We start from the raw sequence: 144,179 nt of genomic DNA, 5'->3' as shown, positions 1-144,179 counted from the left end.
GTGCTGTAAATGGGCCTGTAGCAATTACAGCGTGTTTATGGCATGTTTGACAAGCGTTTTATCAAATATCTGTGAAGTGGAAGGTGTAATATCAGTGGGGTGAAAATAAAAATCACTTCTAGGGGGTCTGGGGTGCGTTTTAAATGCAAAAATGCATGTCAATGCTATAGGCACGTTGGTTCGCGTTATTATCGGCGTTAGTATTAATTTTTAGCAAATGTCAGCTTAGCCTAATGGTTACCTTAATACCTTTGCCATATCATTCACATCAGTGGAGAAAGTTCAGTCATTTTCTAAATGGTATAATGTACAGTGTGAATAGAAAAAAAAATGTTTTATAACTCCTGTGGTATAGGGGAGGGTGTTGAAGCAAACTAGAAAGCTTTTTGTGAGAAGTAAATGCATTTAATGGCACACTCAATGTAGAATAGATTGGATATAAATCTTTTACTTTGGTGAAATCACTCACGTGTTTTAATAGTCTGTGGATGTAGACTTCAGAGGTACTGGTCAGAGTATTTAGGAACTGTATTACACATTACTGGACATGAATTCAAAGATAATGTACACAAAACATGTATGCAATGAAAGAAGTGACAGAAATAAGAAATACGATACATCCTGTTTTCATTTAAACACACAATGTAGGGGCTACCCTTATTTTGTAATGTGGGTGTTTCATTTCAATCCAGTATTGCTTTCCATATAATACATATATTCAGGAAAATGTATTTCACATACTCTACACTCAAGACACATATCATAATTATATATAAAAAAACAATCAATACTGCCATAAGCTGGGATGTCCATGTCCCTAGGCTACTTAGGGGTAAGAGGTGCTAAACGTGCTATACTATTTAAAGGAAATCTGTTTTTAAGCTAAATACCTTTTTGATGAAGACTGCCACCGTCCAATTCAATACTGTATGCTAATTGAATGGAAAGGAAGCACCTGTTCAGCTTAACACAAATTGGAGCATACAACTTATAGGTGTGACGATGGCAGCTTCAAGCAGACAGACATTGAGTTTTCAGGGATGGCCTTAAGACAGAGTAGAAGATAGCTGGACAGATTAGAGTAGGGAGTTCCAAAGAATGGGAGAGGCTCTAGAGAAGACCTGGGGGCGAGCGGGGGAGGAGTTTGTTTCAACACATGAAAACCAGTGCTGTCACATGTGTGCCCTTGTTATTTAGGGTGACTGCCAGACGTGCATTAACGCTCTCCTGCCAAAAGGCCTACATAAACTGGACCATTACATGGAGGGATGGCTGAGTGGTCTTCAGCTAGTTCCTGAGCTGCTAATTCTACCTTCCAGTGTACAACCAGGCTTGCCTTCTGACCTGTCTGTGAACTGTTGCTACCTGTTGTGACCACAGCCTACATATTTGACCCTGCTTTCTGCCTTCTGTCTTGTACCTCTGCTGCCCAGCTATCACCTTGGTTTTTATCCTTGATGCTGTTTCTGATTCCCAATTTGGTACCTCATTGCCTGTCTGTTACTGACCTTGGCTCATGTCTTGACTATTTCCTGCCATCTGCTCTGGTGCATTGGTGTTCCTACATCTGGTTCCTGCCCAGGGGGCTCCAGTCATCTGGCCCATGCACCCAAGAGCTGCACAGATCCAGTACTGCCTGCAACACAACACTGACGCTTTACTATTCCTATCACCACTTCCAGTGGTGTTTCACATAAGGTGCAGGAGGAATCCCCTCACCAACACGATCTCCACCAGGAACTTGACAGAATGAGAAAGTAATCTGGAGTGTTAAAGGAACAGGCTAGTTTAGTCGACGGATAAAAACTGGGAAGAAGATTTTGTTGTGAGATCCAATAAATGGATCACAACTAAAGCTAAGTCATACATGGATCAAAATTCAGCCAGTTCAGCAGGTACCAGCCGAGATTCGATCCATGTATGGGCAGGCTGTCCATCAATCAACCTGGGTACAACCAGCCTGTCAAATTTTTCTATATACAATTACTGCCAGCGGCTATAGCAATAATCATTGTTTTCTGCCGCCCGGGAAGGCTCCCCGCAACCCGTCCCCCTACCTCTGCCGGCAGAACACAATAGCACTGCTGGAGGCATTCCTCCATCAACACTGAATGTGTTAATGGGGAAATAAAATTAAACTGAATCCTCTATGGGCTACCTAAAATTGATAACTGTTAATTGTTATGTTTACTTTCTGTGGGTTAATGTGTTCACTAAAGTTGTTTACTAAAGGGCTATAAAACAGGTTGAATGCACACCTGAATATTCTCAGTGCTAAAGAATTTTACCAGAGCAGGTTTCACCCAAACCCTCATCATTCATTTTTGGCATAACTATTGGGTGTGAATTAATTCTGGTACACTCCGCTGCCCCACAGTTTTCCCACTTCGAGCACACCTGCAAATCTGATCCTAATGGAAGAGGGTTTCTCTCAGATTTATATAAGCGACCGTTGGAACCAATACTAACCCCCCAATCCTACATTGTTAAATGGGAGGGGGTTCTCGATCTCACTCTAGAACCCGTTGACTGGACCCACATATGGGAAGCCACTAAGTTGGCCTCACAAAATATTGTCGCTCTAGAAACCAACCATAAAGTCCTCCACACGGTGGTATTTGCCCCCGCCAGTATATCTAAATTTCTTCCACAATACCCTTCCCAGTGATTCTAGGACTGTGACTAGCCAGGCACACACTTACATATATGGTGGGAATGCCCAGTGGTACAAATTTTCTGGTCTGACATCTTTCGCATCCTTTCTAAATTGTGCGATATACACAGTTTCAGACCCCACAGTGGCGCTCCTAATTCTGAAACCACTAACCATTACCCACAGACAGTTCAAATTATGCTTCCAGGTTACAACAGCAGCCAAGCAAACAATAGTGAGAGCCTAGAAAATCCCCTCCCTCTGTGTTTTATCGGCCCAAAACAGAATTAAGCAAGCTATGATTCATGCTAAAATAGAACCCGTACTGTTGGATAGGATACCTAAATATGAAAAACTCTGGAGTCCTTGAGTTGAACATTACTTGCCCTCCAACTTTGACAATGCACTTTTACTTCTATAGGAGGCCCCCACGTACGAGTGAGGAGCAATGTACGCAACACCCCCTAGATGACCCAGTCTCCCCCCGGGGACTGCTACTATCTTCTACCCTCTCACGATCCTCCACCTCTACTCATCTCCTCTGTACTTAAAGCGGAGTTCCGCCTGGGAAAAAAAAAATTGATGTCTGCAGCTATACTGTAGCTGATGACTTTTAATATAAGGACAGTTACCTGTCCAGGGAGCCCGCAATGTTGGCACCAGAAGCCGACCTGTCCCTCGGCTCCGGGTGCAGGCACCGGCATCCTTACTAAGGGAAACAGGAAGTGAAGCCTTGCCTTACTGTGCATGTGTGAGTCACGCTGCGCTTTCTGAATGATCTCTGCTGTCTTCTGGGACCTGTGTGTCTCCCAGAAGGCAGTGGGGGGAAGGAGGAGGGGCCAAATATTGCATATTTCGCCACAGCGATCTTTCCCCAGAAGTGGGAGCAGATACTTGGATTTGACAGGTATCCGCTCCTCCCTGAAAGTGCCAAATGTGGCACTGGAATGGGGGAGGAATATGATCCGTGGAAATTCCATTTCTGGGTGGAATTCCACTTTAATATACTCTCACATATCTCTCTCTATTCTTGTGGTTTATCATAACAATAACATACCTCATACCCAATCATCCCTTGGTACACCATATATTATACAGCACAAGACCACCCTGACACTTGGGGCAGGAGCCAGCCAACACATGCCCTTCCTCTACCTGATTCCCTGGCCTACATATATTACTATTCAAATGAATTATGTTAAGCAGTTCTACTAGGTACACCCCTGTGGCTGGGGTGTAATTGGCCCAACAAACCTTAACCATTCTTACTCTAAAGAAATTGATCTCCACGTTGCACTATCATCAAGATTGGTTTCTCTTCAGTTTAAAAAAGGATGATTGTACCAATTTTAATGCCACAAACATGTTAATTGTATTTTGACTCTACCGATCCTCTTATATCACAAAATTTTACAGTGACATGTTCTTTGTATTCTTTTTTTATCTCCAATAAAAAACTTAAACAAGGAATTAATTCTGGTACAGAAATGTTGGTTTTATCATGGGTTTTATACTTGCTGTACATATTTTGGCACCAAAAACCCATATGGATAAAAAAAATGTGTTATTCCTCATCTGTCACTGCTCTCTTGTCTTCGGTAAGAAAGCGGTAGTAAACCACTGTACAAGGTAAAGTCATAATGTGCTAGTATGCATTGTATACTAGCACATTATGTGAAACTTATGTAAGATTGGGGTTATCAGACTCAAACGGTAGGTGCGTTTTCAGTGAGTACTCCAGTACAAAACAGTATTTTTAGGGCCTGGCAGCCCACTTTTATTTAAGAGCAGGGAAGAGTTCACAAAGACATCAGTACCCACGCAGGGGGGTTCCACCATTACTGTATCTTGCACACTCAATACTTTAGCCTCCTGGCTTACATTCTTGCCATCCGGCTGATTCAGGCCTTTAGCCTAGGCCTTAGGTTTGCTCCTCAGACCCACAAGAGTTTCCTAGAGTTAAACTCTCTCCTAGCTTACTCCTGATCAGCTCCTTGCTGCTCTGTCACCAAGTACATCTGCCTCCTGCAGACATGCATGCTCTGGCTGCCCCCTGCAGCCTCTGACTCCTCTCAAAGGAATGGAAGTCCGCCTGACTCCCATGCACAGACTTCCTGTCTGTTGGGTGGAACCCTGAGCCATAGCCAGGTCACAACTAAATAGCCCAGCACATAGCTGTGCAATCAGCGTGCCTCTCCCTCCAAAATCTGGCTTAAACCAGCAATCTTCCAGGTAGCACAGGGTCCTACTGCCACACTTACCTTAGAAGAAAGCCCTTCCAGCAGCGAGCTGACAAGGCTTCCATTTTCACCCGTCTTCCTTCCGGGTTCGTCCGGGACTCTGGCTGTGTGAGTGGCTGGAGCCGCAATAACGTCACTCCTGTGCATGCATGTGAGATCCGCCGTTTGCGCAAAGAACTCTGAAGAAACGGCAATTCCTTCAAAACAAATGCACCAGTGACATAACTGGCAACATGTACAGTCAATATCTCCTAAACGGCGCACGTTTAGGAGATATTTATTGTACCTATCGGTAAGCCTTATTATAGGCTTAGCTATAGGTACAAATTATGCATGGGAGTTTACTCCCACTTTAAGCAGGATACTTTTTCATACAAGTACATGGTACAGCAGGCACATATTGGGAACATGAGATGCTAGGGAAACAAACACTTTAATCTATCCAACTGCTATATACTGTATGTGCTCCAATTTGGGAAACGCTCAAAATGATAGGATTAGAACCACAGTAAAGTGGGATGCCTTGACATGGCCCTTTGTTTTTAACATGAACAGTTAAAGGGATTGTAAAGTCTCATGGTTTTTCACCTCTAATTAAGGTGAAAAACCTTTTTTGCTGCAGCTCCCCACCCCCCCAGAGCCCCCCCCCCCTTTTTTTTACCCGAGCCCATCTTTTCCAGCGATGTGCACGAGCCCAGCGGCTCCAGCAGAAGAAAATGTCCTGGCATCAGTGGGAGTAAACAATGCCCCATCATTGGTATTAGGAGGAGTTTTAGTGCCCCATCTTTGTATTAGGGGGAGTAATACTGCCCCATCTTTGGTATCAATGGGTGGAATAGTGCTCCATCTTTGGTATCAATTGGAGCAATAGTGCCCCATCATTGGTGTCAGTGGGAGGAAAAGGAATAGGGCCCCATTGATGGTGTCAGTGGGAGGAATAGTGCCCCATCATTGGTGTCAGTCGGAGGAATAGTGCCCCGTCAGTGTCAGTAATAGTGCCCCATCGTTTGTATCAGTGGGTGGAACAGTATTCTATCAGTGAGCGGTCTAGTGTCCCATTGTCAATGTCAGTAGCAGGAACTATGCTCCACTGTTGCTGATAGTGGGAGGAAAAATGCCCCAAAGACTGGATAAAAGCAAACAAAGGGCCACATCCGGCCCCTGGGCCGCAGTTTGGAGACCATTGGTCTAAGGGGCTGGGTACAAGCAAGGTGGGAACCCAAGTCATCCTGGAACTATGAGAGTATAGTACCATTTTATATTAACCACAAGTGGAGGGGCCTTAATGGTTCAATTGGATCAGATGCCTTGCCAAACGTTACTTGGAGTACCATCTGCAAGTGAATCTGCCTCTTTCATTCTGATCTAGTCAAAAAGCACAGATGTTTTTATGTAATTTGGGGACAAGAGAGTGTTGGTAGGGTTATTTACTTTTTTCTGCCATATTCTTGCCATAAATATATAAACAGATTTCAAAAGGTAGATGCTTTATTCCATCTGGGCTTTACAGCCTAGATTCAAAAAACAAGGCTAAACCAGCATTAGCAAATATTTCATTCCAGTTATAAAATGTGTTATAAGGAAGACTGCAGAAGACATTTTTTTGCTAAGTTATTTTAATTATTTTTACCTGACTTAAAATCCAATAATGATGTATAGAAAATGCTTTAAAATGTCTCACTCTATTGTCTTTTTTTCATTTTTCTGAGGCTCGTTACCACAAGCATTTTAACTTGTGATACCCCTCAATATTCCTGGGCACACTTCAGTATTTGGATTTGCAATATTAGACACTTAAATGTAGCCATGGTTTGGGGAGGTCGTATTACTATTTTAGCTACTTGTTAGAACACTAAAGTCTGCCAAAATACACACAGTCACTATGGAAACAAAGTATGAATCTCGCTGCAAGTCAGAGTTCTTTAGTGTGGCATGGTACTTCATAATGAAATATAACAGGTATTCTAATGAAAAATAGGCTGCAGTAGAAACATATTCAGTAAATGAGTAATTTAGTCCAGCTCAACATTGTCATGGAAACCTTGTAGTGATCTGCAATATATCACGCACTTGTCTCTAGCATATTCAACTTACCCAAACTCTCAGTGTATTCAACTCTGGTATGGATACCATGCTTGTCAAGTTTTAAACCTTGAAGCTGGCTTTTTAGCACTTTCTAAAATAACACTTTTTTCATGGAAAACAAATATGCTATACATTTTTGCTTTTTCAAGTTGAACAATAATATAATAATATTTTTTAAATACAATATTTACTAAGAGTCATATTATTTATTTCTGTTTTTTCTTAACACCAAGGGCCCATTCACACCAAAATCCCATGTATTTTAATGGTGACTGTTCACATATGAGCATTCAGATTTATGTAGTTTGAAACACCAAACCTACATGGGCTTATGCTACTTTTGTGGCAGATTTGGATGTTTTTACCCCCATAGACTTCAATAGGAACTCCTGAAAATTCTTGATTTGAGTGTTTTTGAGCTTTTTTCAGGTTCTAGTCTGGCTTTTTTAGGCATATTGTTAGGCATTTTTGATCCTGTAGGAACTGGTTTCCTTCCCCTAGTGTTTACTATTTGCTAAAAGGTCTGAAGTTTGAATACACATGTAAAATGCTTGAAATACACTTCTAAAACCATCATATATGCATGCAAAAAATGCTTGAAAACCCTCAAATAAAAAAAATGGAATGTCTGAAAGTCACTGGGTGTGAATGTAGCCTTATGGGAAAATCACAAGACGTTGATTACCATAGAATAGCTGCAGATAACCAAAAATAGCAAATAAACTCATTAATAAAGTAAAAAAATACCAGTGGGTATATTTAAAGAGTCAGTCCACTGGTAATGAGGTAAACTAACTGTTTTTTTTTCTATCTCTCAGGTATTATAAGTATTAGTAGGATATCTTCACTTGAGTTTGTGGGACTGCGCTCTTGCTATGGCTGTTGTAAAGTACTCCCCCTATCCTTGTTGGATCTTTCTTAAATTTATATTACGAGCACCAGTGTGTCCATTCATTTAATGGGAAAATGCAGAATTTTTTAAAACAAATTCCAAGTGGTATGAAGGTACAGCATAGTGCACTGATTTTAGTGGTCTTGGTAATCTAATAAATAGCACAGTGTACATAGTGAGGTATTTTGGTACAGGGATTGTTATTGCATTGGTAGCAGTAGAAAAGTGTGCAGGTAAAGTGGAAACCAGTGGAGAAATTGTTAGTAAAGAAGTGTATAATACATTGACGGTAGGTAGAGAACTGTGAAGTTGCATTGGATATCAGTGGAAAAGTAGGCTTATGCAGTGGAGATTGGAGAATAGTCAGGGGAGAAGTGCATTAGCGCAGCGGTGGTCAATGCAGTATGATGAAGTGGAGATCAGTGAAGTTTGTGGGTGCAGGGGTGGTCAGTATGCTGTGTGCACTGTTACTTTAGCAGTCAATGCAAAAGTAAACATTAGTACAATGATAGTCATTCAATTACATGAATGCAATGGCATTTGGTGGAGGCGTGCAACGATGCAATGGTGGTCAATGTAAAAAATGCCCACAGGTGCTGTAGCATTCAGTGTGCTTGTTAAATTCCTCTGAATATTGTTCACTTGCACTTCATGCTTGTGAGACAGGTTCTGTGGTCTAATCAGGTATTCTAACCAGGTAAACTCAGATAACGCAAAATAGTAAATATGGAAAGGGAGGTGTTAAAAAAAGGCTGAACACTGCAGAAAAAATAGAAGAAAGCAACCAAAATATAGATGACAAATTGGATGCTATATATAGAGGAGGAAGCAACTGACGAAAAATCAGATATGAAAACCGATTTACAAGGGTTTAACACCTGAGATATTTTCATTCTCATGTATAATTTTTTTAAGTGTTTTGATTTTTTTTGTAACTTAATCTTAACTTAAACTTAATCACAAGGATATAGTTATTACTTTTTTGTAGTATTTTCTGTGTAAAGTGAATTTACAAAGATTATTGCATACATTTTTGCTCCTAAAATGGCATCCAGTTAACAGAGTTTCTATGAGCTATCTATTAAAGAGAGGATAAGGAGTAAATTCAAGGTTGATACGATAATGATTCATGAGATAAAATAATGCTTGATGAGAAATTAGGCTTTCTATAGCTGCATCTTCATTTCATGCCAGTATGGAATGATTTATGTGGCTTTGTAAATTAAGAGTATGGCACGAAGAAGCAGTAGCCAAAATGGTGGTTAAAGGTAAAATATTTACACATAGTAGATACATTTTTTTTTTTTATAAACATGTAGTGCTAGACTTACTTTTATGATTATGAAGCTTAGCGCAAACACTAATTATTTATGCTGCATCACCTCTCTATAGCCTGCAATGGGCCCCACTTTAAAATTTGTACTATGTGAAAAAAAACTTATATGTAGGCCCATTATTGCCTATTTCTGTCTGTTATCCCATTCATTTGTTTCATTCCTCCTGATTACTGCCTGTCACCTTTGCATTTAAAGCTTGACAGTGCTTCTGGATTGACACTGATCTTTGTCTCTGTGCAGGTTCCCCTGATGTTCAGCTATAGACCTTCAGTTATTTTATCAAGTTATTGCAGCAAGAAAACCTGGCAATTGATCAGTTATATACTAAATAATTAGACTTCCTATTTCTCCCTTCTTTATGTATTTTTACAATTCTTCATTTTTTATTGCTAAGGAGAACATAGTGTCAAAGTGGAAAAAAGCTGTTGAAGGCAAAGTGACTATTTGAGGTAGACTGGGACCAATTATAGTCTACGCAGTAATTATCCATTTCTAAGGACTTAACGTATCACTAATGTCTGCAATAAAAAAAATTCACAAACATAATGCTAAAAAACACAAAGAATTAGCTAGTTGCCCTGTAATGTTTAAATGTTATATAAAAATCATAAGTACAGGAAGTTGGTTGTCAATTTTACAATCAAGCATTTGTATCATGAAATCTCAAGGGCATGATTTGAGCCCCACTAAAAGCTCTGCTGCTAACAAAGCTACAAAACTAGACACATTGTTAAGAGTCAGGACTATGCTTGGCACTTCTTAATCTATTTTATACAAAAAGTATTGGCAGAAAAAGAAGTAATCCTACAACTTCACACATCGTTTCTATGCAGCAACGCAGGCCTGAAATACATACAAACTGTAAAAAGAAAATACACAGTGGATTTATCAGCCATAGAAAGGTAATATTCTCCTGTGCCTTACAGTCACTAAATCACACAATTCCCTTATAGAAACTCAAATACAAAAGAATGGACCTGATGCATCCAATACTGTTAAGGTGAGCAATATTCTAGCTGTAATAATTGCCCAACATTACATGTCATTAGCACTTCAGTTATTGAACAATGGTAACACAATAATGGTAAGTATTAATTACAAGCAGTACTAATTCTGCATCTAATAAATGCAAGTACCTGGGTTGAAGTGAACAATACAAACCAGTATTTGTTGAGCTGTCCAGTGCTAATTCTATATTCATACGTGATCATGGCTGGATATACAGTATCTCACAAAACTGAGTACACCCCTCACACTTTTGTAAATATTTTATTATATCTTTTCATGTGACAACACTGACTGCATGACACTTTGCTACAATGTAAGATAGTGAGTGTACATCTTGTATAACAGTGTAAATTTGCTGTCCCCTCAAAATAACTCAACACACAGCCATTAATGTCTAAACTGCTGACAAAAAAGTGAGTACACCCCTAAGTGAAAATGTCCAAATTGGGCCCAAAGTGTCAATATTTTGTGTGGCCACCATTATTTTCCACTTTTGACCCTGGCTTTCTGCCACCCTTCTCAAACACCTATGAAGCCCTTTTTAACATAATGTATGTGCAATTTACCTGTAACTTACCAACCTCTTGTCACATTAAATAGTTTTTTCAGACCAAGTTTATCTTGGTCTCATCAGACCACAGGACATGGTTCCAGTAATCTATGTCCTTAGTCTGCTTGTCTGCAGCAAACTGTTTGTGGGCTTTCTTGTGCATTATCTTTAGAAGAGGCTTCCTTCTGGGACGACAGCCATGAAGAGCAATTTGATATAGTGTGCTGTGTATGGTCTGAGCACTTATAGGCTGATCCCCCACCCCTTCAACCTCTGCAGCAATGCTGGCAGCACTCATACGTCTATTTCCCAAAGACAATTTCTGGATATGATGCTGAGCACGTGCACTTAACTTCTTTAGCCGAGCATGGTGAGGCCTGTTCTGAGTGGAACCTGTCCTGTTAAACCACTGTATGGTCTTGACCACCATGCTGAAGCTAAGTTTCAGGATCTTGGAAATCTTCTTATAGCCTAGGCCATCTTTATGTAGAGCAACAATCCTTTTTTCCAGATCCTCAGACAGTTCTTTGCGATGAGGTGCCATGTTGAACTTCGAGTGATTAGTATGAGAGAGTGAGAGCGATAACACTAAATTTAACACACCTGCTCACCATTCACACCTGAGACCTTGTAACGCTAATGAGTCACATGTCACCGAGGAGGGAAAATGGCTAATTGGGCCCACTTTTGTTTCCAGTTGTTTAGACATTAATGGCTGTGTGTTGAGTTATTTTGAGGGGACAGCAAATTTACACTGTTATACAAGCTGTACACTCATTACTTTACATTGTAGCAAAGTGTCCTTTCTTCAGTGTTGCCACATGAAAAGATATAATAAAATATTTACAAATATGTGGGGGGTGTACTCACTTTTGTGAGATACTGTATAGTTAGACTTTTTTTTTTTATATCAAAATATAATGGTGTTGACCCTGACTTTCTGCCACCCTTCTCAAACACCTATGAAGCATTTTTAAAACAAGATGTATGTGCAATTTACCTTACCTGTAACTTACTAACCTCTTGTCACATTAAATCATTTTTTCAGCCCCTTTATCTTGAAATTGTAGAATCACAGCTGATGTGTATACCACTGATATAAGAATAGCAGACTGGCCTATGATGTGGTAGGATGATACCTCTGGGGCACTGGGCATAACAGATCAAGTGATGTCATTGTTTTTACAAGCTCCTTTCGCTGTGCTTCTCCTATGGATCATAGGAGTGCAATTTTTTTTGCACTCCTGTAACCCATTTTCAGCAGAGAGCGGAAGGAGGTCTGCTCTCTGCTGATGTCGCGGATATCAGTGTAGGCACCGCGTGATCACGACAATAAATTCTGGATTTGCCAGGTGTGAGCCGCTGAGAGCCTGAGACAGCCCACTCCGCCCCTCCACAGCTCAGCGATCCCATGAGTGAGAAGAGCAGAGAGCTATGACTGACAGTCTACAGCTCTCTGCTCATGGAGCTGTGAAAACCGAGTGATCTGCGATGTTCGATCGCGAGGTTTTCAGTACAGAGGCACTGGGACGAACAGATGCAGCATCAGACCGATGCTGCATCCACTTAGGTAAGTATGAATAGGGAAAAAAGCCCAAACCCATACTTCTCTTTTAAAGCCCAATTGAACATTTAATTTAAATAACCAAAATACATTCCAGTTGCGTTAATTCAAAAGATGTACAATGCAATACAACTATTTTTTTTTAGGAAGTGGCCACAGCCTGAGTAGAAAAGCCCAACATTGGCCAGCATGGTGCAGAAAAGGACCCATGCTCCTTGTGGGGAAGCAGTGGTTTTCTGCAGAAGTCTGGCACACCCTACTGCAACAGACCCATAGCTCTGCAAAGATATGCTTCCTGCAAGTTGGAGACGTCTAGTTCTCAGTATGTTTACCTACTGATTCTAAAAAAAACATTACCACGGTATTCTAGCAGTCATTATGCATTGTGAATTGTTAGCAGTGGATTGATTACTTGTGACATGCATAGATGTTCAATATTTTCAACAAGATTTGTGCACATATTTCCCTCTTCATGTTTATTACACCTTTCCCCTTGTTTTCTCCTGATATAACAGATTTATTATTTTACAGTTTTCACCTGAGACTGCTCCTAGCCCCTAATGAGCTCCCAGCAGTGTTAAACAATTTAGCTTTACTTAAACAATACATCTCTCTCTGTGAGCATTTTGATATCTTGATGGTACTAGAATGTGCTACAATAATGCTAATATATTTGAATGTAAATACTGTATAATAGGAACTGATTTAAATTACTGGGAATAATTTAGATTACTGGGAACACTGGGAATACCACTGATCTCTATATAAAATTGCTGCCTGTCTCGAGTTTAAAAAAGGCCACCTGGATATTTTATGGGGGTTCCAAAGAATAAAAGGGCATCCAAGAGGTGCTCGGACTTTGATTTGAGTTTAAACAAGCTAGTGAGAGGGCAAAAAACGTTTGAAGAGCCCACTGGCTCAGGTTAGGCTGCTTGCAACAGGCAAGACTACCCTACTGTGGGTACTTCCGCAGGTTACCAGAAAAAGACGTGCATATATGGAAGAAGCGCCAGACCAGAACATAAGAGTCCAAATTCACTTATTGATGTTGTTTTAAAAGACAGCCAATGCATTTCAGGAGTCAAAGGAACTCCCCCATTATTAGGGCTTCAGTTAAAAATGAGAACCTTGAGTGAATTCAGAGTAAGTCTTTCCTGTTTTAATCTGTGCAGGGAAGCTGATTGCTGGATTAGGATTCCTCAGCAGTATCTGCATCAGCATTTAAAATAAGAAACAAATGAGCTCTCAGCAATAGCTTTGGTTAAACAATACATCTCTCTGTAAATGGTTTGATATCTCAATGGTACTAGAATGTGCTACAATAATGCCAATATAATTTGAATTTAAATACTGTATAACATGAACTGATTTAAGTTGTTGGGAATGATTTAGATTACTGGGAATACTGGGAATGCTGCCCGTCTCAAGTTTAAAAAAGGCCACCTAGATATTTTTTACATTACTGAATTAATGTTCTGTGGGCAGGTAAGGTAAAGTTGAACTTTTAAAGTTGTACACAATACATTAACGTAAGAGGCTTTGACCAATACAGTATTATCCAAGCTGCATCGGGAAATGCTGCAGAAGAATGTCAAGGTATTTTCCATTGATCTAAGATACACAGCAAGCTGAGTCAAGCAGCCTGACAGCAATTTAAACTAAATTACCAGAGCACATAGATTGAATATTTTCAATAATAGTTGGCAATAAACTCTTACTAAATCTCCCTTTGTTGTTGCAAACGGTTGTTCCCTTTTTTACTAATGACCTTGAAAGTTTTGAGTTACTCTCCTCCGCTGTAGCCCACAGCTTGTACCTAGCCCATTTGAACTGCCCCAGTGTTCAGAGCTGGAATGCTATTGTAATTAACTACCTTCTCAGACCCTGACCAGCCCCTCTGCCGGCACCCTGCAATCACAGCCTGGTCAGAGAATATGAGCAGTGGGCACAGCAAAAAAAAAAAGGGGGGGGGGGGGGCGCTGCGGAGAGGCTTTGTTTATACTGCAATACTATCCCCCTCCAGTCTAGGGATCCTGTTTGGCACCCAGGACACCACTGCATGCTGTGACTAGTAACAGACTTTTTCAGGGTGCTCAGGTCATGGATGCAGGCAGGGTTCTCAGGGTACTCAGATGTGGGCACAGGCAGCACCAAGGAATGGGTGTGCAGTGATAGGGGGCACTGTTGGTATGTGTTATTCAGTGTTATTAATAATAACATCTTTCTATGTATAAATAATAAAGTGCATAGTGCTGGTTAATAATTATATTAAACAAGTCATCAATAATACTAATCCTCCAATGATGATGATAGTATTAACAGTGAATCAAATATTTCATCAAAACAAAGTCCATGTGTCTTTTGAGGTAAGACTCCAATCCTTACACCGTCACCAGTGACAAACTTCATATAAATCACTTGAGTAAATTGCCTACTCACTGGACACACATGATCTCTTTAGCTAAAAAAAAAAGGGTCAAATCAGGCTTTTTAAGTGGGTCAATAATCCTGCTGGTAAACCAATGGAGATGTAACTGGAAAGCTTTTCGTTTCTCCACCACGATAGCCAATTAAAAAATAGATAGAAACGGGACCATAGCGTAACACAGTTTATTTAAAAATGTTAACATTTTTGGGTGCCTTTTTCTGGCACTGAGGATTGCAGCGTGAAACACCAGACAGAATGGTCTGCAGCTGCCCAGCCTCCGCTTGGTGATTGACGTGCGTTCCACCGCCGTGGTGACGTGACCGGGATGTGCCTTGATGTACGTTTCGTCTTACAACTAAATTTCTGTAGCGCAAAGTTTTTTCACTTTAGCACCAAGGAATGGATCAGCTGATCAGCATGTGCTGTAACAAATCACAGCACAGCTGGGATGGGGTACGTGCCTTACCCAGAAGTGCTGATCATGTACCAGATATGTGATCCAGCACACAGCGGCCTCTCTGCCTCAGTAGATGTACATGGGGTGGATATATAAAACCTTTTAAAGAACTTCTGCTAAAGCAAGCACACCTAACTACGCTATATTGTTGAACTTGCAAGGGATCCACCAAACTAAGGATAACACTAAACATATGACTAATATATACACTTTTATAACCTGTCAAACTTAATTTTAAAATTTCAATCTTTATGAGAAATATGTTGAAAAGATGCTGCATGGCTGATACCAGTGGTAGGGTAATGGGGATGGTAACTGTCTTGGCCAAACTAATACAACATGTAAGAACTTTATGCTTAGTTGATCACCTTCTGTCGCATTCTAATCTACAACTTGTGAAATACTTTACCGGTGTTAACACATTGTGCCTCTATGTCAATTTTGTTCCGATAGATAAACTCGTACATTATATTCATAACAACTGTCAAAGCCTAAGTCCACTCTCAAAATTACATGGTTACACTGCCACTCTGAATGCAAGTCCATGAAATTTGTGAGACCTCAGATGAATACATACATTGTTCAGGCCATCACCTAATTACAGGGCCAGGGTTACAGATAGGCGAACAAGGCAGCCTCCTAGGGTGCACTGCCGCCTAGGGCACAGCTACGGCTGCTGGTATACTGATCACATTATACAGGATCTCACCAGTGATGTCTGGAGGAAGTGGACCTTGTCTGGTCTTGGTGACTCCATCGCAGCACAGAGACACTGACTTCTTTCCCAGCCAATCCCTGCTTAATGAAGAACATGGGGTCACGCACTGGAGTCTGGGAGATTTAGTTCTCTATGGCCCGCATCCTCCTCTGTGTAGGGGCGGCCTGGCACAGCTCTGAACTACATTTCCCAGAATGCAAGGATTTGTATGAGGAAGACTTTATTCAAACCCCATGTGACGGGAGTCACTGTTGGGCGCAGGGTGACCAAGAAAAGAATGAATCCTAAGAATATGACTGGATTACTTAAAATGGGACAGTAATATTTATCCACAATATCTCCCAGGATATATGTAAAGACTATTCTTGGTTTGTTTGATTCTGAACTCAACATGTTAGTTGAGAGAGCTGATCACATTGGCCTCTAGAACTGGGTAGGAGCCGGACAGTCTCCTCATACTATAGTTTGTTGCCTACTAGGCTGAGGAGGGGGGGGAGATCACTGTTTGTATTGTTAATTGTAATTAGCTCCTGCTATTGTGAGAAGGTGTCCTGTGTTTATACTAATGTGTGAAGCTTGGTGACCACACGTCTGTCCTAAAGGTCATGTCTCTGAGTCACCTAGTCTGGGTAAATGATTTAGTAAACTAGCTCATGTTAATTAGGTTTCTGGTTACAGTTGTATTGTTAGAGTAATATGAGCAGGAGGGGGGAACCTCCTCTTTAACTGTATATAAAGACTTGTATTTTTGGTTCTAATAAAGAGTCTGATTCCTGTTTGACCCTCCGTAGAGAGCCTTGTCTCATATTTGGGGGGAAGAATTATTCGTATGGGTTTCTTGTTCGGCTGATTGGAGTGTTCGGCAGCTGCCTTTTTGTTCGGAAATGAAATGGCCTAAACAGCTTTAACCCCTTTCATACTCAGGGTGTCATTACACCCCAGAAAACTTTTCAAAGGTTAGTAAGCTGCTCAGCAGAAGGGTGGAGTGGGACAGGTTGGTCACATGTCAGGGCAAAGCTACTACATCCCAGATGCCATAGAGGATGAGGTACAGAACAGTATATGTGGATGGGGCATGGAGAGACCCTGGCAAAATGAGGAGAACGGAGAACTGTTGAATGCATGGAGTGTGCTGCGAGTATAGGAGGTGTATGCAGGTGAGGCCAGCGTGGACAAACAGTGCTGTGACCATTGCTATCACACTGAAATATGTCAGTCTCTGAGGTCTATAGGCCTGTGTTGACCAGTCTTTACTTCAAACTGGCTTTGCATTGGCATACCAAGGCTATGGGAAATCAAATCCCACTTGAATAAAGTCAAATGCTGGTTAGAAAGTGATCAACTGTCAGATGTGCATGTTGAATCATTCTGAATGATCACATAAGCTTCTTAAACTAATGTCAAACTGGGGACATTCACACAAGCCCAAAGCCTATCAACATAGCCCAGCCCCTAAGATAGTGAACCTATGCTCAGGGGTAAGAGGTGGTGCTGTAGTGCACTATACTGGAAAGCATAGTTACTTTTAAATGTAGAAAATCTCACATTTTCAAGATCTATGTAGAATGGTTAACATAGGCCACAGGATGGAAGAGGAGGCTACATCTTAGGAGCAGTACCATGGTATGCCTTGGGATGGGATCTTTAACACCAACAATCTAACCTCTGGATAATATGGGCATACCATAACAAGACAAGTATTGTTATAATGTTTCTAGCAACCTTTGGTGGTCTCATTATTGCTATAACTTTTGAACAAATAAGCTGTTTAAACACTCCTGAGCCTGGGCTCAACTAAAAGCAGACAACAGATTATAAATAATCTCTAAATGTTTAATGTATAGTTTGCTGCTATGGAACGCTGTCACCCTAAATACATAGTACACTGGGCCTGTGAAATAATGCATTGCCAGCTATTTCTTCATAAAAGTAGTTTTGTTATGCAGTGTATTCAATCCACAAAAAAACGCATATGTGAAGTTTGTTCAGCTGGAGAATGCCAGTTACAATTCCTATCTTAATGAAAAATGTAAGCTGAATTGTGCATATATTTCTGACTATTTGAAATTATATAAGCATTTATATTCCCTTTATGCAATATATTCCCTGGTTCAGAGAGCTATTTATTACACTTATAAAGAGAAATTGAACCAAATAACGGTCAAGTTACCTCATGTATACATAATGGGTTTATAGTCCGTTAGTAATATATTTGGCTCTACCTTGTTCCATCTGGTGTAAGTGTACACCGGTTAAAGCTTTCTCTGTGTAACACTTTGAGCAGTTTTACAACTGCTAGCTAACTCTGAAAAGGCACACACTGCTGTGTGAAATCCTAGCTCATTAATTAATGGTCAAAAACAATTAAATCAAACTTAAAATATACGGCATTTAATTAAAATGAGCCCTTTTGAGGAATTAGGTTATTTAATAAAAAAAACAAGGCTTTGTCTAGGGAGGAGTTGCCAGTACCTTTAAAGGAGTCAAGGATCATCTTTTTTTTAGATGTGTCACATGCACACAAACAAATACCATCATATTGTTCATTGCTTCTATTCAACAATTTGGATATTTAGGTAATACACACTAGTGCTTGTATACTGCATTTGCCAGGATAGAGGCACATAGAGCATCTATAGAAATTAATGACCTTAGCAGGGTCAATACTTAGAAAAACTATTGGGTGTCCTCATTTTATGGGAAAGCAAAGCTAACTGTGGCAAAGTCTAGAGCAGGGGTAGGCAACCTTGGCCCTCCAGCTGTTTTGAAACTACAAGTCCCTTGAGACATTGCAAGACCCTAACAATCACAGGCATTACTCCTAGAGGCAGAGGCATGATGGGATATGTAGTTTCACCACAGCTGGAGGGCCGAGGTTGCCTACCCCTGGTCTAGAGTTTGCTTGCATTAAGCTGGTTACACACTATACAATTGTCTTTAGATTTTTTCCTTTTGATTTACCAAAACCATATAACATGAGGTCAAACCTAAACACTTTCAATTCATATGCAATCAGGCAGTCCCTTGCACTATATAGTTGAAGGTAAATCTAAAGGAAATCGAACAACAAAAGTTGTAGAGTATGTATTCGGCTTCAGACTGAATGGTCATTGAAAACTGCTTTGTATCCAGTATGAGGGCGTCCTTGATGTACATCAGCAAAGTATACAAAATAGCCCATTATGGTATTTGTGTTTTACATAAAAAATGTGATTCTTAGTCAGCTTTTCCCTTGATACAATGAAGCACTGAACTAGTGTTGTGACTATGGATTTTTTTGTCTTAGTTGCAATGCTTCAAAAATTGCCATGTCCTTAGAAACATTACTGGCCACACACAGGCCAGTAATGTTTATATAGGATGCCACGTTAACAAAATTAGATGCAAATAAGGGATTATATAAATTATAAAGCACATAAACTCAAAGACAATAGCATATCACACTAATTGAAAAGAATGCAAGTAAGTAAATGTATATAGTGGAACATTTGACATATACGTAAAAAGCTCATAATCCATTAATAAAAAAGTTCATACATAAAACTGAAGAAAGTCCCACACCAAATATTGTGAATCTGGGGTACAACAACACAGGGTCTTCATGAATCCCAACTTGGATATCTAAAGAGAAAACACTGCATGTCCTTTCACACAGTATACATATAGGTTTATCAGAGCATATGTGACTCCCTATGTAGAGAAGTCAGAAACTGCTTGTGTGAGTGAAACCTCACTATCATATCCGCAGACACCGTTTAGGATCCCTAAGATTGAAGAAAAACAGAGCACTAGGCTTGCATAGTGTAAAATTCTTAACGGCAAAAGATCTGTCCCATGAAGTCGCACATCAATACAGACCAGCTGGTATAGGAGTAAATGGCAGCCACGCCCCCAACATGTTTCATCCCACCTCTCAGGGCTTAATCATGGGGATGATACCCATGATTGGGCTCCGGGGGTGGAATGAAATGCGTTGGGGGCATGACCTGGTAAAAGCCCAGGCTGAGACTGCTATTCACTTCTATCCCAGCGGGTCTGCAGTAATGTGCGGCTTCACAGGACATATATTTTGCGTCATAGTTGCTTGGAGCTGACACAGGCTCCTTCCCTGGCTGGCACTCACAGCGGTTGGCACAGGATTCTTTTCCCTTGAAACCTGAGCAGCACACATTTTTCATTACCACTTCACAGTAAAATCCTTAATGGTATACATTATTGTAGTTAAAAACTAAAAGTATGCTCAGCAATCGGCATCTACAAGAACTGTGATTCCCATGATTTTTCTACTATTTGTTTTTAATGCATGTAATAATACCCAGAACATTGGTAGCTGGTAAGAAGAACTAACTGTAAGGGCCCATTCATACCAGGGTGGTCTGTTGCAGTTCACTGGGGTGCCATTCACAATGAATGGTACTGCAATGTACCACTGCGTGCAACACGCCTTATCGCAGTACACTGGTGTGAATAGGTTATTTTCACTTGTCAGCCATGCATATATATTATATACTGTATCTTTTAACAGGCATAAACTGTATTTCTTACCATTTAGAAATAATATTAGCTGCTTAATAAGTAGTGTCACTCTGTGGCACATCCTTTGGCCCTTGATAACCTTGTTTTTACTGATTACAAATACTGTAACACATTTTCTGTATTATATTTTGTTGAGACACATGTTCAGATAATTTCACATAAATAATATATGGTTAGTTCTACTGCAATTTACTTCCTACTTAAAACGTGTAACTGCAGATATGTGGTTGAAACAAGTTTTATGTTGCTCATTGCATTCATATATCTTCAAACTGTTCACACCATGAATTGCATCCAGGTGACCAATGCCCTTGGAATATTGGAGACATTCAGGTGGGTTTTATTGAACTGGTGTCTTCTGGCTCCAAGTCTGAAATAGAATCCGCATACAGAAAATAAATAATACAGATTTGTGGCTGGATATATATTAAATATATGTCCTCCAGTCAACAAAACTCAACTTAAGCCTCACCCACATTCATCAGTGACAGGCTTAGAACACTTGGCTCACAAGGGTTTATTTGATAACAGGGAAAAGTATAAAAAGAGAGAAATGGCTGTCTGTGTTTTACATAGCTGAAGGTATGCACTGTTATGCTTCAGATTGGGTCATAAACAACCTACCCACTGGTTGCTAATAATGATTACACATGATTGTTCTTTAGACCTTGTTTTTTTTGTTAAAACTGAACTCAAAAATATTTTGTGGTAAAAATGTGTAGTAGTATGCCCACCATACCATACCAAGTCCATATCCATTCAGATAGAAGTTCTGTTGTTAAGTATAAACATCCCTGAAAATCAGAGCTGGAAATTGCTTTAAAAGGGAACTTTCATTAAAGGAAACCAGTCACCTAGCAGGCTAGTTATGCATTGTGTTATCAGTCACCTTACCACCCTACTTGTAGTCTTGTGAGGGAAGTGCTAATCTAATCTTTTTGGCACTGCCCTTATGTAGGAGTTAAAACAGGCCACCCTTCCCCATCCCTTCCCGTCCCATTCCACTGATTGGTGGAGGATGTGTAATTTTCCAGTTAGTGCACATAGGGGATGTAGGGCACCTGGCATATCTTTACCCAGATGGGTGCTTCAGGAGAACAAATTAAGGAGCGGTTGATGACATTGCAGCAGTTCAAAGTAATTGCATGGCTTAAATGACCATTAATCCGGAAATTTGGACAGCAAGCACAGCAGAAAGGTAATGATCTGCACAGCTTCAGCTTTTTTTTATTTAGAATGTTCAGAACTATAAGAGTCCTTTTTAAAAAATATTCATTTTTTAGATATTTAACTATGGAATATTGCATATGAAGAATATATATTTATCTATTAATCCACTCAATGCAAACTTTAAATGGTTAATGGTGCTAGCAGGACTCACTTATATTGGACATAAATATCAAAACCAATCTCATGAAAAAAGGGTTGCACTGTCACATATAAAAACTATATTAAATCACATCAAACACATAAATTAACCACTTCAGCCCCGGAAGATTTTACCCTTAATGACCAGAGCATTTTTTGCGTTTCCTCACTGCGTAGCTTTAACTGAAAATTGTGTGGTCATGCGACATTGTACCCAAACAAAATTGACGTCCTTTTTTTCCCATAAATAGACTTTTCTTTTGGTGGTATTTGATCACCTCTGCAATTTTTATTTTTTGCGCTATAAACAAAAAATAGCGACAGTTTTGAAAAAAAAAGCAATATTTTTTACTTTTTGCTATAATAAATATCCCCAAAAAATATATAAAAAACTAATTTCTTTCTCAGTTTAGGCCAAGGTGTATTCTTCTACATATTTTTGGTCAAAAAAAAAAAATCACAATAAGTGTATATTGATTGGTTTGCGCAAAAGTTATAGCGTCTACAAAATAGGGGATAGATTTATAGCATTTTTATTATTTTTTTTAATTAATAATGGCAGTGATCTGCGATTTTTATTGGGACTGTGACATTGCGGCAGACAGATCGGACACTTTTGACACTATTTTGAGACCATTGACATTTATACAGCAATCAGAGCTAAAAATAGCCACTGATTACTGTATAAATGTCACTGGCAGGGAAGGGGTTAAACACTAGGGGGCGATCAAGGTGAACTGTGTTCCCTCAGCATGTTCTAACTGTAGGGGGGATGCGCTACCTAGGATATGACAGAGATTATCTATATTATCCTGATGTTTCAAAGCTGCATATCTAGAACCTAGCATGAGATGGATGGTGTTCTTCAAAAGCAAAACATCTCATTGACTGCAATTCCGTTTCTTAAAAAGGGAAATCAGGTATATAGTGAAAGTTTCAAGAGAACAAAGCCAATAGTAATTTAGCTTCACTGTATTAAGAAAAGAGCTGGTTGAGTGTACTTAAAGCAGAGTTCCAACCACATCTTTGATTTTTTTTTATTTATTACTACTAACCCTGCATAATGCATATCAAGCTATTCTTATTCTTGTCATTAGCACTGCCTTTATTATATATTTATCTTAAAAAATGTGATTCGATTTTTCCTTTTTGTGGATTCCCATCTTGCTTGTGGGCAGGAGAAGCCCACAAGCATATTCTTCCGGGACACGGCGCTGCTGTAATCCCAGCATGCACCGCCCGTTCTCGCGCATGCGCAGTAATAGCACGTAGCGGTGCTGTAAACTATACAGGTTGCCATCACAACTAGAAGGCGTGATCGGAAGTGCCCGCCCCGTTGTTATGGCAACCTAGCCCTCAGCGCTGCCCACTGATTCCTGGGAAATGATGACACACATCTCCCAGGAGCAGAGGGAAGTGACGTCAGGAGCCACGGTGAAGATTAGAAGGGACCACATAGCAACAGGGATTAAAAGATAAGTAAAAAAAAAAATAATTTCTCCAAATGTCATTTGTTATGTTATTTGCTGTAAAATTATTTTTATGGGTGGAACTCCACTTTAAAGAGGAACTTTGGTCTTAAAAAAAAAAAATAATGTAGATACTGAATTTTAATAGGGAGCAGATGATACATGCATATTCAGCTAAAAGTGGTAGTAAACCACAACCTTTAAAAAAAAAAAAAAATCTGCAAGACAATAGCATAATATGCTAGTATGCATCGCATACTAGCATAGTAAAAATTACTTACCTTAGAATGAAGCCCTTCAGCAGCGTGCTGTCACCACTGACAGGGCTTCCATCTTCACTCGGTCTTCCTTCCGAGTTCGCTCGTGATCTCCACAGAGAAACAAAGAAGTAGAAACATTTAACTTAGTTTGGAAAGAGAAGGTTGATAGATGTTAAGCTAATTTCACAAATGAGAGCTTAGAAGAGAAAGCTAATAGAGTGAAAATGTAGTTTATTTTTGTTAGTTTACCAAGGAAGGAAAAAGCTGATTGATGGTACACGGACTAGGAAAGGAAACGCATTGCTAGTTTGCTAAGTAATAAACATCATATATTGTTGTTACTATGGGCCCCCTTCCTGCCATTCACATAAAGTGCACCAAAGATGGTGCATGCATAAGATTTTTTAAATGCAACCTGAAAAATAAAATTGGATCTGTTCATTTAGCTATGATATGCACATATGTTAAAGATGTCAAGGTAGTCCTTAAAACCTGCCCCTAGTTAAAACTCTGAATCAGATAGGAAACAAATGGACTAACACGCCCCAGCTGGCACCCTTGATAAATAGCTACTTGTAGAACAGTGAGATGGAGGGTAGATACATTTGAGAATCTTGAATAGAACTATTTGTGTTATGTATGTAGACGTTTTTTTTGCTGACCAGAGATAAAAAAAATGGCAACATTGTCAGAATTTGCACTCCAGATGTCACTAAGTAGGGATGAGCTTCGAGTTTGACGCAAACATCGCCTGTTCGACCGTTCGTCAAATTGCGAACGTTATGGGCCGTTCATGCCAAATTCGAGTGGCGCGTCACGACCCATAATTCACTGCGGCATGACAGGCAGGCAGGTGTTTTTACAGTATTTACAGTTAGTGTACTGTGTCCTTTCTTTGCACAGTGTGCACCTAAAGCTATCTGAAGAAAATTGCTGGTGTTCTTCTGATCCTATTAGTACCACAGGCAGGCAGCTACAGTATTTACAGTTAGTGTACTGTGTCCTCTGCACATTGTGCACCTAAAGCTACCTGAAGACAATTGCTGTTGTTATGATCCTATTAATACCACAGGCATCTGCAGTATTTACAGTTAGTGTACTGTGTCCTCTGCACAGTGTGCACCTAAAGCTACCTGAAGACAATTGCTGTTGTTCTGAACCTATTAATACCACAGGCAGGCAGCTGCAGTATTTACAGTTAGTGTACTGCGTTCTCTGCACAGTGTGCACCTAAAGCTACCTGAAGACAATTGCTGGTATTCTCATACTAATAAAACTAAAGGCAGGCAGTTGATTCTGCTAGCTGCAGTATCAGTATATATATACATCCCAGCTTTGTGCATCTCACTGCAGGCCATTAGTATGTCTGGAAGGCCAACAAGGAGAGGCAGACAGTCACAAGCCAATAAAAGAGGGGAAGCAGGCTCTGTGTCTAGAGGCAACAGTGCTGGTCGTGGAGACAGTGCATCCTCATCAGCACGTGGCCATGGAACACGCTTGTCCTTTTTTTAGGCAGCTGGCAGTGTTGAGCCGCAACATGCGGAAGACTTGGTAGAGTGGATGATCAAGCTGTCCTCATCCTCTTCATCCTCTCTCACCTGGGTTCAGGGTACTTTGTCTGACAAAGCAGCTTCCAGCGCGGCCTCTTCCCTCGGCTCAATGGCATCAGTCACTCCTTCCCTAGCCCCACCATGTCCTCCTGAGGAGTCCCCCGAACTGTTTGACCACAGTGTTGGGTACATGCTCCAGGAGGATGCCCAGCGTTTTGAAGGCTCCGATGATGGTACCCAGCTAGAGGAAGGCAGTAACGTTAGATCACCAGCTACCAAGCACCTGATGCTGATGTAACCGATTGATTTTTTTTTTAATGTGAGATCCCTTCAAGACTGCCTATGCTGATGCTGAGTGACTATCCTGTTATGCTGAGTGACAATCCTCTTCCTCCTCAATTTTCATGCTGATAACTTGTAAGAACATTTTTGGTTCTGGGCACCGCCACCAGTGGCCAAGGCGTGATTTTTCTGCCCGTGTTTAACAGGGGCATGTAATTGCAATTTTTGATGCAATACTTTGCAGCAGGGCTCATTCCTGCGCTCAAACTAGAGTATCTGTGAGGGGTTGCAGTTTTGTGGCACCAGCACCAGTGGCCAAGGCCCAAATTTTCAGCCCCTGTTTAACAGCGGCGTATAATTACAATTTTTGCTGCAATACTTTGCAGCAGGGCTCATTCCTGCGCTCCAGCTATAGCATCTGTGAGGGGTTGCAGTGTTGTGGTACCAGTGCCTAAGGCCCAATTTTTCTGCCCCTGTTCAACAGGGACATGTAATTACAATTCTTGATCTAATATTTCACAGCAGGGCCCATTCCTGCGCCCACCAAGAGTAACTGTGAGGGCTTACAGTGTTGTGGCAACACCACCACCACCAAAGGCCCAATTTTTCTGCCACTGTTCAACAATGGCATGTAATTACAATTCTTGATCTAATATTTCACACAGGGCCCGTTCCTGCGCCCACCAAGAGTAACTGTGAGGGCTTACAGTGTTGTGGCAACACCAACACCTACGGCCCCAATTTCTTCAGAGTATATAGGGCAGGCCCCTACTTTCAAACATCCAACTTACAATCGACTCCTACTTGCAAACGGAAGGAGACAACAGGAAGTGAGATGAAATCTACCCCTAGGAAGGGAAATTCTCTCCTGTAAGAGTTAATATGGGAAAAACGTGTCTCCTCTAGGGATGAGCTTCGAGTTCGAGTTGAACCCATAGACGATATGGGCCGTTCGCGCCAAATTTGTGTGGCGCGTCACGGCCCGTAATTCACTGCGGCATCGCAGTGCATTGCTGGCTGATGATTGGCCAAGCATGCACTATGATCCGCATGCTTGGCCAATCACAGTGCCATGTGTACAGAGAGCCGTAATTGGCCAAAGCCAGGGTGGCTTTGTCCAATTATGGCTCAGGGGGTTTAATACACGCCCCACATTATATAAGGCCACCTGCATGGCGGCCTTGTGTAGTGTGTTGCGGCAGTGGAGAGAGATAGATAGACAGATAGACAGTGTCATTTGATTTAAGTTAGAGTAGGCAGGTCGAGTCAGTTAGCTGCACTTACAGTGTATTGTGTATATATATGCATCCCAGGTGTTTTATATATATATATATATATATATATATATATATATATATATATATACACTGTATTCAGTTTAGCTAGATCCGTTCCTGTTATTCTCTTCCTAATATACTGACAGGCAGGCAGGAGTTTTTACAGTATTTACAGTTAGTGTACTGTGTACCCTGCACAGTTGCACCTACAGTATAGCTACTGTACCTGAAGACAAGTGCTTGTGTTCTTCTTCTGATCCTATTAATAGCACAGGCAGGCTCTTGAAGTATTTACAGTTAGTGTACTGTATACCCTGCATAGTTGCACCTATAGCTACCTGAAGACAAGTGCTTGTGTGCGTCTTCTGATCCTATTAATAGCACAGGCAGACTCTTGAAGTATTTACAGTTAGTTTACTGTGTACCCTGCACAGTTGCACCTATAGCTACCTGAAGAAAAGTTCTTGTGTGCTTCTTCTGATCCTATTAATAGCACAGGCAGGCTCTTGAAGTATTTACAGTTAGTGTACTGTGTACCCTGCACAGTTGCACCTACAGTATAGCTGCCTGAAGACAAGTGCTTGTGTGCTTCTTCTGATCCTATTAATACCACAGGCAGGCATTCTGCTAGCTGCTGTATAGTCAGTATATATATATATATATATATATATATATATATATATATATATATATATATACATCCCAGTTTTGTGCAGCTACATCTCACTGCAGTGCAGGCCATTAGTATGTCTGGAAGGCCAACAAGGAGAGGCAGACAGTCACAAGCCAATAAAAGAGGGTATGCAGGCTCTGCGTCTAGAGGCAACAATGCTGGTCATGGACACGGTGCATCCTCATCAGCACGTGGCTGTGGGACACGCTTGTCCTTTTTTTCGGCAGCTGGCCGTGTTGAGCCGCAACATGCGGAAGACTTGGTAGAGTGGATGACCAAGCCGTCCTCATCCTCTCTCACCCAGCCTCAGGGTACGTTGTCTGACAAAGCAGCTGCCAACGCAGCCTCTTCCCTCGGCTCAATGGCATCAGTCACTCCTTCCCTAGCCCCACCATGTCCTCCTGAGGAGTCCCCCGAACTGTTTGACCAGTGTTGGGTACATGCTGCAAGAGGATGCCCAGTCTTTTGAAGGCTCAGATGATGGTACTCAGCTAGAGGAAGGCAGTAACATGAGCCCAGAGAGAGGGGGTGTTCAAGAAGGACAGCAATCTGGCAGTCATGTTCCCCCAGCTGCAGCATACTGCCAGCTTTGCTCCAGTGATGAGGAGGGAGGGGATGATTAGGTCACTGACTCCACATGGGTGCCTGATAGGAGAGAGGAGGAGGAGGAGGAGGAGGTGGCACATCACCGAGGCAGGATGCCCTCCAGGGGCTGGAATAAGGGCAGCATACCGACTGCATCATACCGCATAGCTCCGCATGTGCAGGGCACTGCTGTCTCTGCACGTTATTCCAAAAGTTCTTTTGTGTGGGCCTTTTTTGAGACAAGTGCATTAGATCCCACCGCTGCTATTTGCAACATATGTCTCAAGCGTATCTCGCGTGGCCAAAACATCACCAGCTTGGGCACCACATGCTTGAACAGACATATGTCGACCTGCCATGCAGTTCGTTGGCAAGCGTACCAAAAAGACCCACACCAAAGAACAAAGAGGACCTCTCCTAGCTCCTCATCAGCTGGGATCTCCAACCCCACTATACGTTCAGTCCTCTCTGAGACCTGCACTGAGAGGAATGAAGGTGTAGAATTAGGTGTGTCACAGCCAAGTACTTGCGGGCAATCTGCTATTGGTACACTGATGTCAGATTGTACCAGGCAAATTTCCCTGCCCCAGCTGCTGCACCGCCGAAAGAAGTTCGTTCCCAGCCATCCACATGCCCAGCGGTTGAATGCTAGCTTGGCTAAATTGCTAGCACTTCAACTCCTGCCTTTTAAGTTGGTAGACTCTGCCCCCTTCTGTGAGTTGGTGGAATGTGTAGTTCCTCAGTGGCAGGTTCCCAAACGCCACTTTTTCTCACGGAAGGCGATTCCGGCTCTCTGCCGGCATGTGGAAGGCAATGTCTTGGCCTCGCTGGACAGGGCGGTCAGCGATAAGGTGCATATTACCGCTGACTCATGGTCCAGCAGGCATGGACAGGGACATTACATATCTTTCACGGTGCATTGGGTGACTCTTTTGGCAACTGGGAAGGATGCAGGACAAGGTGCAGTAGTTTTGGAGGTTGTTCCGCCACCACGCCTCCAAAATGCTACTACTGGTGATTCTGACACACCTCTCTCCTCCACCCCCTTCTCTTCTTCTTCCTCCATGGCCTCTTCCTTTGCTTTGTCCTCGGAACCAGTGGTGCTCCATAGGCGTTCAAGGGGCTATGCAAGTATGCAGGCCAAAAGATGCCATGCGGTGCTTGAGCTGGTGTGCTTGGGGGACAGGAGCCACACTGGGGCAAAGATTCTGTCAGCTCTGCAGGGGCAGACTCAGAGGTGGTTGACGCCATGCCAGCTTCAGCCAGGAATGGTGGTTTGCGACAATGGCACCAACCTCCTCTCCGCCCTCCGACAGGGACAACTGACCCATGTGCCCTGTTTGGCTCAAGCCCTTAACTTGGTGGTGCAGCGGTTCTTGGTCAGGTACCCGGGCTTACAGGATGTCCTGAGGCAGGACAGGAAAGTCTGTGTGCATTTCCGCCGGTCATATAATGCCTGTGCTCGGCTGGCTGATCTCCAAAAGGAATTTAACCTGCCCAAGAACCGCCTAATCTGTGACATGCCCACCAGGTGGAACTCAATGTTGGCCATGCTGCAGTGGCTGCACACGCAGCAGAGGGCCATCAATGAGTACCTGTGCTACTATGGCACCAGGACAGGGTCAGGGGAGCTTGTTTTTATTTTCCCCACGCCAGTGGGCCATGATCAGGGATGCATGCACTGTCCTGTCATTATTTGAGGAGTTCACGAGGATGGTGAGCAGTGACAGTGCATGCATCAGTGACACTGTCCCCCTTGTCCACCTGTTGGAGTACACGCTGCGTGGAATAATGGACAGGGCACTTGAGGCAGAACAGAGGCAGGAAGAGGAGGACTTCCTTAGCTCTCAAGGCCCCGTTTATCCAGACAGTGTTCGTGCGTGCCCGCCGATCACACAGCAAGAGGAGGAGGAGGATTGTGTCAGCATGGAGGTGGAGCCTGGCACTCCGCATCAGCAGCAGTCTTCAAGTGATCATTTACAGTCCCAAGAAACCCATGGACTTGTATGTGGCTGGGAGGAGGTGGCTACGGATCATCCTTAGTCGTCCTTAGTGACTCAGAGGACTCCGGACCGAATGCCTCAGCAAACCTACACTGCATGGCCTCCCTAATCCTGCAAAGCCTGCGGAAGCATCCTCGTATTCATTGTATCAAGGAGAGGGATCAATACTGGCTGGCAACCCTCCTTGATCCACGTTACAAGGGTAAGGACCTTATCTTGCTGTCGCAGAGGGAGCAGAGGATGAAACATCTTTGGGAGGCCTTGCAGAAAGGTCTGTGCAACACGTTCCCAGAAACTGGGAAGTTACAAACTCCTGTTCCTGAGGCTTCGGTCAGTCAAAGAAGAAGCAGTGGAGAAGGTGGCCGTCTGACTGATGCGTTCAGACAATTTTTTAGTCCGCAGCCCCAAGTTATGATCGTTCCAGCAACCATCGCCAGCGTCTGTTTTACATGGTGTAGGAATACCTAGGGGCAAGATCTGACTTGGACACCTTTCCCACTGAAAATCCTCTGGGTTACTGGGTCTTGAGGATGGATCACTGACCAGAGCTTACACAGTATGCAATTGAGCTACTGGCCTGTCCTGCATCCAGCGTTCTTTCGGAATGCACATTCAGTGCTGCTGGAGGCTTTGTAACCGATCACAGGGTGCGCCTGTCCACAGACTCGGTCGATCGACTGACCTTCATAAAAATGAATCAGTCTTGGATGACCACCAGCTACCAAGCACCTGATGCTGATGTAACTGAATAATTTTTTTTTGAAATGTCAGATCCCTTCAAGACTGCCTATGCTGATGCTGATTGACTATCCTGTTATGCTGAGGGACTATCCGCTTCCTCAATGATCATGCTGATAGCTTGTAAGAAAATTTTTGGTTCTGGGCGCTGCCACCAGTGGCTGAGGCCCAATTTTTCACCCCTTGTTTAACAGGGGAGTGTAATTACAATTTTGGATGCAATATTTTGCAAGGAGGGTTCGTTGCTGCGCTCAGCTAGAGTATTTGTGAGGGGTTGCAGTGTTGTGGCACCAGCACCAGTGCCTAAGGCCCAATTTTTCAGCCCCTCTATAACAGGGGCGTGTAATTACAATTTTTGATGCAATACTTTGCAGCAGGGCTCGTTCCTGCACTCCAACTATTATTATTATTATTATACAGGATTTATATAGCACCAACAGTTTACACAGCGCTTTACAATATAAAAGGGAATCAATACAGTTATAATACAATAAGATACAGGAGGATTAAGAGGGCCCTGCTCAGAAGAGCTTACAATCTAATAGAGTGGGGCAGGTGGTACAAAAGGTTGTAACTGTGGGGAATGAGCTGATGGAAGTGGTAAAAGATTCGTTAGAGACGTTATAGGCTTTCCTGAATAGAGGAGTTTTTTCAGGGATCGCCTGAAGGTAGCAAGAGTAGGGGATAGCTGGACAGGTGGAGGTAGCAAGTTCCAGAGGATGGGAGAGGCTCTGGAGAAATCCTGGAGACGAGCATGAGAGGAGGAGATGAGAGAGCTTGAGAGTAGGAGGCCTTGAGAAGAGCTGAGAGGACGATTTGGGTGATATTGGAGACAGATTGGTGATGTAGCTCGGGGCAGAGTTGTGAATGGCTTTGTATGTTGTGGTTAGTATTTTGAATTTAATTCACTGGGTGATTGGGAGCCAGTGTAGAGATTGGAGGAGAGGGTTGGCAGACACTGAGCGGTTGGTAAGGTGGATAAGTCTGGCAGCAACATTCATGATAGACTGAAGAGGGGATAGCCTATGAAGAGGCAGGCCAATGAGAAGGGGGTTGCAATAGTCAAGGCGAGAGATAACAAGGGAATGAATGAGGAGCTTGGCGGGTTCATTTGTTAAAAAGGGGCGAATTTTAGAGATGTTACGGAGGTGAATTCTACAAACTTTTGACAACGATTGGATTTAAGGCTGAAATGACAAGTCAGAGTCTAGGATTACACCTAGTACCTTGGCGTGAGGGGAGGGACTGATGGTTGCATTGTTGATTTTGATGGAAAAGTTGTGGAGGGGGGCACGGGCGGGGGGAATATTAATAGCTCAGTTTTAGAGAGATTCAGTTTAAGGAAGTGGTGCGACATCCATGCTGATATGTAAGTTAGTAATGCGAGAGGAGACTGAAGGAGTGAGGTGAGGAGTAGACAGATAGATTTGGGTGTCATCAGTGTATAAACGGTATTGGAAGCCGTGGGCGGTTATCAAGTGACCAAGGGTGGAGGTGTAGATAGAGAAGAGAAGGGGTCCAAGAACAGAGCCTTGGGGGACCCACACACAAAGGGGCAATGGAGAGGAGGAGACAGAGTTGTAGGTGACACTGAAGGAGCGCTGTGATAAAAGGGCAGAGAACCAGGATAGAGCAGAAACTCGGAGGCCAAGGGAATGTAGTTTATTGAGAAGGAGTGGTTGGTCAACAGTATCAAAGGCCAGAGAGAGGTCAAGTAGTAGGAGTATGGAGTACTGGCTGTTGGTTTTAGCAGTTAGTAAATCATTAGTGAGTCTTAATAAGGCAGTTTCTGTGGAGTGCTGTGAGCGAAAGCCAGACTGTAAAGGGTCAAGAAGTTTATTTTCACTGAGGTAGGAGCTAAGATGGTTGTAGACTAAGTATTCTAGAAGTTTAGAGGTGAATGGGAGCAATGAGATGGGTCTTAAGTTGTTCAGGTTGGTAGGGTCCAGTGAGGGCTTTTTAAGTATGGGAATGATCTGCGCATGTTTTAGAGGGGAGGGGAAGGTGCCACTAGAGAGGGAGAGATTGAAGATGTGAGTGAGGGAGCATAGGATAGAAGAAGAGGGTGACCATAGTAGTTGTGAGGGAACAGGATCCAGGGGACAATTGGTTAAGTGGGCATCTGAGAAAAGTTTTGTAACCTCTTCAGTAGTAGCCAATTCAAAAGAGGAGAGTGTTGAATGTGCTGTTAGGCAAGGTATGTTGGGTGGGGAAGATGTACGCACAGTGGAGGTATCCTCACAAATTAGATCAATCTTGTCTTTGAAGTGATTGGCAACCTCTTGGACAGTGAGTGAGTTAGTGGGTAGAGGGGGTGGGGGACGAAGCAGAGAGTTAAAGGTTGAGAAGAGCTGACGGGGACTGGATGACAAGGAATTAAAAAGAGAGACAAAGTAGGCTTGTTTGGCAGCATGGAGGCGTGAATTGTATTTTAGAAGGGCAGATTTATATAGGGTGAAGTCTTGCAGGCATTTGGTTTTACGCCACAGTTGTTCAAGAGCACGGCAGTGTCTCTTGAGATTTCTAGTGTTGTCAGTTTGCCAGGGTTGTAACGGTCGGGGCCTGATTCTGCGTGTGGTTAGAGGAGCAAGTGCATCTAGTGATGATGAGAGTGAACTGTTGTAGACAGGGGAGAGATTATGTCATATAGGTGGTCAGTAGCAGAATAGCGAACAGAAGGGTTAAAGTGGCGAAGGTTTCTACAAGTAATTGTTTGCTGCTTGGAGGGATGGGTGGTTGGAGGCAAGGATACAGTGAAAGTAATGAGGTTGTGATCAGAGAGAGGAAAGGGGGTGTTGGTGAGGTTGCCAGGGTTGCAGAGATGGGAGAATACAAGGTCAAGGGTATTACCATTTGATTGAGTGGAAGTAAGTGTCCATTGGGTTAGGTCAAAAGATGAGGTTAAGGCGAGAAGTTTAGTTGTAGTTGGGCTGTTAACATTGACAGGAAGGTTGAAGTCACCAAGAATGATAGTGGGTATTTCAGAGGAGAGAAAGTAGGGTAGCCAGGCAGCAAAGTCAACAAGAAAGCGCGATATTGGCCCAGGAGGCCGATACATTTCTGCAATCCTCAGCGAAATGGGAGAAAACAGACGAATACAGTGCATCTCGAAAGAAGAGAGGGATAGAGAGGGAGAGACAGGAAGGACTTGGAAGGTGCTTTGTGGGGATAGAAGGAAGCCAACTCCACCTCCTTTCTGTCTGCTGGGTCTGGGGGAGTGAGTCCAATGGAGATCACCATGGGAGAGGGCAGCAGGAGAAGCTGAGTCAAAATTTTGAAGCCAGGTTTCTGTTATGGCTAATATGGTAAAGCCATGAGAGATGAAGAGGTCATGTACAGATCTTAGCTTGTTACAGATGGAGCGGGCGTTCCAAAGGGATTGGTGGCCTGCTTTGAGGAAGCAATGGTTAGAAATTAAACTGAGTGGATTGCGGTGGTTTCCAGAGGTGGAGGGGTATTGGATATGTGGCTTGCAGTTGGAAAATGGCGGACCAGGATTAGGAGAAATGTCGCCTGAGACTAGGAGAAGGAGGAGAGCAAGAAAGGCAAGATGGGAGTGGGATGTGCATGAGCGCACGTGTCCAGTGGCCCTGGTGTTTATGTCAGCATGTGGATGCAGAAAATGCAGGAGATGATGGGTGCCATAGTAGGGAGAGGGTAGGAGTGAGGGTGATATGTGCATGCTGCAGGGAAGAGAGGAGGGGTAGAGTAAAGATAATTTGAGGATAGAAGACACCAATGTGAGAAGGAAGAGAATAAGGAGCACATTAGTGGATAGAGAGTGGGAAACTGACTTTATATAAAATAAATGTCAAAAGCTGGTTTGCGTGTTGTCTTGCAGAGTGGAGCAGAGTTCTTGTTGTATCTTCATCCAGCTTTAGTTATTCTGCTTTCGTTAATGTGCGTCGGTGAAACTGCGCATCACTCGTGACAGAGCCACTCAGGACAGAGCCATGATGTCTGCGCCTTGCCCCTGTCTGCGCCACCCCATAGGATGCTTTAAATTTATAGGGAGACTAAGCAGGCATGCTTTTCTCAGTTGGTCATTATTGGGTCTGATTTGAGACACCTGAATATATGAGAGGAGATGGCCAATACCAGACTAGCTACAGACACAGGCTAGGGTCGTAAAGCTAATTACCTCTCCTGATTACTCAAGCCAAATGGGGTTGAGAATCAATCACCAGTAATATTGCTATTGCAGTGGGGCTGGTTTAGAGCTAGCATTAAATATAGAAATTTAAAGATATGGCAGCAGAAGACATTTACCAAAAATGTTAAAGCAATGTCAGTTCAGTAGAGCTGTACAGATGGATAGAAGATGTTTACCAAAAAACTAGAGTATCTGTGAGGGGATGCAGTGTTGTGGCACTAACACCAGTGTCTAAGGCCCAATTTTTCAGCCCCTGTTTAACAGGGGCGTGTAATTACAATTTTTGATGCAATATTTTGCAGGAGGGCTCATTCCTGCGCTCCAACTAGAGTATCTGTGGAGGTTGCAGTGTTGTGGCATCAGTGCCTAAGGCCCAATTTTTCTGCCCCTGTTCAACAGGGACATGTAATTACAATTCTTGATCTAATATTGCACAGCAGGGCCCGTTTCTGCACCCACCAAGAGTAACTGTGAGGACTTACAGTGTTGTGGCACCAGCACCACCACCACCAAAGGCCCAATTTTTCTGACCCTGTTCAACAGGGGCATGCAATTACAATTCTTGATCTAATATTTCACAGCAGGGCCCGTTCCTGCACCCACCAAGAGTAACTGTGAGGGCTTACAGTGTTGTGACAACACCAAAGACCACAATTTCTGCAGAGTATATAGGGCAGGCCCCTCATTTCAAACATCCAACTTACAAACAACTCCTACTTGCAAATGGAAGGAGACAACAAGAAGTGAGATGAAATCTACCCCTAGGAAGGGAAATTCTCTCCTGTAATGCCCTGTACACACGGTCGGATTTTCCGACGGAAAAAGTGTGATAGGACCTTGTTGTCGGAAATTCCGACCGTGTGTGGGCTCCATCACACATTTTCCATCGGAATTTCCGAAACACAAAGTTTGAGAGCTTGCAATAAAATTTTCCGACAACAAAATCCGTTGTCAGAAATTCCGATCGTGTGTACGCAAATCCGACGCACAAAGTGCCACGCATGCTCAGAATGAATTAAGAGACAAAAGCTATTGGCTACTGCCCCGTTTATAGTCCCGACGTACGTGTTTTACGTCACCGCGCTCAGAACGATTGGATTTTCCGACAACTTTGTGTGACCATGTGTATGCAAGACAAGTTTGAGCCAACATCCGTCGGAAAAAATCCATGGATTTTGTTGTCGGAATGTCCGATCAATGTCCGACCGTGTGTACAGGGCATAAGAGTTAATATGGGAAAAACGTGTCTCCTCTCCACTGATGCTTTATCAACAATCCTTGTTTCACTAAAAACCCCAAATTGTCAAAAAACTCTTGTCATTGGGACAGAAAGTGAGGTGAAATCTTCTGAAGAGGTGAACAGAAAGCAAAACAAATGTTACAGGGGTGATAACCCTTCCCTATGTTTTCCAAAAAGCTTAAAATAGATTTTTTGGCTGGAGCTACACTTTAAAAATGTACCAGTTCAAAATTACAAACAGATTGTACTTAACAATAAACCTACAGTCCCTGTCTTGTTTGCACCGCCTGTATACTGCTGTTCAGAGTATATAGAGCCTGGGGGCCCCACGCCTTTCCTTTTTTTAATTTGGGTGCGGGGTTCCCCTTAATATCCATACAAGACCCAAAGGGCCTGGTAATGGACTGGGGGGGGGGGGGTACCCATGCTGTTTGTCTCACTGATTTTCATCCATATTGCCGGGACCCGACATTACAGTAAAATCGCAAGCAGTTTTAAATGACTTTTATTCCTTTAAAAATGTCATTTTGTGCAGGGACTGTTCTAAGCACGGGAAACACGCGCCACTTTACAGGAATACTATAGACACCCCCAGGTACGATATTTAAAGGCATATTTCACTCTTTTTTTTTCACTGTAAGCATCATTAAAATCACTGCTCCCGAAAAAACGGCTGTTTTTGAAACTTTTTTTTGCATTGATACATGTCCCCTGGGGCAGGACCCGGGTCCCCAAACCCTTTTTAGGACATTACCATGCAAATTAGCCTTTAAAATAGCACTTTTGATTCCGAACGTTCATAGACTTCAATGGGGTTCTAAAGTTCGGGAGAACTTTCGGTCCGTTCGAAGGTTCTGGTGAGAACCGAACCGGGGGGTGTTTGGCTCATCCCTATCAATAAGTGGCTTGTTACTACAGGGTGTGGGCATCTAAATTTTATTAAAAGTTTCAGTCCAGTGCTCTGCCAATCTCCAAGTCCCCCCAGCTGAAAAACTATGAAGTGAGTATTCTTGAAAATACTAATGTACATTTAATTTTTTAGATCTTTGCATTGCAGTGTCTGTAGAACAATCACTCATTGTTGGCTTTACCACTCTCTGTTTTACTTTATGAATGAAGGTGTTCTTTTCATCAAATGTCTTTTGAAGATGTCTCCTAGTACCTTTAGCAGCATATTAAATGTTCTAGGATTCCCTTGTTTACTTTGCGTTTTCCAACTGTTTATTCACCACTAAACCAAAGCGTGCTATTTTTAGTCATTTGTTAGCATAATAGTTATAGGCTTAAAATATCAGTGCATGATGTAGGAACTAGAGCCTGGATATTACTTCCACAGTGATAAAGACATGCTACAGAGATGAACCCAAACGTAGCTGTAGATGTAACCGTTCCAAGTGCCATTTCTCCATAGTTCTAAAATTTTATGATTCACTGCACCAAAACCATTGTTGAAAAAAAAAAAACATAACAATTTTTACGGTATTTGCCATTTTGAGTACCCTACATTACTGTCATGACCTTGCAGTAATACATTCATGACCTGTCTGTCTCTTACCTGGTCTGTGTATCAGCCTTGAGGCTTGTACTCTCACACCTGCATGCTTAAGTAATCTTCCCTCTGTGTGGCTCCACCCTAGCCTCAACAGGAACCACTATTTAACACCGTATTCTCCAAGCCTGCCTTGCCGTGCAATATTGTGTGTTTGGCTTCCTGTTTGCTGTGTGCTCTAAGTTTGTCTCTGTCTTTGTTACCGATTTTGGCGTGTTCCCGACTATTCCTGTCTGCTTGTGACCCTGACCTTTGGCGCGTTCTCGACTATCCCTGTTTGCCTGTGACCCTGACTTTTGGCGTGTTCTCTGTTATCCTTGTCTGCTAGTCGCCCCGACATTTGGCTACCTCCTTACTATTCCTTGCTGTCCTGGGCTGCTGTTTCCTCTCCATCCTCCTGTAGCCTGCCGTGAGCGTGAGCTGGGAGACCCTGGGGGCCGCGACCTGGAGCCAGTTGCAGCCCAGTCCATCCTCACCACTAGAGGCTCTGGTGAACACCAACTGGCTCTTAGACTCCGCGCCCTGGGGAATCTATGCTCTAACTCACTGTGGGATCCGTGTTGGTGCTCCAGGGGACCTGCCTTCCTGAACCACCCCGAGTTCCATCTGCAGCAGTCAGCCTTAGGGTCCACTATCATAGCGGTGCACTCCTGACCCCAACGGGGTGCATCTGTCACCTGGATACAGGTGACCTGACAGTTTGCACGGCCATGGACCCGTCTGATGTGCCGCTACCTGCCGACGATAAGCTGCAGGGCATAGTCCACAGACTCGAGACCCAGGAATCTAATCAGACCCAGGTGATGCGATTCCTTCAGGATCTGGCTTCCCGCTTTGAACAACTTCAAGCCTCCTTAGGCTCCCCGGTTCCACAACCGCAATCGGCTGCCATATCAGCTCCGCTTACAGTCGCAGCCGCTAACCCTTTGCACTTACCAGCTCCGTCCCGTTACTTTGGGGATTCCAAGGCCTGCAGAGGGTTCCTTAGCCAGTGTACTATTCATTTCGATCTCCAACCCCAAAACTTCAAGTCTGATCAGGCAAAGGTAGCCTATATTATTTCTCTCCTGTCCGGCGAGGCTTTAGCTTGGGCTGCCCCTATGTGGGAGAGGAAAGACCCAGTGGTTTCCAGCCTCTCTAATTTTCTGAAACTCTTCTGGAATATCTTTGAGGAACCAGGTCATGTCTCTTCAGCGGCCAGCGCCCTCTTACGTCTCCGCCAAGAGTCTGCTTCTATGGGACAGTATGCTCTTCGTTTCCACATACTGACGGCTGAGCTGAGCTGGAACAATGAGGCCTAAGTCGCAACCTTTCTGCATGGCCTTTCTGGCCTTTCTGAGTGAAGGACGAATTAGCAGGAAGAACCATCCCCACTGATCTGGACGAAGTTATCTCCCTGTGTAACCAGATAGATATTCGTTTTCAGGAAAGGACCTTAGAAAGGCGACACCAGCACTCCTCGGTCCTTAGTAAGCCCAAGCTCCCCTCTTTTTGTCCTGTGGAGCATCTCCTGCCAACTAAGGAACCCATGCAGCTGAACCAGACCAGGCCATCCCCCGAGGAACGTGCTAGGCGCAGAACTCTGGGCCTGTGTCTCTGCTGTGGGGGCAAAGGTCATTATCGTGACACATGCTCATTTCGTCCAGGAAAAGCTCGGGTAATACATCTGGAAGGTGGAGTATTGGACCCAGAAAAGTCATCTTCTCGTCTCCTTCTTTCGGTGTTTCTTCATGTTGGCGTTTCCTCCCACTCGGCCTTGGCTTATTTGGATTCGGGAGCCGCTGGCAACTTTATGGACTGGAGAACTGCATCTTCCATGAACCTTACCCTTTTACCCCTCACCACTCCATTGGTGGTCTCGGCGATTGATGGCACTGTTCTTCCAGGGGGGCCTATCCGCTTCCAGACCCCTCCTGTTAAGATGTCGGTAGGGATACTCCACCAGGAGTGGATATCCTTTCTTATCCTTCCTAAGGTCTCAACCCCTATCGTATTGGGGCTTCCTTGGTTGCAGCTCCACTCTCCACACATTGACTGGACTTCTGGGCAGATCCTGGCTTGGGGTCCCTCCTGTTTCTCTTCCTGCCTACTCAAGGTTGCCCCTAAGGGGAGACTTACCGTGGCTACCACCTCAGTATCCTCTGCCCTTCCCACTGCATATAGCGATTTCCGGGATGTGTTCTGTAAAAAGTCAGCTGAGGTGCTTCCTCCTCACAGGTCCTTTCACTGTGCCATTGACCTTGTTCCCGGAGCAGCTCTACCCAGGGGTCGTACCTACCCTCTGTCCATTCCAGAGACATAGGCCATGTCTGAGTATGTTGCAGAAAATCTAGAAAAAGGATTCATCCGGAAATCCTCATCGCCTGCAGGAGCAGGGTTCTTTTTTGTTGCCAAAAAGGATGGTACCCTAAGACCCTGCATTGACTACCGAGGCAGTAACGATAAAAAATCGATACCCTCTACCCCTAATATCGGAACTATTTGACAGGTTGAAAGGTGCCTCCATTTTTACCAAGTTGGATCTCAGGGGTGCATACAATTTGATCCGAATACGGGAAGGGGATGAATGAAAAACTGCGTTTAACACTAGAGATGGGCATTACGAGTACTTGGTCATGCCCTTTGGTTTGTGTAACGCCCCAGCGGTGTTCCAAAACTTTATTAACAAAATCTTCAGGGATCTGCTTTACCAATTTGTTGTCATCTACCTGGATGACATTCTCATCTTTTTGGATAGTCTGTCGGTTCACAGAGACCATGTCCGGATTGTACTTCAGCGCCTTCAAGAAAATAATCTGTACGCCAAGCTGGAGAAATGTTCTTTTGAATGTTCTGAAGTCCTGTTTCTGGGATGCTTCGTCTCTAACTTCGGTCTTCGTATGGATCCTGGGAAGGTCTCGGCCATTACCAACTGGCCTCTTCCTGACGGCCTCAAGGCCACGCAGCACTTTCTTGGGTTCACTAATTATTACAGGCAGTTCATTAGGAATTACTCCTCTATTGCTGCGCCAATTATCGCCTTGACCAAGAAGGGTGCTAATGCCAAGGAGTGGTCCCCCGAAGCTGTCTCTGCCTTTCATGATTTGAAACAGGCCTTCATTTCTGGACCTTTGTTGAGGCGACTTGACCCGAGGGATCCATTTTTTATTGAAGTGGACCCCTTTCTGGGGTGGGAGCGGTGCTTCTTCAATCCTTTGGGAAAAAACGTCTACCATGTGCGTTTTTCTCCAGAAAATTTTCTCAGGCGGAGAAGAATTACGCTATTAGTGATCGGGAACTTCTTGCGATTAAATTGGCGTTGGAGGAGTGGCATCATCTCTTGGAGGGTTCCCCACATTCCATAACAATTTTCACTGACCATAAAAATCTGCAGTACTTACAGAATGCCAAACGATTGAATCCCAGACAAGCCAGGTGGAGTCTCTTCTTTTCCCGTTTTAACTTCACCATTACATTCAAACCTGGTTCCTGCAACTTTTGGGCTGATGCACTCTCTAGATCTTTTGACATTCAGGATGAGGAGCCTACCATTGAACCTGAGCCGATTATCCCTACTTCATGCATCCTTGCCCATTCAACCACCCTGAAGTCAAAAATTCCTCCTGGCAGGACCTTCGTCCCCACTGAGCTAAGAGCTAAGATCCTTCCTTGGGGACATGGCTCCAAGGTGGCAGGTCATGCTGGGTTTCTTCGATCCTTCCTCCTCATCAGTCGCCACTACTGGTGGCCTACTCTCCGTTCGGATGTCAAAGACTATGTTAAGGCTTGTCATGTCTGTGCCCAGTCTAAGTCCTCCACGCAGGCTCCTGCTGGTCTTCTCATGCCCTTGCCCATTCCCAAGGAGCCCTGGTCTCACATAGCCATGGACTTCATCACCGATCTTCCACCTTCTGAGAAGAATACGGTCATTTGGGTGGTAATTGATCGATTCTCCAAGATGGCCCATTTTGTTCCTCTTCCTGGTCTCCCTTCTGCTCCTGCCTTGGTTCCCATTTTCGTACGAGAGATTTTCTGTCTTCATGGTGTCCCTTCCCATGTAATTTCAGACAGGGGTGTTCAGTTTACTTCTCGCTTTTGGAGAGCCTTTTGCAAATCCCTCAACATTACCCTGGATTTTACCTCTTCTTACCATCCCCAATCCAATGGCCAGACTGAAAGGGTTAATCAGGAGTTGGAGGTCTTTCTCAGTACCTTGGTCTCGGCTCATCACGATGATTGGGTCTCATTACTCCCGTGGGCAGAGTTCTCCCACAACAATCATGTCAATGTCAGTTCTCAGAAGACACCCTTTGTCACTGTTTATGGAAGACATCCTCAGCTCCCTCTTCCTATGACCTGTTCTTCTGACATCCCAGCTTTGGCTACTGTTCAGGAATCATTCAATTCCTTGTGGGCTGACGTTCATGATTCCCTCCAGAAAGCTGCCAACAAGTTCAAAAATTTTTGCTGACCGTCGCAGGCGTAAGCCGCCTTCTCTACAGCCAGGAGACAAAGTCTGGCTTTCTACCAGGAACATCAGACTCCGGGTTCCTTCTCTCAAGTTTGCCCCAGGATTCATTGATCCTTACAATATAATTTCTAAGTTGAATCCTGTTTGTTTTAAACTCCAGATCCCTAAAAGCCTCAGGATCTCAAACTCCTTTCATGTATCCCTTCTGAAACCTTTAGTTTTCAATAAGTTCTCTCGACCTCTCCCTACCTTGGCTCCAGTCTCTGAAGAAGATCAGGAGTACAAGGTTAGTCAAATTTTGGATTCTCACTTCTATAAAGGTGTCCTTCAATATCTCGTAAATTGGAAAGGTTTCGGTCCTGAGGAGAGATCTTGGATTTCTGCATCTGAAGTCTTCGCACCTCGTCTTCTGAGGAAGTTCCATTTGAAGTTCCCCTGCAAGCCTGGTCCAAAGCGGGGGAGGCCTCGTAAGAGGGGGGGTACTGTCATGACCTTGCAGTAATACATTCATGACCTGTCTGTCTCTTACCTGGTCTGTGTATCAGCCTTGAGGCTTGTACTCTCACACCTGCATGCTTAAGTAATCTTCCCTCTGTGTGGCTCCACCCTAGCCTCAACAGGAACCACTATTTAACAACGTATTCTCCAAGCCTGCCTTGCCGTACAATATTGTGTGTTTGGCTTCCTGTTTGCCGTGTGCTCTAAGTTTGTCTCTGTCTCTGTTACCGATCTTGGCATGTTCCCGACTATCCCTGTTTGCCTGTGACCCTGACTTTTGGCGTGTTCTCTGTTATCCTTGTCTGCTAGTCGCCCCGACATTTGGCTACCTCCTTGATATTCCTTGCTGTCCTGGGCTGCTGTTTCCTCTCCATCCTCCTGTAGCCTACCGTAAGCGTGAGCTGGGAAACCCTGGGGGCCGCGACCTGGAGCCAGTTGCAGCCCAGTCCATCCTCACCACTAGAGGCTCTGGTGAACACCAACTAGCTCTTAGACTCCGCGCCCTGGGGAATCTATGCTCTAACTCACTGTGGGATCCGTGTTGGTGAACCACCCCGAGTTCCATCTGCAGCAGTCAGCCTTAGGGTCCACTATCATAGCGGTGCACTCCTGACCCCAACGGGGTGCATCTGTCACCTGGATACAGGTGACCTGGCAATTACACAATACAGTCAGCATCTTTTAACTGGCTTTATGCTTTCCTTGTATGGTGTCTGCTTGTTTCCTAAACCAACCTTTTTAAATTATTTATGACATTTTTGTCTTTACAGTTAAGATTGATGTTCCTTTACCTTCTGTAGGTACTATAATTTCAGGGCTCTAACCTATGGCCATATAGTTCTTTCTGGATGTGTTTTTGTTTACAATGTACACATTTTAGTTTATTATTTTACTTTTAGTTTATTTACTTTATTTATTTATTTTCTTCTTCTTTCTTTTTCTATTTTCAAGAGCCGCTCTGTCTATCTATCTATCCATCTATCCATCTATCCATCCATCTATCTAGGTTTTCAAATATAAGTGAAAAATGTAGTATATTGCAGCTAACCAGTCCTCCGATGTGGTAGTTTTATTTGTTTTGCCTTTTTTTTCAGGCTTTTCAGTAGCAGATATGAAAGATGTGTGATGTACCGCCTTCTTTACAATAAAAACATTTCTGCAGATAAATTTAATCTCCTTAGGCTTTTTGTTTCCTTTTAGCTAAAGGCTGAAAAAAATGTTTCATAGATGAACAAAAACAAAACAAAGCAAAGATCATTTTCAATATGAATTGTCACGGCTCTACAGGTTCTTAATTACCTCTAATGTTCCTAATTAACTACAGTGAATTTAATAATCATTCAAAACAAACAGTATTGTTTTGAGAATGAATATGTCTGTGTGGATACATACAGTAACATCATCTTGATGTAATTGATCTTTTTGCTTCCTGATCTCTTTTAACCTCTGTCCTCGCCTGGAGGACTTGTAATATTTGCAGTGTAGCTTCTTTTTAATGTATCCCTCCCTATTCCCATTGTGGTGCTGGAAAGGTCATGCATGGCTATTCATTTTTTTTCTAATACAGCTAAGGCTGCAAACTGTGCTCTCAGCTGCAAAAATACATTGGACACGGAGCTGTGTATAGTGCACTGGCATCAAGTATCAGCCCCCCAGCAAGTGCCGACACCTGACTCCTACCTTTGTGCTCTACCTCCCACCATTTCATCTGGAATGATTTTCTGGAGGGGAATGGGAAACAGCAGGAGCTTAGGATGTCAGATGTTAGCAAGATGGCCCTAGCCTTTTACCACCAGTCAGAGAAATCTTTTAATATAAATATACCTGTAAGGCATGAGAGATTCTCATGGAAATGATGTTCTAATAATCATCTTGTGCAATCCAGATGGGGAAGTCTAGAAAAGGTCAGGCATGCCCAGATGCAGATGATTCAGAGCAGGTGCTAGATAGAGGATTTTCATGTGATACTTTGAAAAGCAGAAAGGGCAATATTGCAGATTTTTTTAACAGAATTTTGATAGTACTTACAACTACAGGTGCCTATAGAAAAATTATATTACAATCCTTTTTAAGAACTAGGTTCAGGTGGCAGTGCCAAAAACAATAACATTTGGCTGAATGTCAGTGGAAAGGAAAAGAGAGAGACAGAGCACTGATAATGAAGGAAGCAGTACAGGTTGGGGTAGGTTTGTTCACCAAAGAGAATTAGCCAGTAGTTGTATAAAAGGATCTAAGTTCGTAAGATCATTGACCAATCCTGCTGAAAATAACAAGATCAGAATAAAGTCATCTCATATCTATTGATAGCTTTAGACACCTTCAGACACCATTATTAAACCTGGACTCCAGCAGGCCCAGACTGGCCATAGGGGATGGTGGGCCCCGGTGGGCCGGGGCCACATATCCTTCTGGATCTCAACTCCCTAGGCAGCTGGGTTGCTGCTTGGGCCGGCATGGCTTACCTGGCCTCTCCACTGCTGTCTTCGCGGCAGTCCAGCCTCCTATTCAGTTCAGGCCATCAGAGCCAGCCAGGGGGTGGAAATTTGGTGTTAGCTGACCGTGAAGGGGGGGAGGAGCTGGAGGAGACCCCTTCAGCCTGATGTCGGGAAAGGCGTCTGGAGCAGCACACACCAGGGCCTGAATGCCAGACTGCCTATTTGAGATCTCTCTCTCTCTCTCTCTCATATATATATGTCTCTTTGTTGGATTGGGCCGTCTATTTGCTATATGGGTCTGTCTGTTTGCTGGATTGGGCTGTCTCTTTCCTGGATGGGGATGTCTCTTTGCTATATGGGGATATCTCTTGGGCTGAATATCCCGTCACCAACCACCCCCGCAAACGCCCGCCCTCCATCCCCGCCTCCCCCCAGGGACTGGGTTGCTCAATCTAAAATGCCTTGTTTTTGTCCCAGTCTGAGCCTGGAGTCCAGCTAATATTTTTTTAATTTCTTTCATTGTTTTGGATAGTGTTAAAATTACTGTCTGGTTTTTATTTCATAGATATATGTAAAACAATCCTATAAATAAAGTGCTAAGTGCTAATAAATAAATATTCTAGTGCAACATTATATGATTATATGATTGACTAATTATTCACAGCTGCTGTAACACTCTCAGTTATTCATAACACCAAACAGTAAACAATTATTCTAATAGTGTAGCGCTGCCTCAAAAAACATATATCACTTGTGCAATTGCCTATATTATTAACCAGTCTTATGTGAACTAATAAATATGTGCTCTAACGAATTTCCAATGTATATACTTCATATATGTATATTTAAATCTTGATTGTTGTGAACTTCAGTCCTTATATACAAAGACAACGCTATGCTCCTCTGCTCTCCAACAGAACACCCTTAATTGTGCACACCGTCACCAGGTGCAATGCCTGCTCACCTCAAAATTGAGTTGAATGAACTCAGAAATGGTCTTTCTTTCACTCCGCCACGGTTTCTCTCCTCCACACCAGAACCATTGCTTTCTCGATTCAACAACCTCATGGGCGATTTCAGATGGATATAGATAATGATCTCTTTTATGAAGATTCCTTCTATACTCTCCTTCCTCTACTTCAGGGACTCCGCTCCGCTATTCATCTGATACACGGCTCCGTAGGAACATGAAATCATAAACAAGACTACATAGTGCTCTCTGTATGCATATTTATTAAAATAGCCCCAACACGGGAAAACTTACAAGATATCCTTTAAAAATTTGCATACACACAGGATTAATTCTCACGTCTGCTTGCTCTACTGAAGAAGCCCAATCAGATTGCGATATGCGTATAGCGGGGAGGAGCCGAGCCCGTGATGTCAGCCAGCCACCGTGAGAGTGTGTCAGTGGTGAGCAAGCAGACGTGAGAATTAATCCTGTGTATATGCTAATTTTTAAAGGATATCTTGTAAGTTTTCTCGTATTGGGGCCATTTTAATAAATATGCATACGCGATCGCGGGTTATCCTGCCGGATGTCATATATTATCCAGTCAGGATAACTGAACCACCACCTGGCCATCATTCTGCTATAGGCCGGGTGGGAAGTGGTTAAGGAATAATGTGAAGATTTTTATCATCCAATCATGTACAAGTAAAAACACAAACTTTTATGTTTTTCTTGCTCATAATTATTGCAACATGAATTTTCACTGCATTCACTAAGCTAAGGGAAAATTTCCTTCCAAAGTGAAAATTCACTTGCAAAGTGAACAGCCTATCTGCCTTTAGTAATTCAGCCCCAATTCGTTATCAAAGGTACAGAATATGGAATGGAACAGATTGTCTTGAGGTTTATGTATGTCTGTGAGACTTGGTTGTGGCAAAATAATAAAAACAATGTGTGCCACAGCTTTACTCTGTTTATTGTGCCTAGTGGTGCCTGAGATCTTTTAGACAATCAGCAATGTCTGTGCGGGGGAAGAAATGGAGGACAACTACAAGCAGGTTTTCCAATATAGTAAACATTACCCTCAGAATGGGAAGTTTTGTGTATTTTACACGTCACATATCTGTCCTTCACTGTAGAACAGGGGTCTCGAAACTGCGGCCCGGGGGGCCAGATGCTGCTCTTTGCTTGCCTTTATTCTGCCCTTGGGTCACTGTTCCTCTCACTGATACGAGACTATATTTCTCCCCCTGACACTAACTATGGGGCACCATTCTTCTGACACCAATGATGGCGTATTATTCTTCCTACTGACACCAATAATGAGGCACTATTCTTCCTACTGACACCAATGACGGGATACTATTCCTACCACTACCAATGATAGGGTACTATTCCTCCCACTGATACCAATAATGGGATACTATTCCATCCACTACCAATGATAGGGTACTATTCCTCCCACTGACACCAATGATGAGATACTATTCCTTCCACTACCAATGATAGGGTACTATTCCTCCCACTGACACCAATAATGGGATACTATTCCTTCCACTACCAATGATGGGGTACTATTCCTCCCACTGACACCAATAATGGGATACTATTCCTTCCACTACCAATGATGGGGTACTATTCCTCCCACTGACACCAATAATGGGATACTATTCCTTCCACTACCAATGATGGGGTACTATTCCTCCCACTGACACCAATGGTGGGGTACTATTCCTCCCTCTGACACAAATATCCTGCCCCCCTATAGTCTGAAGGACCGTAAACTGGCCCTTTGTTTAAAAAGTTTGGAGACCCCTGCTGTAGACTAATAATTTACAGTTTAGTTATCTTCTTATCAAATACTTCAGCACAAAAAAAAGAGTCACATTCTTAAAGTATCACTTCAAAATAAACAGGCCTCTGAGGCAAATATATTAAGTGACATTTATTTTTAGTCTATGGCAAGATAAAGAATTTCAATCCTCAGCCTGTGAATACTGGCACATGCTGCTAAATGGATCTGATCTCATTGCTCTGGCAGGATCATTACATCCACTTCTAACATAATCCATGTGTAGGCAGCCAAAATAAATATAAGCAACTTTTCGTACGCTGCAGAACTTTCTGACACATTCTAATGTGAACAGCATAGCTGTTGGTGTAATACAGTTAATCTGTGCTTGCCTTGACTAGTACAAGCCAGCCTTGCCCATCCTGCATGCTTCAGCAATATGGAGGTCATACACATGTTTTTTCATTTTGAAGGACATCCTGGTAATAACGAGTTAAAGCTATTGTAGCAAAATGTGTAAGAAGGCTCAATGAGCAAAACTGATCATTTAAACCAGTGTACTTGAGTCTTTCTCCTTACCCAGTATCCAATTAAAACTATCAAGGGTGCTAAATAACACCCAAGCTATGGATGATACAACATGAATTTGTTTTGTTTAATGACACAATTAATCTATATTAGCCTTTGATATAATTGTTAATTAACGAGAGCCTAAGGTGAGGTAAGGTGTGTTCCCACTGGAAATATCGGTTACATCATATTATAATTAGTGTCTGATTCATTACAATTCAGTTGAAAGTAAGAAAGATTCTTGTAGCATCCTAATTACAAGTGATATTTCAACTGTATAAAAGTTTACAATTCGTTTTAATCACCAGGTTTAAAGTATTACTTAAAGGCAAAACTTTTTTTTTAAGTTTTGGGTAGAATGGAGAAGGAATAGAACACCTGTCAGATTCTGTATTAGGGGTACCTCGTGTAACTTGAAGAATTTTTTTTTTGTTTTAAATAAAATGTAAAGTGCAACTATAAAACCAAAGTGAAAGCAAGAAAAGCTGCTCCTCAATTGTATAGGAAAAACCTATACTGTAAATTATATATGCATGAGGGGGCTCTAAGAGACAACCTCTAATCATGTGCTGTAAACCAGATACTAATGAAGTGCAAAATTCATATGCTGTAAAGCAAAATAAAATACAAATTTCATAGGCCTTGGAACATAATAAAGTGCAGAATTCAAATGCAAAGCAATTTTTTAAAAAAGCGCAACGTGCTAGATTCCAATCATTAAAAATAGTGACAGTAAATTAAATTCTTTTTAAATGTAGTTCATAAAAACTTCAAGATCTATGTAATTATTCTTCAATATGGTATGACCTGCTGAAGAAGCTCAACAGAGAGCGTAACGCGTACAAGTATGAGGTGCCATTATTCAGGACGTTTTTTTTGTTTGTACGAGGGGAGGCCAATAAGTTCTTACCCTTACCGTGATCTAGATGTGCTAGAAATCTGAAATGTTGTAGTTTTATAGGTGGGTATCTTGGTAATATGCATGCCAATTTTTATAGGCGTGGTGAATTATAGTTAGAGCCAAGAGAAATGGAGTAGGTGTCATGCCGGACATGGTTGAATACAGAGCCGTGATTAATGGATGAATGTTGCACCTTAGCCTTTTTGGGGGTGGGTGATGAAGCCTGTTTTACTAATTTCTTTAGTCTAGGGATCATATAGATATACTCAGCTTTCACGCATGGTCACTAATCTGTTTAGCCACTTAAGGATCGAGCCTCGATTTGATGTTTACAAGTTAAAATATTTTTTTTTGCTAGAAAATTATATATATATATATATATATATATATATATATATATGTCTTATTTTTCGATTCAAAAACATGTATTTTTCCAAAAAACTTGCGCTTGTGAGACCGCTGCGCAAATACAATGTGAGATAAAGTATTGCAAGGACCGCCATTTTATTCTCTAGGGTTCTCAAAAAAAAAATTATATATATATATATATATATATATATATATATATATATATATATATATATATATATATATATATATATATATATATATATATATATATATATATATATATATTTTTTTTTTTTGAGACACCCTAGAGAATAAAATGGCGGTCCTTGCAATACTTTATCTCACATTGTATTTGCGCAGCGGTCTCACAAGCGCAAGTTTTTTGGAAAAAATACACTTTTTTGAATCGAAAAATAAGACAACAGTAAAGTTAGCCCAATTTCTTCATATTGTGAAAGATAATGTTATGCCAAGTAAATTGATACCCAACATGTCATGCTTCAAAATTGCACCCGCTCGTGGAATGATGACAAACTTTGACCCTTAAAAATCTCCATAGGCGATGTTTAAAAATGTCTACAGGTTACCAGTTTTGAGTTACAGAGGAGGTCTAGTGCTAAAATTATTGCTCTCTCTCTAACGATTGTGGCGATACCTCACATGTGTGGTTTGAACACCGTTTTCACATGCGGACACGACTTCGCTTCTGCGCGCGAACTTGGTAGGACGGGGCGCTTTAAATTTTTAAACATTTTTTAAATTATATATTTGACTTTTTATTTTTTATTTTTACACTGTCTTTTTTTTTTTTTTAAATTTGGGTCACTTTTATTGCTATTACAAGAAATGTAAACATCCCTTGTAATAGAAAAAAAGCATGACAGGACCACTTTAATGTGAGATTTGGGGTCAAAAAGACCTCAGATCTCATATTTACACTAAAATGCAATAAATAAATAAAAAAATTAAATGCCTTTTTTATTTTACAAAAAATAAAAATTTCCCCTTTAAGACCATTGGGTGGAAGTGACCTTTGATGTCGGTTCCGCCATCCAATGGTGTGGAGCCAAGCAGGGGCCATCTTTTCCTCCCTTGGCATTCAACCTGTGAGGGAAGAGGACCCGATCATCTCCGCCACTGCCGAAGGCTCCGTTAAGAGGCAGGGACAAACGGAGCGCGGCGGGAGGGGGGTCCTCTCCCGCCCCCGATAAAAGTGATCTCGTGACCACTTTTATCTGAAAGCCAACCGCCCACTGAAGAAGAGGATACCAGGGTTATGGCAGCTAGCTGCTGCCATAACAACGGTATTCCTCTTCAAACAGCCGCTGTATAAGGACGGCCAGCGGTCGCATATGGTTAAAAATTCCTCCTCATCTTTGTGGTACAGGTCCAAAATGCTTTGTTCACATTTCACTCGTTGCTGTTTTTGGAATCACGGCTCAGTATTCAACTTTGTCTGGCATGACACCTACTTCATTTCTCTTGGCTCTTAACTATAATTCACCACAACCTACTAAAACAAAAAATGGCATGCATATTACTAAGATATCCACCTATAAACCTGCAAAATTTCAGATCCCAAGCACATCTAGATCATGGTGAGGGCAGGGGCGGATCCAGGGGGGGGCAACGGGGAAATTGCTCCCTCCGAGAATGTGGGTGAGTGGGTGGCTCCGCGGGTGAGAGCACAGGCGGTTCCGTGGATGAGAGCTCGGGCGGCACTGTGGGTGAGAGAATGGGCGGGCTGGGCAGCTCGGTCGGTCGGCGAGCGGGTGGGTGATAGAGTGGCCGAGCAGCTGGCGGGCTGCTGGTCAATCAGGGGGCCGGCAGGCAGGGGAGCAGAGAGATGACATCATCTCTCACCGCCCGCCCTGCATCCATGTAGTTCTGCCCTCACTGTGCAGGCAGCTGCGGGCAGCAGAGAGATGACATCATCCCTCTGCTGCCTAACTGGTAATCTGCTGCCTGACTCTGGGACACAGCAAAAGACCACCTTAGCAGGAAAGTGACACAGCAAGTGACAATTGTAGCAGGCAAGTGACAATCCGCAACGTGTGTCTATTGACGTTGCAAGTGACAATCCGCAACATGTGGCAGGTGACGTGGCAAGTGACAATCCGCATCTCTTGACAGGTGACGTGGCAAGTGACAATTCACAACGTGTGGCAGGTGACGTGGTTAGTGACAATTCACAACATGTGGCAGGTGACGTGGCAAGTGACAATCTGCATCTGGTGGCAGACGACATGGCAAGAGACAATTCGCAACGTGAGGCAGGTGACAAACTGCAACGTGTGGCAGGTGATGTGGCAAGTGACAATCCGCATCTGGTGACAGGTGACAGGGCAAGTGACAATCCGCAACATGTGGCAGGTGACAAACTGCAACGTGTGGCAGGTGATGTGGCAAGTGACAATCCGCATCTGGTGATAGGCGACGTGGCAAGTGACAATTCGCAATGTGTGGCAGGTGACGTGGCAAGTGACAATCCGCATCTGGTGACAGGTGACGTGGCAAGTGACAATCCGCAACATGTGGCAGGTGATGTGGCAAGTGACAATCCGCATCTGGGGGCAGGTGTCGTGGCAAGTGACAATCCGCAACGTGTGGCAGGTGACAATTCGCAACGTGTGGCAGGTGACGTGGCAAGTGACAATCTGCATCTGGTGACAGGCGACAAGGCAAGTGACAATCCGCAATGTGTGGCAGGTGACAATCCACAACGTGTGGCAGGTGAGGTGGCAAGTGACAATCCGCATATGGTGACAGCTGATGTGGCAAGTGACAATCCGCATCCGGTGACAGGCGACATGGCAAGTGACAATTTGCAACGTGTGGCAGGTGACGTGGCAAGTGACAATCCGCATCTGGTGACAGGTGATGTGGCAAGTGACAATCCGCATCTGGTGGCAGGCGACGTAGCAAGTGACACGCTCAGAGCTCCCACTGATTCTGCATTATGGTGAGTTGAACTATTTCATTTTATATAACAATGTAATAATAGAAATGAATGTGCTTCAATCATCCTGACACCATAACAACCTTGGTGTCATGATGATTGAAGCTCCAATACCAGCCATTTCCCCAATAGATAGTCCCCAAAAAACTTATTTTCTGGCAGTGTCCCTCCCAAAACTAAACTCTGGATCCGCCCCTGGGTGGGGGTAGGAACTTATTGGCCTCCCCTCGTATGTCACCGTGGAGAGTTGATGATATGCATGCTTTTCACATATCTATGTAAGTATTTTTAATCCCTATGTGTAGTTTTTAATAAATATTCATAGTAGAGAGCCCTATGGTTTCCCCTTATTATTTTATGGCCACACACGATTGATCGAGATCCGAAGAGGAGGAGAAGTACCACCATGGCATCCTGGGAGACATTCTAACAGGCGATTGGGACTCTGTAGTGGGGACCTAGAGTCGCACAACGGTGGACTTTTCACACAAAATTGGGACTTTTTTGTATTATATATTGATTGTGTTTTATATTAGTTGCATTACACTGGTTATGTTATACTCATTTACACACAGATCCATGCTCAGCCACTGGTTGTGATTGCTAGTAGCGAGAGCCAATGGCTCCCACTGCTGTGTCTGAGCCAATGAGGAGGGAAATAGCCGTAAGAGCAGCTGCTCTCATGCACAACGCTGGATTGAGATTGGACTCTGGTAGGTATTTGGGGGGGGGGGGGGAGCTGCACACAGAAGGATTTTTTTAACCTTCATGTATAGAATACATAATAAATGCAATAAATAAAGTACATCCAAAGCCAACTCATTTTTTAAAATTTAAGATTGATTGGTAAGAAGTTAGAGCCACTGCCAGGTTTTTGATGCTGTATGTGTCCCCTCTGGGGAGATTTAGCCCTCTTTTTTCCCTGGTGACCAATGTCACTGGGACTGAAATTGGAAGAAAATCCAAAATTTTGAATTACCACCAGAATATAAAGTAAAGGAATTATTTTAATGGGGGCACTTGCTTTTGAGATTTCCCTTACAAAAATTGAGAGGAAATCTCTCAAACGTATCTAAAGAACAAATGACAATTAAAAGAAAATGACATAGGTTTTATTTTTTACCTACTGCATATAGATCTAAAAAAAGAGATTTCTGTACTTACGTAGAATAGTAGTATAGTCTATAATCAGTGGGACGTTCAAAAGCAGTTTTGGCTCTAGGACAAGAAGTGAAGGGAAATCTCCCCAGTGGGAAACGGATGGCAAAAATAAATCTGACAGCGGTTATAACCTTTCCCTACACTATTCAAAATAAAACACAGTTTTGCCTTTAGTTCTGTTTTGAAACAAACAGTCCAAACTAGTTATTTTAGGAACCCCTCCTCTCTCGTGTATTCCTTATGCCCCGTACACACGGTCGGACATTGATCGGACATTCCGACAACAAAATCCTAGGATTTTTTCCGACGGATGTTGGCTCAAAGTTGTCTTGCATACACACAGTCACACAAAGTTGTCGGAAAATCCGATCATTCTGAACGCGGTGATGTAAAACACGTACGTCGGGACTATAAACGGGGCAGTAGCCAATGGCTTTCATCTCTTTATTTATTCTGAGCATGTGTGGCACTTTGTGCGTGGATTTGTGTACACACGATCGGAAATTCCGACAACGGATTTTGTTGTCGGAAAATTTTATAGCCTGCTCTCAAACTTTGTGTGTCGGAAAATCCGATGGAAAAAGTCCGATGGAGCCCACACACGGTCGGAATTTCCGACAACACGCTCCGATCGTACATTTTCCGTCAGAAAATCCGACCGTGTGTACGGGGCATAAGAGTAATGCCCTGTATACATGGTCGGACTTTCCGACGTAAAACGTGCGATCGGAGCGTGTTGTCGGAAATTCCGACCATGTGTGGGCTCCATCGGACAGTTCCCATCGGAATTTCCGTTGCACAAAATTTGAGATCTGGTTCTCAAATTTTCCAACAAGAAAATCTGTTCACGCAAATTCCGATCGTGTGTACACAATTCCGACGTACAAAGTGCCACGCATGCTCGGAATCAAGCAGAAGAGCCGCACTGGCTATTGAACTTCATTTTTTTTGGCTCGTTGTACGTCACCGCGTTCTTGACATTTGGAAATTTCAACAACTTTGTGTGACAGTGTGTATGCAAGACAAGTTTGAGCCAACATAAATCCAGGATTTTGTTGTCGGAATGTCTGATCAATGTCCGATCATGTGTACGGGGCATAACACGTGAGTCTGATTTACTAAATGAGTTAAAAGTATACTGTACACATAATTTTTAGAATATTGACTTGAACTATCATCTATCATGTGAAAAGCAAATTATCGTTTGCTTATTTTGTCTGCACATGACTGGATAAATGAACCAATATTTACACAACTTATTGTGTTAAGTTTCTCATGCCTTAGGTAAATGAACTTAATGGTGTGTGTGCTCAAGAATAGAAGCAGATCCTCCAACAAAAGGTGGTCACTGAGATGCAGGCTTAAGCATAATCTAGAACATTTAGAAAGACTGCAAGAGGTACACAGCTGCCAGCTAGTCAGGCGTGACCTTTTCTTACCAGTAACGAACAGTATTGTGCTTGTAATTAAGGATGCCCCTCCCATGCTGATAGTAGTCTAGCATACAATATTTACTACATTCCTCCCCTTTACTGTCCAGTCCCACCCATGTCTCCTGCCTGGCCCCGTTCCATCCATGATTTCATATGTTTTCTTATAAATGTGGATGCACAAGTTTTCCCATTCAAAGAGAGCTAGACAGAAAGTAATGCAGCTACAGGGGAGCAGGCACATCACTTCCTGCAAGTCACTTGGCTGAAAGACACACCCACCCTTCCAGTATGAACAAGGCATTGCTATCACCTGACAGCAGTGCTTTATAAAGAAACAACAGTACAAACTTACCTTGCTTAACTGATTGTGGGGTGTATCCAGAGTTACAAAGCTTTCCACCTCCTTTCCCACTCCTGTTTCTCAAATGGATTCAGACCCTGATATACCTGTCCTAGAGGCTACTGAATCAAAAGGGAATGAAGAGGATGTTGAGGCAGTGTTGGAGGAAGCTGTAGAAGATTTCTCTCCCCTAGACTGGCACTTGCTTCACGCAACATGCTTGAAAAGCTCATTACCTCATTCCATAAAAGCCTTCAATTTGTGCCTTCAATTTGTACTCCGACATCTTGTAGATGACCTCTGGCCTCTTCCCAACAGGCCAAATCTGCTATCTCAAGGCCCTCTGTTCCACCCTGCTTGACAATTTCTGCCTTTATAGCATGGATGTTGAAATCCAGGTGCTGAAAAAGCAAGAGAAGCTACTTCCAGGAAGAATTATTATCGTACCTGGAAATCTTACTTTGCTTGGTGTGAGCACAGTCATTTTAATTCCTGAGAGCCCTAGCCATCTTTTTCCAAAGGCCTTTGGGTTTTCATTCCCATATAAAAGCTTTAAGTCAAGATGTTTGTTGTATAGGGCCCCCTTTGCAGCACCCTGTGCATCCCTGGGACTTTGACTTGGTTCACTCTACCTTGGAGAAACCACAGTTTGAACCTATCAGGGTTATTCCCTTAGAGATTCTCTCCAGCAAAGTTATTCCATCACCTGCCCTGGTCGACGCTTGTCAGGGGGCTTCGGGCTAGATGTCCGCCGCAGCTCCCGGTTGGGAGCACTTGTTCTGACGACCCTTAGTGCCCGGCCTCACACAGCCAACACATGAACCTCAGTAAGTCATTTGACCCTTAGTTTAGGGGTTTTCACCCCATCATTGCAAACCTTGCATATATGCTACCAACTAGCCAATCTTTCTTACCCATAGATACATCTTGTGCTTGCTCCTGACGAGTGGACCTCTAGCCACGAAACGCGTAGAGCTGCCATACGCCATGTTTTCAATATACATTACCCAGATACCAAGGTTACCCTTAATACCCCCTTTTTTTTGGACCAACGAGGTCATAGACTCTGCAAGTATTATTATGCTTTATTGGTTTATTTAAAGGGGTTGTAAAGGTAACATTTTTTTTTTTTTTAAATAACAAACATGTTATACTTACCTTCACTGTGCAGCTCGTTCTGCACAGAGTGGCCCCGAACCTGGTCTTCTGGGGTCCCTCGGCGGCTGTTTCAGCTCCTCCCCGCAAGCATTAACCACCTTAATGCGAGCTCCCTCGCATGGTGGTTAGTGCTTGGGGGCGCGCTCCTGTGATACAGCCGGCGGCTATAGCCGCTCACTGTATCACTCGGCCCCGCCCCCCAGCGAGCCGCGTCATTGGATGTGATTGACAGCAGCGCGAGCCAATGGCTGCGCTGCTTCCAATCCATCCACTGTAGCCAATCAGCGGCCAGGGTAAGCGGAGGAATAGATGTTGGGAACGAGAAGCTGACTTTTGAGGCGTCAGGTAAGTAAAACGGGGGGGCTGGGGGCGGCGGTATTGTCAGAAGTTTTTTCACCTTAATGCATAGAATGCATTAAGGTGAAAAAATTTTTACCTTTACAACCCCTTTAACTCTGTTTTGGTGCGCTATGGAAGAATTTTGCTTGCTCTATTATGTGATATTGATTGTATGATATTATATATACTGTATTACCATTGTACCATTGTTACATGTTGTATCTGTTATACTTAATTGTATCCATTGGCAGTCAATAAAAATAAAAACAAAAATAACAATAAAATTCTAATAATGTCCACCAATTTACTTCTTGGCTACCACGTGCCTCATACAAAGTCCCACCCCCTTGTTCCCCCCCCCCCCTTTTTTTAAAGTAGCCTTTATGGTGGTCATTCCATCTGTCAGACATGTCTCTGAACTAGTGGCCCTTTCTGTTAATAGCCCTTTCTTATACTGCACAACGACAAGGTGGTATTCCGCTCTAGACCATCATTTCTTCCAAAGGCAGTATCAACATTCCATTTCATTCCAAAAGGAAATTCCTCCACATTGCCTGGACATAAAGTCATTAAAAATTATACCTAAATGCTATGTTTCCGTCAGACAGTTTGTCCTTTCCTCAGGTACTCACAAAGGACAACAAACTTCAAAATCTACCACTGCAAAATGGATAAGGAATTTGAATGCTAGAGCCTATGCTCTAAAACTAAGATCTGTTGGAGTACCCTTGGCTTTTAGTCACCAGGCTTCTGTCACCCAACTCTGTAAGGCCGCCACCTTGTTTTACATAGTTACATAGTAGGTGAGGTCGAAAAAAGACACAAGTCCATCAATTCCAACCTATGTGTGTGATTATATGTCAGTATTACATTGTATATCCCTGCATGTTGCGGTCGTTCAGGTGCTTATCTAATAATTTCTTGAAACTATTGATGCCCTTCGCTGAGACCACCGCCTGTGGAAGGGAATTCCACATCCTTGCCACTCTTACAGTAAAGAACCCTCTACATAGTTTAAGGTTAAACCTCTTTTCTTCTAATCTTAAGGAGTGGCCACGAATCTTGTTTTCTATTCATACTTTCTTAAAGTTTTACCAGGTACATATTCAATGTTCTGCTGACGCAGATTCTGGCTGCAATTTTCTTGCAGCAGCACTCTGAACCTGGGTCTTTTATCCTTGTTGTTTTTGGGTCTGTTGGCACAGTTCCATTTGCCTAGTTGTTGCCCACCCTTCTATTCATTGCTTGGGGACCTCCCATGGTACTGTACTATTATACCATTAAGATCAGAGGAATTTTGACTTACTGGTAAATTCCAAATCTTAGGGTATAGTACCAGACACAGGCCTTCTTCCCTAAGCAATCCTTGTTACTTTGCATTGCTCACTACAAAACCAAGGACTAACAGAGTAGGGGGGAGGTGCCCCAGGGGGAGTTTCCACAAAGGCTTGTGAGTATCCAATCACCTGAAGGTATGATCCTATAACCCAGGGTGTATGAATAAGATGCCTGTGCCTCGTACCCAAGTTTATAAATTTCCAGATACAGTATCTCACAAAAGTGAGTACACCCCTCACATTTTTGTAAATATTTTATTATATCTTTTCATGTGACAACACTGAAGAAATTACAGTGTAAAGTATTGAGTGTACAGCTTGTATAACAGTGTAAATTTGCTGTCCCCTCAAAATAACTCAACACACAGCCATTAATAACACAATTAAAATCAGAAATACAAAGTTGTCCTGAACCCAGCGCTCAATTCGAAAAAAATTAACTGCACTTTCAGTTGCTATTATAAAATACAAATCAATAAAACAAAATATATGCCCAATTCAAAAACCAAGCATTAACAGCGCTTAATATGAATAAAAAATATCCACCAATATAATGTCTCATATAGTGCAATAGTCAAATACCCTCATTTCTTGCTTATTAAAAACAAAAGAGAAAGGTTACAACTTCTGCAGAAACTGTCCATCAAAAAACTCATAGTAATATACATAGAATAATGTGATGAATCCTCTCCTCCTGTTGGCAGTTCAATGTAATAAAGTGCATGAAAACAAGGAAGAAGAAGTAGACTTCTAATCCACCAATGATTAAAGTGCATAAACCTTCAACTGCTTCACCTTCACCGATCCACCTCGTGCACACCCCTGTATGATCCTTTACAGCATCCACCTGTAGCTCTCTTACGGGACACTTCAGCACTCCATGTTAGGCACGGTTCATTAGGGTGGATATTTTCATGCAAGAATACAAGAGGGATGCTTTCCATAGTGTTATACCATTTATTGAAAATAACAATACCCCTAATACAAATTAAGCTTACTAGAATGTTGTGAATAATCAGCATGTCACAGACTAGCATCAAGCCCACTGCCCTCTGAAGATGTGATCACGAAGCGCGTCAGGGCGTGACCGCGCGACTTACCAGCCCTACACAGCCAGCGTCATCCTGGGACTTATCGCGTCGGACAGTTCGTTTGGAACGCCGATCGGCGGTGAGCTTGAAGCTAGTCTGTGACATGCTGAGTACATGTGAAAGGGGTCTAAACACCTAGCAACAAAAACGAGTACACCCCTAAGTGAAAATGTCCAAATTGGGACCAATTAGCCATTTTCCCTTCCCGGTGTCATGTGCAGGTGTGTTAAATTTGGTGTTACCGCTCTCTCTCTCTCATACTGGAAGTTCAACATGGCACCTCATGGCAAAGAACTCTCTGAGGATCTGAAAAAAATAATTTTTGCTCTACATAAAGATGGCCTAGGCTATAAGAAGATTGCCAAGACCCTGAAACTGAGTTTCAGCACGGTAGCCAAGACCATACAGTGGGTTAACAGGACAGGTGCCGCTCAGAACAGGCCTCGCCATGGTCGACCAAAGAAGGTTAGTGTATGTGCTCAGCGTCATATTCAGAGGTTGTCTTTGGGAAATAGACTTATGAGTGCTGCCAGCTTTGCTGCAGAGGTTGAAGGGGTGGGGGATCAGCCTGTCAGTTCTCAGTTCCATACCCCACACACTGCATCCAATTGGTCTGCATGGCTGTCATCCCAGAAGGAAGCCTCTTCTAAAGATGATGCACAAGAAAGCCCGTAAACAGTTTGCTGGAGACAAGCAGACTAGAGACAAGACAAGCAGACTGGAACCATGTCCCGTGGTCTGATGAGACCAAGATAATCTTATTTGGTTCAGCTGGTGTCAAGCGTATGTGGCGGTAACCAGATGAGGAGTACAAAGACAAGTGTGTCTTGCCTACAATCAAGCATGGCGGTGGGAGTGTCAAGGTCTAGGTCTGCATGAGTGCTACTGGCATTGGGGAGCTACAGTTCATTGAAGGAACTATGAATGCCAACATGTACTGTGACATACTGAAGCAGAGCATGATCCCCTCCCTTTGGAGACTGAACCGCAGGGCAGTATTCCAACATAACGACCCCAAACACACCTCCAAGACGACCAGTGCCTTGCTAAAGAAGCTGAGGGTAAAGGTAATGAACTGGCCAAGACCTAAACCCTATTAAGCATCTGTGGGGCATCCTCAAATAGAAGGTGGAGGAGCGGAAGGTCTCTAACATACACCAGCTCCGTGATGTCGTCATGGAGTAGTGGAAGATGACTCCAGTGGCAGCCTATGAAGCTCTGGTGAACTCCATGCCCAAGATGGTTAAGGCAGTGACGGAAAATAATGGTGGCCACACAAAATATTGACACTTTGGGCCCAATTTGGACATTTTCACTTAGTGGTTTATTCACTTTTGTTGCCAGCTGTTTAGACATCAATGGCTATGTGTTGAATTATTTTGAGGGGGCAGCAAATTTATACTGTTATACATGCTGTACACTCGCTACTTTTTTTTTTTTTTGCTAATTTCTTTATTAATGTTTTGCATAGTACAAAAAGAAAAAGTAAACAACTTCGCCATGCAGGGCAGGAATTATGTAAAATATCTAACCCCCCCAATTCAGGTTCACTACCCTGTGGACAAATCCACTCACTTGGATGCAAATCCCCTAAAACAGTGGTTCTCAACTCCGGTCCTCAGGACCCACTAACAGGCCAGAATTTAAGTATTGCCTTGGGGAGATGCAGACTAGAATACTGCAATCACTGAGCAGCAAATGATATCACCTGTGATGTGTTTCAGTTATCTTGCAAACCTGGCCTGTTAGTGGGTCCCAAGGACAGGAGTTGAGAACCACTGCCCTAAAACAAAAGGGGTAAGTATTCCAACATCATAACAGACATTGATATAACGACTTCACAGTTCTTATAATAGTAAGGCCAGCAATCATCTCCATATACATCTACACTCACATGAAAAGATATATAAAATATTTACAAAAATGTGAGGGGTGTACTCAATTTTGTGAGATACTTACTGTAAGTCAAAATTTCGCTGTTTCATAAAAGTCATAAAATGATGATTCATTCTGAATATGGACTGTAGACAACTTCCCAGATAACCAAGTTATAAACAATCACTTTCCTCCTTCCTTGACCTCCACTACCCCTATATACATATTTTGTAATACCTTTTAAACCCAAATACATGGGGGGATGGGCGTGACCGGAGGTTGAGGAGAGGGGGAGGGCGTTGTGAACCTGGACCCAGCTGCTACTCCCGATGCTCCTCCCGACGCCCGCTGCCTGCAGCCCACGCTGGGAGCCGAGGATGCCATAACGGCGTGTCCGTGCCTCTGACGATCGGAGGGCGGGGGAGGCAGGGAACGAGCAGCCGGCTCATAGCCCGGGCTGACGCCGTCTCCTTGGTGATCCCGGAGGTGGGAGCTTACACTAAACCAGGACCCCTTAGAAGAACGCTTATGCCGGCCAGCAGTGAGACGAGTCGGCAGGCAGGTGGAAGCGGCTGACCAGAGCTGTGGATCGGAGGACGGGGGGAAGGAGGGAGAGAGGAGGAAGGGATCACCCAGGTACACTGTGCATTGTGTGCCTTAAGGTAATCTATTTGTGCCATTTCTTGCATAGTGAAAATCTGGGGAACCCCCCGAAGAGCCATCTCTCGGTGAGTCCATGCTGTCATGTGCAAGAGGGGGCATATTTAAACTTGAAGAGGACACTGTGATACTTCCCCCAGTACTTACAATCTAGGGGTCCTGAGCCCTTTTGGAGACGGCTTCTCTTTTTTCTGATTCAGCAGATTTACACACTACTACTTGGGAGGGAAGAATCGGGTAGAGACTGGAAAAATTGGTACAACCCTTCTTACTTTTGGAAATCCCAAGGGGTGAGGGAAGTCAAGATGACCAGGAAGAAGGGGTCAGAGGAGGCCGCAGCACAGGAAGGAGCTGGGGCGCATAATTTGCGAGGTCCCAAGGATAAAGTTGCCCAGGGTGCTGCTGCAAAGCTGGAGCGCTTTGCCCATACGCCAAATTGCACGCCAAAAAAAGGGAACCAGGCGGGGGGTGTACAAGCTCAAGGGGCGCAGGGTAGTAACCCTGGGGGGAGAAAAAGTCAAGGACCAACTGACATTCGTGTGCCCACAGTAACAGATTCAGCATCACAGACGCATCTGGAAAGGGAGAGTGATTTGAGTGGCCCGGGTAATGGGGTACTAAAAGATAAGGAGGCCAAGAGCAGGGACCATCCTTGCAGGACATTCTCTTAGCAGTAAATGTTTGTAAGACCACGTTGTCGGATCTATCAGATCAACTCAAGGGTATTAGAGCTGACTTGGTCACGATGAAGAGGGATATGCAGGAGGTGTGTGCCCGAACCACCGTTCTAGAAGAGAGACTTGGCCAGTTGGAAGATTATGTGAACCCACTGAGACAGGAGGTTAAGAGGATGAAGGAACAACTAAATGCATGCCTTCAAAAGATGGATGACTTTGAGAACAGGGCACGTAGGAAGAATGTGAGGGTCCTAGGCCTCCCTGAGAAGAGTGAAGGGAATAAACCTGTAGAGTTCATGGAGGGGTGGTTCACAGACATGTTCGGTAAAGACGCATTCTCCAGCATGTTCGCTATTGAACGGGCACACAGAATTGCCCCGAGGGTCCCACACTCAGGGGGTCAGCCTAGGCCCCTTAAAGTCAAATTGCTGTTTTTCAGGGATAAGGTTACTATTCTCCAGAGGGCAAGAGAAATGAAGAATATTGTATACAATGGCGCAAGAATATCCCTGTATCCAGATTTTTCCCCTGAATTGCAGAGACAGAGAGCAAAATTTATAGAGTGCAAATGAAGTTTACAACAGCGTGGACTTAGTTATGCGTTGCTGTATCCAGCCCGTTTGCGGGTAACAGCAAACAGGGAGGTGAAATTTTTCAATACTCCTGCGGAGGTGTTGTCTTGGTTGGAAAAGAATGAAGGAGGGTTGCGGCCAGGCACACAGTCTCGGAGGGAGGGGGGGAGGGAGTAGGAGGTTAGAGTAGATGAATTTCTCGCCCTTTTTTGTTTTGTTTTGTTTTTGTCTTTTCTCTGGCCTCTCTTCTCCTTCTCCCTCTCCCCCTGTGTTTTGTTTTCTCCGCTCCTTTTCTAAGGGCACATTTTTCAAAGGTGTGGGTGTAGGGAGATAGTAATTATAAAAATTGTACACATATTAAGTATGATGGGGGTAATCCCCCTCGGATAACAGGGTTCAGGTTGCAACGCAAAAGGAGGAAGGAGGTATACTCAGGTTGAAGGTGTTAAACACGGTCACTTTAGAGGCTCGGTGGGATAGGCCCAGGTTGAGGCAGTTGGGGGAGGGGGGGAGGGGTTGGGAGGGGGGAAGGAGGGGGTGGAGGGTTGGGAGGATTTGGGGGTGAGGATGTGTGGAGGGGGCTATGGGGAGGGGGAGGGGGGTAGAAAGTTAGAGTGGTGTGAAAGAGATAATATGAAAGTTACACAAAAAGTAAAAGCACCAGAATGTCAAAAATTAATCACAACAGTTTTGAGAATTAAGTGTTATTTTGAGTTAAGGTATAGGTATAAGAGATGTTAGGCACAAAAACAGATAAATTTAAGTGTATGAAGATATGTTCATGGAATGTAAGGGGAGTGAAAGATGTCTGTAAGAAACAAGCAATCTTCTCTATGGCCAGAACAAGGGGTGTTAGGATACTCTGCCTTCAGGAGACCCATCTAGAGAAGGGTTCAGTGAATACCCTAAGGAATAGGAGTTACCAAGAGCAGTATCACTCAACTCATACATCGTATTCGAGGGGAGTGAGTGTATTGATAAACACTGGTTTGGTTTTCTCCTGTAGACAGAGTAGATTGGATGAGTATGGTCGGTATGTCTTTCTCTATTGCAATATTGAGGGACGGGACTGTATTCTTGCTAGTGTATATACCTCCTCCATTCAAAACTGAGGTACTCAACAAACTAATAAGTTTTATAGCAGATAAACCTGGGGTGCCAGTTATAGTGACGGGGGATTTTAATATGGCCATGAACAACTGCTTGGATAGATTCCCAACAGGGTCTTCTCCTGGAGGGGCATCTAGGAGCCCGCTCCTCCAATTTTGTGAGGAAGTAGGATGGGTAGATATCTGGAGGAGGTGGCATCCAGGGGAGAGGCAATATTCATGCCACTCAAGAACGCATGCCACTCTATCCAGGATAGATTTGGTGTTTTGTAATGAGGAGGCTTTGAAAGTCATGGTTGGGATTGAGTATGATCCAAGGGGGCTCTCGGACCACTCACCTGTGATTTTTTCAATCAAAACGGGGGGGTGCATTGGTCGGAGGTAGTGGAAATTGAATCCCTTTTGGCTTGAGGTAGTTGAGGATGATGAGGGGATTGTGAGCAATCTGAAAGAGTTCATAACCCTGAATCAAGGATCTGCCCCGTTAGGCATAACCTGGGATGCCCTGAAGGCTTACCTTAGAGGAGTTCTTATACAGAAAATCTCTTATGTTAAAAGGAAAGCACAAACTAAGGTAAGGGAGGTAGAAGATAGATATTTAGAGGAGCCAACTACAGCTAGGTACGAGGCTTGGGTCAAGGGCCAGGAGGAATACAGAAAAATAGCCCTGGAAAAAGAGGAAAAGGGGAAAATGTTTCAGAAACAAAATTTCTTTTGTGAAGGGGAATTAGTGGGTAGGACCTTGGCATTAATAGCTAGGGCTAATGGCTCTCCATCTACTATACCTGCAGTGTGGGATAGGGACGGGAACACTATAAGACTCACTTCCGGTATGGTGAAGGTGTTCAAAGAATACTATGAAGATTTGTACAAAGCCCCACAGGTGGATGTAAAAGGGGAGATGTGGGAGTTCTTTGAAAAATTAAGAATAACTTCGCTATCTAGTGAGGAGAGGGATGCCCTGGAAGCTCCGCTGACATTGATGGAGCTACAAGGAGTGGTTAAGGAAATGGTGAATCAAAAAGCGCCAGGACCTGACGGATTACCGGCAGAACTGTATAAAAAATATGGAGAGGTCCTGCTCCCAAAATTATTAGAAACTCTGAACGGAGCCGTGGTGGAAGGCAGCTTACCCATATCTGACAGAAGCTACAAACATAATCCTTTTGAAAGAGGGGAAGAACCCGTTAGACCCTGCATCATATAGACCAATCTAACTATTATGTACAGACGTTAAGATCTTGGCCAAAGCCCTAGCAAATAGGTTAAAAAAAATAATTTCTAGAGTAGTACACACGGATCAAACTGATTTTATACCGGAGAGATCAGTGAGTATGAACATTAGGAGAGTGTATGGTAACATACAAGTCCCTATGGAGAAGGGAGGTAACAGGGCGATTTTGTCATTAGATTCGGCCAAGGCATTTGATAGCCTTGAGTGGCACTATCTGTGGAAGGTATTGGCAGAATTTAAATTGGGCCCAAACTTTGTGAATTGGCTGAGGCTTCTATATGACAAACCAAAAGCTAGAGTCAAGGTCAATGGGGAGTGCTCCGAGTGGTTCCAGTTGGGGAGGGGGACAAGACAGGGGTGCCCGTTGTCGCCCCTGCTTTTCGCCCTCGCACTGGAGCCCTTGGCAACTGCTCTGAGAAAATCACAAGAAATAAAGGGTTTCAAAAATAGGGCTGTAGAAGAGAAAATCGCAATGTATGCAGATGATATCCTGTTATTTTTGGAAGATACACAAACCTCCCTACTAGCAGCCGTGAAATTGATCAAAGAATTCGGATATTTTTCGGGTTTAAAGATCAATTGGGAAAAATCAGCCCTATTGCCGGTAGATCCCCTAGTGAATTCTCTCCCAAGTCAGGTGAAATCTATAAAAATTGTAGATCAAATGAGATACTTGGGGGTAAACATAACCAGAGATCCAGGGCAGTACATAACAGGGAATGTAGTACCATTAATGGTTAAACTGAAACAGAAGAGCCGGGTGTGGGGTGGCCTTCCTCTCTCGGTCGCCGGTAGATGCAATCTTATCAAAATGATATGGATGCCACAAATCCTTTTTATTCTCCACAATTCCCCTGTCTGGATTCCAGGGCATTGGTTTAGGAAGCTGGACAGCTTATTCAGGGAGTTAATTTGGAAAAATGGAGTGGCTAGGATGGGATTGAGGGCACTGCGGCGGCCGAGGGAGGCAGGAGGCCTGGCACTACCGGACCCCTGGTGCTATTTTTTAGCAGCCCAAATGCAGTTTATGAAAGGCAGCAATGCGTCTGAAGAAAGGGTAGGAAGAAATAGTCTATGGGTCAGCAACAATAGTCAGAATACAGAGGTGGAGGCAGTGGAGGCAGAACACTTTGGATACAGTTGCCCCACAACCCAGTTAAAGATCAGATGTTGGAAGACGGTAAAAAAGATATTGGGATATGTGGGGTTCTCTGAGTTCTCCCCGCTATGGAACAACAAAAACCTAAAGAGCTTAGTGAGCTTAGTGTGGTGGGGAAAATAGAAGAATGGGAGAGGAAGGGTATTCACTGCTTGATGCAAGAGTTTGAGAAGAGTTTGGACTACCCAATAGATCGCTGTTTGGTTATTTGCAGGTGAAGCACGCCCTGGAGGCACAATTTAAGGGCAAGGAGATTGAGTGGTGTGAAATGCCCGTGTTAAGGAAACTGGTAAATAGTACGGAATCCAGAGGGTGGATCTCAGAAATGTATAAGAGCATATCTGAGGCGGGACAGGTAGGGGAGGTGGAGCCCAGGAGGAGAATTAAATGGGAGGAAGAGGTTGGTTTAATAACGGTGGAACAGTGGAAATTTAACCTAGCATTGGGATCAAGAGTATCTCTTTCACCATCACAAGGGGTCTCCCATCTATATTTGATTTATAGACTATATTATACACCAGTAAGATTATTCAGGTTCGGAAAGAGGCAGGATGCGAAATGTCAGCGTTGTGGGGACGCGAGAGGGGATTTGCTACATATGTTTTGGCGTTGCCCCAAGCTATATAGATACTGGGAAAATCTAGTGGAGGAAATTAACACAGTATTCGGATCCTCATTGGTAATGGAGGCTCGAACCTGCCTTCTGAGCCTATTTGAGACAAATGGCATGTTGAAGGACACCCAGACAGCAATTATAAGGTGCCTGTTTCAGGGCAGGAAAATTATAGCACGGAAATGGCAGAAAAAAGTTTCCCCAACGATAGGAGAATGGAGAAGAGAGGTCCAGGATACGATCATTAAGGAGGAATTCTGGTATAGAAGGAGAGGTAGCTTAAAAAAGTATAAGAGTGTATGGAAATTATGGCTGGAGTATGAAAGGGATAGATAGAATGTAAGAGTATTAGGTGTTTAGGGGGGGTGTTTTTGGGAGAGGGAGGGGGTGGGGGTGGATGGAGCGCTGGGGGGGAGGGGGGCGGGAGGGGAGAATTGGAGGCTTATAGATGCCACTGTAAAATGCATGCTCACTGTCTATATTATCTGCTCGGTCGAAGATCTGCTGTTTTCAGTCCTTTTTTAAGTCAGAAGTTATTTTTTGAGTAAATGAAAATAAAGCAATGTTAAAGAGCGGCCACAATGATGTGAATTAAAGAGATGGGATAGATTTTGATTTTGGAAGTTGAAACAACGTCTCTTAAAATAGGATTCGCTGACGTGGCTAAATAAAAAAAAAAAAAAAAACCCAAATACATTCCTCCAAGATGCATGTCCTATGAATCGGACAAAAAATGCAGTAAACTCTTAGCAAATGCTATATGCAAGCAAAGCATCTTTATCTCTGAGATATCTAAATCATTTCAAAGTTATTATGAAGCATTATTTAAATATACCTGTCACATGTACCACAAAGCAGGTGGTCAGACACTATAGCTGGCTACTGTGTGCTTCACCTATAGCAGCCCCCTTTCCCATAAGGCAAGCAGGCCTACCGGTACTTGGTTGTCCTCAGGTCTTATACACAATGCTATAGTGCCTAGCTACCATGCCAGGGCAGGCACGAACTGAGCAAAGCAGATGCTTGTGGTTGGCAGACAGGTAGAGTGGTTCTATGGCAGTCTAGGTAAAAGGCAGGCTGAGTTCTGGGAATAGTCCAAATACCGGTCCAAGGTCATACACAGGGAAATCCAATCTAGCAGAGCAGGGCAGACAGACAGGGGGCTTGATCATGAATAAAATACGTATCACTCTCTATCAGAAGCATGCGAGTGAGGGTTTGGCTGTCTTATAACAGGCCTGGTTTCCACCCAGAGACTGATCACATTAATCACCTTGCAGGGGGACAGACAGACAAGGAGAGTGCCATAACCAAAACCCCAGATGCTGGAATGAGGAGCAGGAGCACTAGATGCTCCTGATATTACCCCCCCCCCTCTGAGGAGGGGACCCCGGACCCTTAAAAAAAGAGGTGGACATCCAGCACAGGACCAGACTGGGCAGAGGTCAGTGGATCCACAAGGTCAGGTTGGTTAGCAGGTGACGTGTCACAGGAGTCAAGTCGGATAACTGAAACACAAACAAGAGGCTTGAAAAAAAGGTTGAAAGCCCCACCTGGCTGAATGAGGCAGCCTATTCAAAGGGTTGATTGAACTTTTTAGACAGGTTTGAATGGATCTAGTAGTAGTAGGGTGCGGCCAGGTTACAGAAAGTCCCCAATAAGAAGAAGCAGGGGCATGGGCTAGACTGGCATAACTAGTGCAGAGGCCGACTGGGCCGCATTGCCAGGTGTAGCAACTGACTGGATCTCATTGCCAGGTGTAGCGACTGACTGGAACACTTTGACAGGTATTGCGACTGGAAGCTGATGACCTTACCCTCATGACAAGTCCTGATAGGAATTCTACTCCTGTGAAATGTCCTGAGAAGAACTTTACTCCTGTGGGAAGTCCTGAAGGGGACCCCATTTTTGCAAGTCCTGGACAGGATGCCAATCTACTAAGCAGTCCTGAAAGGAATCCTACTCCAAAGCTGAAGGTCAATTCTCCTGTTAGATTAAGGAGAAATATCCTGCCTTCTAGAAGACTTACCTATGACACATTGGGGGAGAACTCTGACCGGTTAATTTTTACCATCCAAAGGCCAGACTCTACGCCCGACTCTATTACCATCAATTGGGTGGAAGGTGGCCTTAATGTGACCTCTGACACCACTGGGTGGGATACAGCTATAGCCCTGGCTTGTCAGAAAACTGATTATGAGTTAACAGAAAATGTATATAAGTGGTTTAGAATCCTGATGTTTGTCAACATTTGTTGAATGGGCTATAAGAAGCAAGGCTGGGGCCTGGCGCGTTCTCTTGGGACCGGCGTGGATCTGTGTGCAGGGAATCTGCTACCGAGGTGCTGCAGCTGTTGCGGCCTACTTTCACAGATTTACCCAGCAGATATCTGGAAGGACACCTGTGGACAGTCCCTCTTCACTGTTCGGCGGCAGCTTGGAGGTCGTTTCTATCCAATCCACCCTGCAGAGTTATCAGATGTGAGCTGTGGTGCAGTGTATGGCTCAAGGTTGTCCCTTGAGCCATACACTTGAGAGATCATCATCTTCCTCATCATTGTCATCATAAGTCAGTGATTACTGTGGATTCAACTGTAATTCTGGTTGCACGGGAATATTGTTTGCTTGTTACGCATAATCTATTGGAACAGCTACCTTATTTTAGCAAGAAGTATTCTTTGCATGCAGTTAAGTACTTCAAAGCTAGATGAAGATTAACCGTATTTTCACACAACAACTCTGGACTACCCATACTTCTCTCCCCACTTTAGGGAATTGTTTGTTGAAATAATCAAAGTTGCATTTCACCAGGTACTCTCTTTAAAGAGCAGGTTGAATTGTGCTATAGTTACTGTTTGCTGGAGTTATATTTGTTTATCTGTTACTTTGCTGGATCTTATGTGGGGAAGCAGTAGAGAAAGGTCTGACACTTAAAGGAGTCACTCCTTTGCTCTCCTGTAGTCATTTACATAGACATTATCAGGACTGTCTGTAATATTGACTGGACCCTCCTCCATGCAATTTCGCTCTCCACCTGCTCTGAGACATACAATAAATAGCAGCTAGACTCAAAATCAGTTTACTGAATCAGATCAGGCAGTGATTGCGATTGGTTGCCAGAGGTTACAGTGTATCATTACTGCTCACTGACTTGTTGCTAGAGGTTACAGCACATGATTTCTGCTTGTTGATTGGTTGCTAGAGATTACTGTACATCAATACTGCTCACTGGTTGGTTGCTAGAGGTTACTGTACATCATTACTACTTAATGATTGGTTACTAGAGGTTACAGCACATCATCTCCTCACTGCCTGCAAACCATGGACTGGGGGAGGTGAGGGGACCCATCAATAGACAGAAAACTCCTAGGATCCTAGGACTCCTGGGATCAGTGGCAGTGCTGGGGGGAGGGGAGGGTGTGATCAATGGCAATGCTAATTTTTTTTTACCAACTACCAATATAAAGAGGAGTTTCAACACTGGCTACCAATGTAATATGGGTTTATACTGACCACTAATGTAATAGGGCTTTACACTGACCACTAATGTAATAGAAGCATTCACAGTAAACACCACCAATGTAAGGGGGACATTCACACTTGCCTCTAGTGTGAATGAAAGGATTCTACACCAAGCACCGATGTAATGAGAAGATTTACACTGACCACCCATGTAACTGAGACTTTTAGCCTGCGTTCAGATTTGTGTGTTTTGGGAATGCATGCAAAATCACTTTCCTGACACCACAGAAACATGCTGACCTTTAGCAGATGCACAGCAGTGCCATTAATTGTTAATGACACCCTCACACATCTGCTGACATGTGCCTTGGCACCATGTGATTTTGAAAATGGGTCTGGGACTTTCTTCCTCATTTGTAGCACATAGAGCAGCCCATTGAAATGAATGGGCTGTCCTACACATGACCTACATATTTATCCACCTGTCAGTACACCTTTCAATCCTAAAACCCATGCTAACCTCTGCACCCCAAACCTCCCCCATCCTCTCCACTCCAAACCCCCTTCCCTTTAACTTTACCTGCCTCCTCTGCTCATCTTTGCACCCACCTTCTTTAAAGAGGAGTTCCACCCAGGGGGGCCGTCAAAAAAAAAAAAAAATAAAAGTCAGCAGCTACAAATACTGCAGCTGCTGAGTTTTAATTGGGCACTCACCTGTCCCTGGGTCCAGCGATGCGGGGAATCGAAGCCCCGCTCGTCCCCCCCCTCCACTTGTCGGCGCCGGCATTTCAACTGTGGGCGCCGGGCTGTGGCTTCACAGCCTGGCACCCACTGCGCATGCGCGAGCAGCGCCGCGCACTGTGATTGGCCGCTCAATCACCTGGGACCTGTAATGGGTCCCAGATGATTGACAGGAGGGAGGGAGCAGAGCGGAGCCCTTCCTGTGCCTGGGGGGGGAAGTGATGTCACCAGCCCAGGCAAAGGAACAGGCAGACTACGAGGGACCACCTAGCAACAGGCATTTAGAGGTAAGTGAAAAAAAAAATATCCAAATGTTTTTTTGTTTTTTTTTTTAGAATTTTTCCAGGTATTTTTGTTTTTTGGGTGGAACCCAACTTTAACTCCATACATCCCCTCCTTGCTCACCTGTTCACCCCAAACTGTAATTCGTTCTCTGCCTACCTCTGCTCACCCCACACTACCCTCCCCCCACCCACTAATTTGCTTACCTTTGCAGAACAGGCTGATGGTAAGCTTAATTATCACAGTTGCAGGCAGGACTTTCAAGTATGCCTCTTTATCTCCCCAGTGGGCAGCATTCAGTATAGGTGATGGTCGATATGACCTTATGGTGGCATGATATACATACGAATACCACCTCTATTCACATTTGAATGCTGCCGGTCCGCCTCCATTTACATGTGAATGCCACCACTATTTACATATCAATGCCGGTATTTACATGCAAACACAGGGTCTGCAGGTGAGTCATCTGTACACAATAATAGGGCAGCTCTTGACTGCGGAGTGATTGACAAAACGGAAGCCTTTTTCTTCACCAAAAACTTCTATCAGATCCCATACTTCTATCACTTACCAAAGATCCACAAAATTCTTACCTCTCCCCCTGGCAGGCCCATTGTGGCGGCCATGGAGAGTGTTACCACCGGTTTCAGTCAATACATCGACCTTTATCTCCAGCCCATCGTCAAACTATTACCGTCCTACATTAGAGATGGTTCACACTTGTTGGAACTACTCGCACCATATAAATGGAATTCTCCTATCTTTGGTTATCCCTAGATGTCACGTCACTTTACAGTTCAATTCCACACTCATTTGGCCTACTTGCGTTGGAATTTTTTCTCGCACAGGACCCCTTGATCAATCCTAGACAAGCCGCATTCATCTTGGAGGCAACTAAGTTTTGCCTTACTCATAACTATTTTGATTTTAATGGCGATTTTTACTTACAAACTAAGGGAACTGCGATGGGAGCCAATTTCGCTCCATCGTACGCTAATTTGGCCATGGGATATTGGGAGAAGAATTTCATCATACACAACAACCCCTACTGTGCCAATATCGTATTTTTTGGTCGTTATATTGATGACATAATCATTATTTGGGATGGCCCCATTGACCTGGCCCCCTTTTTGTTGAACACTGCAACTCTAATCCATACAGCTTGTCCTTCACCCACCTCTCAGATTATATCAATCTGGTCTTTCTAGATCTAGATCTTGGTCATTCAGGTGATATGAATATCGCTAAAAATCACACCAAACCCACTGCCGGCAACTCCTATTTGCATTTTAGAAGTTGCCACTATCCAAAATGGACACAAAATATACCGAAAGGTCAGTTCTGCCGCTTACGACAGAATTGTACCCTAGACAGTGACTACGACACCATGAGTATACAACTCAAAAAGAAGTTTGCTGACAAGGATTATCCCAAAGATCTAGTGGACGAAGCATATAATTATTACGCCAAAGCAATCCAGCCAAAAAAGAAAAAGAGATAACAGACCACTCCACCAGGTTCATAACCACCTTCAATTTTCAGTATAAAAAAATGGAAAATATATTAAAAAAACATTGGACCATTCTGCTACAGGATCCACTCCTTAAAAACTCCCTCCCACCCATACCAAGAATTATTTATCGAAAGGCCCCTAGCCTTAAAAATAAGATTGCCCCGAGCAAACTGCATGTCCATCTCCAATTCCACCACCCTGATACCACTGATCGGTATGTATCAGTGTAAAAAAGTTCGCTGTAAGACCTGTATGTTTGTCGAACACGGCAAAAAATCTTTTCAATCCAAAGGCAGAACTTTCACATTAGAACAATTCTACAATTGCTCATCTAATTTTGTTATATATGGCCTTACTTGCCCCTGTGGGCTAATCTATGTTGGGCGAACTATCTGCCCACTGAGGCAGCGTTTCGGCCAGCATCGACAGCTCATCGAGGGTGGAAAGGACAAACATAGTGTCCCTCGGCATTTTGCCGAACACCATAACAAATCTACCACGGGCCTATCAGTATGGGTCATAGAGCAAATCCCCAAACACATGTCAGAAGCTGAACGCTTCAAAAAGCTATGTGCCAGAGAGACTTTCTGGATATACTCCCTTGACGTGCTCTCACCTGGCGGCCTAAACGAAGGGGATAGAGATATCCACTGTCTATATCACTATTGTTTACCGCAGGTTCTATGTCTCTATTCTAATCTTGGGGGTGGTGGGCTCGTTTGCTCATGTAGTAAGTATTGGTAATTGTTTCCCCCCCTTCTTTTCCCCCTCCCCCCAATCCCCCCCCTTTTTTTCTATGCCCCCCGTTTCTTTTCCCCTTTTCCCCTACCTTCTCTTCCCCCCCCCCTTCTCCCTCCCCTCTAATTACTTTCGTTCCCTCGTTTCTTTCACTTCTAATCTATCTCCCTCCCCCTCCCCCCCCCTCATTTTTTGCCTATTCGATTTGTCTGTGTGTGTATGTATACACACACATACAATTTCTGCACATTTGTGCACCCTATATGTGGCTGCGCACGCATGCGTACTTGCACATGCATGCGTTTGCACCCATGTGTGTGTGTGTGTGTAGATACATATATATATACATTAATTATTATAACATATGACTCCGCCTCGTAATGTCCAATACATTGATTAATCCCCTTTTGTTATGTCTAAGCCCCCTTATTATTTATTTGCATATTCCTTATACTTACACAGTCTAAGATTAATTCATTATCCTAATATACCACATTGTATACTATATACTGCTTACAAGTAATATGGATCCTTCATTTAATGGACTATGTATTTCCTTTTGTAGCTGTTTTTTAATTTAATTTAATTTAATTATCGCATGATACTTTATTATATAATTCCTTTTCATGCCTAATAATGTTTGTTTTTATCTTTATTTTTATTTTTAATTCATTAATTTACCCTGTTCTATAATGATTACCCTTTTACCTCTATTGGTGCCCTGTTGTAAAAATGGTTTCTTTATCATGCTGCTGTAAGGTCCTTTTCTTTTTTTATCCCCCCTGCTGCTAAATGCTGCCCAGTATGAATATTCTGCATGTATCACGGACTTCCTGGCCCCGCCCCCCCTCAGACTATTTAAACCTAGTAAGTTTTTCATCCCCTATGCTTGACAAAGCAATGCGGCCATTCTTCCACCAATGGCAAGCCGATTCTGAAACGCGTCGCATACGTGTGACGTCATCACCGGGCACCACGCTCTGTTTGCTCCCCAAGCCTCGTTGTGATCCTCCACACGACCGGCCGTGTTCTAGCTTAGAGGCTTTCAGTATACAGTGGTGAGCGGCAGCGCGGCCGAACGGTTACTCTGGCGTCCCCCCCTCCCCTGTTTTTTTACTTGGAACCCTTATCCTTACACCACCAGGATAATACAGCAGGATATGTGTTGGACTGATAACTGCAAGAGATTGCATCCGGCTGCACCAGCTCATCCTCCCTCTCTGGACTTCACATGCCCTGCAGGAACCGCTGTGACCTGTAGTTCTACTGCATCTCTTCAAACTCAGCCAACTGACCTGAATGCAACTTCTCCTACCTTTATGTGAGTGGATATTGCTGTTTTTAATAAAATGTGTTTATGATATATATTCAGAGGCGCCCCTCTCCTTGTTATTATTCCTCTTTACAGAACTGTTTCAGTTCAGCAATATTCTTGGGATGTCTGGTGTGAATCGATTTCTTGAGGTCATGCCACAGCATCTCAATAGGGTTGAGATCAGGAATCTGACTGGGCCACTCCAGAAGGCGTATTTTCTTCTGTTTAAGCCATTCTATTGTGGAGTTGCAACACCCATCTTCTGAGCTTCCGTTGGTGGACAGATGGCCTTAAGTTCTCCTGCAAAATGTCTTGATAAACTTGGGAATTCATTTTTCCTTCGATGATAGCAATCCGCCCAGGCCCTGATGCAGCAAAGCAGTCCCAAACCACGATGTCCCCACCACCATACTTCACAGTTGGGATGAGGTTTTGATGTTGGTGTGCTGTGCCTCTTTTTCTCCACACATAGTGTTGTGTGTTTCTTCCAAACAACTCAACTTTGGTTTTATCTGTCCACAGAAAATTTTGCCAGTACTGCTGTGGAACATCCAGGTGCTCTTGTGCAAACTGTAAACGTGCAGCAATGTTTTTTGTTGGACAGCAGTGGCTTCCCCTGTCGTATCCTCCTATGAAATCCATTCTTGTTTAGTGTTTTACGTATCGTAGATTCGCTAACAGGGATGTTAGCATATGTCAGAGACTTTTGTAAGTCTTTAGCTGACACTCTAGGATTCTTCTTCACCTCATTGAGCAGTCTGCGCTGTGCTCTTGCAGTTATCTTTACAGGACACCCACTCCTAGGGAGAGTAGCAGCAGTGCTGAACATTCTCCATTTATAGACAATTTGTCTTACCGTGGACTGATGAACAGCAAGGCTTTTGGAGATACATTTATAACCCTTTCCAGCTTTATGCAAGTCAACAATTCTTAATCGTAGGTCTTCTGAGAGCTCTTTTGTGCAAGGCATCATTCACATCAGGCAATGCTTCTTGTGAAAAGCAAACCCAGAACTGGTGTGTGTTTTTTATAGGGTAGGGCAGCTGTAACCAACACCTCCAATCTCATCTCATTGATTGGACTCCAGTTGGCTGACACCTCACTCCAATTAGCTCTTGGAGATCTCATTGGTCTAGGGGTTCACATACTTTTTGCACCTGCACTGTAAATGTTTACATGGTGTGTTCAATAAAAACATGGTAAAATTTAATTCTTTGTGTGTTATTAGTTTAAGCAGACTATGATTGTCTATTGTTGTGACTTAGATGAAGACCAGATCACATTTTATGACCAATTTGTGCAGAAATCTATATAATTTCAAAAGGGTACTTTTTATTTTTATTGCAACTATATATATATATATATATATATATATATATATATAGATCTATAGATCCATATATCTATATAGATATATTTATCTATAGATCTATATATATATATATATATATATATATATATATATATATATATATATATATATCTAATCTATCTATCTATCTATCTATCTATCTATCTATCTATCTATCTATCTATCTATCTATCTATCTATCTATCTATCTATCTATCTATCTATATCTATATCTATATCTATCTATCTATCTATCTATGGAGAGAATATAATTTTTAACCAAATACTTTTTTATATATGTATATGTGAGCCAGGTTTTCTATACATGGCTTATTGGCGTATTCACTAGAGACTCCTACAGTAGTTCTCTTCTAAATGCTTTGAACAGGTTTATATCTGTGAGCCAAAAAATAACAATTCATTTTCATCAAATTATTATTTTTGTATAACTATTAAAACTACCTCCACTCTTTTAAATGTTATTATTAACATCTGAGTCTATGCGTAGATAATAATGTGAAAGTATTTGATCCCTTTAAACTGATTAGACAGAATTATTTTATTATTCCATGACCACCCTTCTTGAATATTAGGCCTTAATTAATTTCCCACATCTATCCCAAAATCTCTACTGACATCAAAATACTTGATGGTTGGTTGCAAGTCTGTGAAATAATAATGTATATATTATTTTGGCATTCCTTCTGGATTGATTAATGGGCTTTAACGTTTTTTGGATCTGAAACAAAAACCATTTGAACTTGAAAGAGTGCACTCTTGGTAGAGTCAGGCGATATTTTGCCAAACTTTCCATGAAACTAATTGTGGAAGAAATTACAGAAAAGGTAAACAAACCCACAATCAGTGCCTGCTGTGTATCACAATAGTTGTAATCAATCAGTAAGCTTCCTCGTTGCTGTGAGGAAGTCTAGCTCATAAAATGTGTTCTGTACAGAGAACATTGTCAGCTGTAGAAAGGTATTCTCTTTTTTAAGGAAACTTGTTTGAATAAAACATGTAAGCTGCCACTGTTGACTTGCCTCAAGCCTGTGATCCATATCCTGACTTTGCTATTTAGCAAGTTAAGTGAGCTCTAGCCAGTAAAACCAGAAAAGTCTAAACAGCTATATTGCATCAGTGTACTGGTTAAAGTAGGAGTACCTACCTGAATTTTACCTATAGGTAAGTCTATAATAAGGCTTACCTATACTATAGGTGGAGTAAATATCTCCTACATGTGCACCATTTATGAGATGTTTACTTGTGAAGCTGCCAGTGACGTTACCGGTGCATGCGCTCTGAAGGAACGGCATACCCATTCGGCAATGCCCAGATGATGCAGGCGCAGGAGTGATGTCATCTCAGCCCAGCCAATGACAGCTGTCAGAAATCTATACCTGCCAGCCAAAGATGTATATGTATGAAATGTACTGTGGAACCTTGGATTACGAGCATAATCCGTTCCAGGAGAATGCTTGTAATCCAAAGCACTCACATATCAAAGACAGTTTCCCCATAGAAGTCAATGGAAACGAAGATAATTTGTTCCGCATTGACTTCTATTGCATGCAATACCACATGTGGCCAGAAGTGGGGGTGGGGGGGGGCGTCGGGAGCCTCGGGAACACTCAAGGACAGCTCGGCTGAACTCTGAAACCCTTGAAAAGGCTTGGAAACACTCGGAAACTGAGTATTTACGAGTGACTCCGAGTATTTCTGAAGGGCTCCGAACGGATCCGAATGGCCCTGAGTGTCACCGGCGCCCCGCACCTCTGGCCAAATGCGGTACTGCACACCACATTAGCTTGAATTCTGCTCGTTTTGCGAGACAACACTTGCAAACCGAGTCAGGATTTTAAAAAAAAAGTTGCTTGTCTTTCAAAACGCTCGTTAACCACGTTACTCGTTAAGCAAGGTTCCACTGTATATAAATTGCAGTTTATAAGTCTTTCGTTGTGGTGGCTGCAGTCATTTTTTCTTATACAATTTCAAGAAGTAAAGAAATACACATTGACCTTGTCAAAAATGTATTATCCTTGTTGTCGCTTTCTTTGAGATGAACTGGAAGCAAAAACAAGCATCTTTCTTCTGTAAACTACTAATCTTCCCATCCTGTGTAATGAGGATGAACAAAGGCAAGCCTGTTAGACAACCATGGCTGCCTCTATATATATACACAATAGAGTGAGTGAGCATATTTCTATTTGCAGAATTATCAAAAAGAAATTAAAAAAAAAAGAGAAAAAAAAAAGCTTGTCCAGACCTGTCCAGCCTCTCCTGAGATTTACACAGTCCTGCCAGACAGTGAAGCAAGGCTGGTGACTAAACTTTTCTTTGCTACATCACTACTGTCGCTTACAGTGACATAGGAGCAAGTGGAAGGAACCACAACACGTGATGAGGGTTCACAAGCACCGGGACAGATATGTATAAAATGTCTTAGCTCCCATGTGAATGAAGCCTAAGGCCCATATACTGTGAACGGGTCATAGTTCTGGCATCTGTAGCCTCCAGATGCTGCTTGCCAGCAGCCCACTGAGGAATGCAGCTGCTGAATGGACACAGTCGTTTGTCCTCATGTGATAGAAGTGCGGGTGAGTATCCCCGAACGCAAGCAGTATGTTACATCAGACAAGATAATAATAGAGCACCTGGAAAAAAAGATGGCCCATCACCGGTGGCGGCTGGGGCGCAAACAAACTGAAAAATACTGAAACTCCCCCCCATCAATTGCAGCCACTGTTCCCATCATATGCAGCCACGTGTGCCCATCATATGCAGCCACTGTGCCCATCATATGCAGCCACGTGTGCCCATCATATGCAGCCACTGTGCCCATCATATGCAGCCACTGTGCCCATCATTTGCAACCACTTGTGCCCATCAAATACAGCCACTTGTGCCCATCAAATGCAGCCACTGTGTCTATCATATGCAGCCACCTGTGCCCATCAAATGCAGCCACTTGTGCCCAGTATATGCAGCCACTTGTGGCCATCATATGCAGCCACTTGTGGCCATCATATGCAGCCACTTGTGCCCATCAAATGCAGCCACTTGTACCCAGTATATGCAGCCACTGTGCCCATCATATGCAGCCACCTGTGCCCATCATATGCAGCCACTTGTACCCAGTATATGCAGCCACTGAGCCCATCATATGCAGCCACTGAGCCCACCCCCCACCCCCACTTGCAGGGTTTGCGGCTCTGGCAGCACCAACCCCCCCCCGCGTGCGGATCACGGCTTTGGCAGCAAAACCTCCCCCCGCGTGAGTGGGGACTTACTGTAGCATTGCAGTAGCTCCTCTCAGAGTGGCGGCGATCTCCGCTCCAGCGTGTGTCTCCTCCGCTCCTCTTCCTAAGCACCAGGCACCCAATAGGGTTGCCCGGCGCTTTGGCCAATCAGGAAGCAGGTCTGATGCCCTGCCTCCTGATTGGCGGGCAGGAAGGTTAGTGTGGAAATAGCGAATCGCTATCGTCACACATATGGGTAGGATCATGGTGCACTCTCTGCGTCCCGAGCCCACCCTATTTTGAAGCCTATTAGAGCCTCTGGCTCTAATCAGGTGCTTCAAAAAGTACCACCCCCTCCCACCCACCATCCTGAAAGGGGCCGAGCGCATGGATGGGGGGGGGCGGTGCCTGTGCGCCCACAGTGCACGGGCCGCCACTGCCCATCACAGTATACAGTTCTCAGCACCCAAGTGAACAAGGCCTTATTTTCAAGTGCTTTTTGTGCTTACTTTTATTTTAGCTACAGATTTACTTTAAAGCGTTTGTTACCCCAACACTTCATATTCCTGATATGTGCCTGCTGTACCATTTACTTGTATGAAAAAGTATCCTGTTCTCTATGTATTGCTTCCTTTGTGTGAAATTCCCGGTGTTCCTGCTAGGCCCCTTGCTTTCCTATTAAAAACTGAACACACTAAGCAGGGGAGCACATCCTGGTCAGTTCTTTAGCTATGCGGGGATCTCAATGTACTCTCCTCCAATGATTAGACCTGTCCTGACAGGCCTCCGCTGCACAGCCATTCATTAGGAAGCTCAGAGTGCTGCTGCTTCTCCTCCCCCCAACTCTTATGCAGCTGAGAACAGTGGGAATGCGATAGTTTATAAAAAAAGGGAAAAAAGACGTTTAGAATTATTTTTTTTATATATCTATACAAAAATGTTTTACCTTTCATTTCTATTTTAAACTAAATGGGTTGTTTTTCAAGGTGATCGTTTACAATCACTTTTAGCAATGCAGCCTGGTCTCCTCACTGCCCTGAGCCTGCAGACTTGACATCGAAGGAGCACTGTTCACTCTGCTTTCTCCTCCTTTCTGCATGCTCTCCTTTTCATCACATGTTTAATGCAGCACATCTTATTGAGTTCTAATGCTTCCCCTCTTTCTCCCAGTCCAAAAGCTAGGAGGCAAGGAACCAAATCAAATGCAGGTGCTTAAACTAACAGCATTCCAAATATATTTAGATTTTTACATTTTTTTTGTAGGATATACATAACTGTACTACTATATATTTTCATTACATGTGCCTGAAATTTATCAATAATTCTTTCATGACACTGAAAATCAAATGTCCAAATTAAGAAACATAGAAACACAGAAGAGTGATAGTAGAAAAAGACCAAGCTGTCAACTGTTTTTGTCTGACCTTACATTTAAGTTTGTCTGAAGCTTGTTTGAATCCACTTACTGTTAATTGGCTTATTACCAGTGCTGAAAGTCTATTCCAAACATCAACTACTCTTTTGGCAAAATAATACTTTCTAAGATTGATTTTGAACTTTCTTTCTGCTGGTTTAAGGTCATGTTCCCGTCTTCTTGATCTTAGCTTCAAATTTAGCAGCGCTAGTATGCATCTGTTAACTTGACAACAACTCTGTGACTATTTTGACTACCTAAATAGGTTTTACATTGTTGTTGTAATGGAAATAAATAATAATAATAATAATATTAATAAAATAAAATATACATTGTTGCACTATTTTACATTTAATAGCTTTATATATAATTATTTTTAGATTTTTCATTGTTTTTTACACACTATATTGTACTATGACAGCTACAGCCTGCCAGCTTTAGCAGTCATTATGCTTTTATATTGGAAACAGCAACAGCTAAAACTGCCAGATCTTTTAGTAAGTATAGTTCATATGATAACCATCATTGGGAACCACGTTGATTGGCTGGTGTGAACTAGCACCTCCGTGACAGTTTTAGAAGTAGAATACAAATGCAATGCCTGAGAACAGTAATCTACAAACTGCAGATATCAAGATGCTAAAACTTTACATTACATTAATATTTTCGTATGTTTAAATATACCAGGCTTAACCTCTTTAACACAGAGGAACCCTTGAAATAAGTTACTGCTCTCAGGAAACCCCTGTTAAAAATGACAATAACTAAAAATCATGATACATCAGACTGATGGTCAGTGGGAAGAATGTTCCTAGTGCCCCGTACACACGGTCGGATTTTCCGACGGAAAATGTGTGATAGGACCTTGTTGTCAGAAATTCCGACCGTGTGTAGGCTCCATCACACATTTTCCATTGGATTTTCCGACACACAAAGTTTGAGAGCAGGCTATAAAATTTTCCGACAACAAAATCCGTTGTCGGAATTTCCGATCGTGTGTACACAAATCCGACGCACAAAGTGCCACGCATGCTCAGAATAAATAAAGAGATGAAAGCTATTGGCTACTGCCCCGTTTATAGTCCCGACGTACGTGTTTTATGTCACTGCGTTCAGAATGATTGGATTTTTCGACAACTTTGTGTGACCGTGTGTATGCAAGACAAGTTTGAGCCAACATCCGTCGGAAAAAATCCTAGGATTTTGTTGTGGGAATGTCCGATCAATGTCCGACCGTGTGAACGGGGCATAGCGCTTATGGTCTTTTGCAAGAATCGCCCCCTTATAGATAGCTAAAAAGATAATTGGTGTCAGTAGTAACTTATCTGAGAGGCAGAAATTGCTCCTTGCTTGAGGAACCCCACTGGAGGAACCCTAAGGTTCCAGAGAAACCCTGAACTATACCTTTCCCTTATGCAAATAAAACAGACATTTATGAACAATAAAAGTGCATTCATGTGATCCACAAAACTTAGTGATAATTGAAGTGAAAAAGAAGATCCAAAACACCAAAAAGTCCTCATTATGAAAAAAAATAGTTTTGTCCTTCCAAATCAACTGTAGGTGTTAAACCTCATGCTCCCCAGGAGATAATTAAAGTAAAGCTATCCTCTTACCAGATATCATGACCTTTCAAGGCCGATATATGCATCAGTGAGTTGTTACCCCTCACTACAGGTATATCCAGCTCAGCTTTTCCACCTGTTATAGGGAACGTCAATATCATGTCTATCGATCTCCCACAAGCCTCAGATCCAATTAAGTCATATGTCAGGAAGAAGAGGAAAAACACCTCATTGGACAACATCCAGCTAAAAGCACAAGAGTTTTATTAAAATTCTACTTACAACAAGGTAAGTACTCTTACTGCCTGTTGATAATGTTCTGTTAAACTAAACGTACGTCGCGAAGCAAGGAATAGCGGTGTGGGTCTGATGTATATTCCGATATGTCTGTATACTAATCCTTGTTGTAAGTAGAATTTTAATACAACTCTTGTGCTTTTAACTGGATGTTGTCCAATGAGGTGTTTTTCCTCTTCTTCCTGACATATGGCTTAATTGGATCTGAGGTTTGTGGGAGATCGATAGACATGATATTGGCGTTCCCTATAACAGGTGGAAAAGCTGAGCTGGATATAGCTGTAGTGAGGGGTAACAACTCACTGATCCATATATCGGCCTTGAAAGGTCATGATATCTGGTAAGAGGATACCTTTACTTTAATTAACTACTGAGGAGCATGAGGTTTAACACCTACAGTTGATTTGGAAGGACATCACTATTTTCTTTCACAATGAGGACTCTTTGGTGTTTTGGATCTTCTTTTTCACTTCAATTATCACTAAGTTTTGTGGATCACATGGACTTTTATTGTTCATAAATATCTGTTTTATTTGCATATTGATTTTTATCATCACAATAATGACAGCGAAACATTTTGCTTATTTTCTCAGTTTTATGGTGTGTACATACATATGAGTGCAGCTCTTGGGTCATATATTTATATTTATTGAATCACTGAGCGCAGAATTTTATTCTTTATATATCTTTCCCTTGTTTTCTGGATAGTGACTACATCCCCTAGCTTTTTCAATCTCTGCCACATAGATGCGTTCTTGCTAGAAAAAAACATTTCAAGAAACAGACAGCATGGATTCATGAAAGAAGTAATGGCTGTGATCTGCGATTTTTACTGGGACTGCGACATTATGGTGGACAGAACAGACACTTTTGACACATTTTTGGGACCATTGACAATTATACAGTGATCAGTGCTATAAAAATGCACTGATTACTGTGTAAATGTCACTGGCAGGGAAGGGGTTAACACTAGGGGGCGGTCAAGGGGTTAACTGTGTTCCCTAGTGTGTGTTCTAACTATAGGGGGATGGGACTGACTAGAGGAGATGACAGATCGTTGTTCCTAGCTAATACTAGCTAGTAGGAGCTCAAGATCTGCCTCTCCTCTCCTCACAGAACAGGGATTTGTGTGTTTACACACACGTCCCTGTTCTGGCTCTCGTGCCCGCGATCGCGCATGGCCGGCGGTCAACTTGACCACCAGCCACGCTCATCAGCACCCCCGCAGTGCAGTATCGTGCGTGGGCCTGCTATCCCGTCTTAAAGGAGCCGATGTACAGCTAAGACCAGCCACAGGCGGTTAATGATAGCAAAAAAAAGAAAGTCAAACTTCAGTTTCCAAAGTGAGCAATATCCTTTCTTGTATTAAGAGAGGTATGGACTGCAGAGAGAGAGAGAGGTATCATTTTGCCCCTGTACAAATAATTAGTAAGACCTCATCTGGAACATGCAGTTCAGTTTTGGGCACCAGTTCATAAAAAGGATATCGGGGAACTGGAGAAAATGCAGAGAAGGGCAACCAAACTGATAAGAGGCATGGGGGAGAGCAGCTATGAGGAATGATTAGCTGAACTGAATTTATTCTCTTTTGAGAAGAGGAGATTAAAGGATGATATGATCAACATGTATAAATACATAAGTGGTCCATATAGTGAACTTGGTGTTGATTTATGCACTTTAAGGTCATCATAGAGAACAAGAAGGCACTCTTTACGTCTGGAGGAAAAGAGGTTTCATCTCCAAATACAGAAAGGCTTCTTTACAGTAAGAGCTGTGAAAATGTGGAGTAGACCCACTCAAGAGGTGATTCTGGCCAGCTCAGTAGATTGCTTCAAGAAAGGCCTGGATTGTTTCCTAAATGTACATAATATAACTGGATACTAATATTTGTAGGTAAATTTGATCCAGGGAACATCCGATTGCCTCTTGGGGGATCATGAAGGAATTTTTTACCCCCTCTTGGAGCAAATTGGATCATGCTTTTATTGTTTTTTTTTTTTGCCTTCCACTGGATCAACTGTGGGTATAGTATTGGATATATAGGATTGTATTTTTTTCTCTTCTATTGGTTGAACTGGATGGACCTGTGTCTTTTTTCAATCAGACTAACTATGTAACTATGTAAACAGTTATAAAGCACTGATAGTCCTTTTACCTACAAGAAATGCAGAAAAACTCTTAAAGCCTAAGGCTGGATTAAACTGCCTGGAATCTACTCCCGTACCTTCTTGGCAAGTTAAACTGTATGTAGATTTGGTCAGTTTATCAAGACATCATGTCATCTATACAGACTGGGGTTTCAGGAGTTATGTTTCTTGCATAAAACATGTGATCTTAAACTGACACAGGTGGTTGTCTTTGTTCTCTAGAGGGTACAAATGTAAATATTTGTGCTACTTTTTTGTATACTGTATTGATCACCATGTTTTTGCATTTCCCAATAGAATACAAGAAGCCCAATTCAAATTCTAATATTGAAAATGTATTTAAAAATATTGTGGAAGTGCCTTTTGTCTGATAATATATTTATTATTTTAGCTTCATTGTTTAACCCTTTTCTGTTGAAACTGAATTCACACCAACAATAACCAACACGGTGATATGATAATTAAGCATTGTAATTTTTTTTTAAAGTATTGTATTAATTGTAATAAGTAAATGAAATAATGCACTGACTTTATTAAGTTAATAAAACTCACCATTGGACATAACACAAACACAACTTGACCAAGGTTGGCTGAAATTATATCAGTTCAGAAAGATCACACAAAAAATATCTGCCAGTACAAACAAATAGAGGTTACGGGCGCTACACTCACTAATATATGTGGTAAAAAGATCACCTATATAACTGCAAAAAAACATGCTTCATGGGATGTTTTAAAGGGGGTTGGAAAGGTTTAGGAGTTTTAAAAAACAACAAAACAAACATGTCATACTTACCTCCGCTGTGCAGTTAGTTTTGCACAGAGTGGCCCCAATCCTCCTCTTCTGGGGTCCCTTCTGGGGGTCCCTCAGCGGCGCTCCTGGCTCCTCCTCTTCTCCAGTGCCCGTCGGAGAAGCGATCTCCTTCGTGGACACCCGTGCGGGCACTCTCCCGTGTCCTGCTTCTGCGTCTATTCACACAGAAAGCAGGACTCGGCCCCGCCCCCCAGTGCCCGCGTCATTGGATTTGATTGACAGCAGCGGGAGCCAATGGCTGCGCTGCTATCAATCCATCAAATCAGGACCCGAGACACTGGCTTTTGTTGGTGTGCTCATCCCCGGCGCAAGATAGAGGAGGTACAGGTAAGTAAAATGGGGGCTCAGGGGGGCTGCAGCATTACAGGAGGTTTTTCACCTTAATGCATAGAATGCATTGTGCATGCAGACCTGATTGGATGGTCTGGTCCAAGTCTGTGTAAGCGCCTAGGAACGCCATTTGTAGTCACATATGCTTGTGAAGCTGCTATTGCTTTATTTTCATGTTAGTGTGCAGTTTTACACTTTTAATAAACATATAGTATACCATTTTACACTATGAGAGTGTTCTTTATACCTTTGTTGATACAATCTTTAATGGCTATGGGGAGGAAACTGATGATTCAGGGTGAGACCTTAACTCCTTAAGCGCTGTATGACCATCTGTAATACAGAGGTCAACATATTCTGGTAAGGAGTTGTATTGCACGTTTGATTAACCAATTGCCGACCAGCCGCCGCAGTTGTACTGCGGCAACATAGACGGCCACTAGGGGGCGCATGTCCCCAGCTTGCCCATGGAGCTGATGCGAGTGCTCGGCGGTCCGCGATCGTTTGGGGCACACGGAGAACCGAGATCTGTGTGTGTAAACACGCAGTTCCCGGTTCTCTGAGGGGAGAACAGACAGATCGTCTGTTCATACAGAGTATGAACAGCGATCTGTCATCTCCCCTGTACAGTCCCCTCCCCCCTTCAGTTAGAACACACACTAGGACACACTTAACCTCTTCACTGCCCCTTAGTGGTTAACCCCTTCACTGCCAGTGACATTTTTACAGTAATCAATGCAATTTTATAGCATTGATTGCAATGGTCCCAAAAATGTGTCAAAATTGTCCGACATGTCCGCCATTATGTCGCAGTCCAGATAAAAATCACAGATCGCCGCCATTACTAGTAAAAAAAAAAAATTATAATAAAAAAGCCATAAAACTATCCCCTATTTTGTAGACGCTATAACTTTTGCGCAAACCAAATCAATATATATGCTTATTGCGATTTTTTTTTAACCAAAAATATGTAGAAGAATACATATCGGCCTAAACTGTGGGAAAAAAATGTTTTTTTATATAATTTTTGGGGGATATTTATTTTAGCAAAACGTAAAAAAATAGTGCATTTTTTTCATAATTGTCGCTCTTTTTTTGCTTATAGCGCAAAAAATAAAAACCGCAGAGGTGATCAAATACCATCAAAAGAAATCTCTATTTGTGGGGAAAAAAGGACGTCAATTTTGTTTGGGTGCAATGTCGCACGACCGCGCAATTGTCAGTTAAACCAACGCAGTGCCGAATCGCAAAAAGTGCTCTGGTCAGGAAGGGGGTAAAATATTCCGGGGCTGAAGCGGTTAAAGGGCACTGTATACCTTCTGTTAGATAGCCGCCACAGACTTTTCACAAGGTGCTTTTTCACTACGGAGTGTGAAGATACTTTCTTTACTTTTCATCCTTTATCTGCAGAAATTATTTGTGGATTTCTGATAACACTTTGGACTGAGGATTTATTTTTACATTTGTAATTTGAAATCATTTGATGTCAAATTCTATGCACATTGTTTTTATTTATATTGTTATAGATAATTGTCATGGTATAGCGCTGCACTTTTATTTTTACATTTCTACCTTAGTTCAAGTATCCGAATCTCTAGTGCTGGAAGCTCTCCTTAGCTCCCCTTAGTATATTTGAGGGTGTCACCAGACTCAGGTAGGAGATGTGCCCACGTAATTATCAAAGCCAACACTTATTGGTGCATTACATTGGGGGGACTCGTCCAGAATTATCTATGCTCACTTTCCCCATAAGAAGCAAAATGGATACAAAAGCCATCACAGAAAGGTGCCAGACAGTGGGTGATGATCCTGCTATCTTTACTGCTTTGTTGCTGCCAGTTTCTGAGTCCTCCATTGAACAGATATACTGTACTGTCTAATGGTCCTGCAGAGGTGATGGCTTATCATGCAACAGAAACAAAACTGCACACCTCCAGGTTCTACTGCAATGGGCTGTCCCATGATCTGTTTAGATGTGACAGAGCTGGGAAATTAAAGCGATAGAGCTAAAATTGTGCAACACAAATAAACTCCAGTTTCGCTAGAAGGGGCAGGGGGTGACTGTGTTTCTCTCCTCTCCCTGGGATGCAATGTCTCCTCTCCCTGTCTCCTGTAAATATATGCTTCCTGTACACAGCCCCCTGCTGCTGGGAACCAAAAGGTACTCTTTCAGAGCTAAGAATCTTCTCCTTGGGATGGGGAAATGGTGGAGATGAAGGTGGGGGTGAGCTGGAGGGTATGGATAGCAGCTGCTGAAAATGGGGCGGCACTGAGGAGGAGGGGAGATAGCAGTTGTGTTTCCACCTTCAGCCATGAGGTAAGAGGCTAATGTATCTGTTTTCCCCTGTCCTTCCACTGTGCACTGCCCTGCCTTACTTCAACATACTGACCTGACACTGCATACTGTATATTACCTTGGCTTACCACTACATATTTTCCACTGCTCTGACCCACCACTGCATACTGCCCAATACTTACCTGTCATTGAATACTGCTCTCTGCCCTAACCTGCATCTGCATACCACCCAACCTGCCACTACATACTGCTCTGTTCTGCCAGTACATACTGCCTGAGCTGCCACTACATTCTGCCCACTCCCCTGACTTGCCCCTGCATATTGCCCACTGCCCTGACCTGCCACTACACACTGTCTATTACCCTGACATTCCACTACATATTGCCTATTGCTCTTACCTGCCACTACATACTGCCCAGTACACTGAACTGTCACTGAATACTGCTCACTGCCCTGACCTGCATCTGCATACTGCCCTAACCTGCCACTACATACTGCTCACTGCCCTGTCCTGTAACTAAATACTACCTGAACTGCCGCTATACAGTATACTGCCCACTGCCCTGACCTGCCACTACATACTGCACACTGCTCTGACCTGCCACTACATACAGTCTATTACCCTGACTTTCCACTACATATTGCCCACTGCTCTGACCTGCCACTGCATACTGCCTAGTACTCTGACCTGTCACTGAATACCACTCATTGCCCTGACCTGCATACCAAAATAACCTGCAACAATATACTGCCAGCTATTCTGACCTGCCCCTGCATATTGCCCACTGCTTTGACCTGCCACTGCATACTGCCCACTGCCCTGACCTGCTACTACATACTGCCCACTGCCCTGACCTGGCCCTGCATACTGCCCTGACCTGCCCCTGTATACTGCCCAGTGCCCTGACATGTCTCTGGATACTGCCCACTGCCTTGACCTCCCAAGACATATTGCACAATTCTCTGACTTGCCACTACACACTGACAACCACCCTTGCCTGCTACTACATACTGCCCTGACTGCCACTGTATACTGCTCACTGCCCTGCCACTACACATTGACCTGACCTTTAACTACACACTGCCCTTCCCTGTCACTAGATACTGCCCATTGCCCTGCCCTTACACACCACCCATTGCCCTGAAACTTACATACTGCTCACTGTCACCACACATGGCTCACTGTTCAGCATTGACATTTTATACAGCTTCCTTTACTGACACTATATAAAATTCACTGCACTGTCACTATATATTGCTTACTGCCCCTTACTCTTTTTATATACTGCTGACTGCCCTTCTCTGCACCTACATACAGCTTACTGCATTGCAATTATATACTGCTCACTGAACAGCACTTCCATTACATACTGCTCGCTGCCCTGTCACAGCATACTGTTCGCTTACTGTCCTGTCACTGCCAGTGCATACAGCTCACAGCCTGCTCTGCACTGCCACTAGATACTCTGCATAGACCTGCACTTCTTTACCACTACATACTGCTCATTGCCCTGCACTTTTTTTATTTCTACATACCAATACCTACATCATTTCCTACAGCTCACTGCCCTTAACTATCAGCAGCAGTTGAGTGCTACAATTGTGATGAAAAACTACACTATTGAACAAACAATCTAGGTCTTAGAACAGAACAAGCTCACCAGACATTACAGGGCCTATTATCTGCCAAGCAAATAAAAGAACCTCAGAAAGCTTTCATTAAGGAACTAAATGACTGTAGTGGGATGCCCTTTTGTCCAGATTCTGGTGCAGGTCCCTTTAACTCAACTCCCCACAATCCTCTGAGCTCCTGGACACACCCGGGGGATATAAAAGTCAGCTCCACCCAGCTTCCTTTGCTCAGAGAGATCCTGCCTGATGGTACAGCAGTGACTGGGCAAGTGAGCTGTTCCCAGGTGCTGGGTCCTCCCCTGTTAAGTCTGGTGTGCGGGCCACCAGCAGTGAGCACAAGAGCACGCAGTATCTTTCCAAGCCCCAGTCACTGGAGAGGACTCTGTTACAGTCCATTGGTGGAAGCTGTCCATGAAGTGAGTTGGCCCTATCTCCAGCCACCAGAACCCCCTGACCAAAGCAAGTAGAAAGCAGTGCCAGCGTGAAGTTTGTGTCAGCAGGAGATCCACTCAGCTCACAGTCTGTGGAATGAACGATTACTATTTTGGAACACGTGAGATTCTTAAGTTTTCATTTCTATCTGCTGATTGGACTCAGAACACGCTGCTGCCACCTTGTGGACATCAGTTGAAAGGCAGTGAAATTGTTATATCCTCTTCCTTTATGGTTCATATTAATGTTCTGTACTGTATACCCAGTTTCGCACGATTTCCGGTACAATTTATGTTGAAGTTCACTGTTAAGTAAAGTAGAGATTGCATACCCCCACTGGTCTGATTATTTGGCTGTGACCGTTACACTACACTTGGCGTCACGAACAGGATACAGCCATGTCAGACAGTGATGAGGAGAACAGCACAAAGGCAGAGCCAGTCCGCAGCGGCACTGAGGGAGTTAAACAGTCTGCCATAGCTTCTCTACTGCTGGCAGGATTGCTACCACAACAGCCGCCTAAGTATACGGGACCGGATCAGGACTTAGATGATTGGATTAGGAGGGCTTGATCCGGTCATATGGGGTCCCACCTGCACAGCAGGCAGATTAATGCCCTTGAAGGGGAAGCAAAGAAAATGATCCTACACATTCCAGCAGAGGACCAGGACTCCCTAGACAAGATAATCAGCCACTTGGAAGCAGTGTACACCCAGACGGTTGCATTAGAGGATCTTAGAGCTCGCTTTATCAGTAGAAGGCAGAGAGTGGGAGAATCCATTCCGCAGTATGCCCTGGAACTGCAGGATATAGCAGCCGAGATCCGCCGCAAGGAGAGGAGGCGAGCAGGACGTGCTGGCTGGAGTGATACAGATGGGAGGCTGAAGGATCAGTTTGTGGATGGGCTTCTGTCTGACAAAGTCAGGGAAAAGTTACAAGAGAAGGACAGAAGTAACCCAAACTTAAAATTCCACGAAATTCTGGAAGCAGCTATTCTATATTCAGAACCCAGACGTGCCAGTACGGTCGTCGTCATGGCCAGCACAGGTGATAAACCATGTAAACCGCCACAAATTGGACACACAGCTCTGTGGGAGGTGGCCATCCACAAGCTGACAGAAGGAATGGCCCAGCTCCAGACAGAACTTGCCACACTGAGACGTGAGCGAGACAATCCAAGGGGGCCAAGGGAACACACCCCTTCATGGAGAAACCGATCACCGCCCCACAGACGACCAAGACGGGAGAGGTCACCCTCTCCATGTTAGGGCTGTCGACAAAAGGGACATCGCTTGAGGGACTGTCCTGATCGAATACCGAGGGAGCCATTAAACTCAGAGTGCCCCGCCGCTAGGAGTCAAGCAGTGGGGCGGCCCAGCAAAATGACTCCCCTGTCACACACAGAGGGCATGGTGGTCAATTGCCCTGTGGTACACGGGTACTTTGATGGCCAAGAGGTCGAATGTCTTTTCGACACTGGGTCCCAAGTCACCATTCTACCAGAACCCTTGTTCCAGCGATACTTCCCAAAGAAGAAAATGAGTCAGGATACCCCCTGGATCTCACTGACAGCTGCCAACGAACTTCCTATAGAAGTGGTCAGGATTACCTGGATGAAAGTAGAACTGTGGGGACAAGACCTTCGCCAAAAAGGTGTTGTGGTTACACGAGCATCCGGAAAAGGTTGACCGCAGGTGATATTGGGCATGCATATCATCCAGGGGTTGAGGCCTGAGCTGTTAAAACGGTGTCCTACACACCTGGGACCACCTAAAGAAGTTAGAAAGCTGCTCCTTACCTTGGTAGCACTAAAGGGCTCTGACGCAAGTATCACAAACGTTAATGAAAAGGCTGGTGTCGTGAGGGTTCCTTTTGGGACAGAGATTGTAATACCTCCCTGCAAAGAACTTGTACTTCCCATGAATGTTGGATCATGCCATCGACTGCAGGGCGTCCCAGTGCTAGTGGAACCCTTACCCTCAGATATGGCCCTGTTTGTTGCTAGAACTCTCACAGTAGTTCATCAAGGCACCGTGCTAGTTAGGATGCAGAACAGCAAGACGATCCCACTTGACTTGCCCCCAGGGACACCAGTGGCGGAACTGGCCCTGATTTCAGGTGTGATTTCTCCAAAAGTGGACCACATAGAGCTCCAGAAATTTCACGGACGACGTTATGTAGCTAAAGTGAATGTTGCCAAATGTCCAGCAGGAGCAGACCCAGCATGGGTAGGAGAACAGATACTTCCACTTCTACAGCTGTCCACTGAGGAACTCACACCCACCCAGATAGAAGCAGTAAGGCAACTGGTGAATAAGTGGTCAGAGGCGTTTTCCCAGGGGGATTTTGACCTGGGCTGTAGCAATGGAATTGAACATGAGATCTCAACAGGAGGAAATCCACCCATCCGGGATCGCTACAGAAGCATACCCCTCACCTTTATCAGGAAGTCAAGCAGATGTTGGAACAGATGATGCAACAAGGTGTAATTGAAGACAGCAAGAGCCTATGGGCAGCTCCCGTTGTATTAGTGCGGAAAAAGGAAGGCACCCTCCGCTTCTGTGTAGATTATAGACGGCTGAATGCTGTCACTACAAGAGACGCCTATCCCCTGCCGCGGATTGAAGAGTCCCTAACAGCTCTAGGGAAAGCAAAGTTCTTTTCCACGCTTGATCTCGCCAGTGGGTATTGGCAGATCCCTGTGGCCAAAGCCGGTCGACCAAAAACTGCTTTCATCACCCCTATGGGACTATGGCAGTTCAAGAGAATGCCTTTCGGACTGAACAATGCACCTGCTACCTTCCAGAGGACAATGGAGCATTGTCTTGGGGATATGAACCTGGATAGCATCTTGATTTATCTTGATGATATCGTGGTGTTCTCTGCCACCTTCGAGGAACACCACGCCCACCTCGATGCTGTTCTAGCCAGGCTACATCAGTATGGGCTGAAGCTTAAGCCAAAAAAATGCCACCTGTTCAAAAGTGAGATTGAATATTTGGGACATGTTATTTCAAAACAGGGTGTGCTCCCCAACCCAGAGAAAATCAAGGTAATACAAGGATGGAAGGCACCATCAACCGTGACTGATGTTAGAGCCTTCCTAGGGTTAGCGGGGCACTATCGACGCTTCATCAAGCACTACGCCCATCATGCTGCTCCAATCCAGAAGTTAATACATGGAGTAGACCAGAAAGGAGGTCACAAGAGGGTAGAATGGGGACTGGAACAGCAAGAGGCATTTGACTTCTTAAAGCAACGGTTGGTGTCAGCCCCTGTATTGGCCTTTGCTGATTTCTCCCTTCCCTTTCGGTTACAAACTGATGCCAGTAACCAGGGCCTGGGGGCCGTGCTCTCACAAATGCAAGATGGTAAGGAACGGGTTATTGCTTATGCCAGCCGCAGCCTTCATCCAACAGAGAGAAACCCTGCAAACTACAGCTCCTTCAAGTTGGAACTGTTAGCGCTGGTGTGGGCTGTCACAGAACGTTTCACCGAGTATCTCACAGGGTCTAAGTTCGAAGTCTGGATGGACAATAACCCCTTAGTACATCTCCAGACATCCAAACTTGGCGCTCTGGAGCAAAGATGGGCAGCACGTCTGGCAAAGTTTGACTTTTCCCTGCATTACCACCCAGGAAAGGGGAACCACGCAGCTGATGCCCTATCACGGTACCCTTCAGCCCAACCACAGCGAGATGCGGATGAAGAGGCCGAAGAAGAAGAAATCCCACCCTTAGACCTAAGAGTAGACCACGGGTGGACCTCATCCAGGTATTGGAAGATTGTAACTGGGCAGAAACGCAGAAGGATGACCCTGTGATTGCCCCAGTCATAAAGGCAATGCAGTTACGGCGCTGGCCCAGTAGAATTAAAAGATCACAACTGCTACCAGAAACACAAAAACTGCTGAACGAATGGTCACGCCTCCTCTTGAGAAATGGCGTATTGTATCGCAGAATAATGTTCCCCCATGACTCTTCGGTAACCTGGAAGGTCGTACAGTCCCGGGCCAGAGCTCGACCAGTGTCAGAAAGGATCCATGTGGAAGGAGGACATTGGGGTGTCCACAAGACATTCGCCTGGTTCAAAAGGCAAGCCATGTGTGTGGGGCTTTTCCAGTTGATTGATCAGATATGTCGGCAATGTGCGGTATGCTCCGTGACCAAGGGGGCTGAGGTCCAGGTGCCTCCCATGACTTGGAACACGTCTGCCCCATTGGAAGTATTGACAGTTGACTTCCTCACCCCCGACATGTCGGAAGATGGACATCGCCATGTCCTTGTCATGGTGGACCACTTTACCAAGTTTGCAGTAGCTGTACTAACTCGTGACCAGACTGCAAAGACTGCAGCTCAAGCAGTGTGGAAGCACTTCTGTCTCCCTTATGGTTGCCCTCAGAAGATACATTCAGATCAAGGGCCCTGCTTTGAAAGTGAGTTCTTCCAGGAGTGGTGTCGCTCCTTAGGTGTCAAGAAGACGCATACGACCCCATATCACCCACAGGGTAACGGAGCCTGCGAGAGGTTTAACCGTGCCCTGATACAGCTGTTGAGAGGGCTGGCCCGTGAGAAACGAACCAGATGGACCCATTACTTGGCCGAAGTGGTTTGGAAGTATAATCATACTGTGCACTCAGCGACAGCTCGGTCTCCTTACCACGTGAAGTTTGGCCGTACTCTTTGGGGGACCCACAGATCTATGGGGTGCTGTCCCCACTGAAGATCTGGAGTATACTCCAGCAACTTGGATTCGAGAGTGGAGGCGACGCCTGTCAGAAGTCCAACAGTTTGTAAAGGAGCGAACTTGGGTGGAACAAGAAGAGTCAGGAACGGAGGTCTATGACCTGAAGCCGGGAGACAGGGTCTTGATCAGGCGCAAAGGTGCACATCAGCAGGGCAAGCTACAAACTCCATGGGAGGAAGTGCCCAGAGTGGTGCTACAGCAACCAATTCCAGGAGTGCCAGTCTATGACGTCCAAAAGGAAAATACACAAGATAGGCCAAGGAGGCTACACCGCCGGCTCCTCAAACCTATTAGAAATTGCATTGAGGTGCCTGAAAGCTTATCTAGAGAGCCGGAGGAACAGGTTTCCCAGCCACCCGTAGCAGCCCCAGCAGAGAATCAGTGGTGGTTATTCCCTGTCCCTTCACTGTTGCCTCCAAATCTCCAAGGAGAGATTACAGATACAGACAATGCCAGGCAGCCCAATGATTGCCCAGCTCGGATTCCTACTCCTGCTGTGGAGCCCTCTGACCCACTGTCCACTGAGATGCCTGAAAGTGAAGATGTACCTTTGCCTGCTCCTGAAGAGGAGCCTGAACCTCAACCCTTGAGATGCTCTCAGAGACACAACTTTGGGAAACCACCTGAACGTTTTGCACAGGAGGACTTTGTCTGGTCGGTAAACTTGCCTGGAATCGCAAGTTCAAGCGGGGTGGAGTGTAGTGGGATGCCCTTTTGTCCAGATTCTGGTGCAGGTCCCTTTAACTCAACTCCCCACAATCCTCTGAGCTCCTGGACACGCCCGGGGGATATAAAAGTCAGCTCCGCCCAGCTTCCTGTGCTCAGAGAGATCCTGCCTGATGGGACAGCAGTGACTGGGCAAGTGAGCTGTTCCTAGGTGCTGGGTCCTCCCCTGTTAAGTCTGGTGTGCGGGCCACCAGCAGTGAGCACAAGAGCACGCAGTATCTTTCCAAGCCCCAGTCACTGGAGAGGACTCTGTTACAGTCCATTGGTGGAAGCTGTCCATGAAGTGAGTTGGCCCTATCTCCAGCCACCAGAACCCCCTGACCAAAGCAAGTAGAAAGCAGTGCCAGCGTGAAGTTTGTGTCAGCAGGAGGTCCACTCAGCTCACAGTCTGTGGAATGAACGATTACTATTTTGGAACACATGAGATTCTTAAGTTTTCATTTCTATCTGTTGATTGGACTCAGAACACACTGCTGCCACCTTGTGGACATCAGTTGAAAGGCAGTGAAATTGTTATATCCTCTTCCTTTATGGTTCATATTAATGTTCTGTACTGTATACCCAGTTTCGCACGATTTCCGGTACAATTTATGTTGAAGTTCACTGTCAAGTAAAGTAGAGATTGCATACCACCACTGGTCTGATTATTTGGCTGTGACCGTTACACTACATGACTAGTTGCAAAGAGCTCCAAGAAATATAGCTTTGAAAGAACCACCCCTACCGCTTCTTCATTCAACGAGTTTTCTTAAAGATTTTTTTAATTTAAAGTCCTCGTTAAGGAAGTACAAACTATCAACGTACCGATCAGAACAGGGTAAAATTTAGTATTTCAATCCCTTTACATAAAAAACAATTCAGCATGTACTATAGTGTTAGCCTCAGAAATCAGATGAAGATGTGGTCTAATGTAATTTCATGAGGTCAATAATTTTAGCAAGGTCCTTTGGTATGTAGGTGCCTAAGCATTTAATGAAGCGAGGGGCACATTTAAAAGGCAAACAGTTTCTAATCATGTGTATAAATGTAAATCTCTGCGCTGGTCTGAAACAGTGGCGTCTCCAGCTTTCATATTTAGGGGGGGCACATGGGGAGACAGGGACAAAAGTAGGGGAGCAACTATAAAATGTAATTATATATATATATATATATATATCCTGGGGCCCTTTACTATGATCCCACAATGGCCCTTTCACATGTTCTGCAGTGAGCTCCCTTCCTACTGTATTGGGGCCCCCCCAGGGTGGCAGAAAACAAGAGATATGTCACCAGCATACCAAAAAAATATAAGGATCCAAAGAAGTGGGAGAACTATCAGGGTTGCAACCGGGCCCTGGTGTTCTGCCATTGTGGGGTTCCCCAGCCTCCTCTTGCTGTCCTGCCCCTGCTATTGACAGTGCTGGTCTGGCATCTCTTGGAATTTACAGGCTGGTTCTCCTTTCCTAAGGATGGGAGAAATCAGTCTGTTTTTTCAGTAACTGAGAGTCCTGGTAGAGTCCTTCCTGCAACTTGCTCTTCTCCCTGCCAATGAGGATGCAGGGGAAGGAGCAGATCAGGCGGCCGTGGTTGTGTGAGCGCTCGCATTATGCAGTGTCAGCGAGCAGAGGAAGGGGGGAGGAATCACCCACAGGAGCTGACTGGGGACGCTCTCCCTCTTAGACATTGCCTTTTTGTAAAAAAAAAAAAAAAATTGTTTTTTTTTTGGGGGGGGGGGGGGGGGGGCACATGGTGGGGCACAGCAAAAAGTTGGGGGGGGTCAGGGCCCCCTCTGCCCCCCTTTAGAGACGCCATTGGTCTGAAATGGTGGAACAGCTGCTACTCAAGACCAGAAAGGAATTAAATAAATACTAATAATATAAATGGTGCGCTATTCCCTGTGTTAAAGTATATAACACAATGTATTGGATGAACAAAGAGTGACTGATGTGTATACAATAGTTTGTGCAGTAATTCTCCTAATAAATTGAGACTGATACTAAATAGATTGGTGCATAAGTGACACTCTGAGGTGCTCAAAACAGTACACATAAATAAACAATCTTTGTATGAAAAAAATGTTCCTAATGTGATAAACAATTATATCGCATAAAGTTCATATTCATGAGCAAAGATGCAGCATGTGGAATCTTTTCAGACAGATTTCTGCATTAATCTCCTATGCTGAAATGTGCTGAAATTTAGCAAGATGTCTGCTGGATTCCACTTATAAGTAGTCTCCAATGACTTCAAATATGATGTTTCATAAAGTAAAGTTGGCCTCTTACCTGATATGGTGGATCCCTATTACAGAGATCAGACTCGCTGTGGAATATGACCGCCTGTGTGGATATCACTCTCCTAGGTTTTTTCACAACCAAACACCTCCAAAGATTGAACTCAGGTGATTCAAAGAACAAAGAACTGACTCACTTCCATAGGCGTTCAGCTCACCCACATCACAGCAATTAGCCAGTTTAAACTTCTCAGGTGCAATGATATGTAAACTTTTGCATCCGTTTAAATAAAGATGGAACTTCAAGATGCAGGAAATCTTATATAAGGAAAGAAAAAGCCTCATAGTGTAAAACCGCATACATTTATTAAAATGCTTGTAAAGGTTACACTTACAGCAATGAAGAAAACTCAGGCATTAATAAATTGTCTGGTGACGATGTCATTCGTCCAACCAGTTGAGTGGCGCTACAAGTTCATGAATATGAACTTCGTGTGATATAATTGTTTATCACATTAGGAACAATTTCTTCATACATAGATTATTTACGTATATGTACTGTTTTGAGCACCTCAGAGTGTCACTTATGCACAAATCTATTTAGTATCAGTCACTCTTTGTTCATCAAATACACTGCGTTACATACTTTAACACAGGGAATAGCACACCATTTTTATTTGTTTCTAGTCATGGCTAACTCTCTCTGAGATTAGTACATTAAGGGCCCCTGACTTTTGAAAACTGATTTTGAAGTTGGATAGTAAGCTGTATGAAAGTCGTTGGCCTTTTAACATCAGGATTTGCTCTTTTCTTATAGGTGTTCTAGGATCAGAATGAAGATTACTGGGGACAGGGGGCAACTTTGTTGCATACCGTTTCTATATGAAAACAGATTAGAGATTATTTTGTTAGTCTGCATTCTAGCTAAAGGATTCAAATATAAAAAGAGGCTCTGTGCTAATATACTGTAACTTCCCCATACCATTACATTTCAGGGTTTATGTAATGAAGTCCCAGCTGACTCAGTCAAAGGCTTTCTCCACATTTGTGGATTGGAGCATCAGATGTTGAGCCCTTGACTGAGCCAGGTGGATATGGTTTCTGTAGTGTTAACTCTTGCCTCTCTGGCTTCTACAAGCCCCACCTGATCCATATGAAGTAATCTTTAAAGAAATGAGTTTATGCAAGCCTGAATCTTTGAGTAAAGTTTATTCTCAGTGTTTAATATTGAAATGGGTCTAGAGCTGGTGCAGAAACTAAGAACTTGAATCATGATGTGGGCATGTGAGAGATCAGGTTTTTTTGGATGAGGTAGAATTATATGCCTCCAAAAAATTAGGATTTAAGAGCTCTTGTAAGGTTTTAAAGTATGCTAAGGGGAAGCCGTTTTGCCCCAGTGCTTTACCCACTTTAGTATTTGCTACTGACTATTCAAATTACTTGGAGGGTAATTGCAAAATGCATTCTTTGTGAGTTAGTTTGGGTAACTTGCTGGAAGCTATATAATCTTGTATGAGTGTTGCTCTATCCAGTATGGCAACTTGAGTATATTTGGTGTTGGTATTGTCAGGAGCATCTAGTGCTCCTCCTCCTCATTCCAGCATCCAGGGTTTTGGCTATAGCACTCTCCTTGTCTGTCTGTCCACCTGCAAGGTGATTAATGTGATCAGTCTCTGGGTGGAAACCAGCCCTGTTATAAGCCAGCCACACCCTCACTCGCATGCTTGTGATAGAGAGTGATACATGTGTTATTCCTGATCAAGCCCCCTGTCTGTCTGCCCTGCTCTGTTAGATTGGACTTCCCCGTGCATGACCTTGGACCGGATTTTAGACTATTCCCTGAACTCAGCCTGCCTTTTTACTTGGACTGTCATAGAACCACACTACCTGTCTGCCAACTACAAGTATCTGTTTGCTTTGGCAGGGCAGGCTCTGTTCGTGCCTGCCCTGGCTTGGTAGCCAGGCACTATAGCATTGTGTACAAGACCTGGGGGCAACCGAGTATTGGTAGGCCTGCTTGCCTTATGGGAAAGGGGACTGCAATAGGTGAAGCACACAGTAGCCAGTTATAGTGTCTGACCATCTGCGTTGGGGTAGACATGACATTATCACAAGCCTTTACCAAAAATAAATTAAAAATTCTGTGACGATGGACTCTACACAGGATTGTTTAGTTGCTGAGGAAATTTGCAAACTGACACGCCAAGTCCAGGAACTGTCTGTGCATGTAAATGTCCCTCCAGCAGTAACGCAGGACCCAGAGCCCAAAGTTAACCCGCCCAATCATTTTTCTGGTGACCCTTATAGGTTTTCCCACTTTAAAAATAGTATGCTATACTTTAAGCTTAAGCCACACTCTTCTGGTTCTGAAGCACAGAGGATCAGCCTGATTATTACATGGTTGCAGGGGAATCCCCAGTCTTGGGCTTTTAGTCTCCCCGTAGATGACCCAGCCAGAGGGTCAGTTGAAGTTTTTTTAAGGCCTTAGGTTTACTCTGTGATGATCCTGACCGTGCCCACTCAGCTGAAACTAACCTTAGGTCATTACGTCAGGATAAACGCACCGCTGAACAATACTGTTCTGATTTCCGCCGCTGGGCACCTGATTCAGGGTGGAATGACTCAGCTCTAAGAAGCCAGCTCATGTTAGCCTTATTAGATTCCATCAAAGACTCCTTAACCACTTAAGCCCCGGACTATTTGGCTGCCTAAAGACCAGAGGACTTTTTACAATTTGGCACTGCGCTGCTTTAACTGGTAATTGCGCGGTCATGCAATGTTGTACCCAAACGAAATTTGCGTCCTTTTTTTCCCCACAAATAGAGCTTTCTTTTGATGGTATTTGATTGCCTCTGCAATTTTTTTTTTTTTTGCGATATAAACTGTTTGGTTTGCGCAAAAGTTATAGCGTCTACAAACTAGGGTACATTTTCTGGAATTTACACAGCTTTTAGTTTATGACTCCCTATCTCATTTTATGATGGTGCTAAAATGGCAGGGCAGTACAACCCCCCCACAAAATGACCCCATTTTGGAAAGTAGACACCCCAAGGAAATTGATGAGAGGCATGTTGAGCCCATTGAATATTTATTTTTTTTGTCCCAAGTGATTGAATAATGACAAAAAAAACCCAATTTTTTTTACAAAACGTTGTCACTAAATCATATATTGCTCACACATGCCATATATGTGGAATTGCGCCTCAAAATACATTTAGCTGCTTCTCCTGAGTACGGGGATACCACATGTGTGGGACTTTTTGGGAGCCTAGCCGCGTACGGGGCCCCGAAAACCAAGCACTGCCTTTAGGATTTCTAAGGGCGTAAATTTTTGATTCCACTGCTCACTACCTATCACAGTTTTGAAGGCCATAAAATGCCAAAATGGCATACCCCCCCCAAATGACGCTATTTTGGAAAGTAGACACCCTAAGCTATTTGCTGAGAGGCATGTTGAGTCCATGGAATATTTTGTATTTTGCCACAAGTTGCGAGAAAATGACAAACTTTTTTTTTTGCACAAAGTTGTCACTAAATGATATATTGCTCACACATGCCATGGGAATATGTGGAATTAAACCCAAAAATACATTCTGCTGCTTCTCCTGAGTATGGGGATACCACATGTGTGGGACTTTTTGGGAGCCTAGCCGCGTACGGGGCCCCAAAAACCAAGCACCACCTTCAGGATTTCTAAGGGCATACATTTTTGATTTCACTCCTCACTACCTATTACAGTTTTGAAGGCCATAATATGCCAATATGGCACAAAACCCCCCTAAATGACCCCATTTTGGAAAGTAGACACCCCAAGCTATTTGCTGAGAGGCATGGTGAGTATTTTGCAGCTCTCATTTGTTTTTTGAAAATGAAGAAAGAAAATAAAAATTTATTTTTTTTTCTTTTTTTACTTTCCAAAACTTTGTGACAAAAAGCAAGATCTGCAAAATACCATACCTCTCAGCAAATAGCTTGGGGTGTCTACTTTCCAAAATGGGGTCATTTGGGGGGTTTTGTGTCATGTGGGCATTCGATGGCCTCCGAAACTGTGATTTACACTCTTAGAAAGCCTGGTTTTCGGGGTCCCGTACGCAGCTAGGCTCCCAAAAAGTCTCACACATGTGGTATCCTCTACTCAGGAGAAGCAACAGAATGTATTTTGGTTTGTAATTTCACATATGCCCATGGCATGTTTGAGCAATATATTATTTAGTGACAACTTTGTGCAAAAAAAAAAATATGTCTTTTTCCCACAACTTGTGTCAAAATATAAAATATTCCATGGACTCAACATGCCTCTCAGTAAATAGCTTGGGGTGTCTACTTTCCAAAATGGGGTCATTTGGGGGGGTTTTGAACTGTCCTGGCATTTTATGCACAACATTTAGAAGCTTATGTCACACATCACCCACTCTTCTAACCACTTGAAGACAAAGCCTTTTCTGACACTTTTTGTTTACATAAAAAAATATTTTTTTTTTGCATGAAAATTACTTTGAGCCCCCAAGCATTATATATTTTTTTTAAAGCAAAGGCCCTACAGATTAAAATGGTGGGTGTTTCATTTTTTTTAACCCAGTATTTGCGCAGCGATTTTTCAAACACATTTTTTTTTGGAAAAAACACACTTTTTTAATTTTAATGCACTAAAACACACTATATTGCCCAAATGTTTGTTGAAATAAAAAAGATGATCTTAGGCCGAGTACATGGATACCAAACACGACATGCCTTAAAATTTTGCACAAACGTGCAGCGGCGACAAACTACATACATTTTTAAAAGCCTTTAAAAGTCTTTACAGGTTACCACTTTAGATTTACAGAGGAGGTCTACTGCTAAAATTACTGCTCTCAATCTGACCTTCGCGGTGATACCTCACATGCATGGTGCAATTGCTGTTTACATATGAGAGACCAGACCGATGCTTGCATTCGCCTTTGCACGGGAGCAGGGGGGGTGCTTTTTTTTTTAATTATATTTTTTTTATTATTATTATGTTTTTTAAGTATAAAAGACAAACTAACTAACCAGCATCACCCGTAACACTTATACAGTGATCACTGGTGAAAGGGTTAACTGGGGGCAATCAGGGAGTTAAAACCTTTATTAGGTAGTATATGGGGGTACCTGATGCTATTAAAAGCTGACGGTGAACCTAAATAACTAACAGGCTAACTAGCATCACCCGTGACACTACGGCAATCAGAAAAAGATATGGCATCCATGCGGTGAAATCAAGAAAGAGGAAGCAGAGGAGGGAGGAAGAAAACAACGAAGAGAGCACTAGGGAAGGGAATATACAACCTTAGTGATATTACTTTTACCGATGAAGAAATGAAAATCCTAGATCTGGGATTGAAATATGCTCCAGATAAACCCCTGGATAAATTTGAAGTCTTCATCGATCTACAAAAATTAATGAGAAAACTTAATATAAAGAAACACTTCGTATTAAATAAAGACAGCAGAATGATGGATGAGCAAGCATATCTACAAATTAATTTAAGAAATAAATCTATATTCAATCCCAAAACACCCGGGCAATCAATGCATGGGAGCTTTTAAAAAAATGGTTGAAGATGACTTAGCCAAACTTGCAAGAGAGAATACAAAAACTAAAAATGTGTGGAAAACTATTAAAGAATTGGGTGAAAGGAATGAGGTTGTCATACGCCCAGCAGACAAGGGAGGGGGATTGGTTATCTTAAACAAGCGCGATTATGAAGAAGAAATGAAGAACTTACTGAAGGTGGAACACACTTATAAAAAGCTTAAAGGGAATCCTAAATTGACATATGAGAAAAAAATTGAAGGCCTTTGTTAAGAAAGGAAAGGAAATTGGAATATTGAATGCCAAGGAAGCTGAATACCTAGTATCCAACTCCAAGTAGACTTCAGTAATTTATTACAACCCGAAGATTCATAAAAAGGCTAGACAAGCTACCTGAAAGACTAATTATCAGTGGGATAAATTCGGTGTGTGGGCTAAACGAACGTTTTTTTGTTTAGCCCAAAGCAAAAAGGCTTCCCCAATTAAAACTGTATCATAGGTATATAGATGACCTTATTATACTATGGGATGGTACAGCTGAATACCAGATGGCCAGATGAAGTTGTGTGAGGCAACGTAACGCGTAGGGATTGGCCGGATAGAGCCACGACCGGAAGTGACGTGAGAAGGCGAAGAACAACGCCTAATTTGTTCCCTGTGCTTTTTAACTTTGTTTTGTGTAAGAGTATAAGCCTTTTAATAAATACATTTTTCAAGAAAAACCTGATATACTGCACTATTGGAGGCTCTCCCCCTTCCCTTTCTCTCTCCCTGTCACCCCTCCACGGAGGTACCGCCCCATTCAACAGGAGAAAGTGACTGAACGAAGCTGGGAGAGGAAATAGCATCACGATATGCCATCCAGAGAAGTGACAATTACTATCTAGGAAGAGCGAGGGATCCCCCCAGTGGTGACTGTGGCAATTGCATGTTATTACTAATCTCAAGGTAAGCGTTCTCGGAGACCAGATACACAAAGGAGCTACGGCAGAAATATTTGGAACGATCATCCTCACCTGATTTCATATTTATAAAACTTTATAATCCTCTACCTGCTATGATATTTGTTGGACTCTCTCTAGACTGCTCCACACCATTGCTATAGAGACATTCTAAGTGCAATTCATCAAGTCCAGATTTAATGTAATTCATCTATATACATTTTATTGATTGGGATTTATTTTTTATCTGTTTAATATTGGCACTAATGTACGTCTAGCACTGAGAATTCACATACGGATATTATCATTGCTATTTAGATTATTTATTGAATATTTCCTATCAGAGATTTAATATTCTTATATATATACATTTTTTTAGATTTTTATATATACCACGTGGTTTATTTATTATGGAAATAATTTAGAAGCTCTCCTGAAATATTTTATTTATTAATTGGACACTATTTTTATATTTGCGCAAAATCACCTTATTATTTATCTTATTTGATCAGTGGTTCGTGTCACACTAATAGATTTTGCTGCATCTATACACTTTCACCTCAAATCATTCATAAATATTTTTTATACTCATCCATAGTAGCGGGAAGGCACTTTTTGCAATTAATCACATGTCATAGCACCCATGTGACTTATGTCATCGAATGTCCGTGCCACCTTCAGTATGTGGGTAGAACCACCCGCCCACTCTGTGTACGCATACGGGAACATATCAATAACATTTGGAAGGGGTTCCCAAAACACAACTTAATTGTCCTAACACTTATAACAGTCACGAAATGACACCAATGCAGTGATCAGTAAAAAAAAATCAAAACTGCTATTGGTGTCACTGTGACCGGGGGTGACAGGGGGTGCAGGGGGGTGATCAGGGGTGATTGGGGGGTGATTTAGGTGCCTATGTGTACTGGTGTCAGTGTGCTGTTGGTGCAAACTCACATTGATGTCTTCTCTCCTCGGGAGAAGTAACGAAAAGGCTCCACGAGGAGAGATGACATCACTTCCTCTGCTTCTGTTTACATTTCAGAAGCAGAAGAAGCTTCCCATTCGTCAGGAGCAATTGTGAGGAAGAGGCCATGAATCAGTGGCATCCCCCTCAGGACGGATCGCTCCTGCAACGATGCTGACCACCTCGGGCACCGGGGGGCGTGATTGCGCCCCCCGCCCGCGGGAGGGGAGTAACATACCCATACGTTACTCTGCCTGTCATGCCATCCTGCCACAGTATATCTGCGTGAGGCGGTCGGCAAGTGGTTAATACACTACCCTGAACCAAAGTCATTGAATGAAGCCATGCAAGTATCCATCCGTATAGACAGGCGTTTATGAGAAATCTGTACAGAGAGGTTTGTTTCTTTGCCCTCAGTATGCTGCCTACTTCTTCTTCTTCATCAACCCTTCCTGAGCTCTCTCAACCTCCCCTGGAGGATGAGCCCATGCAAACTGGCGCTACCCATTTATCCTCTGGGGAAAACACTATAAGAAGATCTCAGGGACTCTTAGCTGTATATAACTCTCCCTTGTCTATGAGCTTAGTCACCTTGTGCACGGTACCTATTACTCTGACCATTGGGGGATTTCATAGGGAGACAATCAGCTTCTACTTGATCTCATCTCCTGCTTATCCCCTTATATTAGGGTATCCCTGGCTTAAGCTTCATAACCCACACATAGATTGGGCTACAGAGGAGATTAGGTACTGGTCCCAGACCTGCATCCAGAACTGCATTAAAACTGCTGACCTGTTGCCCATTTATAACTCTTGTGTGGCCGGTACCAGTCATGTGCCTTTATTACAGTCCTATTCGGATCCTGATCATGACAATTTTTGTGAAAACTCCAGTTTGCATAACCATTTACCTTTTTATAACTCTGTTATAGCAAAAGACACTTACAAGTTTATTGAATTCTCTACAGGCCACCTCCCCTGCCAATTGCCACAGCCTGAATCTTTTGGGATTTATTAATATTTTACTATTTCGGAACATAGAATAAGAGGATAGCATGCAACCGGTCTAAACTACGTGGCATGTTCACCAAAGCCAGGGGCCTTTCGGACAAGATGGGTGAACTAGAGATACTGTTGTACGAGGAGGATTTGGATTTTGTGGGAATTTCAGAGACTTGGTTCAACAGCTCTCATGATTGGCTGGCAACCATTCAAGGGTATACCCTTTATCGCAGGGATAGAGAGGGTAAAAAAGGGGGAGGGGTATGCCTGTATATCAAGAATAATTTACAAGTGAATGTGAGAGATGACATCACTAAGGGAGTTAGGGAGGAGGTGGAATCCTTATGGGTAGAGCTCCAAAGGGATGAAGCTAAGGTGAAACTAATACTGGGAGTATGCTATAGTCTCCCTAACCTGAGGGAGGAGGGGAAGGCAGACCTCCTATCGCAATCTTGATTAGCAGCAAGGATGGGAAGTGTTATCATAATGGGGATTTTAATTATCCAGACATAGACTGGGCAGAGGGAACCACGCATGGGTCAGATGGTAGATGCACCAACTAGAAGTAAAGTGTTACTAGATCTACTGATTACCAACAATACAGACCTGATCATGGATGTGGAAATACGGGGAAATTTAGGAAACAGCGATCACAGGTCAATTGGCTTCGGTATAAATCACACAAATAGGAAATATAAGGGAAATACAAAGACACTGAATTTCAAAAGAGCCAACTTCCCTAAACTACGAACCTTGCTAGCAGATATAAATTGGGATAAAATCTTAGGAACAAAGAACACAGAGGAGAGATGGGTTTGCTTTAAGAGCATATTAAATATGGGCATTAGCCAGTGCATCCCATTGGGTAATAAATTTAAAAGAGCGAACAAAAGTCCTGGATGGCTTAACGCCAATTTGAAGATGCATATACAAGCAAAAGAGAAGGCCTTCAAAAAATACAGGGTTGAGGGATCATCATCAGCATTCATTATAAAGAATGCAACAAGAAATGTAAGGGTACAATTAGGGCGGCTAAGATAGAACATGAAAGACACATAGCGGAGGAGAGCAAAAAAAATCCCAAGAAATTCTTTAAGTGTGTAAACAGTAAAAACAGTAAAAAAAGGGAGGACAGACCATATTGGCCCCATAAAGAATGAGGAAGGACATCTGTTTACAAAGGATGGGGAGATGGCGAAGGAGTTGAATTTATTATTCTCCTCGGTCTTCACGAGGCAATCGGGGGGATACAGTAACCAAAACTGCAGTGTTTTTCCTCATGACACATCACAGGAAGCACCCTCATGGTTAACAGAGGACAGAATTAGAATTAGACTTGGGAAACGTAACATTAATAAATCACCGGGACCAGACGACTTTCAGCCGAGGGTACTTAGGGAACTCAGTCAAGTAATTGCCAGACCAATGTTCCTAATTTTTACTGACAGTCTACTGACTGGAATAGTACCAGCGGATTGGAGAAAAGCCAATGTAGCACCAATATTTACAAAGGGCCCAAAATACATTCCTGGGAATTACAGACCAGTTAGCCTAACATCAATAGTATGCAAGTTCTTGGAGGGGATGATAAGGGACTATATACAATATTTTAGTAATGAAAACTGTATCATTAGCAGTAATCAGCATGGATTCATGAAGAATCATTCTTGCCAAAACAATCTATTAACCTTCTATGAGGAGGTAAGTTGCCATCTAGATAAAGGAAGGCCCATAGACGTGGTGTATCTGGATTTTGCAAAAGCATTTGACACAGTTCCCCATAAACATTTACTGTACAAAATAAGGTCTGTTGGCATGGACCATAGGGTGAGTACATGGATTGAAAACTGGCTGCAAGGGCGAGTTCAGAGGGTGGTGATAAATGGGGAATACTTGGAATGGTCAGGGGTGAGTAGCGGGGTCCCACAGGGTTCTGTGCTGGGATCAATCCTATTTAATTTGTTCATAAACGACCTGGAGGATGGGGTAAGCAGTTTAATCTCTGTATTTGTGGACGATACTAAGCTAAGCAGGGCAATAACTTCTCCGCAGGATGTGGAAACCTTGCAAGAAGATCTGAACAAATTAATGAATGGGGTGAGCAACTACATGGCAAATGAGGTTTAATGTGGAAAAATGTAAAATAATGCATTTGGGTGGCAAAAATATGAATGCAATCTTTTACACTAGGGGAGAACCTCTGGGGGAATCTAGGATGGAAAAGGACCTGGGGGTCCTAGTAGATTATAGGCTCAGCAATGGCATGCAATGCCAAGCTGCTGCTAACAAAGCAAACAGAATATTGGCATGCATTAAAAAAGGGATTAACTCCAGGGATAAAGCGATAATTCTCCCACTCTACAAGACTCTGGTCCAGTCCCACCTGGAGTATGCTGTCCAGTTCCGGGCACCAGTCCTCAGTAAGGATGAGAGCCGGCGTGTTAGCAAGCTGCATGTGCTGAGCCCGCCAGGAACTCAGCACTGCACAGCGCTAATCACAAGCAGTGAGACATTTCCCGATGTGCAGCTGCAGAGATCAGGAAATGTCTTACTGCCTGTGATTAGCGCAGTGCATTGCCGACTTCCTGGCGGGCTTGGTACGTGCAGCTTGCGAACGCGTCGGAGCTCATCCTTTGTCCTCAGGAAGGATGTACTAGAAATGGAGTGAGTACAAAGAAGGGCAACAAAGCTAATAAAGGGTCTGGAGGACATTAGTTATGAAGAAAGGTTGCGAGCACTGAACTTATTCTCTCTGGAGAAAGTACGCTTGAGAGGAGATATGATTTCAATTTACAAATACCATACTGGTAACCCCACAATATTGATAAAACTTTTTTGCGGAAAGGAAGTTTAACAAGACACATGGCCACTCATTGAAATTTGAAGAAAATACTTTTAACCTTAAACTACGTAGAGGGTTCTTTACTGTAAGAGCGGCAAGGATGACAACCAAGGAAGACCCTCATTTCTCACCTGTGCCAGTCCGCAGTAAAACCGAGGCACTCCAGAGGAAGGAATGCCTATAGATTTGGCTCCTACTGCTCCTCTCAAGCGTTGAACCAGACCTCTGCATAAGGCTTGCACTCCTTCTGTAGGTACAAAAGCCCATTTTCTGTGCTCTCCTACTGGCCGATGTGGCCTATGGGACAGTACCTCTGCATCTCTATTGCCAATTCCAGATCGATACTTTAAACTAAACTGGAACCCAGGTAACGCAGCTAGCCATCGATGTCCAGTGGCGTCTAACTGAGCAGAAGTCAAAAGGAAGTCAGAGGGTTAATTTTCTGTCTTCACCTCAAACTTGGCTCCATACAAATAATCCTTCAGCTTGTCAACTACCACCCATTTCAAGGCCAAAAACTCCAATTTGTGTGCAGGGTAGTTCTTTTCAGAAGGAACACGGCTTCGACTCATGCATGCCACCGGTCTGAGTTCACCATCTTGTTCTTAGTAAAGGACTCCTCCCAACCCATCTCGACTAGCATCCACATGGAGCTCATAGCATTTAGATGGATCAGAATATGCCAAAATCAGGGTTTCTATAAGACTATTATTTAAATGCTGATAAGCCTCCACACATGAATGAGTCCATTGCTCTTTAAAGGATTCTCTTTTTTCTCTCATTCCCGGCTTCTTCGCCTTCATCTTCCCTTCTTCCTCACCCGAAACTACCCGTAGCAACTTGTTGAGGAGTCTAGCAATATGGCGAAGTTAGCTACAAACCTTCGGAAATAAGAACAGAATCCCAGGAAGGACCTTAGTTCTGTTACAGTCTCGAGTCTAGGCCATGCAGTGACAGCTTGTAGCTTCTTTGGATCAGTAGCTACTCCATTGGCAGAGACAACATGACCTAAGTAGGTAACTGAAGTCCTGTAGAACTGACACTTTTCCAGGGATAATTTAAGCCCTTCCTCGTGTAGTCTCTTAAACACTTTCTCCAGTCGTGCCTCATGTTCTTCTAATGTATTTCCAAACACTATGATATCGTCCAGATATATCAACACTTCAATCAGATTCATATCTCCTGCAGTTCCCTCCATTAACCGTTGGAATGTTGCTGGGGCCCCCAAACGTCCTTGAGGCATCCGATTGAACTCAAAGAAACCAAGTGGCCTGATAAAGGCAGTCTTCTCATTATCTACAGCGTGCATTGGTATTTGAAAATACCCACTCTTCAAATCCAGCACACTGAACCACTTAACCCCTGCAAGACACTGAAGAGCATCCCCAATCCAGGGAGTTGTGTACTGATCAGGGCACACACAACAAACCAAGTCTAGCGCTGTCCCCACTATACCTATTCCAACAGTAAACAGTCTGTATGTATATTCCTCGCTTAAGGTGTTGTAGCTCTCCCAAAAGTCCACTGGGTGGTAGACATGATTCTAAAAATATAAAAAGACAAGAGAGAGCGCACGCCAGCCCTAGGGTGTTATCATTTAATAGATGAAACTGCTGGCAACTCCTATTTGCATCAGAGGAGTTGCCACCACCCTAAATGGAAAGATAACATACCCTACAGTCAGTTCTGTAGGCTACGCAGGAATTGTAGTAGCACCAAAGGTTATGATGATCAGGCAACCATATTGTCAAAAAAGTTTTTGGAAAAAGGATATGCAGATCATCACATTCAAAAGGCGAGAGACCAATATAGAGAAGGCATCCAAAACAAGATTATGACTACATCTGCAAAAGAACAACATGACATTCTTTTTATTACAACGATCAGCACTGGGCGATAAAAAGAGCTGTCCAAAAGCACTCGCCAATTTTGGGGCAGGACAATACACTTGGAAAAATCCTCCCCAATAAATCTCGGGTAGTATTCCGACGTGCGAAAAATGTGAAAAGTTTAATTGCCCCCCAGTCGCCTTAAAGACAAACAAAGCTTGAAAATGCAAAACATCCCTCAATTCTTTAACATTACTGGATGTAAAGGCATTAAATGCAAAGCATGTAAATTTATCTCTCATGGCCAGAAGTCATTTAGTTGTAAAGATAGCTGTACCTTCTACATTAAACAATTTATATGTTGCAATACCCAGTTTGTTATCTATGGGTCGAGGTGCCCATGTGGGTACCTCTATGTAGGTAGAACGGTGCGTGCGATGAGGATCCACTTTGGTGAACACCGTAGGTTCATAGAAAAAAAGGTTGAGAAGCATAGTGTGCCACGTTACCTTTAAGCATAAACATGATGGCAGCACTACAGGGTTGGAACTCTTTGGCACAGAATCCATACCTATGTCTATCCCGGAAGGTGAACGATTTGCTCGTTTATGCAAACGTGAATCCTATTGGATTTTCACTCTAAACAGTATGGCACCAGAAGGGTTAAATGAAGAACTCGAAATAGGTACTCTCATATGAAATTACCCAATGTATAAGATATTCTTTTTGACATCATGTGGCCTTTCATTCAGGTGGTGTTGTGGATGGGAATTGAACTGGCAACCCTTTGTGCTGCAAGTTGAGAGTGCTACCCACTACACCACTCTGCTGCCCTGAATACTTATTCAATTTATAAATCCTCCATATTCATTATTTTAGTTTTAGACTTTCGTTTTGTATGAATCAGATTATAATTTTATCAGATAGGGGTCCATTTTAGTATGGGACCCCACCATATACTTTATAGCTTAATATAACTTTATTTCTTCACCACCTAAAAACCATATAATATAATACAATTAATTTCTATATTGGATATGCCATGACGTCTTGCATCTTTATCGATATGATGTTGTATTATTTATATATTATGTATCATTTATTTATGTATTTTGATATGTATGATTATGCCCTCGCAGCGTGATTTTCTGTTGTTGATGATATAAACTAATATAGAGTGTATATTTTATAGTACTGTTCACATAAGTACTTTTTAAATAAGTTTTAATTACATATGACAAGAATTCTTTTTATTTAGATTTACATTAAAGATAGTGCTAATTCTCTATGTTTATTTGTACTAAACACCATTTTAGGATGCTGTTGCTATTTAACCCCCTCCATCTTGTAGATACCTCTTGCTGTGTACTCTTGTGCTCCTGGTCTGTTATGATGCCATTGGTTCATAGATAGGAGGGGCGGGGGGGGGGGGTTGAGCATACATTTTTCACTAGAGGAGATGAGGGCGTTACCTGAAGAAGGAGGCCACGCCTCCGAAACATCTTGTCCTAGCAATTGCATGAAGCTTATGAGAGGAGTCAGCTGCATCACTGTGCATCCCCTCCCTGGCCACGAGTGACGTCAGGCAGCACCGGCTGGTCCGTGTGAGTGCTTTGGGCGGTGTGTGTTACAAGAAAGCAGGCGGCCTGTGCTTACTGAAATACTTTACCACGCTGCTAGTTGCTGTGAGCTAACTGATCCCTACAGACCAGGAGAGAAGGCTATTATGAAGCTGTTTATGCCATTTAACACTGGATGTTTGTGAGTGCAACCCTTGTTTTTTATACACTTATCTTCATCTATTAAATGATAACTCACTAGGGCTGGCGTGCGCTCTCTCTTGTCTTTATATATTTTGTGTACTGCTCAGGAACAGTTTGCCGATGAAGTGTCCGATAATCTATAAACATGTGCAGTGTCCCATTCTTCTTTCGTACCACTGCATAGGGACTTCTGGACTCTTGTATTACTCCTGACTTCTTCAACTAGGCCTATTGTTCCCTTAGATCTTCCAAATCACTGAGGGGTATCCTCCGTGCTCTTTCCCGAAAAGGTTTGTCTTCTTGTAGTCGTATTCAACGTTGACCACTTTTGGCACAGCCCACATCAAAATTGTTATCAGAAAAAATCTCCCAGTGGGACATCCTTCTTCTCCATTCAAGAGGCAATGCCTCAGCACTCTCCTCCATTTCTTTCTGTAACTCGTGATACTTCTGACCTTTCACAATTTCTGCCTGGGGTATTGGGGTGGCTGCACTCACTTGTCCCACCAGCATTCGAGCCCCTAGCACCACAGGATGGTCAGTGACATTTCTGAGGCTGATGGACACCTTCTTCCCACTTTGGAATAGAGCCTTGGTGGAAACCAACTCTGGGACTCTCACTATCCCTTCTGCTTGTGCGTCAGTCTCCAACACAACAAAGGGCTCTGGGTGCTCCCAAGTGAGTTTAACAGTGGCCTTCAGGCAATCAAGTTCTCCAGGCTGTAACTAACAGCTTCTCTCTCGTGTCCAACTTCCATATCTGCCCCACTCCCTCAACAGGGGCATTTTCTCCTTAATCATCCTTTGACAGGCCTGGTATAAGTGGGATTAGACCCCAACTGGCATGGAACCATCTTCTCCCACCACTGTTGCCAACAGTCTTCTCACTAGATCCATGTTGGTTCCAATCAAAAGAGAGTTCTGTTCAGCTCCAGGAGGCCTAGGGCACACTATGGCCAAAGTGTCAAATGTCTCCATCTTCCCTGTCACTGCTGGCCCAAAAGAGATCTTTATGGGGATATGTCCATCATATGGAAACTTATCAGTCCCAATTCCCCATATTTCCAGCTCTTCAAGGTTACTTAAGGGAATGTGTTTCAAATATTGATCATAGAAGTCTCGATAGAGTAGGATAACTTGAGCTCCTGTATCCAGTAGGGACCTGGTATAAATAATATCTTTCTGTACTGACACAATTGGAGCAGGCCCAACAAATTTTTTGGATAATCTTCCCACTTCGACTCTTCTGAGGTTCTTTCTATTTCCACTTTGCGAAGACCTAACTATAGCCCTGGGTGGGGATAGAACATTGCATCCCTGTGCCTGGGTCCCAAACCCTGGTGAGGGGTTAGTTGATTTGAGAGAGGTTACATTATTCTTCTTCTCCTTCTTCTGACTCTGTTTTTTTCTCTTTTGACTCTTGGAGCTTGGTTCCTTCTCAGGGTTCTCAGTTGGCCTTCTGAATGGTTAGCAACTGCTGTAATGCTTTCAACAATTCTGCAAGGAAGTTCGATTCTCCGTTTCTTTGAGGGCACTGCCTCTGGAAATGCCCAGGCTACCCACACTGGAAGCACCTTCTGGGATCAGTCTTGTCCAGCTGAGCTGTAGCTTGAGCTTCCATCACCCGCAGCAATGTCTGTTGCATCTGATCTTGAGCTTGAGCTACTTGTGTATACAATTTGACCGGGGTATTCTCAGGAACAGGTGCCACTAAAGATGGGGTCTTGGTGCACTCCCCCCACTCCGATTCTTCATCACTGTCCACTTCTGATACCCCTTTCTCTATTTGTACAAGCTGGGCAGAAACTTTCCCTATCTTCAGGGGAACTTTGGTTCCTTCTTGCAACGCTTGGTTTTTTCATCCAACAAAACTTCCTCCTCCCTAACCAACTTCACCAACTCTGGGTAGGTTGGAGCCATCTGTGTCCCCTTCAACAGCAAACAAAGCACAATTGGGTGATTGGGTCTAGCCCCCTGCAAAATTCTCTCCAGCCGGACTTTATCGGCCTCTTTTGGATCAATTCCCTTCTTTAGAATAATCTGGTGCAGAATTCAATCCACTCTGACAACATAAGCAGACAGCTTCTCTCCTCTGTACTGACAAGTATTCTCAAATTTGTGCATTAGCTTGGGGATCCTCTCCCATAGATTACACACAAAGCGTCAATATAGTCCATGGCTACACAGTCAGGCTTCCCTCTCTTCAACCTTCGAATAACATCTGCCGCAAGGCTTCTGTGGCTCTCACTTATCTTCTGTCTTTTCACTGCCTCCGGCACACCCCATTCTTCCACTGCTTGGATGGCTTGGTACATCCAATTTTCGAACTCCTCTTCACCTTCTATGGTTGGTGCACGGCCCAAAAAGAACTGCAGTTTCCGGTACCCCTGATTTGCTGAGATATTAGTGCTTTTTATCAGGCTCTCCACCAACCGGGTCATATCCATAAAAAAAGAGGCAGGAGGCATTCCTATCCTGGAAGCATCTACTTCTTCCTCTGTCTTAGGACTCATAGAACCATGTCTGGAACACTTTTCCCCTGGATTCCTCATTGTCAGCAAGGGTATCACTTGAGCCTCCAACCCATTAGCTAGGCTCACTGTCTCTTTCCGAAATCCAGCCGAGACACTTTCTTGCCACTCTATTAGGGCATAGGTGTAGTCTTCTTCAAATTCAGTGTTCACATCCACCAAATAGGATGCTTGCTCTGGTACAGCCCTTCTTATTAGTTGTCTCACCTCTCTTTCAGACCACCCAATTTTGAGCATCTTCACCACACTTGCCAACTCCAGTTGACTCCCTTGCTCTTGCGCCCAACTGGTGGCAGTAACTGAGTCCATCTTTCCCTTCTCTTCTGGATTGGTCACAGGAATTACTCAGGCTTGCCATGAGGGGTATCCTGGATGTGCCCGCAAATGTAGCGCTGCCCTCTTGAGGGTCGCAAGATAGATCAATACCTCTCTGGCTACCCTGACCCTGAGAGTTATCTGTCACCTCTGACACACTGGGTTCAAACATTTTTGTCCTTTAGACAATAATAATAATAATGAGGAAATACACCAGAAGGAGTTCAATCAATAATAGTTTACTCAATAGGATAAATTAAGAAAGAACCAAAGGATAAACTTAAGCTCGACTCCATAAAAGTTCTCTTATATAAGGTATTGTTAGTAGCAAATATAACTATCACCTTTATAGTTCAAATATCAGATGGTGCACACTACATTTCCTATAACAGATAAGTGCATATCATGTCTATGTGAATGGACTACAGGAAAGCAAAGTAATGACTCCTTTAAGTGTCAGGCCCTTCTCTACTGCTTCCCCACATAAGATCCAGCAAAGTTACAGACAAACAATTATAACTCCAGGAAACAGTAACTATCTCACAATTCAACCTGCTCTTTAACCTCCCTGGCGGTTTTCCCGAGTGTGGCTCGGGGTTAAAATTCAGGACCATTAGCGGTAACCCCGAGCCACACTCGGGATTACATCGCAGGATCCTGGTGAGGCTTTACTTACCCTGTCCCTGGGATCCTGCGAAGTCCCCCGCTGTGTCCGTGGGCTCCGTCCTCCTCCAAAGCTTCTCTGTGCCAGGCTCCTTTCCCTGCGAGCGGCGCGACGCACGGGGGCGGAGCCTGGTGGCAAATTCAAAAAAGTGTAAAAACCATAACACATACAGTACTGTAATCTTACAGATTACAGTATTGTATGAAATTATTTCACATCCCTTTTGTCCCCAGTGCTTTGTCCTATGCCCTGCATGCAGTTTTATATTATATATACTGTTCTTTCTGCCTGGAAACTGGAGATTGTCCATAGCAACCAAAAAGTGTCCCTTTACATCAAAAGTGGCTTTAGACCAGCTAGAAAACAGCGATAGTAAATTAGAACACTTGCAGAATTGAGCGATAGTGAATCGTGGGGAAATTTATTTTATTATTAATTTTTTTTTTTAAATTATTTATTTTTATTTATTATATTATAATTTATGTTTTAAACTTTATCATACCCGGGATATCTACTAGACTCTTGTTTGGACAGATTTAAGTGTGTTATTGTTAAGAATTACAGACCTACAATATAAAACATCAAATTTCCATGCAAAATAATTGTACCGCTTTCAGCACCTAAAATCCGAAATAATCATACCGCCAGGGAGGTTAAAGAGAGTTCTTGGTGAAATGCAACTTTGATCATTTCAAAAACAATTCCCTAAAGTGGAGAGAGAAGTATTGGTAGTCTAGAGGTCTTGTATGAAAATCCGGTTAATCTTCATCTAGCTTTCAAGTACTTAATTGCATGCAAAGAATACTTCTTGCTAAAATAGGGTAGCTGTTCCAATAGATTAGATGTAGCAAGTAAACAATATTCCCATGCAACCAGAATTGCAGTTGAATTTACAGTGATCACTGACTTAAAGATATTAAGGTTTGTGGAACTACAAGCAACAGCAGATCAATGGATGGCATGGATGTCTGTGTATAGTGTCCATGATATACTGGAGCAAATCTTGGTATTGGGGTTGACAAAGAGTGTAGGGAACAAAGATGTCTATACACGTTGTTAAATTGGGCAATCGCCCGCTCACCACACTGGAACAGGAGATGATGATGACTCGGATGATGATGATGATGATCTCTCAAGTGTATGGCTCAAGGGACAACCTCCGGCTTCCACCACACCACTCCATGGTTCGACTCAAACATCGGCTGTTCGCAAGTTCGCTGAACAGCGAACAATTTGGGGTGTTTGCGGCAAATTCGAAAGCCGCGGAATACCCTTTAAAAGTCTATGGGAGAAATCAAAAGTGCTAATTTTAAAGGCTGTTATGCATGGTATTGTCATAAAAAGTGTTTGGGGACCTGAGTCCTGCCCCATGGGACATGGATCAATGCAAAAAAAAAGTTTTAAAAAGGGCCGTTTTTTCAGGAGCAGTGATTTTAGTAATGCTAAAAGGGGCGCATGTTTCCCGTGTTTAGAACAGTTTGACAGCAAAATGACATTTCAAAGGAAAAAAAGTCATTTAAAAGTACCCGCGGCTATATGAATTGTCAGTCCGACAATATACATAAAAGTTCATTGATAAAAATGGCATGGGTTTTCCCCACAGGGGAACCCCGAAATAAAATTTTTTTTAAAAATGGCGTGGGGGTCCCCCTAAATTCCATACCAAGCCCTCCAGGTCTGGTATGAATATTAAGGGGAACCCTGCACCAAAATAAAAAAAAAGGCGTGGGGGTCCCCCTCAAAATCCATACCAGTCCCTTCAGTTCTGGTATGGATTTTAAGAGGAACCCCGCGCCACAATAAAAAAAAATGGCATGGGGTCCCCCAAAAAATCCATACCAGACCCTTATCCAAGTACGCAACCTGGCAGGCCACAGGAAAAGAGGGGCGGACGAGAGAGCGCCCCCCCCTCCTGAACTGTACCAGGCCACATGCCCTCAACATTGGGAGGGTGCTTTGGGGTCGCCCCCAAAGCACCTTGTCCCCATGTTGATGAGAACAAGGGCCTCATCCCCACAACCCTTGCCCGGTGGTTGTGGGGGTCTGCGGGCGAGGGGCTTATGGGAATCTGAAAGCCCCCTTTAACAAGGGGACCCCCAGATCCCAGCCCCCACTGTGTGAAATGGTAAGGGGGTACAAAAGTACCCCTAACATTTCACAAAAAAAGTGTCAAAAATGTTAAAAATGACAAGAGACAGTTTTTGACAATTCCTTTATTTAAAAGCTTCTTCTTTCCATCTTCTTTCTTCTATCTTCTTTCTTCTATCCTCTATCTTCCTTTGGTTTCTTCCTCCATCTTCTTCTCCTTCTTCCTCTGATCCTCTGCTTCTTGCTCCGGTGTTCTCGTCCGGCATCTTCCTAGCGGCGTCTTCTTCCCTTGTTCATTCTCGGGCTGCTCTGCTTTCAGGATGGGAGGCTCCCGCTGTGTGACGCTTCTCGTCTTCTGACAGTTCTTAAATAACAGAGGGCGGGGCCACCGGGTGACCCCGCTCCCCTCTGACGCACGGGGACTTCCCTGTCCGCCCCCTCTGACGTCACGGGGAAAGTCCCCCTTCGTCAGAGGAGGGCGGGGTCACCGGGTGGCCCTGCCCTCCATTATTTAAGAACCGTCAGAATACGAGAAGCGTCACACAATGGGAGCCCCCCGTCATGGATGCGGAGCAGCCCGAGAATGAAGAAGGGAAGAAGACACCACGGAGAAAGATGCCGGACGAGAACACCGGAGCAAGAAGCAGAGGATCGGAGGAAGAAGAAGAAGATGGAGGAAGAAACCGAAGGAAGATAGAAGAAAGAAGATAGAAGAAAAAAGATGGGAAGAAGAAGCATTTAAATAAAGGAATTGTCAAAAACTGTCTGTTGTCATTTTTAACATTTTTGACACTTTTTTTGTGAAATGGTAGGGGTACTTTGTACCTTACCATTTCACACAGGGGGGGCCAGGATCTGGGGGTCCCCTTGTTAAAGGGGCTTCCAGATTCCGATAAGCCCCCCGCCCGCAGACCCCCACAACCACCGGGCAAGGGTTGTGGGGATGAGGCCCTTGTCCTCATCAACATGGGGACAAGGTGCTTTGGGGGGGACCCCAAAGCACCCTCCCAATGTTGAGGGCATGTGGCCTGGTACGGTTCAGGAGGGGGGGCGCTCTCTCATCCGCCCCTCTTTTCTTGTGGCCTGCCAGGTTGCGTGCTTGGATAAGGGTCTGGTATGGATTTTTGGGGGGACCCCATGCCATTTTTTTTATTTTGGCGCGGGGTTCCTCTTAATATCCATACCAGACCTGAAGGGCCTGGTATGGAATTTAGGGGGACCCCCACGCCATTTTCTTTTTAAATTTTGGTTCGGGGTTCCCCTGTGGGGAAATCCCATGCCGTTTTTATCAATGAACTTTTATGTGTATTATCGGACCGACAATTCATATAGCCGCGAGTACTTTTTGTCTTTTGAAATGTCATTTTGCTGTCAGACTGTTCTAAACACAGGAAACATGCGCCCCTTTACAGGCATACTATAGACACACCCCCCAGGTACGAAATTTAAAGGAATATTACATTTTTATTGTTTCACTTTAAGCATTATTAAAATTACTGTTCCCAATAAAACTTCCCTTTTTAAAACTTTTTTTTGCATTGATCCATGTCCCCTGGGGCAGGACCCAGGTCCCCAAACACTTTTTATGACAATAACTTGCATATAAGCCTTTAAAATTAGCACTTTTGATTATTCATGTTCAAGTCCCATAGACTTTTCGCATGTTCTGGTGCGAACCGAACAGGGGGGTGTTCGGCTCATCCCTGCCCGCCAGACACACACACACACATACCTGCCAAATGGCATCAAATAGTAGCTCTTCCCTCTGCATACAAACCCTCCCTCCACTGCCCTCATCTTCTCCCCCCTCCTTGAAAGCTCCACCATCTGTCACATTTCTTACTTTTGTTGCAATATTAAGCTGAAGCACCTATCCGGCTGTAGTACCTCCAAGCATACTATACTATACTACAGTAACTTGCAAGGGAGGTCATGCAGTAGGATCATCAACAAATGGTCACCGGGGAAAAAATGGAGACCTCAGAGGGTGGAGCCTACCACGCACCCTCTCCTTCCCATGACTGCACTGAACCCTGGGCACCTGTTCTGTATCTCCCTTGTCCCTGTCCGGCACTCAGTGGGATCTGCACAGGGGATCTGACCTGTGGGAACTACTGGGAGATACGCTATCACTTGTAAAAACAGAAGCTGGATTTCAGTGTTACCAAGTGATAGTGGTGAGCAGGAAGCAGAAGACCTGAGCCAGAGGTGGTGGAACTGAGTTCCCCCTAGTTCCTGCTGAAAAAAAGCCCTGGTTATTTATATACATAATTTCCTGCCTCTGTGGTGTTAAAAACTCCAGAAAGAGAAAGTGAAGAGAGAGAGAGAGAGAGAGAGAGAGAGAGAGAGAGAGAGAGAGAGAGAGAACTGAGCCTTATGACCTTACACAAACAGGGGCAATTGCTGCTGTTGTATTTTATCTAAGCCAAAAGCAGAGACTTTTATGCAAGTATTCCTTGGTTCTATTGGTTTAGCTGCAGCTTTTTGAGTGTGTATCTGAATCCTTGTGGCAGACAGGGTAACTCTGTCCTGTTGTCATGTCACATGCACAGTGCCAGATAGCTAGGTCTGTGCTGCTGTATGTAAGTAGTGTTCACCTTCCAGTATTAAGATAACCTGTATTATTATTTTTTTTTTAACATAAAGTTTATTTATTTGTTCTGAACAAACAAAAATAAAAAACAAGTTACATTAGCTCAAGACAGATAATGTACAAATGTACAATGATCATTTATACCATGTCAAGTCAATAAGTACAGTGAAGATGATACAATTCAATCTCTCACTTAGTGGCGAAAGTAGACTATTAAAACTCCAAATCATAGTCGCCATATAAGACCCTTGGGGGGGGGGGGAGAGGCCCGGGGGGGGGGGGGAAGCCCGACAGGGGTCCCCCAACCCTAGTTATATACTAACTGTGTATCGGGCAGGCCATGTTCGGAGCATAATTACAGGAAGTAAGGATGAGTGGGTAGCCAACAGTATAAGGTAGGGTATTTAATTTATCTATGGAATAAGGTGTTTGGCCTCCACCCAAGCCGCCCAGATCCTATCAAATTTCTTTGGACAGTTTCTCCCCATATATGTTAGCTTATATAGGGGCAGGGCTGCATTGATGAGAGAGAGCCATAGTTGTTTAGTGGGTGGTTGAGGCTGGTTCCAGTTGAGGAAAATCACCTTTCTGGCATACATTGCTGTGTAAAAAACGAATTTTTTTTTCCTTTTGGGGGCCTCAAGAGAGTCACATATGCCCAACAGGAGGGGGATAGGACTGTAGGGGACCCTGATTTTGCCCACCGAGTTAATATCATCCAGAACTGTCTTCCAAAAACCCACTATCCTTGGACATGTCCACACCGTATGGAAGAAATCAGCATCGTCTGAGCCACACCTAGGACAGGTGGCTGTTCTATTTGTGTAAATTTTAGCAAGGCACGATGGGGAGTAATAAGCCCGATGCAGAAATTTTAATTGGGTATATCCCTGGAGGAGATGGTCAGAATTAGGTATTGCTGCGCTCCCTCTTCCCAGTCCTCATCAGTCAGGTCAGGAATGTCACGCTACCAGGTTGACATTAATTGTGAGACTCTAGACGTGTCCAGGAGTGCAAGTTTATTATAAATAGTCGACAGCAGTCTGGTGCCTTCAGGTGCGCGGAGTTCAGTTTCCAAATCTGACATCTGCAAGATCACCGGACCAGGAAACTGGGAGCGAAAAGAATGTCTTATCTGAAGGAATCTAAAAAACATCTGAATTGGGAGGCCTTTTCTACTCTTCAGATCATCAAATGCTATCAGTTGTCCCTGCGATACAATATCACTCAGGGCAACTATTCCGTATCTAGCCCATATGACGGGATCTGGTATCGATTGAAAATGACTCAACCGTGGATTACCCCAAAGTGGTGTCACAGGGGACCACGTATTTTGCTTCCCTAGCTTCGTGTTCACCGTATCCCATACCTTAATGGTCGTTTTCATGGGCACAGACATCTTTGGACTGGAGCGGGGCCCTCTATGTATGAGATTTCGTAGCTCCGAGTAGGAACCAAGTCCACAGCGGACGCCGGGTTAGAGGGCTCCTCCGCCAACCACCACTTTAACGACACCAGGACCGCCGCCCAGTAATATTTTAGGAAACATGGGAGTGCCATGCCTCCCAATGCAACTGGTAGTTGTAGGGTTGTTTTTGCGATTCTAGGGGCCTTTCCATTCTATACAAAGGCTATGACTAAACTGTCCAATTTGTTAAAAAAGGAAATAGGTATGGGGACAGGAGTTTGCCTAAATAAATAGGTGAATTTGGGCAGGATAGACATCTTAATTAAATTTACGCATCCAACTGGACTAAGGGGAAGAGACTTCCATGAGGAAAATTGGTGGGTCACCCGAGACATCCGCATATAATGACACCTTTTCTTGTAGTGGGCCTATAGTAATACCCTGTATTTGTGAGTTGGACCTTATAAGGATAGCCATGGGCTCTATTGCAAGCGCAAAGAGCCCCGGGGATAATGGGCAGCCCTGTCTCATTCCCCTGCGAAGAGGAAAGGACTGAGAGAGGACCATTCCAGTGCGTACCCTGGCCGTCGGAGATCTGTACACCGCCTCAACCCAGGAGATGAAGACGGGACCAAATCCAAATCTGCAGAGGACCTCCCACAGATAGTTCCATTCCACGGAATCAAAAGCTTTTTCCGCATCCAGGGAGGCCACTACCGCTTGGTCAACGTCTCCAACCCCCGAGGTCAAGACCGCATACAGTCTCCGCAGGTTGATGTCTGTGCCCTTGCCCGGCATGAACCCCGATTGATCTTCATGCACTAATGACAGTATTACCTCATTGAGACGTCTAGCGAGGATTTTGGTCAAAACTTTTGCATCAGAATTCAATAGGGAGATGGGCCTATAGGACGAACATAATTGGGGATCTTTCCCTGATTTGGGCACCACGACTATTATTGCTTGTGCCATGGAAGGGGGGAGGACTCCCTCCTTTAGCGTCTTAACCAACATGTTGTGTATTCTTGAGACCAATTCCTCAGTATATTGCTGATAAAACTCAGGAGGGAATCCATCCGCTCCAGGAGTCTTACCTGATTGTAGAGAACCCAAGGCTATTTGGACCTCTTCTATTGTGATCGGGCTATCGAGGGACTGCCTTGCCTCCGGGGTAAGAGTAGGGAACTCCACTTCATCTAAGAACCCAGAGAGCTCTTCTTCAGAGTATCTTGCTCTCGATGAGTACAGATTGGAGTAGAATTCCATAAAGCATGTGTTTATATCTAATGGATCTGTCTTTACCGTTCCGTCTGTCGCCTCGATTCTCGCTATAGTGGGGGTCATGGATTGTTCTTTAGCTAGCCAGGCTAACAGTCTCCCCGTCTTCTCCCCCTGTTCAAAGATCTTTTGTGATTGAACCAACTGTCTTTTATTGACCTTGGCCACCCTAAGAAGCAAAACCTCCCTATAAGCTGCCTTCATATCTTATCCTGTAATGGGGTTAGCCGTAAGGGCAAAGTCAGACTCAAGAGTCTGAGCCTTGGCCTCCGCCTCTTCAAGTGTAATCTGGTTGTTTTTACGTTCCGTAGCTATGGAAGACATGTAGCATCCTCTGATATAGGCCTTGAATGCATCCCAGTCATTACCCGGTGTAGTAGAGTCAGCATTTATCAACCAATATTGTCTAATCAAGGTGGCCATCTCAAACTCTATAGTCGGGTGATTTATCCAAAATCTAGACAGACGCCAGATTCTGTCAGCAGGGGGTGTCACCGTCTGTATAACACAGAACATCGGTGAATGGTCTGATATTCCTCTGGGGAGGATCTTGATCTTTCTAAGCCCGGGCAGAAGACTGCCACTGGCATAGATTAGATCAATGCGGAATAGCGTATTGTGTGAGAGGGAACAGCACGTGTATGAGCATTCATGAGGGTGCTTCCATCTCCACACATCCTCAAAACCAAAGATACCCACCCATCTGGATAAGGAAGAGTCCGTAGCTGGGTCAGGTGTGAGTCTGTCCCAGGACTGATCTGGTGCTATATTGAAGTCCCCTGCCAGAAGAACATTATCTGTAGGGTATTGAGCTAGGAGAGGGATAAGATTATGTAGAAGGGAAATGTCAGCCGGGGGTGGTAAATAAATGCCCACAACCACCATCTCAACCGTGTCAATAAGTGCATGAATTAGTACGTATCTACCCCCAGGGTCCAGCTTAACATCCAGCAACTCGAATTGGAGGGACTTATGAATCAAGATACTAACTCCCCGGGAATATCCAGAGTGAGTGGCATGAAAATGTCGCCCCACCCAGGGGCGTTTGAGGCTCATTATCTTACTCCCCACTAGATGCGTTTCTTGCAATATGCAGATGTGGGGGTTATATCTCTTAATATATTCGAAGACTAGGGAGCGCTTTACTTTATCGCCAAGGCCCCGGACATTCCAGGAAAGAATTCTCAAGGGGGCCATAGCAAGGGAGAATAGAAATATGCAAGGATCAAATTACAGTCAGCTGGACCCTGAGAGGCCAACACCATCATCGATTCACTGTACACATGGGTCCGCCACGGATCTAGGCAGAGCGGTGGCAGGGCCCAAATCCACAGCACTCTCGTATAACATACATTGTCACACATCTGTCTTATGTAGTAAAAAGTAACACTGAAAAACAAAAAAAGAACAAAAACCCAAGCCCCTCCCACCCCGCACAACCGCTGTGGAACTCGGCGTGCCTGAACCCCAAACAGTACCCATTAATTCCTAGGATAGTCTCCTACAAGGCAGTGAGACAACTCCCAGAACGGCACCAAACAACACAGGGACGGTCAGAGTTCGGTGCAGTCCAGAGACATCCGTCCGTATCCTGAGGATAAAAGCACCATAATAGAGATCCATGCAAACTTTAAACTAATATATGTAAACATAATAAGAAAAAATTGAAAAAAAAAACAAAAAAAACACCTAGCCGAAGCTAGGGGCACATACTTTGGTCATAACTGTGACCTATAATCCCCCATAGACCTTTTTAGGAGGCCCTGGGGAGTGCTGCTCTCCTCCATCGGTCCCCAGTCCCTTCAGACAAAAAATATAGTGTGTCTGATCTGTTATAGCGTCAACCTACTTGAAGGGGGTAAAGGATAAATCCGCCATGTAGAATTCAATGGTAAGAGGAGAGGGAAAAACCAGCAAGGGAGCCATCCACCACCCCAATCCTTCCATCCCCAACAGGCACATTTTAGTGAACAGGAACCGAAAACTAGGGGGAGAGGGGCAGGGGGTGGCAGTAAGGCTTTATGGGGAACCACATGAAGTAAAACGATCCTCTTGGTAAGTGTTGAAAGTGACAGTCATTTGCATCTGAGAAAGTTACTTCTAAGGCACTAGGAAACATCTTTGGGCACTTACACAAGCATTTCTGTACATACTATTCCTGTCCCCTTCGATCTTGGGGTAGGGTATCCAACCATCGGGAAGCCTCCTCCGGCGAAGTGAAGTATCGAGAGGACTCTCCATCAATCACTCTAAGGCGAGCCGGGAAAAACATGTTATACTTTAGCCCTTTCAGGCGGAGCTGTGCCTTGACATGGTCGAAGGTTCTGCAGAGCCGCTGGGTGTCGATAGAGTAGTCCGGAAACATCATGATTTTGGTGTTTTCGAAGCGAAGCTCCGGGACCTTCCGAGCCTCCCTGAGGGCCAAGTCTCTATCCCGAAAATTCAACAACCGGAAGATGAAAGTACGCGGTGGGGCCCCAGGTGGACCTCGCACTGGAGGCATCCTGTGCGCTCATTTCACCACAAAATGCGGGGAGAATGGGGCTTGGGGAAGTAAGGTGTGGAGCTGGGTTTCCATGAAGGCCGTAGGATCTCGACCCTCAGAGCCCTCCGGGAGGCCCACCAGCCGCAGATTGTTTCTGCGACTACGGTTCTCACTGTCTTCAGCCCGCGATTCGAGGATCTTTACCTTGGCTTGTAGGGTATGGATGGAGGCCCGATTTTCCTGAACAGTATCCTCCGAGTCACCGATTCGCCACTCTGCTTCATTCATGCGATCCCGCATCTTGTCCATATCCCTGCGCATGAGCCCGAATTCCATTTGCAGGGTGTCAATTTTGGCTGTCAAGGTGTTCTGACATCCAGAAATAGCCAGCATTAGAGCTTGGAAACGATCCTCCTCCGAGCCCGGATCTGTGGGGATGGTCTGAGATGCCATGTGGGTGTAGTTGGTCAGGCCCACTGGGGCCTGTGACTTCCGCTGTGAGGAAGCTTTAGGGGTATGCCCACCTGTCTTCGTGGAACTGGATCTGCCTCTTCTCATGCCCAGATGTCCTCCACTGCTGGATGGGGTAATCTATAGTGTTGGACAGGACACAGCAAGGGCTCGGGCTTTGAAAACTGCGGCTATGCGACACCCCCAGCAACAGTACCTTATGATAAAAGCTGTAGTCTGTCCTTTAGGCCACAAGTTAGGGGGGGTTGTCTTAGCGATTCCTCTGATGGCCTTTAGATGTTTGTCTCCTTTTATATAGGTCCCAGGCCGTGTGGCAACTCCCCTCCCGCAGAGCACAGTACCTCAGGACAGTGCTGGTTATTTCTGCTAAGAACCGCAAGATGGCATCCGGCAGCCGGTATATGGAGCCAACCGAGGGCCGTTATGGTGTGCTTGGCGTCCCCCCTCTTTACCTTCGGGTCCCGCTGCTGTTGTTAGCTGGATGGCACTGGTGTATAGCCTGCGGTGGCCCTCCTCCCGCCGATTGCGGCACCTGAGGCCGGGGATTGCGGAGGCGCATGGTGGCAGATTGCGTCCGGATAGTGGGGCCGGCTGGAGGCCACTGCAGTGCGATCGCCGACCCGCTTGTCTCCCCTGGGTCCCGCCGCTTCCCTCAGCTGAATGGATCCAATGCATGGAGCATTGAGGCCCCCCTCCCGCTGATTGCGGTACTCGAGGCCGGGGATCGCAGGGACTCCGTAGGCCTCAAGATGGCGGAATGCCTCCGGGAAGTGGAGCCGGCTGAGGGCCTATTACAGCTCCGTCGAGCGGCCGGCCTCCACAATAGCCCCCGTCCCTGCTGTAGATGATGCCCGGCAGCACTTAGGGAGCAGTGTAGGGTCAAACAAGGTAGGTTTAAAGCAGGATGGCTACGGATTGAACCAGGACCGGCGGACCTCCTCTGGAACACGTCTGCTCCTTGCTACATCTGGACACTCCTTTAACCTGTATTATTGTAATAGAGTTTTATGTGGTTCCTGTTATTCTACTTAACCCTGTTGTGACGGACTCCCTGTCCTCAACAGGACTAAGTCCACTGTAAATGCTTCCTTTGTCTGGAACCAGGACGATCCAAGATCCCTCGGAGCACCCAGTCATTAGCCGTAACTCAATGTAGGGTGAAAACAACAGACTGTTTATTGAAACACATGTACAAACAGATATACAACTCAGGAACAATCCCCCCTCCCTTGGATTCAGAGTGGGGTAAACTGTCCAATCAGCAATCAGGGACACACACAGGCATTGAAATATTTGAACAATAGACCACCTTATCAGCAGGGATGGCTGTTGGAGGGATCCCCCCTCCTCTCTCTGCTCTGCCCCCGGTTTATATGCCAGGAACACAAATACAAACATCCATCCCACAATACACTTCTTCTAAGGCAGACAGACACAACAGAACAATATTCATCCCACCCCAAACAATCCCAGCAAAGAGTCCAACAGCATGAGACAACACACAATATAAACATATATACAACATTCCAGTGTGGCTGTCCGACTAGCACAGATTAGACTGGGGTTCTCGGTCACCCTGTGTCCCTAATGGACACAGGATGATTTACACATAGGAGGGTCTGGGGAAGCTGGACAAGGAGCTTTCAGTGCTCTCCAAGGTAAGCTGGGTTCCACAAGCCCCCCACCCAAAGTGACTCCCGTCACACATCTCCCGTTTCAACAGGGGACTAACACAGGAGGAGACCCCAGACGGGTTGACTCCAAAGTTAGTCAGTAGTTCCATTCCCCAATGCCAGTATCCCCACAGTACCCCAAATAAATTGTCCCAAACAGAGTATTACTTACCCAGCCAACCCCTGCCTCTCTCGTAGAACATAGTTACATAGTTACATAGTTAGTCAGGTTGAAAAAAGACACAAGTCCATCCAGTCCAACCTTAAAAACAATAAATAAATAAAATAAAAAATATTGTACAATCCAATATACCCAATTTTATACCCACAGTTGATCCAGAGGAAGGCAAAAAACCCCAGCAGAGCATGCTCCAATTTGCTACAGCAGGGGAAAAAATTCCTTCCCGATCCCCCAAGAGGCAATCGTATTTTCCCTGAATCAACTTTACCTATAAATGTTAGTACCCAGTTATATTATGCACATTTAGGAAAGAATCCAGGCCTTTCTTAAAGTAATCTACTGAGCTGGCCAGAACCACCTCTGGCGGGAGTCTATTCGACATTTTCACAGCTCTTACTGTGAAGAAACCTTTCTGTAATTGGAAATCTCTTTTCCTCTAGACGTAAAGAGTGCTCCCGTGTCCTCTGGGTTGACCATAAAGAGAATAACTCAACACCAAGTTCACTATATGGACCTCTTATATATTTGAACATGTTGATCATATCCCCCCTTATTCTCCTCTTCTCAAGAGTGAATAAATTCAGTTCCTCTAATCTTTCCTCATAGCTGAGCTCCTCCATGCCTCTTATGAGTTTGGTTGCCCTTCTCTGCACTTTCTCCAGTTCCCAGATATCCTTTTTGAGAACTGGTGCCCAAAACTGAACTGCATATTCCAGATGAGGTCTTACTAATGATTTGAACAGGGGCAAAATTATATCTCTCTCTCTCTGGAGTCCATACCTCTTTTAATAACACTTTGCTCGCTTTGGAAACCACAGCTTGGCATTGCATGCTATTATTGAGCTTGTGATCTACCAAAACCCCCAGATCCTTCTCCACCATGGATTACCCCAGTTGTACTCCCCCTAGCATGTATGATGCATGCATATTCTTAGCCCCCAAGTGCATAACTTTACATTTCCCAACATTAAACCTCATCTGCCACATAGTCGCCCAATTAGACATTGCATTGTGGTCAGCTTGTAAATTGGAGACATCCTGTAAGGACGTTATTCCACTGCATAGCTTGGTGTCATCTGCAAAGACAGAAATGTTACTCTTGATCCCAGACCCAATATCATTTATAAAGGTATTAAAAAGTAATACCCGCCGCTCAGGAGAAGTGCGGTCTGGCCTTTCTCCCTGCAGTCCTTTCAGCTGCTGGAGAGAAGACAGGGTTGCTGTCTTCTGCTGTTGTGGATCTGGGCCGACTGCCCAGCATCCCTGGGGTATACAAGTGGAGACTGAAGTCCCAACCACTTTTGGTAGATGAAAATCCCCAGTGCTTGTAAAGCATGGCTGACATCCTCCTGTCTCAAATTGTCTGGGGTTGTGTCGGTGGAGACCAAAGTCCCATCCACTTTCACAGGAACTCACTCTTCTGTTAGTTGAGGGCAGAGGCCAGCAGCACTCTGCTCTGTTGCCAGCTCTTCTGCTCTGTTGGTGTCAGGACCGCAGTCCCATCCACCGATATCAGCTCAAGCTGCAGTTCTGTGCAGAGACCAGTAGTATTCTGCCCTGTTAGCACTTCAGCTGAGGACCCCACATCATCCACTCCGGCTAACTGTTGGGAAGTGACCGTCAACGGCCAGAAACTCCAAATCTTCCTGTACCCAGAGCACTTCCGAGACATTCAGTCTTCGCTCTACATAATCCATTATTTCCTCCAAACGCCACTCCAGATCACTCCCAAAGTCAGGGTGCTTGGACAGCCTCCAGTGCAATAGTCCCAGGCCACCGTAGTCAAAGCCTTCCGTGGGGCTGTCATCCGCTGTCCACAGGCACACTTGGGCTACATACCACTGGAGGGCTCTGTAGCTCTCATCCAACGTATCAGCCTGCTTAAGTCCACTGCTGGTTCGGTTGTTTCCCCAATAACAGCACTCGCACTTCATACTGCGACCAGTACCTTACATGGATGGAGGGGAGACTTTTTCCCTAGTGGTGATGTTTGAGAGCTAGCGCTTTCTTCCAGAGTTGTAGGCAGCAGAATCATACCATCCCAGCAGGACCTGCACTGATACTGGTCCCCTGTGCTGTATCCGCATCTCTCGCAACCTCCTTTGGAATTCCTCTTCCATTACGGCTGGTATCTAAACGCTTGATGCTTGAGAGGGGATATGATTTCAATTTACAAATATCGTACTGGTGACCCTACAATAGGGATAAAACTTTTTCGTGGAAGGGAGTTTAACAAGACTCGTGGCCACTCATTATAATTAGAAGAAAAGAGGTTTAACCTTAAACTATGTAGAGGGTTCTTTACTGTAAGAGCAGCAAGGATGTGGAATTCCCTTCCACAGGCGGTGGTCTCAGCAGGGAGCATCGATAGTTTCAAGAAACTATTAGATAAGCACCTGAACGACCACACCATACAGGGGTATACAAGGTAATACTGACATATAATCACACACATAGGTTGGACTTGATGGACTTGTGTCTTTTTTTTACTTCACCTACTATGTAACTATGTAACTATGTAAACGATCCCAGCAAAGAGTCCAACAGCATGAGACAACACACAATATATACATATATACAACATTCCAGTGTGGCTGTACAGCGAGTCCGACTAGCACAGATTAGACTGGGGTTCTCGATCACCCTGTGTTCCTAATGGACACAGGGTGATTTACACATAGGAGGGGCTGGGGAAGCTAAACAAGGAGCTTCCAGCGCTCTCCAAGGAAAGCTGAGTTCCACTAAAACCATCCAAAGTGACTCCCGTCACACCTGTCCCTTCTGGTCTGGAATTCTACAGCCAGCTTTAGCTCAGGACTCATTAACCAGAATAGGCTAGAGACTACAGCCAGGGTAGGCTTCCAACAGCCACTTCTGGTAGTTAGAGGTCTGATTGCATGACAAATTAGACACTACATTACTAAGTGCAGAGTAGATAGGCTGACTCTGAGTTCCAGTGCCACACCATGGTTTATGTTGGTGAAAGGCTGCATTCTAGGCTGGTTAGACAATCCTTATCACCACAGATCTTGCTTTCAGGTCTCTAACATAGTACAAATGCTGCATTGTGATCATCCTCAGAGACAACTGGCTTTGCTGCAACATTCATCTGGTATTTGTTTTATTAACTATTCATTTACCTTGGTGTATGTGTACAATTTCACCAGGATTCTTGTTGGGCCCTTTGCTGATAATACCCGTTTGTACATTGGATATATGTGCTACTATAATTTTTTTCTTATATAAAGCTTATTTAACAATATAACAATATATATAAACAATATAAAGCGTATTGTTTCCATATTGGTTTGCATATATATATTTATGCTTAATGTTATATGCTGGTTGCAGTAGTTCATGTGCTCCCAATTACTTTGATCAGATAACTCGCTAATTTCCCAGGAAGTGAATCCCCTCTGTTCAGTGGACCTGTCCTGGGTGGAGACACTGCCAACTTTATTATAAAACCCACGCTTCCACTTAGCGAAAGGTTCTGGTTCTCTTATTTACCTACAGGTTTAGCGCAATATCCTGTTTGAGGAAGGCCATTTGTCAAACCCCCCCCAAAAAAATGCAAGTTTATCCTGGATGGGTTTTCTATCTAATAAAATTCTATTTTCTGCTTAATAATGTTATAAATTTGGTTCAACATTATTTTGTAGTTGTTTGGCATTACTTGCACAATGTAGCCTGTAATATTCACTAAAGTATATGCACAGACGAAAATTGTTTAAATTGTATGGCATTACTTGCACAATGTAGCCTGTAATATGCATTAAGGTATATCCACAGCCGGAAATTGTTTATTCTGTTCGAATAGATTAAAGGATGGTAAAACCCCTATAAGATTTTTTGTTTTTTTGCCATCTATGTCCCACTGGGTAAATTTTCTTGTCATGTAGGCACACCAGAAAGGCGGTTCCTGCGGGCTAAATGAAAAAATCAGACAGATTCCCCCCTCTATGCTAATAGTGTATGTGGACAAATCCCCCTGTGGGACTATTTATTCTGACAGCCATCAGTGCTGTACGGATGTAGTGGCTATCCCGCTGACAACTGATCACCTGGCTCCTTCAAATCTTCAACTGAAGGATGACGGGCAGGAGAGGGCTGACAGGGCCACCCATAAGGTGAGTTTCAGGCAGGTTGCACAATACTGAAACACTAAAAAAAAATGACAGGGGTTCTAACCCCTATTACCTTAACAACCAAAAAAATAAAATTAAAAATGTTTGCTTTGATACACCTTAAAATGACTGGCCTTGCATCAATGGGAGTTTTTCAACTAAAAATAAAACCTGGTTTCTTTGCTAAGAGAGAACTAAAGCTCACCGTTATAGCACATCGAAACCCAAAAACAAAAATGTAATATATTATAGCTCGCCAGGCATTAGATGGCTGTATTAATTTTCTTTTTTTCAGGCATCTTTCTTTTTATTTTCACCTGGTAATCCTGTGAATAACATGTTTCTTGTCCCTTTGTGGCTACACTCAAATCTTTGCTGCATCTATGGAAAAAACAGTGGCTGTCACATAGGCTAGATTTCAAACATGTCTACTTATTTGTTACTTAAAGGCGGTCCTCTGAATAGCATTTTTGTTCCTTCATTCTTCATTGGTAACATATTCTCACTCAAATCTGTAGGGTTTCTCCAAAATATGCATCACTTCTCTAGAACATTTTCCACACTCACAAATGCCCAGAGTTTTATATGCTCATTTGCATATATGCATTTGTTTATTTTTGACTCCTAAAGTGTCCTTCATTTGCCAGACTCACCTGAACATCCCCTATTACAATATTATGTAAATGCTGAATTGCGATATTTAATGATTGTCATTTTTTGTTTTTTAAATACCCAACAATGGTGTTGCATAGTTAATGTTATCTAACCATGGCTGGATTTTCAAACAGGCCACATACACCAATGCCTATGGCAGCAGGAACCTCATTGGTTCTGCAAAGTACATCTTTCCCACAGCAGCAGGAACCTCATTACTTCTGCGCAGTACTCCTCTCGCACAACTATACTAGCATTTTGTAGCAGCCAACTAGTGCATTAGGTCCTTAAAGAGGGTCTCCAGTCTCTTAAACATAATTGTAATAAAAACACCCCCCGTCATTCTTATTACTCGCAGCATATAATTCTGATAATTGCTATAACTCTCTAAAAAATTTTTACTTGCCAATCTGTGATTTCCACATGCTCCTGGCAGGCAGGCAGCTGCCATTGAAGATGTGGGCATCTGAAGTCTGCTCCTATGAATTTCTGGGATTTGGTGCAGCTGACTACCCAGCATGCACCTTTCAATTTCATGTCTGCACAGTATTGCCACTGCACGGCGCACTTTGTTGTTAACAGGTTACCGTAGCAATGGCAGCGTTGGCGGAAGTTTCTTCTCCGTTGTTTTGGCAACCTGTCATTCAGCAGAGAGGCCGGAAGGAAGCAGGCGCAGAAGCAAATGAGGTTGGGGAAAGGATCCCCCACCCAAACTTCTCCTGGTCCCGCAATTTCCGGCCTGAAAATAACATGATATCTGGAAGCTCAGGCTGCCTGAAGACTCCTGAGATCGATGACACAGATATATCCTGGGAGTCATTGGGACAGCCTAATGACGTAGTTCGCCTAGGCAGCCTAAACAGGAAGTCCTGGGAAAACTAATAAAAAAAGAAACTTTCACAAAACTTTGAAATGTTTGATTAGCCAATTACATAAGCATTGTTAGTGGGCATTGGAATAAGAATAACTTTTGAAAATGAGTGGAACTCCGCTTTAAGGCCCATACACATTGAAATGAGGGTCACACATACAAATAAGCGTCTGGTATAAGGGTGATCCCACACAAAAAAAAAAGTGGGGGTCCCCCAAAATTCCTATGGGTCTGGTATGGACTTTAGGAAGAATTCCCCAAAAAAACAAAAAAGTGAAGGGTCCCCCTCAAAATTCATACCAGAACCTTATCTGAGCATGCTGCTTTACAGGCCGGGGGGGGGGGGGGGGCAAGGAGCTTGTGTCCCCTCCTTGTGAACTATACCAGGCCACATGCCCGCAACATGGGGGGAGGGGAGACAATGGCAGGAGGAATCTGGCAAAAAAACCTTGTTCCCATTGTGATGAGGGCAAGGGCCCAATCAGAACCTAGAAACCCCCTTTAAAAATAAGTGGGCCCCTAGATAATGCTCCCCCATGTGAAGGAAGGGGTCCTTGTGATGTCAGCACCCAGGACCCTATACTCCTTTGTTTACATTTTTCTGTCATCTAGAGAAATGTCATTCTTGGTGAGTCTCCATGGAGAACGGATTGTTGGAGGGTTGGCGTGCTTTTTGTTTCAACGGTTAGGCGTTGTTCATTGTGCTTGACATGGATGCACATTGTAGGACTTTGTGGGCTTTTTTTTTCTTTTTTTTTTAATAGAGGATTTGTTAAAAGGTGTATGGTGACTTAATTCACTTTACTTTTTTTTCTGAATGAGTCACCACTTACTCATAAAGGGAAGGGGTGGTATTTGGGTCCCGTTTCTTTTTAAAGGGGGCTTACAGATTCCATTAAACCACCCCCACCCTGTGATTTGCACAACCACTAGGTCAATGTTATAGAGTAGACCCCCTTGTTCTCATCAACATGGTGTACCCCCTGGCAAGATACCCTCCTTATGCTGAGGGGCATGTAGTATGGGTCAGGGGGGCATCATTATTGCTTCTTTTCCTTTCCTAGTCAGCCAGGCTGCATGCTTGGAGAAGGGCCTGCTGTGTATTTGGGAGTCTACAATGGGTTCCCGTGTAAAATCTATAATTCAGCCCTATACAAATATGCAGCCTGGCTGGCCAGGAAAGGCCAGCTCTTCTAAGCCATACCAGGCCACATGCCCTCAACATGGCAAAGGTACCTTGCCCAGAGGGACCTCCCTGGCAAAGAACTTTTCCCCTTGTTGATACCTTGTCCCAATGTATATAAACACACATGCTGGTAAGCACTCTCATAGTCATTGATCTTCCTGGATTTCAGTAACTGTCTGCCTGTATGGCCAGACAGTTGTACTGACAGCCTGCAAGAGCTTGACACTGAACCAACAATCTGCTGATCGTGGGTGCAATGCTTTACAAGTGCCTAAGAAAAAAAATAATAAATGCACATTTTTTTACCTGCAGAAAAAAAAAAGTGCATTTATTATTTTTTAAAGTGAACTTATGCTTTAACATCACTCGCCAACACTGAACGGAGAACTAGTGAGAACTTCAGCCTCACTTGTTATAATACTAACATTCATTCTATAAGACATTTCTTTTCACTTTTATGTCTAAAGTATTTAACCTTATATCTAATACCCCTTATTTTCCATTTCAAAACTTGGAAGCCCATATTGTGGTTATTCCAAACCAGGGAAAGATGCCACGACATGAGGCAATTATAGGTCCATTTCTCTCACTAATACTGACATTAGAATCTATTCAAAAATGTTTGCAAGCAGAATAAAATGGATCATCCCTGATTTAAACATTTTAGTTCAAAAGGATTTCACTATGGGCCAGGGAGCGCATGACAACATGGTGAAAAACATTGAATGTGCCTAGAAAGAATCTGTCCCAACATATTTAATTTCTGGTAATGCAAAAGGCATTTGACAGAGTAGATTGGAGCTTTAATGAGAAATTGGCAGTGGTCCCAACTGCCTAAAAAAAAATTACATCCCTGGGAGGAGGGAAATAATTATTATCACAATATTTGGTGGTGTGTACACTTAGCCCAGGTTCACATTGGGGCGATTGGGGTGAAATCGCATGCAGAATTGGCAGCTATTGCAGCACCGCACCGATTCTCAAAAGTAGTTCCTGTACTACTTTTGGCGACTTTGGGGGGCGATTTGTCAAATCGCCCATGAAGTCGGACTGCATTGCCAGTTTGAAGTTGCGCAAGCTTAGCTGAACTCACACGATTTCTAACCTGCAGTCAGTGTGAACCTAGGCTCAATGACAAATAAGAGGATGGGGAAAAGGGAAGCTTTGTCCAATAGTCTAGAATTACTGTTTGTCATGTCTTTGTGTGGGAATATATAGATGTATATAGGTTATATAGATGTGTATAGGACAATAATAAGATAACTGGTGTGATTATATGTGGAAAAAAGTAATACAAAAATTACAGCCCTTTGCCATATATCCACAGCTCAAATTCAAGCATACAGCCTCTTCTAGGACCCCTATTTCTCCTTCTATTTTATGATGACGAAGCACCTAGTTTTTTTTAAATAATACTGATATGCAAGGCATTACTGTTAAAGATCATCATTATAAAATGTCTATCTATGCAGTCAATTTACTGCTCTATGTCACATCTCCTATCATATCCATTACAATCATCCTGAAAGAATTTTAACAATTTGGATGCTTGCATTATATTAAAGTCAGCTATGACAAACTGAATTCTTAAATATATACTCTCTCTTTATATTCCTTACCACCTACAAAATAATTTTCTATTCTGTTGGCAATCCTCTATCATCAAATACTTAGGGGTCCACAGTCTAAGTGATCTCTCTAACCTGGCAACTTTCTATTGACCTTTTCAACAATCTATCCTAGACTGCCTTTGATATTTATTATAATTAAAATGGATATTCTACCAAAATCACTTTATCTCTTTCAAGCTACAGTATACCAACACAACCTACAAATCTTATTTTACTCTTATCTACTCTATTTGTAACTTCGTACGAAACGAAGCCTTAAAGATATTTGGAAATGTAGACTTTGTTTAGACTTAGAGAAAGAGGTGGACCTGCCCTGTTTGATATAACTTTGTGCTTCCATGCAGCCACCCTTACCAGGTTGGTTATTATTGGTCCCATCACAAGAAGATAAACTGTGCGTTGCATTGGAAGAACAAGTGATGTCTTGGAACCTTTAGGCCTGTTCCCTGGCTGACCCAAGCTTCTAAACCCAAATCAGATTATAGATTGCCTCAACTCTATTGCCCCTACTCAAACTTCCTCACCTAATTCACAAAGGTTCTTTATCCATTAGACCAGACCTTCAATATCCTTCTTTAATGGTCCAGACTTTCTCCTGGCTTTACATAAGGTGATTTTTTTTGAGATGGCACTGAAAGATAACACCAAGAGATACCATACCCTTAGCAATAATAACATACAGTATGTCCTTTTGAGGATCTACTTCCTTTCACTGCATGGTTAGAACACCTCAAACTAGTTAATAACCACTTTACTATCCACCACTCCTTTTGCTTTGGGGGGGGGGGGTTATGTAGCACATTGTTCATATTCACTGTAAACCTGAACGTGGTATTAAACCCACAAACAAACAAAAAAAAACGATACATATTGCAGCTTAACAATCCCTAAATGTGGTGGCTGCATTTATGTTCTTTTTTAGGATACTTTTCCTTTATTTCCTATAGTCCAGCCAGTAACACACTTCCTGTCTTAGGGTGGCTTTTTTATCTACGAAGAAGTGATGGAGTCACCCTGTCACCCTTGGAAGCAGCATTGGTTGATGTTAGATGGGCTAGCAGATCTTGATGGTGATAAACAAATTAAAACTTAATTCCAGCTAATGCTTTTTAAGCAGTTACAGAAACATTTTTTTCCCCTGTGGGATTAAGGTTTTACATAACTGAATGAAAGCTGACAGTTGTAAGCATCCCTGTCAGTGTTTGTCTCAACCCTCTAACTTCCACTTTTTGCTGCACAGCTTGGTCTGTAAGGCCCCTTTCACACTGGGGCGGTAGGGGACGTCGGCGGTAAAACAGCGCTATTTTTAGCGCTGTTTTACCGCTGTATTCGGCCGCTAGCGGTGCGGTTTTAACCCCCCGCTGGCGGCCGGAAAAGGGTTAAAACCACCCGTATAGCGTGGCTATAGCCGTGGTATTGCCGCGGTATAGCCGCGCTGTCCCATTGATTTCAATGGGCAGGAGCGGTTTAGGAGCGGTGAATACACCGCTCCTTCACGACTCCAAAGATGCGGCTGACAGGAGATTTTTTCTTCTCCTGCCAGCGCACCGCTTCAGTGTGAAAGCCCTCGGGCTTTCACACTGAACAAACAACGGAGGCTGTTTTGGGGAGGTTTGCAGGCGGTATTTTTAGCGCAATAACGCCTGCAAACCGCCCCAGTGTGAAAGGGGCCTAAAGGAAGTTGAAAAATGACAGCAGGATCAATGGGTAAAATAACTAAGTGAGTGGGAACTCACCTGTCAGGTTTTTATTGCTGTCTGTGCCCCTGTTAGGGAGATTCACTCTCTCTATTTGTCCTGTTTACCAATATCATTGAAAGTAAAAGAAAATCCCAAATTATGGGTTGCCCCAGAAAAATAATAGAGGTGAAATCTTCCAATATGGACACTAGTTCTGGTGACCTGGGAGGCCCCAAGGGATTCCCTTAATTTTTAGGGATTACCTCTCACTTCCTGTTTAGGCTATGGGATAGGAAATGAAGGTAGATCTTCCCAAAAGGACACAGATGGCAAACAAAAAACTGACAGGGGTCATAACCCTCCCTTACTCTATCCAAAATGTAAAAAAAAGTTTTGCCTATAGTTCCAATTTAATGCTAGTGACAAACTGTATCATATTTGTCATTCTTGACTTTTCCTTTAGTACCATTTTAATTTAACAGAATTGATGGTAAACTTGGTCCCACTGTTTGGCATGGTTACACTTAAAACATGTTACCTATGCTTCCTTTAATGAACAGTATGGGGGACATTTACTAAAACTGGTGCACCCAAAATCTGGTGCAGTTGTGCATAGCAACCAGTCAGCGTCTAACTTCAGTTTGTTCAGTTAGGCTTTGACAATAAAACCTAGAAGCGGATTGCTATGCACAGCTGTACTGAATTCTGTGTGACCAGTTTTAGTAAATCAGCCCCTACATGACTGTTTTTGTCTTTTGAATTTTATTCAATATTATTGGGTCTCTAAACCAGGTAAAGTTGTGTCAATATAAACACCAAATCCATAAACACAATTGAATTGTGGGGCAGTGAGAAAAGTGTATACTTTCAGTGGTCTCTGAACTTATTGAAATCCTTCATTGTATGTGGGTGGCAAAAGTATCAGCTGACAGAGGGAAATGAACTTTTGAAGCTGGCCACCCAAGACCTGAGGTCACTGCTGACACTTCAGATCTTGGAACTTGGAAGGCACCTGCTACGTCTGCCAAAACAAACCATCCCCTGCTATGGGCACACTTGGAAAGGCCTGTCTTTGGCAGCCCTGTAACGGAGCAACAGAGCACAGGAGGCGAACACACTGGCTTTGGTTTCACTTAAACAATCTCAAATGACTGGCGTACAATGCTCCAGTACTATTCGGAACTGCAGAAAAAACCCTTTCACTTCAGACTTAGTGGTTTGCTCAACATTATTATGTATTGTTCTAGAATTTCATGAGATTCTTTCTATCCCTTGCTCTGGTGGTCCTCCAGCATATTTGTTATTTTTAGCCTTGATAAGTACATCTGGTTTTGATTCTAGCATCCTAGTTAGCCTGAAAGTTGAAAAGGGTGCTTTCTCAAATTGAATTTCTCACAAATATCAAACCGGGATGGGAACCAGAAGAAGCTCAAGCTTGTCACAGCAAAACCTCATCTCTATCTCAGCCCCTGGGCTTGTAAAACCTGGCACAAATCAGTTTCACCTGTTTGGCTAAGTGAATACATGTTAAAAGTAATAAAAGCTATTAGTGCAATCAGATATTTCACTGCATGTGCTCTGATGTAAAAATGAATGAACTCTTCATGACCCAGGCTGTCACACACATCTCTCTTTGTCCTTTTAAATTAAGTGCAGAAGGCTGACAAGTCTTTTTACTCAGTTACTGGGTAGTCCCTCATATGTGCTTGTGACTGAGCCATTAGCTTGCTCTGTTTAAAAACATGACTAAAGGATTCGTCAACCTTGGAAGTTACAATTAAGGACACGAACTGAGTGACATGGGTTTTATATGGCCACAGCAGCCACATTTTTATTAACCAAAGAATAAAATAACATCACGTAAAACCCGTAAGTGCAAATTCAACAAAGTAATGCCCAACAACAAGAGGTCTTTGGGTGTCCTTAAGGCACAATTTTAACAGGATTAGTCTATGTCCTGAGCCACGCCCCAACCGGCTCGAAGACTTTCCGACATCAGACATACTTCCATATTCCCCTCCCCCAGAGGACCTAGCTCCTGGGAGAACCACCGCTAACCAAGTGGAAGCGCCATACCTTAGATGGGCCCCACTAATCCTGTAACCATGTAATTCCTCACTGACCCCCCCAAAGGCCCCTTGACCCACCAACTGCTGTGACAAAATTGAGCAATATACAGCGGTCAAGAAATTATACTCCTATACATTTTTATTATTAATTTATGTATTTAGTTTTATGTATATTAAATATATCAACACTAGAGACACAAATACTACCACTATCTGTTCAATGCAGTAACCCCTAACACCAGGGCGGGAGGGTAGAAAGTTGCCACTTCTCCTGGCTCCTTGGAATGCTACAGAAAACACCCCTCTGCAAGACCCTCGCCTATGGACCCTGCCTCTTTCAACATTTGCCTCCAATCAGGTAAGGTCTCCACCCCTACCCTCCACACTGACCTAGCTGACCCTTCCCTGACCCTGTTCCTCCCCTAGTCATGCAGCCCCTCCGTCCATTTTCTCCTCCAGGTCTCACTTGACTAAAGGATTTGTCAACCTTGGTCCTTACAATTAAAATAAAGACACGGACTGAGTGACATGGGTTTTATATGGCCACAGCAGCTAAATTTTTATTAACCAAAGAATAAAATAACATCACGTAAAACATACCCATAAGTGCAAATTCAACAAAGTAATGCCCAACAACAAGAGGTCTTTGGGTGTTTCTAAGGCACAATTTTAACTGGAATGGTCTATGTCCTCACCTGCGCCCCAACCGGCTCAAAGACGTTCCAACAACAGACAGTATTCCATATTCCCCTCCCCCCAGGGGACCTAGCTCCTGGGAGAACCAGCACTAACCATACCTTAGATGGGCCCCACTAATCCTATAACCATGTAATTCCTCACTGACCCCCCAAAGACCCATTGACCCACCACATGAGCTTAATTGAAAACTTCATTCAAGCGAATCCCTCCACACCTGCAGCGCCCTCAATACCCCCTCCTGAAGGCCCAAAGACCAGATGTCGATGCCCACCACATTCAGGTGAACACCATCGTCCCACCAATAGCGAACGGACTGATCCTCTGGCTCCTGGTGCCGAACCACTATGCCCCCGAGCTGGGCCACAAACCTGCCAACCTCCCTGTTCAACTTAATTCTTGCCTTGGGGAAATATTTGGAAGATATGGGACTTTATGGGTGCATCCATAAAGTCCCATATCTTTTAAATATTTCCTCTTGTTTATACAGGATGTTGGTGTCATATTTTATGTAGACTTTGATACTAATTCTTGCCTTGTTCAAGCGATCAATGGAGCGAGCAAAACGCCAAACCTTTCTAACCACGATATCCGACCATAAAATGATGCAACCGGGAAAATTGTGCATCAAGTGGAAAATGTCAAATTTGACATCCCTCGCCAGGTCCCTGTCGGCCTGGACCCCCCAATCATTACCCCCAACCTGCAGCACTAAAACATCTGGGGGCCTGTCGATTCTAGAATAGTAGTGAAATTCGGGGAGAACCCGGCTCCACATCATGAAACTTAAAGCCCCAGATATCGATGGCTACCAAAATCGGAAACAGCTCCAATAACACTAAGTTACGCAAGAACCCAGCCACTCGCCATTCCTCGGGTCATGCCGCAGCGCAACAGGACCCCTGACAAAAAGCCCCAGACCTAGAACTGCCTGCAGCATCAGTGTAAAGGTCAAGGTCGGGAGCCGACATGACCGGAGCCATCCATAAACACCTGCAATTATAGGAGGCCAGAAACTCACCCCACAGATCGGCCTTATGCTCACGCGAGAGCCTGATGAAGTGATACAGCAGTAGTACCCCTGAAGTGGTTTCGGATATGACAAATGTTGTATTAACCGAAATTTGTTGGGTTCCTTTTTGGGGACAACCCCCAAGGGAGACACATGCAAAAACAGAATGGGCGGATGGTCGAATGGTCCAGCCATTCTCCCAAATTCCACCTCTTTAGCCAACTTGTCAGAAACAACCTCGGGAAATTGCCGTGTTGATTTCAGATTCCGAGACCGTGGAGATGGGGCCACCAGCCCAGAACACGGAATCCGAAAACCATGTGCAAAACCGTTAGCCAAGAAACTTGCCACCTCCCTCTGTGGATATCTACCTAGATACGGCACCATTATGGGAAGGCTTACCGGTGTCCTCCCTTTTTGAAGCAGACTCCCCAGGTTGGGATTTCCCTTTCTTAAAACATTTGGAGTAACTGTAAGAACCCCCTGCAACCGGAGCACTCATGGCGGAAATGACAGGCTGCGCCAAAATGGCATGACCCCTTGTTGAAATTGCCAACAAACTATTCTTTTTTGGGTGGTCGACTGTCCAGCAGCACCCGAACTGCGGCCCCCCCAAGAAAGGGCATACCCAGAGACCTTGCCTGAGCCATGAGCTTCATCCAAAGCCCAATGTCCTTATGATCCCAGCGCAAGCCAGGCCGCAAGGCCTTGTGCTGGCGGAGCTGCTGGTCATATAGCAGCCAAGCAGTACCCCCGTAAACTCTATACACTTCTCCAATGGCATCAAGATAACAAAAAAGTGGAGAGCAATTCTCCGGTGCTTTTTCAACAATTACGCTGGCCAAGATGGCAAACGCCTGAAGCCAATTAGAAAAAGTGTGGGGGATAAGCCGCCAGCGGCGCTTCTCCTCCTCCTCTTTCTTGCTTTCGTCCGCTTTACCTTTTTCAGAGATCTTTCTTGCGATCCCCCGGGAGGCTACTGATTGGAAAGTGGATACAGAGTAGCTTGTCGGATGTGGAAGAGATGAGACCATAGCTGAAAGAAAGAAAGGAATTGTATTGAGTCTTTCTGACTCATGTATGAGAGATTACTTGCGGATGTTGGTGTTTTCCAAGCGATCCAGGCTGTTACCAAT

This window comes from Aquarana catesbeiana, linkage group LG05, assembly GCF_042186555.1.
Source record: "Aquarana catesbeiana isolate 2022-GZ linkage group LG05, ASM4218655v1, whole genome shotgun sequence".
Taxonomy (NCBI): Eukaryota; Metazoa; Chordata; class Amphibia; order Anura; family Ranidae; genus Aquarana; species Aquarana catesbeiana.
Note: the sequence above shows the minus strand (reverse complement) of the source record.